This window comes from Neodiprion lecontei, chromosome 7 (assembly GCF_021901455.1).
Source record: "Neodiprion lecontei isolate iyNeoLeco1 chromosome 7, iyNeoLeco1.1, whole genome shotgun sequence".
NCBI classification, from domain to species: Eukaryota; Metazoa; Arthropoda; class Insecta; order Hymenoptera; family Diprionidae; genus Neodiprion; species Neodiprion lecontei.
In genome coordinates this window covers 23,356,889-23,480,845 of record NC_060266.1, presented here as the reverse complement: position 1 = coordinate 23,480,845, position 123,957 = coordinate 23,356,889, and the positions used below count along the sequence as shown (strand labels likewise).

The 123,957-nt window shown below is 40.0% G+C and overlaps 16 protein-coding genes and 2 long non-coding RNA genes across 20 annotated transcripts; 3 read left to right on the top strand and 15 right to left on the bottom strand.

Moving 5' to 3' along the window:
- Positions 1-16,092: 16,092 nt before the first annotated feature.
- On the bottom strand, positions 16,093-23,325 carry LOC107224777. The gene is made up of 9 exons (XM_015664958.2): positions 23,148-23,325; positions 22,339-22,497; positions 21,686-21,939; positions 20,771-21,543; positions 19,197-19,315; positions 18,970-19,137; positions 17,624-17,886; positions 17,303-17,557; positions 16,093-17,190 (listed from the first exon to the last, which is right to left on the bottom strand). The coding sequence occupies exons 1-9, from the start codon at positions 23,167-23,169 to the stop codon at positions 16,657-16,659; spliced, it is 2,547 nt and encodes an 848-aa protein (XP_015520444.2). The 5' UTR covers positions 23,170-23,325; the 3' UTR covers positions 16,093-16,656.
- Positions 23,326-25,028: 1,703 nt separating this feature from the next.
- Positions 25,029-26,944, bottom strand: LOC107224772. The gene is made up of 3 exons (XM_015664952.2): positions 26,597-26,944; positions 26,000-26,382; positions 25,029-25,789 (listed from the first exon to the last, which is right to left on the bottom strand). The coding sequence occupies exons 1-3, from the start codon at positions 26,933-26,935 to the stop codon at positions 25,435-25,437; spliced, it is 1,077 nt and encodes a 358-aa protein (XP_015520438.2). The 5' UTR covers positions 26,936-26,944; the 3' UTR covers positions 25,029-25,434.
- Positions 26,945-31,391: 4,447 nt separating this feature from the next.
- LOC107224768 (probable ATP-dependent RNA helicase ddx42) lies at positions 31,392-36,913 on the bottom strand. The gene is made up of 3 exons (XM_015664949.2): positions 35,496-36,913; positions 33,804-34,100; positions 31,392-32,620 (listed from the first exon to the last, which is right to left on the bottom strand). Exons 1-3 carry the CDS (start codon positions 35,553-35,555, stop codon positions 31,643-31,645), a joined length of 1,335 nt encoding a protein of 444 aa, XP_015520435.2. The 5' UTR covers positions 35,556-36,913; the 3' UTR covers positions 31,392-31,642.
- Positions 36,914-37,020: 107 nt separating this feature from the next.
- On the bottom strand, positions 37,021-39,071 carry LOC107224774. Its single transcript, XM_015664954.2, has 3 exons — positions 39,012-39,071; positions 37,580-37,829; positions 37,021-37,179 (listed from the first exon to the last, which is right to left on the bottom strand). Exons 1-3 carry the CDS (start codon positions 39,068-39,070, stop codon positions 37,096-37,098), a joined length of 393 nt encoding a protein of 130 aa, XP_015520440.2. The 5' UTR covers position 39,071; the 3' UTR covers positions 37,021-37,095.
- Positions 39,072-44,929: 5,858 nt separating this feature from the next.
- Positions 44,930-49,518, bottom strand: LOC107224775. Its single transcript, XM_015664956.2, has 5 exons — positions 49,445-49,518; positions 47,556-48,057; positions 46,650-47,171; positions 45,950-46,150; positions 44,930-45,617 (listed from the first exon to the last, which is right to left on the bottom strand). Exons 2-5 carry the CDS (start codon positions 48,054-48,056, stop codon positions 45,246-45,248), a joined length of 1,596 nt encoding a protein of 531 aa, XP_015520442.2. The 5' UTR covers position 48,057; positions 49,445-49,518; the 3' UTR covers positions 44,930-45,245.
- On the top strand, positions 48,007-55,826 carry LOC124295299. The gene is made up of 3 exons (XR_006905202.1): positions 48,007-48,137; positions 50,387-50,623; positions 55,708-55,826. It is a non-coding gene; the product is annotated as an uncharacterized LOC124295299 (long non-coding RNA).
- Positions 55,827-55,864: 38 nt separating this feature from the next.
- On the bottom strand, positions 55,865-64,604 carry LOC107224769 (mediator of RNA polymerase II transcription subunit 15). The gene is made up of 3 exons (XM_015664950.2): positions 64,522-64,604; positions 59,270-59,487; positions 55,865-58,766 (listed from the first exon to the last, which is right to left on the bottom strand). Exons 1-3 carry the CDS (start codon positions 64,541-64,543, stop codon positions 56,844-56,846), a joined length of 2,163 nt encoding a protein of 720 aa, XP_015520436.2. The 5' UTR covers positions 64,544-64,604; the 3' UTR covers positions 55,865-56,843.
- On the top strand, positions 59,410-75,724 carry LOC124295298. The gene is made up of 3 exons (XR_006905201.1): positions 59,410-59,507; positions 59,558-59,762; positions 74,768-75,724. It is a non-coding gene; the product is annotated as an uncharacterized LOC124295298 (long non-coding RNA).
- On the bottom strand, positions 71,469-77,323 carry LOC107224773. Its single transcript, XM_015664953.2, has 4 exons — positions 77,171-77,323; positions 75,741-75,977; positions 73,438-73,580; positions 71,469-72,456 (listed from the first exon to the last, which is right to left on the bottom strand). The coding sequence occupies exons 1-4, from the start codon at positions 77,264-77,266 to the stop codon at positions 72,357-72,359; spliced, it is 576 nt and encodes a 191-aa protein (XP_015520439.2). The 5' UTR covers positions 77,267-77,323; the 3' UTR covers positions 71,469-72,356.
- Positions 77,324-80,998: 3,675 nt separating this feature from the next.
- Positions 80,999-83,483, bottom strand: LOC124295296. 2 transcript variants are annotated; one of them, XM_046744812.1, is made up of 2 exons: positions 83,209-83,483; positions 80,999-82,653 (listed from the first exon to the last, which is right to left on the bottom strand). In XM_046744812.1, the coding sequence occupies exon 2, from the start codon at positions 82,625-82,627 to the stop codon at positions 81,197-81,199; it is 1,431 nt and encodes a 476-aa protein (XP_046600768.1). In that variant the 5' UTR covers positions 82,628-82,653; positions 83,209-83,483; the 3' UTR covers positions 80,999-81,196. The 2 variants fall into 2 exon arrangements, with proteins under 2 accessions (XP_046600768.1, XP_046600767.1); XM_046744811.1 differs by having other exon boundaries at positions 80,999-82,647.
- Positions 83,484-84,869: 1,386 nt separating this feature from the next.
- LOC107224767 lies at positions 84,870-87,506 on the bottom strand. Its single transcript, XM_015664948.2, has 2 exons — positions 87,119-87,506; positions 84,870-86,558 (listed from the first exon to the last, which is right to left on the bottom strand). Exon 2 carries the CDS (start codon positions 86,536-86,538, stop codon positions 85,096-85,098), a length of 1,443 nt encoding a protein of 480 aa, XP_015520434.2. The 5' UTR covers positions 86,539-86,558; positions 87,119-87,506; the 3' UTR covers positions 84,870-85,095.
- LOC107224766 lies at positions 84,870-91,459 on the bottom strand. 2 transcript variants are annotated; one of them, XM_046744808.1, is made up of 3 exons: positions 91,028-91,459; positions 88,977-90,467; positions 84,870-85,067 (listed from the first exon to the last, which is right to left on the bottom strand). In XM_046744808.1, the coding sequence occupies exon 2, from the start codon at positions 90,445-90,447 to the stop codon at positions 89,005-89,007; it is 1,443 nt and encodes a 480-aa protein (XP_046600764.1). In that variant the 5' UTR covers positions 90,448-90,467; positions 91,028-91,459; the 3' UTR covers positions 84,870-85,067; positions 88,977-89,004. The 2 variants fall into 2 exon arrangements, with proteins under 2 accessions (XP_046600764.1, XP_046600765.1); XM_046744809.1 differs by lacking the exon at positions 84,870-85,067 and having other exon boundaries at positions 88,791-89,555; positions 89,639-90,467.
- Positions 91,460-92,139: 680 nt separating this feature from the next.
- On the bottom strand, positions 92,140-93,711 carry LOC107224770. The gene is made up of 5 exons (XM_015664951.2): positions 93,632-93,711; positions 93,354-93,555; positions 93,193-93,288; positions 92,829-93,098; positions 92,140-92,751 (listed from the first exon to the last, which is right to left on the bottom strand). The coding sequence occupies exons 2-5, from the start codon at positions 93,454-93,456 to the stop codon at positions 92,579-92,581; spliced, it is 642 nt and encodes a 213-aa protein (XP_015520437.2). The 5' UTR covers positions 93,457-93,555; positions 93,632-93,711; the 3' UTR covers positions 92,140-92,578.
- Positions 93,712-96,170: 2,459 nt separating this feature from the next.
- On the bottom strand, positions 96,171-98,741 carry LOC107227054. The gene is made up of 2 exons (XM_015668085.2): positions 98,341-98,741; positions 96,171-97,754 (listed from the first exon to the last, which is right to left on the bottom strand). The coding sequence occupies exon 2, from the start codon at positions 97,732-97,734 to the stop codon at positions 96,298-96,300; it is 1,437 nt and encodes a 478-aa protein (XP_015523571.2). The 5' UTR covers positions 97,735-97,754; positions 98,341-98,741; the 3' UTR covers positions 96,171-96,297.
- A 1,896-nt stretch (positions 98,742-100,637) lies between these two features.
- Positions 100,638-107,667, bottom strand: LOC124295297. The gene is made up of 6 exons (XM_046744813.1): positions 107,346-107,667; positions 105,243-105,425; positions 103,980-104,177; positions 103,031-103,408; positions 101,157-101,387; positions 100,638-101,016 (listed from the first exon to the last, which is right to left on the bottom strand). The coding sequence occupies exons 2-6, from the start codon at positions 105,315-105,317 to the stop codon at positions 100,876-100,878; spliced, it is 1,023 nt and encodes a 340-aa protein (XP_046600769.1). The 5' UTR covers positions 105,318-105,425; positions 107,346-107,667; the 3' UTR covers positions 100,638-100,875.
- Positions 107,668-109,427: 1,760 nt separating this feature from the next.
- Positions 109,428-112,059, bottom strand: LOC107227052 (tropomyosin-like). The gene is made up of 4 exons (XM_015668083.2): positions 111,720-112,059; positions 111,576-111,628; positions 111,162-111,488; positions 109,428-110,047 (listed from the first exon to the last, which is right to left on the bottom strand). The coding sequence occupies exons 1-4, from the start codon at positions 111,766-111,768 to the stop codon at positions 109,775-109,777; spliced, it is 702 nt and encodes a 233-aa protein (XP_015523569.2). The 5' UTR covers positions 111,769-112,059; the 3' UTR covers positions 109,428-109,774.
- Positions 112,060-112,067: 8 nt separating this feature from the next.
- On the bottom strand, positions 112,068-113,717 carry LOC107227053. Its single transcript, XM_015668084.2, has 4 exons — positions 113,667-113,717; positions 113,442-113,585; positions 112,855-113,058; positions 112,068-112,364 (listed from the first exon to the last, which is right to left on the bottom strand). Exons 1-4 carry the CDS (start codon positions 113,715-113,717, stop codon positions 112,068-112,070), a joined length of 696 nt encoding a protein of 231 aa, XP_015523570.2.
- On the top strand, positions 112,262-121,452 carry LOC107227055 (coiled-coil domain-containing protein 8 homolog). Its single transcript, XM_015668087.2, has 5 exons — positions 112,262-112,415; positions 112,800-113,069; positions 113,432-113,594; positions 117,863-118,150; positions 120,263-121,452. Exon 5 carries the CDS (start codon positions 120,287-120,289, stop codon positions 121,166-121,168), a length of 882 nt encoding a protein of 293 aa, XP_015523573.1. The 5' UTR covers positions 112,262-112,415; positions 112,800-113,069; positions 113,432-113,594; positions 117,863-118,150; positions 120,263-120,286; the 3' UTR covers positions 121,169-121,452.
- Positions 121,453-123,957: the final 2,505 nt, after the last annotated feature.

Genomic DNA, 123,957 nt, shown 5'->3' with positions numbered 1-123,957 from the left:
AGATTTCATGTTGGAATAACCAGAAAATGCAGTATCGAAAAGTATAATTGAACTATAATCACAGTTAATTCTATCTTCTTTTCTTGTAATTTCAAAACTATATTCAAACAATTATCGTAACGATTACACCTATTTCACTAGAATTTCTTGGTTAAAACAAGAAATGAAATTTTGCCGTTGAAAGATGGTTAGAAATGCGGCAGAACTGCAGCGGAACTATAATTTTAAAAGAAGAAGCGTAACGCGAGTGGAAGGAAATTACAAACTGTAAAAAGGCGAGGCCTCCGGCTAATCCCTGGTTATGAATCAGTGCTCCTTTGGAATCGCGCGTGGTTTTTTGCCTTTAGAAATCAAAAGCACGCGATACGCACGGCATCGTCTCTCTCCGACACCCACGCCGATCGTTCCTTAGAATCCTCGCGACACGGCGCGTTCAATTGCCGCAGGAAATAAGCGGAACACGAGTACGGGAAGTTAAAATGAAATCAAAAAAACTCGCTGTTACGTGAGCGGAAATTAAGGAATCACCATTTATTTTTTATTTTTTATTTATTTTTTTTTATTTTTCTTTATCTTCGTCCAAATTTCGTTCCACTTTTACCGAATGTTCAATTTAACTTGCAGATGAGTTTTTAGTTGCTTTAATTTGAGTCCCCAAAAGTGGTAAAAAAATTGTAAACGAACGTTGGATAAAATTCCTTAATTTTAGAACATCAATGAGGTAAAAGAAAGTGGAAAAATTATGTAACGTTTTTATAACGATTGAACATGGAATAAAAATGACGAATAAGAAAATTGCACAAGATAGTGTCAAGAAAAACAGATTATTCATTTATTTATCCGACGATTAACGAGTCGTGTAATAAAGTTTATTATAGAACGTAAAATGAATTCTCGCTACTCGTCGAAAGCCAACGAACTTGGCTTGATAGTTTAACATTGAACACGAATATAAAGCACAAAGTGTATAAGATGAGAATAGAATCGAATTAACAACAAGATTTAAAACAGAATGAAGAAGAATAAAAGATGCAACTTCGGACGGTGATAGTTAAAATGTAAATTGTATATTATAGGAAGATCGAATATAATAAATAGTTTACTGTGTTGCTTTTAAGTGTCTTAAATCTTTTACTGTCTGGCCAGGATATAGTTCTTTACGCATACTTCGGGAAATTTTGTTTACACAAATTTGAAATCGAGTTCTCTCCAGCGATTGTTTCAAGCTTCGCTGATCAGCTCGGATCTTCTATCCTGACGATTTTATTTCGAATATAATACATCGTGACAGCTATTTCCTTAATTACAAAACACTGCATCGGTAATTGATTGAGCGAATTTTAGAGCTCGCATTATTCCCATTGTTAGAAATGAATTCACGTACCGATTTCACCCCCAAAAAGAAAATCGATACCCACTGAGAACGGAAGACGAGATCGTTACACCTACGTGCGGATCATCAATCATCTCACGGGCAACGATTCCACGAACATCCGATAAGAATCCGTGCAACGGAATCAAATCCTCGGTGCAAGAAGAAACGCGTTAAAGTCAAAGCGGCGGATTCTTGACCTAAAAAGTAATAATTCGTACGTGGCAAACGCGAAAGTGGGCGGTCTTTAAAATTTCATCGGTAGACACGTATAAACAAGGTGTAAAAGAAACCCACCATATATATATATATATACGTATATATATATATATATATATGTACTATATTCGTCGATTTACGATGTTCTCCTCCGCTATTTCTCATCGTATCCTAGCCATTGGGTCTTGCGATATAAACCCGCGTAGAATTGCGACACTGACGAGTTCTCAGTTCTTTCACGTATACACTTCGCGTATAACGTCCACAAAAAACAAGTTCTAACGATGAGTGCACAAACTCATCGCACCAATTTCTTATCGAAAATTTTGCTTTTACCCAAACGACAGTTACAAATCGACACTCGGAGTGCCCACTTAGCTTTCTTTCCAACGTTGCTGTGATAACCTGGTTGGAAGCTTCCGATTCCATCGTTCGATTTCGCTTGAGAAGAAAAAAAAAAAAAAAAAAATGGAAACAATTTTGAAGAAAAAAAGATTTTTTATTTTACCAACGATTTTCCAATACAGTGATTAGAATAGGGGAGATCAGTTTCGGTGACGGTGAAGCAGGTAAGGAAAATCGATCAGCTTTGTAGCGATTTATCGGCGGTTGCGTAAATCCATTTCCTTCGGGTTGAGCAGGACGCCCATAATGCCAGGAGGACGAGGCAATCCATGTGCCCCCTTTGATCCTTTGATCCGCATCGTTCGCGTACCTCGTTCGAGCAACACCAGCTATTATACGTAGTCGGTGATTGAGTGAACGAAATACAGCGATCAGTTTATCGCTAGGTGGTTGAAACGGGTGAAAAGATGAATTTTTCGAAATTCTAAGTCGAGAAAAATTTCGTGCGGATGACGAAGAATTTGAAAACAGCTTCCGACTCAACGATTTTCAGACTATTGCAGGCGAGAAACGGTGATTTGTGAAATAATCCGGCGATAAAAGAGGTTCGTTTTTTCCGATCCTTAAAAGTCTTGAAAGGATTTGAAGGGATGATTTCTTTACGGTGAAGGGAAAGTTAAACGATCGGCGAAGAGGTGCTTAAATTGTTCAGGCAAGTCGTAAGCCGTCGATAAACCGTAAAAAATTTTCCCTCTTCAATTTACAAATCGAACATAAACGTTAGTCAAGTTAACGATTTTATTAACGACGATATCGATCTCTTTTTTAATATTCGCACAAAAGGTTAACGGAGAAAATATTTTTTACGATCCAATACTGCATTGATTTGTAAATTTGCCTAGGTACCGATCTCAAATTTTTCGACAACGATTTTTTCACGTTAGTAAACCGATTTTCCAATATAGGCATACTAAAGTGTTCCATGAATCATAGATTGCCGATCCTGATGATTATTAAATAGTTAGCGACGTATCATAATACCGATCTCTCGAAATTCCGAACGTCTAGTTTCGGTTTAAATTTTTATCCCCTCTCCGCGGATGATTCCCACTCTCTTTATGGATCGTGGATTCACAATATTACGTGTACAGCCACGTCGGATAAACATGGTTCTCATAATTATGTCGCAACGATAATATCATACCGACCTACCAACCTCGTGCCTTTGTCACGGCCATCACAATAAATCAGATCAATCTCGAAGAGAATAATTTATCGATTTTTCTCCCTCGATCGAGTCTGAGAAAGAAGCGCCGAGCATCGAACCTTGCAAACAATAAATATTATATACATATAGATGATATGTAATCAAAGATTGCGAATGAAAATTGTTGAAGGAACGAAACAATTGAACAAGTCAACGGATAATAATTCACCCTGATATTCTTCCGATCTTCTTTACACAAGCATATAATTATACTTATCTCGTAGCGCTTTTATAGCTGAGTGAATTTTTGCTCGCGATCGTTCGCGATTCAGGCGAAAAGAAAATGACAAGAAACAAGGTGAAATACATTTCACATTCTCCCGATGCACACACTGCGACCGTTTGTCTCACGCTCGTAATTTGCGATACAATTTTATTGTGTGTGGTAACACAGAAGTCGGGAACAACTCGGCGCTCAATTATCTGCCCGTATAAACGCACATTGTATCATTCGGCGCATGAGAACTTTGGAAACTCGGTATCAACGGCTCGCGGGAATGACAGAAAATCTAGTAGATGTTGCGCGTGTGTTTCACTTTTGGCAAATCGGCGCTGATCCAATTTCCACCCTGAGCCTTGAGACGTGGAGCTGCTGTGAAAAATCCTCGGAAGATTCACAATCAATTCCACGGTCGTTTCGACCGGCAGGCGCATGAGAAAAATGCATTCACTCAAACGGCTTCTGAATCACCGCGTCTCGATCGTTCAAGAACGTCGCACTTGACTACGAATCGAATCCCGCGCCGCCGATTTATTCGCGATCTTGAATATCGTTCTATTAAACGGGCAAATGGATTATGCAGGTATATGCAACTGGCACGTGCGAATCTCTCTCCGTTCCGCTTACGTGTAGATATCTCACTTACGTACATAGACAAATCGAATGCGCATCCGCTTTGAGATGCGGACCGCAGCCGCAGGCGATAAACGCTTAAAACTGCACGCTCAGACCGGCTGCGGTAATAAGAAGAGATGGAAATCAGCCTGCAGCTGCGATCCTCGGTCTGTAACAGTGACATCAGGATTCATTTTTCCTCTCTGCTTGTTCTCGATTTTTATCTTTTTTTTTTTTTCTCTCTCTCAAGAGTCATCCGGATTGATCCGATTTAGAAACCTATTTCAGGATTTACCGAGGCGGGGTTGAAATTCCGAATTATTTGGTGGCGAAACTTAAAGTCAAGAAATCAAATTTTCATACAATAACAAAGTTTCGAATGATCGGAAACCCGGCGGTTCAAAGTTCCAAAATGCCAGATTCCGAAAAAAAATATCGTCCATCCGGAACTTTGAGCGTCGGGTTTCGGACCATCCGACACTTTAAAGTTTCGTCAAAGTTTGATTTCTTTACTTTGAGCTTCGCCGGCAAAAAATTCGGGATTTGGCGCTTCTGGAACGTTTCAAATTCGAAATTTCAACCCGCCCCGTATTTCGCAAAGCGGATTTGCAGCCCCTGCGAGTGATCAAGAAGGTGAGAAGGTCTGGTCGATGAGCAATCCAGTCTATCCGGTGCACGTATCTCGGCTCTTTTTACATTCCGTGTTATTCTAGCATTATATTATACGCAGTCGTTATATCAGCCTTGGCATCTGCCCGGATCGAGACATTTGATCTCGGATCTATAAGCTCGATTTCTGTTCTCACCTGCGCAGAGATCCTCTTCAACGTGCGTAAAGGTAAACGTTAATCGACGAAGAAATCGGATGATCGACAGCTGTCGACGTTTCTCTTTCGCGGTTCCGAATTTTCACACCGATGACGAGTCTGTTTTTTTTTTTTTTTTTATTTATAAACGCGATCTTCGATGACGTGATATATTCTGACGCGGACGGGGAACAAATATTCGAAATTACGCTCGGCGATGTAATAAAACGCAAAACCGTTTCAGTCACGTCCGTTTTCGTCATCCCGACTCGGTGATTGGATAATTAGCGAATGCGCTACGGGAGTAATTATACAAATGAGCGATTATTTTACGGCCTGAAAATTTCTGCGACGCAGCTGGCGCATCTTTCGAGATCACCGAAAGACGTTAAATTGCGAAACGATGCTCAAGGATCAATCCCAGATTTGTAATCAAATTAGTCTGCTCAATGTTTCGTTCATTTTTTCATCAACCATCTCGATTTTCATTCGTTCGCTTTATTCGACAACTCGACGTCTTTATCGGTGGTGAAATTCTCTGTTTCGTTATGACGCGAGGCTCGCGTAAACCGGCTTTACAGACTTTTCTAAAAATCTACTCTTATCTCGAGTCCAGCCGTTCGGTTTCGCAGACGTGCAACGAATATCCATCCGGGGGTTGCGCAACTGATTGCGGTGCTGATACAGCTCCGAGCCGATTGAAAAGCTCGTGAAAAGGTGCGCGAATCGTGAAAAGAAAGCTGTAAATAAGAGCTTTGCTCAGGTGTATGAAAACTCGATGCCGTAAACCGAAGGACCAAATTCCATCCGAAGCTACTAAACACTTTTCACTCGAGTTGATAGTCAGGATTCCATTTCGATTCAGATATTCACGAAGATCTTGCGGAAAAATTGAGATGTAATGAAAATTGAAGAAACGAATTGATCGATTGAAATTTTTACAAATTATCTGACGAAATGAACGAAAAATTGTTTAAAAAAATTGATTGGATTTTACAAACATTTTACAGACTTGTTGGATCTTTCGTATGGTATTTTTTTTTTTTTTTTCAACCTTTCGAATCGATTGCGAGTTTTTGTTTTTAGAAAAAACGAAAAATATCGATTTGATCACGATGATATTGTCACGAAATCTTCGGATGAAGATAGAAGCGTTCAGAAGCTTAAACGGAGGAATTGGGAACGACAGAATATGCCTGAGGCGATTTAGTTGAAAGAGATCAGGTTAAATTACAGCGAGATGATAAAACCACGGAGCTCAGGGATGAAGAGGATCTTTCGAACCGTCCCCGAGAGATTAATCGTATCGTTTCGTTCAACTGGAAACGTGATTCGCTTATAATAAACTCTCGAATGATCGCCTCAATTAGCCGGTGTTGATTAACAGCTCAATAGCCGGTCTTGCAATTCTCTAGATGGCGATATTTCGCACCGCGCAATTACGGTTTAAGACCTTATGCAGGGATAATGTGAATAATCGTCATAATCATCATGAACATCATTAAACACCGGTAATTATTAGGTTCGTTCGCAGTTGCGTTAGAAACTGGCGAATTTCCGCCTCTCAAAATTTCATTACGGCACGCGAAATGGAACAAATGTTACACGTCTGGCGATCAATCTGTCCGGGCGGTTAATTACGCTCACTGTCCATTCGATCGTCGGATCACAAGGCTGACTGATTAGCCGACGAATCCGGTGAAACGTCGGCCAATTATTCAACGTCGTATTTTCTAATCATCAATGATCAATCGAGAATCGAGATGTCACGCCGGTATCTTCAAAGTACCGAGCGAATCTATTGAACGAGATTATCGTGAATCGCGTCTTAATTTATCGAGCGATTGTCTTGAAAATTAGGTTGGAAATTAATTGGTGAAATAAACATGAAACAGGTTTTTCGCAACGCGATATAATCGAACCTGCGAAATTTCAAAAAGTTGAAGTTTCTTTTTTGCCGATAATTTGAGTCTAGCAATTAGTTGTTTTTTTCTGTTTTTTCTTCTCTGAGGAAAAGGACAAGGAAATTTTCGAACTATAAAATTTTGTAACCAACGAAGTGATTCTTCAGCTATTAAATTGAATTCGCGTGATTGGTGAATCGGTAATTCGTGATGAGTTAACATTTGAACCCGTGAACCTATGGATGTAAGATTGATCGATGGACGAGGAATCTGGGAGTAGGAAGCACGTGCCTTCGTTCGACGAAAAACATTGTAATTACGGGATGACAAGTAAGACTTGTACGTGACCGAGGATCCACAGGTTGCCGAAGGAAGACTAGGAAAGCGAAGCGTGACGAAGGCTTGCGGAGATGAGCCGTCATTAGTCGATGATCCCGAGGATGTATTTATTCTCTCGGTGCAGAAGGGAATAGCTTTGAGAACAGGTGATGAAAGAGGCTGGAAACTCCCGCAGCACGCGTCTGAACGAGTGATTTTATAGGTACGCCGAACGATCGTGTAATTGAATAATCGATCATTGCGAAAGTCGTTTAAAATTGTTTCAGTCCGCTGATGGATTCTCTGCATTATACTTACGATGTGCGTCGGACGATAGCTGGAAGAATTTTGAAACTGAGATAACGGTCGGTTTATTCTCCGGATGCAAAGACTTGGAGAAAATAATTGTTCTTCGTATTACATATGTTCTAACGGACAAGTTACAGGCGTATTAGACTTCGTGAAAGTCGGGAAGCGCAAATAGTTCCGAGTGGCTGTGGAAATAAGAGATAAATCAACCTCGGACGGTTTTACGAACTATCATCAAAAAATATTTACATGGAAGATTTCCGAGACGGATGAGAGAGTGTAGAAAAAAAAATATGTGCACATATTTATTCAACGTATTTTATTTTTTTTCTCGAAATTACTTGAAAATCTCGACCTGTAAGATCGAAACAAAACTCGGCGTAATGTTGATGATTCAGCTCGTTTCTCCCAGATAAAAAAAAGTTAGGTAAACATTTTAGGAAAAAATTTCGTAAACTGTTTGAAAAATTGTGAAAATGTATCTAAAACTGTTCTGCGATTTGGTTCAAGAATCGATTCAAAATTAATTTGTTAACAATTTGAGGCTAGAATAGCTGAGGAATGCCTCAAAAAATTTGACTCCATTGTTCTCAAGATTCTCAACAAATCTTGTAAATTCCGATGCTGGTGTTGTTTGGGGACTGTTCAGTGAATTCTTAATAAAAAAAAAAAAAAAAATGGGGAACGATCGGCCGAAAATCGAAAGAGACGAAACGAACGTTATACAAACGATTTTAATACAGAGATTGATGAAAAATACGTCCGTTCGACGTTGCCCAATCATCCGGTAATTACGAACACTCGCACAGACTATAAAAATCACGTAACGAGAAGGTGTCGGGTTACAATAAGGATAATAAATTCACCGAGGCATCCTCTTGCTTCTTTATTTCTTTGTTTTTATTTTTTCATCTTTCTTTCTTTCTTTCTTTCTTTCCTTCTCTTTTCGTTTTGCAAAATAGGAGCGCTGCAGTACGCGACGATCATGCGCCGCCGGTGCAAAGGTCTCAGTGAAAATAAAACGATAAAACGCGCACTAAAGGCGTACGATGCACAAGCTGCGATGCGCTAAAGCTCAATTAGCGCATTATTTCGCAACACGGCGTCGGAGTTCAGAGCGTTTATAGCCGTGACTTAATTCGCAAATATAATCCTGATTTCAGATATTAAACGAGCGATGAAAGAATATAAAAAATTCCTACAAAGTCTGTCAATTTCACGTCGAATTAGTCTTCGACTTTCAGGCTAAATATTGCCCGAGGATATTTCACCGAGTGTGATAAAAAACAATATGTTTGGAAAATAATATAAATTGAGCGATGATTCAAACAAAAATACATACACACACACGCACACACACACATATACATGTATATACATTAACAATTAAAAGATCCGACTTCTAAACCAAGTTCGCATCACCCGCAGCCAAGGGAATAATTAACTTGGACGTTCTAATCGCAATTGAGTTAATCGGCACGGATCGGATCGAGAATAATAAGGAGGTGCCACCGATCGCCGGACTGATCGAGGGAACAACGAAAGATCCAGCGTTATTACCGCAGGACTCCCTGATCTTCGCTCTTGCGTTACACCGTGTTAAAAAAAACGGTCCGTGTCAAAGGTTTTTTACGTGACATTTGAGCCGGGCGCATTCGTCAAATGAGAAATTCCGAAACCTCCGGACTGGCGCACGCGTGATTTATGCAAGGTAAACGCTGCGATGAACATTCTTCGTGACTTGATCGTTGATCGTCTCTCTCCGTTACGTTGGGCAAGCGACTCGAGCTGCTGCGCTGCACGTTTTGATATACTCCGGAGATGCTTGATTGATAATTCTTAGCTTGTCTCACCTCCGCCGAGGGGTAAACCACTTTCAATTAATAACGAGAACTCAATTCCACAATCGTATGTGCCGCGCCACTTTGTGTCTCTACACACACACACACACGCAAGCAATAATTCTCATTCTCATTTTCTTCTTCGCTGTTTAGTTGTCGTACTTTTTTTTCTATTTTTTTCTAATTTTTTATTTTCATTTTTTTATTTTTTTCTCATCTTCTTCTCTACCTTACGTTACCTTTGACCCTAGACAACTGTATTTACTCGGCTTGAGATCTCTCACGTCACCTTATACGACTACAAGTGGACGGACAGAGGCAGCTTGGTCTGATTGAAAACCTGATCGCCCGCGGGATGCTGGCGAGAACAAACGTATTATTTCTTACATCTCGTCGTCTAAACAGTTTACCGACCTTTTCATTTACAGCTTCTGCTGCTGCTGCTGCTGCTGCTGGGTGGGAAAGGAAATTCAGCTCAAGAAACCGGGTTAGGTACTCGAGACAACTGATTATTACGAAGGAAAATTTTTACCCACGCTGTATATTTGTGGATTTTTTTTTTTTTATTTTATTTGAATTCAATTTTCTTTATTCTCGCGAAGTTTTAAAGTTGAGTCAATTTATGTTTTGTTTTTTTCTTCGAGCTGGTCGGATTATCGCGCTCGTAAGCAATGGTGGTTATCTTGGAAATGTAACGAGACAAAGATACTAACATTACGGACGACAGGCTCGATATCGGCGGTTCATTTTCAGTCGGACTTACGACTACGGAAGGTTTTGTCGATTCATTGAAATTCATTCTACGATGACTAGCTGTTTGTGTTACTGGGAAAACGATCTACTTACAAATTTACCGAAGCAACTTGTCCTCTTCTAGTTATACAGTTGATTCGATGTGCTAATAATTGTTTATCAAAACCAATATCAATAATGCCTTGGAAAAATAAATACGTACTTAACAATATCAACATAGTGTGTGTGGCGCCTCGTGACCCGAGAAGATACGTGAGTGAGTAATTCGTCGGGGAAGGTCGATTTTTGACAGCAGTAAAATTCTCACTCAAATACCGACATGATGAAAAATTAAAAAAAAATTCAACGAGGAATCCTACAGTGTGAATATAATTTAGTTAACTCTTTTTCTGTTATCTAAATCTCGATCACTTTGTATTATTCATTGACTACTGTGCCATAAGCTGAGATGTCTTGAATTATTTCTCGAACGCAGTTGAAAGTACAAAAGCACAAATCGAAGCTCGATTCTCACTTCTGGATTTCAATATTCTTTCTTTCCTCACTGGCAAAAAATTCGCGTAAAATCGTGAAACTCAACTCGGTACAAGTCGAGTTTTCAATTCAAGTTTACCAAGTCTCTTCACGAAGCTTGCAAAACCAGCTTAGATATGCAGCCTTCCAAACGCGTCGACACGCCGAACTCCGAAGTGTTTCTCGTCCCATTTATTTATGACCGAGACTTTTGTTCCGAACCTTTTGTTCTCTGTTAAACTTTCGCGGTTGAGGTAAATTTGCAGTAATTTTATCCACGGTAAAGCGAGTCGAATAAGACGGTAAAAGGTTCGAGACGCTCAACAACGCCAAGTGCACAGCTGCACGAGTTGTCCGCTTTAAATCTCCCTTTAAGGTTTTTTCCCAGATCCAGATCCGCGGCCTTGCGAGGTCGCGGTTCGCAAATTATCGCGATATTCTCTCCATTCGCTAGACAAACGCGTATATGGAACGGGAGTTAAGTAGGTCGACCCATCGCTAATCAGACGTAATCGACTCGCGGTTTTGCCACCTTCGTTTTCATTCTCGTTACTTTCGATCAGCGTGTTGAAAGTCGAATCGAAAAATCGGTTACGGTAAAAGTAGAAGAAAAAAAAAACAAAAACAGCACCAAAATGGCTATTACAAAAAAAAAAAAAGAAAGACAAAACATTTGCAAAAGAACTCTCATTCGTGTAAATTGCCATTTAATCACTCGTTACGTACCTACGCTCGATTTCTGTATTTTTTTTTTTTCTCTGAGCAAAATTTTGCAACCTCAACAAAAACACGATGCGAACTTTGTTGTTTTAGCCAACAACCCAAAACTGGTTAAAAACACCGAACGCAGAGAAAATTGCAGTCTCATGATCGAATTTTCAAACGGTTCGGAAATTATTTAAAAAAATAATACTTGCCGTCACCCTTTTGCCATAGAATCATACCCGCGTCATTTTACGGACAGCCGGGTTCGCAGCTTCTGTGCAAATTTGTTGAGCTAGTGTTAACTGGGTTCGTCCTAAGAAAACAGTGCTATTAAAACTACCCTTTAAATTGATTCTGTAAATAGAATTTGGATGTCGTTCATGAATTTTGAACGAGAGTGAATTCGAAGTAATTTATTATTCCCGAGGTCGTATTTTTTACGTAAATCGAATTCATCGTCAGCAAATATTATTGCGAATCAAAATTCTGTTGAAATCCCAATATTAGGGTGTGAATTTCTTCAATATTAAACTAGTTTGAAACGATTTTTTAACCGCACACACATTTCTTTTTTTTTTTTTTCTTTCTATCCTTATCGCTATAATCGTACATCAATTTGCGAAGAATTTTCACCCGAACTACATTTTTCTGTACAAATTCCACAAAAGATGACATTCCGGAATAAAATTTTTCAGAATTCACCTTATCTTACAACAAGAACCCGAAAAAAAGGGGTCATAAAGAAGATAAATAAAATCGTAAAGACCCGTTAATTACTACACGAGGATTATTTTTTGCACTCGCGGTAAATAAACATCACATGTCAAGGAAGAAAAATGTCGCAGTCGCAAAGCTTCTGGCAAAGTGACGTTGGCCGATCCACGTTAATACGAGACCCATAAAATGGGGGACAAGGACGATTCGAAGAGGCGTGCAGCGTGACCGAAGCCTTTTGATGACTACATCGATTGTAATTGTGCGTGGAATTAAACGCGTGTCAATCGATTCGATTGTTCAGTGACACATCCGTGGGTTATAACCGTCGAATAATTGTTTTCGACGTTTCATTCATGATCATCTCTGAATCTTTTGTTGTCTCCCTTTTTATTTCTTACTCTTTTCCTTTATTTCTTCGCTTTGCGATCCGACCATCCGATTATTCAACGTTACATGCGTGATATAACACGCGCGGTTATAACGTAACATTCCGATTTGGGACGAGCGTAATTTGTACTCATTCAGTCACTGACCCAAGTATCACGGAACAAAAGCCTTTTGAAATTCGTTTGAAACAGTTGTAGAAAAAAATTTGATTCGACGGTTGAAATTGAATTCGCCTCAAGGTAATGCAGGATTATATTTAGTGGTTTTAGATCCTCGTTAGGTTGTTTGAGAAAAAAATTATTTGCGATTTTTACCGTGGATTTTTTATATTTTTTTTTTCAAATTTTTTCGAATTTATCAATTATTATTTCTTATATATGGTGTCTGCCTTGTGCAGATTTCCCCAGCGATGCGGAATTTCGCAAAATAGTGTTAACGCGTAACATCTGCCAACAACAGCATCCCTGCACCAACATTGCGTCTGACTTACGTTGCGCAATTTCTATAATAAACGCATTATCATTTGCAACACCGACGTCACAGATCCATTTTCTTAACACGGGGTAGAAACAAGTTATAAAAAAAACATTAAATTCGTTGAATTTAAATCGATGATCCAGATCTTCAAGTTGAAAATTTTCGATTTCAAGTTTACTTCTAGCTCGATTAGAATTGTGTATATTGTATTCGGCTTGATTGGCTCGAGGTAAAAATTTTTGGCTTCGGTGGAAAATTACTTTTCTTAATTTCAATGAATCTTTACGTTCTCGAAATCTCTGTAATCCGAAAAACAGGTTTTCAGAAAAATGAAACTGCTCGATGATAAAACCTGTGATGCTTACAACTTTTTTCCTACCAGTCACTTTTTCTCCATAAACAATTATATTTTTTTCAGTTTATATATTTATTAAAAATAAAAATGTGTATATTTTCTGATCTTGAGAATATCTTTTTTCTAATTTTTATTCCACAAATTTTTCACTTGACTGCCAAGTCTCATCAGCTTCAAATTTTTCGCTCTTCCCTTTTCAATATGTTGGAAAGTATCGCTGAAAATCTGTTTTACGGGCTTGTTTCTTCTACTTTTTTTTTTTTTTTTCAAATATCTCCGTCAATCGGTTTCATCGAGGATTTCCGGGCTGTACATCACGCGCCTCGATAAATATATTCCGGAACGGAGAAAATGAATCGATGCAGTGTCGAGATAAGAATGGCTGGAAGGAGTCACGAACGGAATCGAAAGCGTCAATTTAAGTTTGAAGATCCTTTGCACCTCGGTTTAGATCGGCGCTCGGGTGCCGTTTGCTTCCGCTTTTGCATCGAGCGAACAAGCGATTCACTTTCTCCAAGGAGCGGAGGGTTTAGGTCGTCGGTATCTGGTTCGGATCGCTTTTTTAATCGCATTTTTATTTAGAACCCGAAGCCAGAACGTCGAGCCGATCGAGAATCGTGACGGGAAGAACATCGGAGATTTATTTCTCCGTCTTTCTCTTTCCAAGATGTCGGTGCGAAATTTTCCAAATAGATTGAAGACTGCGGATAAAAAGGGAGGAAATCGTGCCAGACAAACTTACTTCACACAAGGACGAATTTTGATTGAACTTGATCGGAAATTGACGGCGTCGCGACGCATCGTGGTTATCGGGGATCTGCCGTGTACGCTTTTTGCGATGATCAGCCAGGCGGCAAATTCGGGGATGAAAAGCGGGAAAATATAAACCCCTGAGGCGTCGGGGTGAAAAGTTTACCGGATGAAAAATACGCGTTAAAAATATACAAGGAACGAGAAGCTTATCAGATATTCATTTATACGTGATAGTCGAGTCAAAGTAGATTTGAAAAAAAAAAAAAATATATCAAATCATTTTTCACCCATCGTTAGCAGTTTTTGAAAAAAATGAAAGAAGCGTCAAATTTCAGTGTTTTCTTGAAACATCGGCTATGCGGATTAAAAATGACTTCAGATTTGACTTCCTGAGTGTAAAAAATCCTTGTGCACAAAAGTCCAGCAATATCCCAAATATTTTCAATTCGGACCTATTTTTACCGGACTAGTAACGGATGGTGGAAGCATCGGGATCCTGAGAATCGTTTTGTATCTGTATTATTCCATCAGGACTCGCGCAGCAAGGACGAAAACTGACGCACAGAAAATTGGATCGGAGGACGAAGCTTCGAGACGGCAATGCAGATGGTACAGATACATAAAACATGTAATGCCCGATGCATAATGCATCGCTACGATCGTCTGTCGGTCTCTTTGAGGCGGAAGGCCGGCTTCTAATAGCTCAGCCGAACTTTTACCGCGTTTGTAATTCGCGCCGCGTGTCCGCGTAATATTTTAAAATTGGATTTGACGGGACGAAACGAGCGCGTAATTTGAATCCGCTGATAGATTCCGTGCGGAAAATTGTTCGACGTGTGTACGAGTTAGGTATGAAAATATTTTTACACACCCGTAGTTATAATATTTCAGACCAATTCATCACGCAGTTGCTGCAGCACTCCGGACTTGTACCGTATGATAATAATTCGACCTATCGGCTTTTATAAATCACCGGTGTTATTAGACTGGCGATAATCGCAGCCATCTATTCAAATTGCCGCTTCTAAACATTGCGAAACTCTCGCGAAGCGTTTTCTACGCAAATGGATTGTTGCTCGTTTATTTGAAGGGAAAAGTGTTCTCTTCTCAATTTCATCGACTATGCCGCAATTGTTCGATCTGCTCATCGAATGAAACGAGAGTCAATATCTTTTGTATCCTTATTTTTTATCCTCAAATTCATCACTCGCGATCATCGTATCCAGGATGCTGTGTACAGGAATTGATATTCTTAAACGCCCAAGGTTAATGGAACCGGAATTATTGGCATTGACTTTATTGACCCATCGAAGATATCCTGATGCCTACGATCCTTGGATCAGCAGCGGGTATATCGAGTCTAAAAAATGGTGAGTCGGAGTATTACGTCCTATTAAATTGATCGCGTGAGGCGATTAGAAAATCAATTCGGACGTGACTCCGTGCGCTTTTTACAATACGTCGCTGTGTACACACGGATTGCACGCATCGTGTAATATTAGCAGGTGTCGATACGTGAGAAAATTCCTATTCATGTTTATTCGTACGGCCGGCAATTGCCAATCGAATCTATTATCATAGAAACTCGTAAGTCTCATAACTTTACTCGTTCTATGAAAACACGCGATGTATTTCACTCGCTCTATTTGGATTTGATAATTTAACGATGAAATTTCATCAGCAAATCAAGTCTTCGTCAATGAAGAATAGATCAACTGATTTCAGTATAAACATCTTTTTAATGTGACTATAATTGCAAAATGTTCAATGCATGAATTTTAATTTGACATTTCGTACGAAAGTTGAAATTATCGAATGTTGAGGTTTGAAACAAGGACTTTAACCACTCGAGAACACACCAATTTTTTTCGTCATGGATAATATTCAGTGTCAAAATGACCTTGTTCCCGTTTTGTTGTGTTATCAGTTCAAATTTACGAATCTAATCTATCTGAAAAAATTCAGAAGTATACCTTCACTATCGTAGAATGCGATAGTGTGGCTAAAGGTATACATATAAGGAAAGGAAAATATTTACTCATATCCAACAAAAAAAAAATATACTTCATCAGTACCGAGGTCAAGAAACCATTATTCGTTATAAGTACAAGTCCTAGATATGAAGAAAAAAAAAAAAGAAAAGAAAAAGGTATCGGTCAGGATGACCCGGCATGTTATAGGAGGGATAATTTTATTTTTAGTAAAAATACTTGTGCAGGTGAAATAAAATATATTATATACGATGAAAGCATGTATACAGTAACAATAACAGATTACGGAATAATTTATCAGATATGAATAAACTTCTTGAATAAATATCATAAAACACAAGACTATCATATAACAAATAACAACGAATATTGGAATGAAATAATTTTGCATTGAAGAAGAATCGTTTGTTATTATTCGACGAAAAATTACCAGAATGCGAATTCGACTCTGAAACTTATCGTTGAACACATAAATATCTTCAATTTTCTTATATATATATATATACGTACATCTCTTTTTTTTTCTTTTTTTTTCGTTATTTTCAAATTTCATTTTATATCGATAAAAAATATTTCAAACGCAACAGTTAAATGTACAACGGTAAAGATTAACACAACACGAAGAATGTATATATAAGAGAAACACGTAACTAAAACCCGATACAGCTGCTCGGATGAAAATAATAAGAAATCCCACAAGAAACGTCTATTCTTCGATATGGTCAAAGCGTGATTTTGTCAAAACTTTGAAAAACGCGGGGTACGTATGAACAGGCCAATCGGTGTTTTCTATTTGAGGAAGTACTTGCACTTCTCGTGAACCTTTTCTAAAAGAGCGGTGGACAATTTGTCACGCATGTATTCCGGAGTGTGGTTATTTTCCACGGACATCGTTGCGACTGTGACACCGTCCGAGATGTGTTTATCGTCCATGGTTGTTGCCGGGGCGATCCAGAGAGCCATGAAGAAACCGTAGAGCTCGTGAGTCTTGAGCTCGTTTCGAAGCCATTCGATCGAGAGTTCGTCACGAATTTTTTCGGGGATCGAAGACAGTCTGGAAATGAACTCCGTGTGGTAGGACTCGAGTAGATCTTCGAGACTTTCTTCTATCACCCTGTGCTTTACGCTTGTGTGGAGAAAGTAGAGGACGTCGATAGCCACCGAGGCGAATCTCGCCCCCTGAAAGTCCAAAAGTCGAACCTCGGACACCGATTGATTTTCATCGTCACCGTCGTCATTATTCTTCTTGTACTTGAAGAGCAGATTAGTTATCCAGCAATCGCCTGCACACATCACGGCAAACTTCTTCGGCTTTATCACCTCCTGGAAATACGAAATGGAATTTACACTTCCGTTTGGTCTGTTTGTTTCTTTTTTTTTTTTTTTCATAACCTACTCCGGTTCTGTACTATGTACTGTGTAACTATAAACTGACCTTCAGTATGTTGTACATCTTCTCGGACTTGTCCTCGAAGTAGGCCATTTCCTTGGCGTGATCGTCTTCGGGTGTGGCGCTGACCTTCAGGTAGAACATCATGAGATTTGGAAGAGCGGTTATCATGGATTTTATACCCTCGTGATCCTTGTCCGCCGGGAATAGCACCTCTTTGATCTCGCTCCGTATTTTAGCGTATTTTTCCGGCTCGTTGTACTCCAAGTTGAGAGAGGCGGCGTGGAATTGAGCTAGGGCCTGTAAAAATTACGAATGCCTTTGTTGTGTGCAAAGAGAAAATTTTAAGCGAATCGCGCGTCTCACCTTCATCACGAGCTTCGCGTGCTCGATATCGAGACCCTGTTTCTTGTCGAGCATCTTGAATCCTTGGTGCTTCAAGTCCTCCAGTATTATCAGTTCATCGTCAGCGTGAAGACAGTGCGGTATCAGCTTCTGATCCTTGCCAAGTAGTTGAGATAACGCCTTGTAAGCTCTCGCCTCGTTCGAAAATATCTCGAAACTCTTGAATACCATCTGATGACACTTGTTGTCCAGGATTTTCTTCGTGATCAGGCTTATTTCGTAGGCTAAAAGAATCGGCGTCGATTTTACTTGTTATTGCAATCCGGAAAATATAAGTGGTACAAAGAATGGGAAATCCCAAATTATCCGTTCGGAAATGTTTCTCAGGTTATGAGAACGCGGTTCCAGCGATTCGCGACTGAATAACCGGGGGTCGAAAAATTATATTTCGTGCATTCGGTTTTTTATCTCAATACTCGACGCATGGATCATTGTGAAAAAAATCATTGGCATTTATTACAAAAAGACTTCTCGCGTAAATCAGTTTGGCTACTCCCGAGGTCCGGAGAAAACGTATGAAAGTTGAAAATCGTTATATTTCGAAATCCAATCCATGTAAAAAAAACTTTCTTTTTGTCATTCCATTGCTATTCGACCCCCAGGAAATATTACAGATTTTCGCCAGTTGCGCGCCAAGTTAAAAATGATAACATGTACACTCATTTGCCATTCTTTTACTATTATCGATCATGTCTTGAGTAAAATTTACCTGAATAGATTTCCTTTTCAAATAATAATATACCTAATATCCGTTGCTTCGAGTTGATGAAATGCCTCACTTCAGGGCTAAGAATAATAAATCATAACAATTTTTTTACCCCACGGAATGGAGTAAGGGGGTTATCGAGTTAGCAACCGCTGGAAACATGTTCTTATGACTTAACCCCAGTCACTTACACTTATGGAAACTTCCACATCACTTACACGGGGTTATTCAAACCCCAGCCACCCTTGGAACGTTGTTACTGTACACAAGTTTACGTTATGAACAGTCACGAGTCGAACAAAATTCCGAGACAAAATTTAACGATTCAGAAATTCAACTTCGATCTTAGTTTTAGTAAAAAACGACGGAGGATGCGGGAGAAATTCTCGAAGCGGAAAAAGTAAAACGACACGCAATACGTACACGGGGTCTCTGGGACTCCAAAGTGTTTTCAATCATTCTTCATTTCGCTCGCACAAGCAACCCTGATTCAAGCGCGCTGACTTTAAAATTTTACGATAAACTCGGCTCTGGGGTCGACCCAACCCCGTGTGAATGACCAGGGTTATGAAATTGAGGTTGCGTTTTTAAGCCTACTCACGTGAACCATCGCCGCGTTTTCCTTCCGCGGAAATTCTCTTTACCATCGACATAAAGTTGATTCCAAACCCACAAGCCGGAGTCTCATTGACCGAGGTCAGTTCGAGGCGTGAATCCTTTTCCCATCTTCGCAGTACTTGTTGCAAAATCTCAAGTTCCACAGTCTTGGCTGAAACGATTTGTTATCGATGATATTCTTCTCATTCACATTCCAAATTACAGTATTACCTGATTTCTCCGGCTGTTCCACAATCCCGTTTCGCATCTTTTCGACATTCTGCTCCAGCGAATTCATTTTTTCCTCGATTTCGTTGCTTTGACTGACTTGATTTAGAGCGATCGAATAGCTGAATATTTATTCTCAACCGAGTCAAGGGGTTAAAATTACTGAGCTGAATTCAATATCGGGTTAATGTTAAAATTTTTGTTAAAAATTGTGCTGACTAACACGTGTCTCGATTGCTAACCACTTGAACGTTAGCCGGCGTGCAAGCTACTACCTCAAGGTATTAAAATTTCGGATATTTATCTCCACGACCTTTACGTTCGATTTGTTGTCAAACCGATTATCTGGAAACGTTTGCTCAGCCAAACTGGCACGCTTCTACAAATCAACGATGTACACAATGCGTTGTATCCGGCGGTCAAGTCCGCTTACCGCTGGCCGAAATCCACTGATTGTAAACTAAACAATACAATACAAATAAAATCTGATTTTAAAGCACGAAATGAGTTATCGTAAATTGATGTTGTCCGAAAATTTTTTGAGCAATTTTATCCGCATCAAATTTTATTCGTCACGTCGCTTGCGTCGAATCGTTGCCCCCTTTTGTTTTTTCTTCTCTTTGAAAATTCGAATTGAAATCCGATTTTGCGCCTTTGGCGAGCAACCGATCGTACATTGACGCGCTGGTGTTGCGTAAGCCGCGTAAAAAGGGGCTGCTACCGCACTTCATATATTGAGTAACCGCGAGTAATTAGAACGTTCAAATGAATTGCTCTTTGAGGTATTAATTTTCGACTTATCGGAGGGTCAAATTAGGGCGGAAGAACTCACCTGCGCAACTATGGAAAATCCGATAGTAGAAATTGCAGATTGCAGAGACGGTGACGTTCTGGTCACACTTATATACTCGCTGCTTTTCGAACGAGCAACTGTCCTATTATATGCACGGGCGTAGTTCTGATCGTCATGTAGATCTCACGTAGTCAGTTACGCGATTAGATGCGCCTTGAAACCTGTAGAGATAAGTTTTGTCGTTCATCGACCCGTAATCCATGAAAATCGATAATTTTGCAGTATCGGACTCGGTGCGAGAGTGCGATTCACTCGAATTCAACGATCGGGATCAGAAGAAGTGGTTACAGAATCACGGGACTACGGCCAATGGTCGGGAACGAAAATTCAATCTATTACAAGTCAATTTATTACAACATATATTTATTCATTTCAATTCCTTAGGTAAAAGATTAAACTGCAGGAATCGTGGGTGGAAGTAGAGAATATTTGTCGTATCGCGATCCATTGCTCCTCTGAAATTTGCCTCGGCGATGAAAGGACCAACTTTAGTCGGTTCGCCGGTTCAAAGACTCAAAGACCAAGAAATCGTTCCGTTTGCTTTCAAAGTTTTCCAATCACTTGATCAGCGTCTCTTTTCCACTCCCACTGTAATCGCATTTATCGTCAGTTTCCATCCACCTTCAAACCGTCAGAATTGTTTAAGAAGACACCGGTGACCACCACCACCATTTCCAAAATACCACATCACGTGATCCGTCATGCCGTAGAAGTTCCACTTCCCTAAATGTACCTACGTACATAATGAACAAGTATGCAGTTGAGCCTCTCGGCGACTTTGGGCTTGACCTGAACCTTCCTGCTCATGAACTCCTTCATGAAATCCATGGTGACCTGGTCCATATCAACGGTGTCCTGTTCCTCGGCAAGAATCGCTTGGATGATCCAGCATGCGGTGAATATTCCGTACTTGGCACATTTCCTGAGCTCACCGTTGAACCAATCGATACTGAGTCGTCGGCGGGCTTCGAGTGGCGCGGAGTTTCTTTCGAGGGCCTCGGCGAAGGCGGAATGGTAGGCGCGGACAAGGTCGTCGTAGTTTTCCTCGATAACGGATGATTTCGGACTGGAGTAAACGAAGTAGTGAAAATCAACGGCCGGTGAAACATGCCGAGTTATTTGAAAGTCGATGAGCTTCACGTCCACCACTCTACCGGCATTGTCATGCTTGAACATGATGTTGTTGTTCCAGCAGTCGCCGTGAGTCAACACGTCGAACTCGCCCCGACCAGGGACCACCAGCTCCTGCATCTCCGAGTAGACGTTCTCGCCGAAGCTCTTCAGGAACCGGATGCCGACCTCAAGCTCCTCGCTCTTCGGCTCGATCGAATCCAGCTGAGTCACCGCTATCTTCGTGCAATCGTTTATCGACACTCCCAGACTGGGCATCTTGTCCTGAGGGAAAACCGCCTCCGTAAGCGGTCTCACCAGCTCCTCGAACCCCCCAGGATCTCGCAGCTTCAGCGCCAGGCTCGAAGCGTGCAGCTTACCCAGGATCTGAAAACAGTTCGGTGTTAACCAATTTCGGATCACAGCGAGAGCGAGAGCTTTATAATTCGGAGGAGATCGACCGGGTCGTCCGAATTTTCACGGACCGTAAACCGGACTCCAAACATGACCGATCATTCGTCGCACTTACTCTGACAGTGGCCAAGCTGTGATCGAGGTCGAGAAGTTCTCGCCGCTCCAGGACCGAGTATCCGAGATGTTTCAGATCCTCCATAACGATTTTGTCTCCGTCGGCGTGGATGAAAATAGGTCCAAAGTCACCAAGGAGAGGTAGAAGTCGCTCGTAGAAGTAACTCTCGTTCTTGAACAATTCGGCTGTCCTAAATATCGGTGTAATTTCCCGATGATGGGGAAGGTACTTGGTCACTATCGACTTGGCGTAGCCTTGCGGGAAGTTGACCAAAAATTGAATAAAAAAGAAAAAAGAAAGACAAATAACGTTATGACGAAGCGTCGAATGTTATTCCCGTAACGAGACAATCAGCGCTCTTAATCTACCAGAGAGCAGAGATAGTGTATCGTCAAGGTGTTTGCTTTTAATTTTTAACGCACAAAATCGATTGATTTCGTGCAAAGTAGGTATATATCAGAGAAATTATAAAAAAATTTCAATCGCTAATCGTTAATACGAATATTTTTATATTCTCTAATCGTCGTACGGACGCAATTAGTCCTGAACCAATTTCACCGACTGATTTCCCGTTGATTTATTGTACCCGGTGTAATTGCAGCCGAGTTGCGCAACTTGTCAAGGTGAAAGACACGACGCCCTAGATTACTGACTTGTTCCATTTCCACGCGACCCCTTCACGGTCGCTCGCATAACGACGGACATGTAGTTGTCGCCCACCTTGCACCCGGCTTCCTCTATCGCTTCCGTGATTAGCAGGCCATCGTCGTCCTCGAATCTTCTCAATAAAGGCTCAAACTGGCTTATCAGATCTGTGGAGAACCAATGAACGAGTTCACCAGGCTAAATCGGCCACGCAGCGGTACTGTCCAAACTCGCTGATCGATGAGTCAGTGATAAATAAAACATTAGGATATTTCCTTTCGCTACTTTTAACGCAACCCGAGCGCATTGCTGGAGATTACAAAAATTTTTTATCCTCCGTCCTTCGTTCGAGTGTGACGAGGTCCAAGGGCAACGGTTCGAACGCGCCGTATCAAGCCGCATTGCAACTTGGTACATATCTATAATTGCATGATTGAATTTAAATGCTTAGAAAACCGTCTTTGCGCACGCCGTTCAATCGCGGTAGATAACAGCGAAGAACGATAAAGTCCGTTGATACTAACGAGCAAAACGATTTTAAATACGTCATCGAATATTTCGTCGTCCTAATTCGCGGGCCTCGCGATCTCACTTCCATACCTCGACCGGGAAAGTCGGGGGAAATTGACAATCTACCAAAACCAAAATAGCTCGAGGTCGAGAGGCGGCCGATGACGATGACGATCTCTATTCGGCACAGAAGTATAATTTGAATCTCCGATTCGGGTTAGGGGGGAGGATGAAAATACTCGAAAAAGGATGAACCGCGATTCGATCGATGGAATCGGGGGTGATCGGTATGTTTGTCGCGGCGTACCTGACACAGATCGATGCTCCATTTCTGAACTGCACTAGGCCTAGGCCAGCAACCAACTGTAGCAATAACCTGACCAGAGCTTGCAATGTTAAGTGCAGCGGCGGAATTCAGGGGCTAGATAAATGTGCAGTGCGTGCACCCACGACGGCGATAGATTCATACAGAGAAGGGAGATAGAAGTGCGTCAGGTTCGAGACGTAGGTGGTTTTGTACCAGTGCGGTTCATTCCTTACCTCCCCACCAACACCACCACCACTTTTCGCCCTGTCGCGTGGCCTAGCCTAGACAATTTTATTGGCACTTGACTATGCGCGGTGCGATACTTGTCCCACAATCAAACTGCAACTCCTGCATGCACGGCTAATGTAGGAAATCGCGTTGCGCTCAAGTTAGAACAGTCAAGGTTGCAGCGCACTGCAATTGTGTTACAAGCTGCACAACTGCAACAGAGCGTCGTGACGTAATCATCCTCACTGTATATACTGCGGCACACACACCGATCTGTTATCGCCGATTACACAGGTCTGGAACCAAAAAACTGCACAGGTTATTTTTTTTTTTTTATACTGTGTATTATGGAGTTTTAAATAATCAAAAAGTTTCATCACGTTAAGGTTTTTTCTCGAACTCGTGTTTGTAGTTTCGTTTAGAATGAAACTCCCGTTTAATTCGAATTTCATTGTAATAAAATGGTGGCTTTTTTATTATTGTTATGCTTTCTTCATGCAAACGCCTCGCATCTTGCAACAATACTGTACGCGATGGAATGAAAAGGAAGTCATGTTTGGATTCAGCGCACTCGAAATCATAAAATTTACCAAAAACATCTCCCGCAGCTTGAAGAAAAATATTTTTTTGCAGACCTGTGTCGCCAATTATCTATAACGCTCGCAGATCGGTTCCTGCCCAAAAAGTCAATCGGCACAGATTCGTTATGTGAGTAAATTACGGGGGTGAATTATCTGCGTAATTGATAGAAGATTGTCATAACGCATCCAGCGCATCTCGGCTTTCGACTACTATCTGTCTCGAGTCGCATCATCATAGATAAGGTCATCCGTGAGTGACAAGGCTGCAATTGTCATTCGAGCGGAACTCGAGCGTGTGATTAGAAACTGAAAGTAGACGCTTAAGCGGCACGAGTCTTCCACACGCCAACGCAAACACATAATAGTTTATAATAGCGTCAAGGTTAGGATAAATTCCAACAATTTATCAGCGCGCCACTGGATGCGACTAGCCTGCACTTACGAAGATTGGCTCTCCTTCGTTGTAGCCAATACTTAGTGAATTGGGATTGGATTTTACTCCCGAGATTTTATTACCGACAATGAGTAAACAATAAAAACAACAAAAAAAAAAAAAAAACAGGAAAAGAAAAATACGTATGGAAATCTGAAAATTCCGAGGAACGTGAAAAATTGCGAGGTAATTTGCAAGGTTAAGCACACCGGCTGCTCATCGTGCGCTCGTCGAGTAAGTTAACTCGTTCAAGTTGTGCGAATTGGTGCTTGAGCGAAGCTGGCGCACCTTTTTGAGTCGGGTACCGTCCTTCCTTTCGATGCCAACTACGTAGGTATACCTCTTTACCGTCTTCGGATACGAACTCTCCGCCATGAAATGGAAGAAAATTGCTCCCGGCTCATTTTCAAACGATTCTATTCCCTCGGAAAAGCCCATTGCTGTAACACACGGATACGAATATCGTTCCGCACTTTAACATCGTAAAGTTATTCAAGCCGTGTCATTTGCATCGAGGCGCAATTCTGGAATAATTCAGAGCCGATATTCCTCACGTGCAGTCATTGGTTGAGTGGAAATCGTCGTTTAAACAATCTTGCGGGTTGTTGATAGAATAGAAATGATATCAAGTTCTGATTTTATCTGCAAATTCATTTATTACCGGCCACTATATTTTTACTTCACACCTGTACGTACGCACGTATTCATATAAATATATAGATAATACAAATATAAAAAACATACGAGATATCAATGGGGAGAGAGAAAAAATATCCATATGAGATAAGAACACGGTTTCGAAAGTGACTCGATGAGGTTGGCTAATTTTTACAAACTGAAGAAAAGAAAGAAAAAAAAACGACACAAAATTGAAACACGTTGAAGAAAAGAACTGCGATGTTGGTTTACACTTCCAACAAACAAAAAAAAAAAAAGAAGGAGTTGTGCCATCGTTATCAGGATATGTTTGATACGCTCTCGAACGATGTCCGAACTATTCAAACTACCGAATATTTTCTCTCCACACTGTACAGATCTCACGGACTTAGTATTGACCGGCCTGGAATTGTGCTGGAAGATATTTGCTAGATGGTTCCCTAACCAGGGCTCCAGTGTCTCTGGGAGCGTTGGGCTGTGGCTCAAAAATGGCGCCGGTGATCTGAGAAGACTCGGTATAAGCCTGAGTCGGTTGGCGTCTGAGGACTTCCGGTCTGTCATAGACTGGACGTTGGGCTTGAGGGACCTGGGCCCGATTTGCTGCGGTCCTTGCAGCTTCGACAACGACGGAATCAAAGTCCGAGGAAGGTCCTTGCGGCTGCTTCTGTTGTTCGGTCCTGAGGCCATCCGATGATGGGGAAGAGTATCGGTAGCCTTCGGCGGCCTTCTTCTCGGCCGCGAGTCTGAAGAAATTTAAAAAAATTGTGGTTCAGCGTGTGACTGAAATTAAAATCTGGTCGTTGGATACCAAAGCGATGTATAAATGTGGTCTCAATCCAAAGCTATTTGATGTCGAACCTCCCAATCGGCGGTGTTTACGTTCTTTCACGAAGTGACTCCGCAACAATTTTCGTCTGTTTGAACACCGCCATTTTTCAAACTCTGGCACTCACCTGTCGGCTTCTTCCATGGCTCTGACGATGGCTTCGTTTATGGAGTAGAGGCTCTGAGCCTGGGCGCAATCGAAGTTGTACCACCAGTCACAGACCAGTTTCTCCTGGCTGAAGATGGTGCCGTTCGGGCAGAGGAAGGAGTCCTTGCGTCCACCTGACTGGCAAATGTGGAACACCTGGCACTGGGCTTCAGGGTCGGCGTAGTAGCCCGGGAACTGTTGCTGGTCGCAGGCGAAACGCGTTTCCGGTACCTCGGCCAACGCTGGATAGTCCTTGCCTGGTTCTCCGGGTATTTCACCACCGGAAACTGATCCCTCGTCGTCACCGTTGTAGTTGTATCCGAAACGATCAGCTGGATTTTCTCTAGGATATCCCTCCTGCGCCTGTGTAATACAAAGATTTTAGAGAACCGTTCTTGAAGACAGTTTATCACTACTCCTTAAAGCGGAGGACTTAATGTTCACTCCAAAAGCGATTTACAAGTGACGCGAAGAAGCTCTCGAAGACGTGACTATTCGATCACACAAGGAGAATTGCGGTGGTAAAGTTGGGGAAAAAGTCGGAAGGACGTTTTGTCGAAGGAGGATGAAATCTGACCTTGGCAAGGGCGACGAAGCCGAGAATCACGAAGGTGAACCTGAGAGCCATTTTAGCAGTTCGAAACTCGACGTCGAATGGAAAGAACTGTCGGATGAAGAGCTTGTTGGGCTTCTGATGCGGTTTGTGAAAAAGTCTCGACTTATATAGCGGAGAACCGCAGCTGCGTTTTGGCGGCGTTTCTTCGGCGGTGCGATTTGGCGGATGGTGTACCCCACCATTACAGTTCTGATGCTTTTTTTTTTTTTGCTTTTTACTCTTCTTCTTCTCATCGTCCTCGTCTACTTTGTTGTCTTTTTCTCGCTGCTCCCATTTTCGGGCTTCATTAGGCATCTCCATACGCGTATCGCTTACCGGCGAAAGTGATCTGTATTCGGCAATACGCGATGGCGTAACGCGCCGCCGATGGCTCATCTTCGTCAGACTGCAAACCGATGCCTGACTTACGCTAAGACGCCTGATGTAATTTCAAGGTTCCTCCTCCTCGTTTAGTACGATGGAACGGATTCGATCTTAAATTCCTGTTATGCGAGGGAAAATTTACGCCTGAAAAGTGGACGGGAATTTTCTCTCATCTACTTCATAGACGAGAGAAATTCTCTTTTGATCTTCCATTCTCAGCATCTCGCGATCACCTCTGAGAGTCAAACAAAGTCAGAGTGATTAATTCATTCCTTCTTACTTTCGTCGAAGCTGATTTGCCGGGTAGAAAATACGCGTTTGACGCTTTCTCTGTTGAGAAAAATTTCATTTGTTACAGTAATTAGAAAAATTGAGTAAAACATGTATCGTTAAAAAAAAAAAAAAAAAAAAAAAACTGTTCGAATATTGTTGGAATTACGAAAAACGAGGTACGCGTAAACATTTTGCGCCATTGTCGATCCTTTTTTGGTAATTGCAACGCAAAATCAATTTGTGAGGTTTAATCTACTTTTTTAGTTAAGCAAGGCTTTAACGTCAATTTATTCTTGCACGAGCATTAAATTTTTGCAACAGTTGCAAAAAAATATGGCAACAGTGTTCGTAATGAGAAAGAATAGCAACGAATACTAGACTTTTTGGTAACAGCTAGAAAACTAATTTTCATTTTCTACCTAGAACTATATTTTTCGATTGTGGTAAAAAATGAAAATAGTTGAGGACTGAGCGGTAACCGATACTAAAAATTTCTCTTAGTGTACGAAAAAACTGAGAATTTCCATCAAACGCGGCAATCATATCGTCCTCTGCAAGCTCAATTCTAGCCACTCCTATCAGGCTGAAGTTATTAACGTAAATGTAACGAAACCTCAGGCTAACAAATCAACATTATTAGTGAATTTAAAAATGACTTTCAAAGAACTAACTTTTCAAAATTAAACTATACAATATGTAAAGTAGCGATTTTTTCTTAAACATGCGTCTTTACAGTAACGTTACTAACTTCATCCTCATCCACTCCTCTGTCACTCCAAGGATCTTTACGACTCCATTTATTATATCTTCGAACGAGACGAAATCTCTGCAGCTGTTTCCTCGTCGTTTTACACAAGTATTATTAAAAAATTGACGATCCGAATTCACAGCGTGAATGATGAATTGTTGTAAGGATCGGTTTTCGTCGGTTCATTTTTTAACGCCCGTAAAACACCGCGAGGAAAATAAGCGGCGCATACATTTGCAACGCGTTGTCAGCCCCAAGGCATAAGGCAATAATATCACGCGTTTGTACGATGCTCGTTTAGCGATTATGAAACACGCACGTCGGTGTTAAGTAAGTGTAACGCCATTATTTCGATCGATGTTACATGCCCGCCTTCCAAACCATCCGTCTCTGTTATTGAAATCTTGAAACTAGTGTGGGATGAGAGAGCAAAAAAAAGAAAAAGGGAAACGGAAAGAACGCAAACGCGACTTTGAAGGAATTGGAACAAAACGGATCGATTTTTAAGCCGTTCCGCTTTTTATGGCGTCACGAAAAAAAAAGAAAAGAAAATAACGACAAATTTATGTAACTCTGAGAAGGATCCTCGTGCTTCTTTTTTTTGAAACGTTTTTATTAATTTTTTTTCTTCTCCTCTCAATTTGGATAAAATTTAATTTTTGACGGGTCACTCGGAGGCTCGCAGAAAGACGCGTTTCTAAACACCTTGCGAAAATTTTTCTTGGCTCAATTATGCCGAGAGCGACGAATTTGGGAAGAGTTTGTGTAAAAATTAATCATTCTTCATTCCGAGTCTAAGACGGTTGAATATGACAATTGTTGCAAATGTGGGAAGGTGTCATTAGCATGTTTATTTGTGTGTATATGTGCAACTCGGTGCTACGGTGTAAATAAGGTCAAGACCGAGCCAATGACGCTTGTGTAGAAAAGTACAACAAATGATTAATACTACGTGACAGGCGTTATTTTTTTATTTTTCTTTACAATTTTTTTTTTTTTCTACCTACAACGTAGCGATTTCGTTCAAACATCGTCGAAGTGGAAGTCCGAAAAATTGTATAACGAAGGAAAAGAAGCGAAAACGAATCCTCACTACAAGCTCAACGCCGAATTTGAGGCAAAATTATAGACATCTCGATCGATATAACCGTTGAGCAACAACCGTGTATTGGCAAACTGGCGAAGGCTAATTGATTATTAGTCGGAAGAGTGCGAGCAGAGCGCAACAGCATCATAGCACTCGTCTCTGATTCAAACAGGCTGGACCATTATATTTCAGAAGATGATCTTGATTAATGACGGCCGCATGGCAAGCTTCAGCGTTGAAACGTGCTCTATTCGATCCATGAAAGGAATGCTGATGAGCTGTGGACCAGTTTTCAGGGTAAAACATTTCGCCCAGGGAAGCGGAAATCTCTATCTCCTTAATCGCGAGGAATATCGTTAGCCGAAAATACTTCATTAATTTAGCTTGGGAAATTATAACGTTTTGATAAATACTCGGTGCGTTTGACTGCAATCTCGTGATTGGATGATTTAACCCCGGAACGATTGCGGGGGGGGGGGGGGGGGGGGGGAGGGTGAAAAAACACCCAGGGGGGGAATTTAACCCGGACATTTTTCAAACTCTTTGTAGAGTTCAGGAATAGACTTTGGTAGTTTTTTTTTCCGTTTCACCGTAACTTCGCGCATGTTTTACAATATTTAAACAATCAATTTTGGTAAAGAAAACTGTGAGAATTTATTCTGTGATCCTTAAATAATAACTAGATATTTTTTTTTTTTTTTTTTGAATTTTAGAACTCATTGTTGAAGCAGAGAAGAACTTTTTTGAAGGTTGGCTGAATTTTACGTTTTGGACTTAAAACGCATCAATTTTTTTTTTTACCACTTTCGTGGAACATGAGCAAAAAGTTTTTCGGTCAATGTGATTCTTTGTTAAAAAACGAAGAAAATGAGAACTTAACGATACGATTTACCCGAGAAATAGAATTCACAAGATTGGTGAATTTTTTCAATCCCCGTTGCCGAAATAGGTGAAAACAACAAAAAATAAAAAGTAAAGTTAACGTTCTACTGTTGAAAAGTATAGATTTCCGGTGAGAAAGAAGAACCACGAAAATAAACTGCTTAAAAATAACAGCCATCGGTGTATATTTGTTGTATTAAAAAAATTTATACATCATTTTAGAATATTTTCAAGCTTCCGAAAGCTTTTTGATAACGGTTTAAAACGGCCAAACATCGATTTAGAAAAATCCGGCTATGCCGAGAGCGTTTCTCCGTTTGAAATCTGATCATAACAGATCGATGAAAGGCTCGTTTCGTCTCTGCGAGAAACAATAACACCGGGTGTCAACGCTCGGTACGCAATTCAAAACATTTCTTCAGTCGAATTTCGTCTTCCGAGTTGAGCGTATCGGAGATGCGAAAGTGTGAAGGTGCGACAGCTTGTGCGACGAGTTTCTTGCCGGTGTGAGTGGGGTTTGACATTTAAATCGATTAACAACAAGCCGATTCGAGGTTGGTAAAGTTGGGATCAATATTCGCTGAATGGATAGCTTTAGAATTATCCTATCAGCGAGGAAATTTTTTTCTCCAAAATTCGGTGAGCCTTTCGGCGATTTTTACGAAATCAATGATCGGCGTGTATTTAAACCTTCGGCGGGGAAGTTCGACGTGAAATTTCGGCGGCGGTGCCCAAGTCGGTCGATTTTTACAATATTTATCCACCGACCAAGTCTCCAAGTCCAGCGGTCTTTTCGGCTGCAGCATTTTTTGTGTGAAAAGTTTTCTCCTAGGATCTTCCCATTCGCAGCATCGTCTCATCGGTCGGCAGCTTCTGTTTGGAACGAGAATCAACCGACGACGAAATCTCGACGAGTCACGAGTGAGTAGAAATATTCTGAAATCGATATTTTCTTGAGGATTTTTTTTTATTTTCATTTAATAATTTGTTTCCACTCGGTTTTTCTGCTGTCGAATCAAAAATTCTCCGACTTGTTGCGTACATTGTTTACTTATAAACGAAAACACGTGTTGTTACCAATGAAAAGCTTCAACTTTTTAATTGAAATATTGTAAATTCGCATACTCACCTTTTATTCATTGACAAAATCTTGTAAATGTTTAATTAATAACATATCTGCAGAGATTAAAGGTTAAAACGTAATGTTACTCTCGATTCGTCGACACGCAGGATAAGCTATGGAATGTAAATAAACGAGCATCGTTTTATCGTTTACGATTGTTAATCGATTGATACCAGCGGTGTTTAATTGAATTTTTACATTTTCCACATATTTTTATTCGTAATATTATATTTTTCAACGATCAACAAGATATTGAATTTAATATTGAGTACAGGTAAAAAATTATGTGAATAAATTTTGAAATCGAGTGAACTGCGAGATTCGTTTTGAATATTGTTTCACAAAAATATTTCCTAGTCTTTACGAGAATTGATATCGATCGAAGGAAATGTTCCGATTAAAAACAAGAAGCAGCTAATTTCAAGCTATATCGCTTCGACAAAAATACGCAAATAAGAAATTCTACAACCGCAAATATATTTATAAAAATACCATTTCTTTCTATCGATTTCAAATCCTTCGTTATATATTTTACAAAATCGGCACATATCTTCTCTGCTGATTAGAATTTCCGCTCTTCTCATCGTCCCGAACAACGCCCAGTAAATAATCGTCCCGATGATTTTTTCTCTCCGTTTTCGAAACCCTGTCCGATGAATTCTCTCGCGGATAATTGGCGCGGATATTTTGACGGGTAATTTCCGTCTTTTCGTTCCGGGCAAAACCATCTGAATAAAAATTTTCACCTCCTCTTCGATTCTCCTTGTTATCAGATTGGAAATCCACGGGATTTTTATCGTCCCTGTCGTCACTTTGACGATCGAAATTCTTCTCCCCGAACTTCCGGTTTCTCTGGCGAACGCGTCGCTCTTCAAACCGTCTTCCTCGAGGCTGATTATTGTCATACGAGCCGTCGTTAACCCCGGCAACGTTTTCGTTGAATCCGTTAGATTCCTCGCGGTGACTTCCGTTCCGGAAATGAGGATTCCCCGCCGTTCCCCGGGGATCCTCGATCGCGTTTCCGGCCCGATAATTACCCCGGGAATTTTCCCCCGCGTAGAATTGCCGATCTTTATCCGGAGAAGACGAAGCGGTTGACTTCCTTTCGCCTCGTCCTTCCGCCTCCTTACCGGAAGCCAATTTTCCCGCATTCTTCTCCTCCCCCTCCTCCTCCGCGTTGCTCTGAAATCCTCGACTCTTTCCATTCCTCGAGTATCCTGGACCCCCTTCGCCCGTTCCGGCAAGCGAGAGATCGAAACCATCGGCAACGAAATTTCCCTCCTGCAGATTCAGCGGTTCGATGACCTCCTCCGATGTCCTGCCTGGTCCTCCAGGACCCGATCCTGTACCTCCTCGGTTCACCTTCTCGTTCAGCGAATAAAGATCCGTTGCGTCGTCACATTCAAAGTCGTACCACCAATCGCAGACGAAATATTTCTGGTTGAATATACTGCCGCTTGGGCAGATGAAGGAACTTTTTTGACCGTCGGTGTTGCAGACGTGGAAAACCTGCGCGAAAATTTAATTCCAGTGATTTACGGTGTTTGGACTGAAATTTATCAAGGATACGGTTTTTCGAGACTAATTTTTTTATTCGTCGAAATCTTTGTCATCGGAATTGATGGATATAATGTTCAACTTTCGTTGTGATGTTTTTTCTTTTCGTCAAACACTCGATTCAGGATAAAATTAGCTGGGAGATAATTTCACAAGATATTTGATAAAACGAAATGATACTCGACATTTTTTTAAGACGATTACAAAAGATAGATTTTTATTGCAATGTTTTTTTCTTTTCATGAAATATTCATTTCAGTGTAAAATCATTATTTGGTAGTCTAGTATTGAGGATAAAACACTGGAAAATTAGAAGACTAAAAATTTAAAAATAGCTTCCAACTAAGATTTGAGGTAATCTTACAAATATCCAATAAAAAACAGAAATCGGGCCCTTTAAGAAGCTCAGAATTTTTTGATACGATATTATGATGAATTTTTGTACAAATTTTCCACTGCTGTGGAATTTTACAACCATTTTTCAATACATCAGTTCCGTTTTTAGTTCAGTATTATTTCTGTGTCTGTAATTAAAGATTTACGGGACATGTACAGTCAGGTGAAAAAAGGTTTTGAAATGAAAACTTGACAAAATAGTCAATAATGTTTCAAAAAAATCTCTTCGAAGCTGATTTCTTATTAAGTTTGATCTAAAACTTCCTTGCAGTTTAAAAGAAAAAAAAAAATGTTTCAACCCCGAATAGAATCTTAACAATAAGTTAACTTTATTACACAGCATATCTACGACGTAAAAAAAATTGCATCTTACTCACAATTTTTGAACCGAACTTTTCATGCAATTGCTCGTCTGGTTTCAATGAAAAATAACTCGTTGTATTCGTAAATCGATTCTCCCCAAATCGGTTGATTAAAAATCAAGATTTTTTCATCTTCACAAGAAACATATTTTTTTCTGAGCCATTATACAAGCTTCTCGTCATCTATAAATTACGAGAATCGCTTCAACACGTTCTCTGAATCAGGTGGGACGAATTTTTTCACCTGCTCTAACTTAACTAACGATGAGACACCTTTAGTTACACTTTTGAAATTTCTGCGCTCTCGCTCTTCGCTTACGACACACGTTTTCACCCAACTTCACGTCTCGTCCGTTCTCAAATTAATCTCCTCGTACCTGACAGCGTGCTTCAATATCGGCGTAATAGCCTCCGGGTGTTTTGCCTCGGCACGTGAACGAGGTTTCGGGAATTCCATCGTAGTTTGGATAGTCCTTGCCAGGCGTCCCAGGAATTACGTCCAGCCATCCGTTTCCTTCCAGTTGATCAGCGACTTCGGGATCTACTAGACCTGGTCTTCGGGCTTTTTCAGAAATTTCTTCGTCTTCCAAACCCGATTGTGCCTCGAAAAACGCTGAATCCTGTCCGTGAGAGTCCGAATTCTCATCGAATCTTGAGTCAGGAGATTTGGCGTCCTGAAAATTCGATGAGATTTAAAGAAAAGGAAAATTCCAAATCGGGATTATTACAGATTTTTCATTTCACATATGCAGGAATTAATATTTTTTATTTCTTCTGTGAATTCAATCCTCATAATGAGGCGATTTTAAAACAGCAATGCATTGTATTAGAAATTTTAAAATCAATTTTCAGGGATTTCTATCGATTATTATTTTTGTTTCTTTCAAGCGGAATTATATTTTGAGATGATGTAAGCCTGACAAACTTTCAGCATCAAAAACAATACCGAAATAATACGTGAACCGTAACTTTTTACCTGATAACTTTAAAATTCCATGTCTAGAGTTTATCGATAGTGGAGAAAAAAAAAAAAGAATTCGTTCGCCAAATTTATCCACATTCTCAGCGGTGTTTGTTGAACGCTGATGATAAGATTCGAGGCCAATGAACCGATGAGAATACAAATTTCAGATCACCTCGTTAGTATAAGCGACGATTCTTATCGCATGGATTAGTCGAATTCCTTCACTGGCAAAAAGGAAGAATAAACTACAAAAAAAAAAAACAAATTGCAATTAAAAAAACAGAATTTTTTTTGTTGCCCTGATTTCTTCCGCCAATTTTGATGATGAGAACTTAGAATTTGCGAATAAAGTCGTAATTATATTAGAAAACATCCCCCTCCTTATAATGCTGCGATAACGTAAAAACTGGAGCTGATCTAATACAATCATGATTTTATTCACAAATTCTACGTTCTGAAATAGAAAAATTGACGGAAAAAATCAGAGCAACAACAAAAACTCTTTCGTTTTTTTCTTTGTTACGTTGAGTAATATGTTTTTAGGCATGCAATAACGCGTATATAATGTTACATATATTCGATATCCGCACGTATATTTTTACAAGTGTGTATGCAATGCGGTGAATTAGTGTCATTGAACGATGCCACGAACCGAACCGTCGCATATTGGAAATCGTGCAGAGAATCATGCAGAGAAAGTGAATTTTTATAGTATCCATAATGTTATTCCTAGCGATGCACGACCTCCACGTGCAGTTTCACGTTTATCTCTACACTCGTAATTCTTCTCGATCTCTGGAAATGTATTTTTCAAGTTGGTATTGTTTTTAAAATAATAAAAAGCGAGTCGTTGTTTTTCAAAAAAATCCGTCGGCACTCCGGTGTAAAATAAATTTTAAAATCTGGTTAGATTTGAATTCACGGTGACAGTTTTTTGGTTCAGACTAGATAAAGAAAATGTAAAACAAAAAAAGAAAAACCCAGTCAAAGTTGCGTCGTAAATTACGTCAACAAGATTCGGGAGGATCGGATCGCACAATTAATGTCACAGTTTCTTTTTTTCTCGATCAAAGAAATATCGTCGTTAAAAAAATGAAGAACTTACCGATTCCAGTGCAGTTGCAACGAGATATAGACAAAGACCGAATAGCATACAAAGTTCCATTTCTAATTTACGAGAAAATTGGTGGTCCAGATTTTTTGTTCTTTCTCTTCTAAAAAATGGTTTCCGGGTTTAATTTTCTTTTCCGTTTCGTTTTTAACGAACCAAGTAAGTGGTTTTTATTTTCTAAAAATACTACGTCGACGGTCAGAAGAACTTTTAAAACTGCGGATCGTCCGGTTGACCTCTGTTGACCTTTTCGCGACTGGGAAGGAGGTCCTTCGCTATTCTATTCTCCTCCTGAGCGGTTTGAGGAGCCTCGATGATCTGCGAGATGCGCATCTCTCGATGAGCCTTTATATCGCATCCCCACGAAGCGCGGTCAAGTTAAATAAGTAAACTTCCTTTTCTTCTTCTTCTTCTTCTTCTTCTTCTTCTTCTTCTTAAGGCTTTTCTTGTTCTTTCGCCTCTTTCTCAAGAGCGCATCGTGTACATTTTCTACAATATAACACAGAAGTGCCATCGTTGCGGATAAACGTCGCTTGTTCTGTAATATATATCTTCTATTCATTCACAAACACAAAGATATTCGCTGGCAAATCTCTTATCGAGATGCATCGATTCGCTTATAGCAACATCTCAGCCCTCTCCGTCTCTTGCTCAACCAGCTTTCGATGCCTAGTTTTACGTTATTGCAGATACTGCAGATATATATCACGACGCTTGGAACTCGTGATGGGATTATCGTCACGATTCGATAAAAATGCACAGTAAAAAAAAAAAGAAAAAAAAAGATTTATAATCAACAAAGCCCATATTTTTCAATCGATTTCAAACGAACTTTGACTTGGAATTTATCTCACTTTTCATCCCTCTGGGATAAATTAAACAAACAGAACGTTTTATTTTATTTTTGTGTTAAAGAAACAGCAACAGACGTACAATTTAAACTACGAAACGCAAATTTTATCAAGACTTTTATTCCGAATCGGATTTTCTTTGATCGTAGTTTTGTCACGAATATCAAAGAGCTGGGTGAGAAATCAAGAGAAAGTGACAGGAATCTCCTCAAAAGTTATTCACAAGTACTGAAAATTCCGGTGATATTTTATTTTTACAAAATTTACCACAATATCAATATTTCGTTTAACGAATCGTTAAAAGTACGTGTGAAATTTAGCAACAAGCTGATGGCAACTGCCTTTCATTGCTGCGTCTTTGGTGGCGTTACGTTAGGGGCCAGAAAAAACTACCAGATCTCTATATACGCGAATTATATCTGATTAGCGCGGAAAAGATTGTAAACTTCTGATTATTGACTCAGTAAATACGGAACGAATAATTAACGTAATAAAACGTACCTTTTTCATCATTTTACTTCGATAATAATTTATTCAACTATCATTAATAACTTAGTTAATTTCATTTATAAATAAATAGAATTCTTTCGCACAAATTATAATGAGATTAAAATCATTCGCACGTCCTACAAGCACACAAGCACATCGTCACAGTTTCGCGTCACTAAAAAATTTAAAAAATATTTAATAAATGAAAACAAAACGTTCTTCAAATCACTTTTATACCAAAGTAAAACAATCTTTTATTTTCTTCGTGCGAGTCCCGCGTTGTGAAGCACGCTGAATATCTTTTCCCTCGGTATTTTTTCCGCCTCTCTTTCTATTACCTGGAAAATAATTTCACGGGTCTTCGTTAATCGATGTGAAAAAAATGTGTGAACAATTAATTTACTCGAAGAATAATTAGAAGATTGATAATTATGATAATCTTTCTACAATAGTTTTTGAACAGAAAAATTCTGGAGTTTTGAACAAGCTGTAATTCAAATATCATTTCTAAGCAGATTCTGAAAATACTAAACTTGGAATCTTAGATTTTTTTTTTTTTTTTTTTGAATTGGAAAAACTTCCTCAATTTTGTATACATTGGAAAATTTTCCTGCTACTTTGCTAACAGAAAATCAGAGATAAGCGGCTTTTTGTTCCAGTTTGTTTAGAAAAATTTATTTCTCGGTGGAAAAATTTTGGGGAATGATTTTGAAAAAAAATCGTGGACATTTGACTGACCTGCATTTCCTTGTTGCCGAACCACGATTCCTTGGCAAGGCTATTAGCGATCCTGGGGTTTTTGTAAAATGGATTACGCAGTTCTTCCGGCAGCTGGGACTCCATGTGGGAGTTTATCAGCACCGCAGGATGAGCGTACGGCGTTTCCGGGTTCGCTATGAACTGAGGTGCGGCAAAACCGCTTCCCACAAGCGCGAGGAGAAATGCGACAGCGTAAACGAAGATCCCCATGATTACGTCGCGCGTGTTTCTGATTCAGAAATGAAATCAAGTAAACTCGTGTTCTCGGATCAAAAAACGATGCGAAATCTACGAATTCTTTCCAAAATCTCGTAGAAAATAATTTTTCCGATAAAACGATCGATTCAAATTGAAAGAAAAATTATGAAAGCTTCTTCTGGTAATTTATAAATATTTTTAAAAATATGCCTAAATGTATCGAAATTGCGACGAGTTGCGTAGAACTCTGTTTGATTTTTAAATTCGTCGCAAAGATTGCCGTATTGTCGCTCTTTTCACGAGAAAATTTTGAACATCTTTTGGCGCCTGTTCGAAAACGGAAACCAACAAACGACCGAGAGTTAAAATTACTCACTTTACGAAGAGAAATAACAAAGTGCAATGAAAAACAAGAGGTTCTATTCGAAAATCAAATTTTGGGTCTTAATTGGCACATCAGAGGCCCCGGACCCAAAAACTAGAACGCTCATCCGATGTTCCACTTCACATGCAACAACTTTTGTCCGAAACATTTTTTAATCTAATATTTAGTTATCGATTTATTTGATCATGTTTTAAAAAATGGGACACCCTGTATAATTACAGCTGTTTATCTTAAATTGCACTTCAATTTACATTATCGCGATGTATAATATTCTTTTACACTCGATTCAACCGAAAAAAGTGTCGCCTTGATTTGGCGAAATAAAAAACTCGAATAAATTAGAGAGGAGTAGAAATCGTGCTTCTTATTTTTCTGGGCCTCTTTGTTCTCCCAATAAATCGAAATCCTTCGGATCACCGCAGCGCTGCTGGATTGAAACTTCAAGCCGTCAATTTATCGGGTCAATTAACTATGCTCGCGAATGAATGCACCGCAAAAAAAAAGTGCAGTAAAAGAGTAAAAAGAACTGGCTAACGGTGTTTAAAAAAAAAAAGAAAAGAAACAAAAAAAAATTCAACGAGTCGGGAACAAAGCTAACCGATAACAATTTCCATTATCCTTTCATCGACGATTTTAATTCCGAAGTCGCAAACGAGCAGCTTTTGACATCACGTCGTAATTTACTTCACGACAAATGCAATATTCCTTTTTTTTTTCTTCATACAGATTCTACTTCTCCGGTTTTATTTTATTTCACTCCAAGATGTGAAATGATTCTTATGCTATATATATATATATGTATATATATTGAATGATAGTTTAACCGACCGATTATTTGACCGATGCTGATCGATGCTTTTCGTGTGCTTCTTGACTGAACGCTGCATCGTCTTACTCAGAGTCTTATATACCGGCCAGGGTCAGCAGGCGGTTTGCCGGTTTTGATCGTAGGAAGGAAAAGACCTTGGACAAAAGTCCCCCTCCGGCTTCGGGGCACCAACCTTTATCAAAAGCCCTTGAAATCCAGGCGTCCGATCGGAGGAAGCGATCCTTTTCGATTCCCGACACTTCCGGTTCCGGTAAAGCTTAAGACTCGTTTACTCCTTTCGTTCGTCGCAGTTTCGCCAAATCCTGAATGACAAATATTCGTCATTGTTTAGGGAGAAATTTAGCGAGCGATTACGAGAGCTGATAAAGTTACGTTTCGAAATTCGTTGATAAGCAAATACTATTGACCTAGTTTAAATTTTACGGAACACAAATAAAAATCGGGAAAAAAAAACAATGCGAAGGATGAAAAGTTTCGACAAACTTTTAACAGTTGAATCGCGTTCGACGCACGACGCCTTCACGTTTCTTTTATCCTCATTTGTAATCTCGTTGGCTTTTGCAATTTCGTAATTTCTTACCGAAACTGAAACGCGTTACAAATAATTGAGTTTGGAATAACACGCGTTTGAAATTTACGATGAAAATTGGAGCAGGCTTCGTCGTTCGATTTCGCGTAACGAAATCGTGATCGAAGCTCTGTGATCTGAAAATTAAAACGGTTAGAAATTTTTTTTGTCCACCTCAGACTTGTTTTTAAAATTTCATTGTCAGCGCGAGTAAATATAAGTTGTGTGATTTTAACGATAGTTGAGTATAGTTGGAAACGAAGTTTTTTTTTAGATCATTTGACAGTTTTGAGGAATAAAAAAATTGATCAGCAATTGAAAATCATTTTGTTTTTCGATTTAAAAAAAAAAAAAAAAAATGATCTCAGCAACTAAAGGCAGAATTTTTTATACAATTTGTTCACTGCTGATATTTAGATTATTATTTAAAATTCTTATAATCTCAAGTAGTTGTCAAGTAAATCGCAGCGGATGAATTTCATGAAACATTTGAGACTGAGAGAGAGAATACGCATCTTTTACGTGAAAATAGCCCGCGGCCAGGTCGTGCAACGATCACTGTAAACGTAGAGAAACGAAGAAGGGAACGTATTCAAACACCTGGCGACAACGAAGGTGCGTTGTCCTGATATTCATGTCAGTGTCACAACCTTGCCCATAAAACCTGTCGTCCTTGCCGATATAATAACTCCTGTATTATTATTTCCGGAAGAATATTAACATAGATGGATAAACTTGAATTTTCTTTCAGGTGATCTAAATTTTTTTAATAAAATTCTACAAGCGAAAAGCGGTATGATAACGTGATGTAAACGAAACTATCGATGAATGAATTACGTTTGAATACGAATTTTGCCATTTTTTTTTTTTTTTATACATATTTTAATTGAATAAGGTAACAATTAATCGTCCTCTGAATTGCAAATTGTTCGTAAACTATGTTTCGACGAGTTAGCGAAGTCGTCGAATTCGTTTTTGCATTTCGGTTAGCTACATTGAATCCGGATTTTGACCTCAAATTCGTTATCAGCGACGAAAATAAGTCTTGGATGCTACTTTTCGTAAAAATCAAAATAACATGTTTTTTCCTCACTTGAGGCACAAGCAGTGAAATTTTTTCAGTTTTCGAAAAATCGTTTCATAGATTCTCATTGTTTTATCAGCTTATATTAAATTCGATAGATCTTGCTATCGTTGGTATAATTCATACTCTGTCTATAAAATATACGATTATCACGAGTCTCAAAAATTAAATAAGACCGTTTGATTTATATTTGAAAATTAATTAAAAACGTAAAATATTCATTTAACAGTTGAATAACAATTCATATTATTATATGTATTGATAACAATATCAATCTTTAATTTTATATTTGAAAAAAAAAATTAGAAAATTTTCAAAGTTGGAATTAAATTCAAATACACATATTTTGATTGTCTTCAACTATCGGTTGATTTTAGAACTATTTTTTGAGCCCCAGTTTCATCAATTTTGTTTATTACTGTTCTACCGAACTGCACACGCGATGCATCCTTAAATCCGATCGGAACCGTCGTTTAATCTTGCACGCAATTCCCTGCAAGCTGCCGAATTCCGAGCAGCCGAGTAATGAAATTCCGGAATTCCTGTCTACCGCGCAAGTACAATGACAGCAGAAATTTGACAATATAACTGTGAGATGCCAGGTGAATTCCGCGAGTCCAGTGACGTCTTCAGGCTTCTAAATTTTGCGAATTACGCGTTGCAAATTCCCCGTCGGTGTTTTACCGATCGTCTTAGTCACATCTCGGCAGGAAGAAAGAGGAACAGGAAAAATCATCGTAGCAATTTTTCCCAGCTAGATTGATCCCGTCGTAAGTGGAATTCTGAAACCGCGGTTAAAGTTTCCGGTGAATATTTCAGAGCATTGGCATCATTATACATATATAAACACTCGCGAATTCGTTTTATTCTTCAGTATTCTCGAACAGCTCGGCAAAAATGATTCGCCGAGTTTTACTGCTCGTCTGGATTTTATTCGACTCGGCGAATTCAGCGGCCACTTGTCGCAGGACCGGAAACAAAATATTCTGCAAAAACGCGGATCCCGGTGTCGTCGAGCGGCTCTCGTTCTACTATAAAAACGACGTCGACGTCGTTATAACGAATTCGTCAATTCCGGTCCTGAAAACCGACGTCTTCGCGAAATTGAAGCCTGTGCAGAGGATGAGTTTGGTCAAATGCGGCATCGAGGTCCTTCAGGAAGGATCCTTCCGCGGTTTGGTTAACCTAACGCACTTGAATCTTGCGCAAAATTCGATCTCCCGTATACCAAGGGACTTTTTTGAAAACTCGACGAGCTTGCGGTACTTGGACTTGTCTCGCAACGTCATTCAGAGGCTTGAATTTACGGCTAGGATCGCAAAAGCTTCGCCGAATCTGGCCTACATCGATTTGTCGAGCAATCTCCTGCGGAACTTGAGCTTTTCGGGCGATTTTACCAGCCTGGAAACTGTCAACGTGGAAAATAACAGCCTAACTGAATTCCAGGTCGAAACGATTGTCCGTTTTCCGAAAATTAAGCGGGTTTTCTTTTTCGGAAATCCGTTCAATCGGAGCTACGAGAATTTTGTAAGTTACGTTTTGTCTTGCGGTAACATCGACGTCGATTCGAAAAATTGGACAGCCGAGGACAGTTGGAATGTTCGGGAAAACTCGACGCGCAGGTTCGGCGATTCGGAAATTCTGAGGAGCGATTCTACCCGCTCGATTTCCCGCAGCTTTGACGACGACTTCCGTTTGTCGCCGGAAATCATCGAGTCTCTGAGTCCCGCGCAACTCTCCAATCTCGTAGACCGGATTTTGATACTTCGAAATTTCACCCTGACGGAGAGAAGGATGCTGGAATTGGACCGGAAGCTCGTTCAGGACGAGTCCAGGAGTGTCAAGGACGAGCTTACCAGGATCGAACAGATCAGGAAAAGAGTGACCGAGGTCTTCGGGAAGGCGAGGAATGAGGCGGTTGACGAATATGTGAAAACAGTGAGTCGGAAGCGGAAAGATAATTCCCTTTTTAATTTTTTTTCCTTCAATATTCCGACGAATAAACATAGATTGTAAAGAGAAAAAATATTTGCAGAGTTGCGACAGAATACCGAACGACTCTTGGTGGCGGAGATTCAAACGATGGAAGTGCAAGCTGCTGTACGAATGGATCAGGCGAATTACTAGTCGATAATGAGTTATCGATCGGCGGATAAATCTGTTCGGGCAGTTTCAGAATTGTCGGCAATCTGATCTCGCCGATTTGCGTGACTTTAAAACTCGACGATCGCTCGGCTCCTTCGGCATTTAACGTCAGAGAGCAGCACTCGTATATTCGCGAATTGCGATCTCTTGCCGTGCGAAATATTTCGCAATCGAGGTTACGTGAGACTATCGAGCGACTCGCAAACTCCGCGCGAATCTGAGAGTTCGTTGACTTCTGTGTCACGCTTAAGCGATGCAGAATGTCATTGTCAATGATACCTTGTTTCATTTTAAAACCGAGTGAGACGATATTTTTCAGCAATCATTTAACGCTGCCTGGGTGAATGAAATCGCACGTCAAGAATACCGAGGTTTTTTATTAACGATTACTGAAATTCAATGCAATGACGAAAATTTACGGACAAGCTCGTCTTCGATACCGTTTCGTATTCAAGAAGCGAATGAGCCCGAATCGCTTCCACGTAAGCGTGAAACTTCCTCGCTTACCTAATAATTATTCCACTTATATAGCTGCAGCGAAACGTTGACATTGCATCGAAACTTTCGATCACTCGCTGAAAGCTCATTGTTATTTAGGACGTTCGATTGCCTGCAAGGGGCGGGTGAGCGAATTTAAGATACATTTCCGTATCGTCTCGAAACTACTCGATCGATCGTAAAAGTATTGTAACAGTCGAAGCGAACGATTTTTGGTACGATGTAATTGCTGAAACGATTTCTAGCACATCCAAAGTCTCCAAATCGAATCAAGATTTTCCCCCCCATTGAAACGCAGATTCAAATTCAAACTTAATTTCAAGATTTTATCTGAAATTTCGACAACAATTTTTATTTCCAAGTTCAAGTGATTTTAGTTGTAATAATGCTGCGTTTTTTCGTACTTTCGGATTCGCTTCAAAGAAAAACAAAATCAACCCACGCAAAAAACTTCTTTCCAGTAAAAAAAAAATAAGCTATCTATGAGTGTCAATCCAAACGAATTTTGGTTCTCATATAATTACCTTGTGTAATCGTCACTGTGATTTTTGATGACGAAAAGAACGAAAAAGAAGACGAAGAGAACTGCGTTAAATCGTTTATTCGTTACTTCGTTGTATAATCAGTGTACGAGGCTGCAATATGGAGCGTGACAAAGCTTCCGCAATACAAGTTCTCAACTTGCTCGTAATTTATGAATTAAAATAAATTACACGCGTGCAATTGGTAACGAGTAGAAGTTGAATCAGGCGATATAGTAACTGACAAAGTTAAACAGTTTAAATTAGTTTGGTTAAAAAGTGTCCTGCATTAATAATGGCAAAAGATTTATGCAACGTGAAATAGCTGCCGTTGACCACGCTTAATAAAGATTAAGAAAGAATGAAATAAATCCAATCTGAGAAATACGTCGGCCACGGTTTTTTTTTTTTTGACTCATTAATTTATTCCTCTATTTAATCCTTACATTATTTATCCGCGACTCAAACGCGGCCGCAAATAAATGTGTTCGCTCCCTGCACGCTTATACGTATTGTGGGAATTACGGTGAAAGGCGTATTTTTAATGAGGCCTACCGCTGCCAATGCGTGTATCCACACCGTTTATCCAAGTGGCGTAACGAAAACCTTGCTCCAAATTTACTAATCGTTGTCCGCGCTGTCTCAACGCCTATTTTATTGGGCGTGGGCTTTTAAGATCACCTACTCCTCAAACCTTGCAAGACACACGTCGCTTATCCCATTCGTCACCTTATTCACCGTCATTCATTGTGGAAATAAACCGTATAATGGACGTCACTTACCAGCAGCTGTGGTTTATAGACAAGCGGACTTACCTAATACGTCATGAGCTGATTGTCAGTCTAAAAATAAAGTAATGGCTGTTTTATGGATGCCTGGTCATTTTGTAGAAAATTATAACGAAAGTGAAAGCCATATTTCCGTTGATTAGTTCACAGAATTGAAAAGTTATTGGTCCAAAAATGATAAATTTTTTACGGATTTTATTTAATGTATTCACGGTTATTTGTTTTTTTCTTCTTTTGAGTTTCTTGCTCTTCGTGTTTTACAGGAGTCGAAAACAGTAAAAAGGATTGAACAAAATGACTGATAAACCAGGTGTATAGACAATTGATTTAATTTATTAAATTCATAAATTGATGATACATACAAGATAAATCGTTTGATTGATCGATTATTGGCAAATATTTACACCTAAGATTTCGATAATATAATACAATGTGTATTTTATATGTATATGTATAAAAGTCGAAGGATCGAACACCGCGGTGTAAAATGAGTATCACCGTCGTTGAAGACGAGTGTCTACACAATCCATCCATCAATCAAATCCATCAATCTCTCGCAGTGCGAACGCGGAGCGATTAGCGGGCTGTAAAAAGCTGATGCGCCAAAATTTCCGGGGACGATAAAACCCTCAGTGGTAATATCCGTACTCGGCGGCGGGTGTGACGGTCTTTTGGAAAACGGGGACCGAGGCGTGGGCGACGGCTGGTGCCAGGGCCTTTCCATAGACGGGAACGGACGTTGGGACCTTGACGTGATGGGTGCGAGCAGTCTTGATGACGGTCGGTTGCTGGTAAGAGACCCTTTCGATCTTGGTAGCCGGCTCGACGACGTCGAACTCCTGGAGGGTCTCGATCGGCCGGCTAACGACGACGCGTCTCGTCGAGACGCGCTCGCCAGTCGGATGAGCGTAATCCGGAGACGGAGTTGCGGAGAGAACGCGAGCACGGACGTGGCCTGCGTCACCAACGTAGTTGGCGGGACCTTCGCGGCCGAATCCGACCTGCAAGCACCAAAAGTTCAGGGTTAAGTAAGCCCGTCAACCATCAAATTCACAAAGACCCAAAGTCGACGTTGACCGAGTAGTCAAAGTGCCGAATGGTCAAAGCTCAAAAATTGTCAAAGATCTGAATCTCATCAACTTTCACATCATGTGTGGCAAACGCTTCTGGACACATGCGAAGGCTAGTGACGCTTGGAGTCCTTACCATTCGAAGCTTCGACCATTCGGAGATCGAATCGTTCGACGTGACAGTTTGCAGTGTCATTGTTAACGTTGACAGTTTTGAGTTTCGACCTCCAACTGTCTATGGGAAATGGTTTCATTGCACTCACCTCAGCCACTCCACCTCGCGCTGTGAGCAGCTCAATAAGCTTGTGCTGGTTAGCGTGGGCCTCTTCTGGGCTCGACTTAACGCTCGGTACAATCGCTGGTCCAGCTTCGTGAGCAGCCAAACGAGCGACGTGTTTCTCCAGCGGTGATCCGTTCGAGTGCGTCACTACTCCGTGATGATCTCCAGAGTGAGCGGAGTGGACCTTGAATGGAGCAGTTAGATTGGTTCGTTATCGGTCTAGAGCGCCTTGAGACGCTGGAGGCAAATCAATCGATCAGACGTCATACTGGTCTCGAAATTTTACGCTCTACAGTATTGCCACTTGTTGGCGTTGTCAAGTTCCGGTCTTTCATGAAGCAACGAAGCTTTTTAACTTGGGTAGAACCGTCACAAAATGAAGGTGTATCGTTCAACGAGCTTTTCAGGAAATGGTGGTTCATTCGGTGGTGATTTCACCTATTTCATAATTACGAATTCAATCCGGATTGAACAATTAGTTAGCCAGATTTTGGCCTCTTTTCGGGATTCAGGACCATGACAACCAAAGTTTTCTTGATCAATACTCAAGTTGACAAAATAAAAGCAATACTGATCACAAACTTTTTTTACACGAGTCACCGAAAACAATGCCTTGACTCAAACAGCACCGTCGTCTAAAATCTAACCTTGTTCTTACATGAAAAATTCTGGTCTCATTCTACCTGGGCAGATCGTTCAGCATTAATTTCGGCCTTGAGGATGTCCTGCTGATGCTCGAGGTCTTCGATCTGGCGTTCCTTCTGCCTGAGCGAAGCTGCGGAGTTCCTGAAGTTGGCGTTCTCCACGATCACCGAGTCGCTCTCTTCGTAGTGCGGAGCCACGGTGGAGGAGACGAAGACTGGAGAGGGGGATGGAGACGATACCAAAACGGGGGCCGGGGTCACGTGGACGGCTTCGTGAGCGTAGACGGGGGTCGGTGTAGCGTGGACGAAGCCTGGAGTCGGCGTCACGTGGATGGTTCCGTGGGAATGGGCGTCCAAATGATGCTCATGATGGTGATGATGCTCGTCTGCGACTGCGCTCACCGACAGAGGAGCGGCGTGCTCGAGGGCCTGGACAACGGTCGGACCCTTCTGCACTTTCGACAGAGGCTCGGCAAGTTCCACAAGCGCTGTTCCAGCTGGACGCACTACGACATGCTCTTCGATGTCGTAAAAGTGCTTTTGGATCGCCGGTCTTCGCACCTGGAAACGAGGTCAGTGGTGTTGAAAGAGTTTTTGGAAATGTGTTTTTTAAATGTGACCCGTACAGCATTTCTCGTGGTCCTCTGATTGAAAAAAGCTCAGACTGGTTTGGAAAGGATCCTAAGCGTGGCGCGTACTCATCAAGATGTAATTTCGAATGCAGGTAACAATCCCGAACAGTCTTGATCAATTGCACGGTATCTTTGGAATTTCAATCAATCTCTACTTTGACCGCTATATCTTTACTTATGGAATTGAAATCTGACTTTTGACCATTGGGACTGTAGAGACAACGGTGAACCCAAACTTCAATCAGACTGAATCTAGTCCATTCAGAGTTTAGTACCTTGACCAAGAGCATTGAAAAATGGGGAATTGGATTACCTGGAACTTCTTGGTGGCTACGGCTGGTTTCGCTACGTCAACTTGCTTCTCGACGAATCCATGCTGAGCCTCGATTTTGGTTACCGGAACTTCGGCGAGGGCAGGAACGTGCTTGACGACGGGAACTGCAGCGACGGCCGGAACTTGGGCCGTGGCGTAGCCGACGTGATGGGCCTCAACGTGAGCCGGAGCGTGGGCGGCGTACTGGAGTTGGGCCTGAGGGTAATGGGCGTACTCAAGGCCATGGGAGTGCTGAGCGTACTCCACACCCTGGTGATGATGTTCGTACTCCAGACCATGGGGGTGCTGTGCGTACTGAAGAGCGGCCTCTTCGTGTTGGTACTCTAGGTTTGGACCTGGAGCGCTAACCAGCGGAGCACCGTGAGCGGAAACTCCACCGACATAGTTTACTCCGGCTGGGTTCAGGTACGGAAGTCTCACAGCCACGTGACTTGACACTGCCACCTGCAGGAGCGCAGCGACCACTGCGAAGGTCTTCATCCTGGAATTCACACGTTGAAACGTTTTCTCTTGAGATTATTACTGGCGAAACTCTCATCGTTAGATTGGAATGGCGGAAAGGTAATGGCCTCGGTTTATTTATTGTGGCAATTGTCGATCAGGTTATAAAAAAAATGTCTACCATTGCATAGATAACCGAAATTTAAGTAAAAAGTTCTTGGGATGTGGAATTTGAAAACACTTTCATATTTGAGCCTTGATGTGAAAAGGGAACCAGAATTAGATGGTACAATTATTATCGTTGCTCATGTACTTGAAGCTAAGTTTTTTTTTTTTTCACCATTTCGCTGAATAAGTTGGGAATTCAGTATTTCATTCGGTTACTCTTGCTGAAAATTTCCGTTCAGATTAAAAATGTCCGATTTTCAAGCACATGTGAATCATCAAGAATCCTAAACATGGTTTCTCTCTTGTTCGCTACAGTTTCTCAACTCATCTTGAAGTGTATTGATCTATTTTGAATATTTTTTTTTTTTTGCCAATGTTTACGCTTCCGTTGAAATTTAGTTGTTCAAAGATAACTTCTAACCTCAATCAATAAAAAATTCATAATCTTCATGGAGAAATTTTTTACACAAACAATAAACGGTCTTCTAATCTATGACACATAGTGCCAACAGATGCTTGAATACGCTAATATTCTATGGATCAATGATCCTGATAGTAGCTTGTGCAGATATTGAATATATCGTTGAATAATGATCGACGTTCACAACGCATGAAGTATGTTGAGATATTATAGAAGATATAACTACTTTCCAATTTCATGGATACTTGTTAATTATTATAGAATGCAGACATGATCTAGATTCAAGTTGCGTAACTCGATCGAGTCATTACTGAGAGTCGGGCGCTAATAGACTTTGACCACTTCGTTCTCGGTCTGGATTAATAAATTTCACCAAGAATTCCTCGAGGGTTTCAAAAATCGAATTGTACCAAAAAATCGTGTCAGCAAAGTGAAAAATTGAATTAATCAAGAAGAATATGACAGTAATTGAAGAGGAGTCGAATTACAATTGAAACCAATTATAAAATATTAACCATCGTATATTTTTTTGCTAAAAAAAAGTATATGACGATAAAATATTACTGCTGCACTTGTTGGATCCGGTTCACTGGAGAATTTTTACGGTAACATATATTTCTGTAGAAAATAGTCGCACTGATTGGAATAGAAAGAAAATAATCACATCGCACGCGAGTCGAAGAAATAAAAATAAAGAAACAGCTTATTCGATGGTGTATTTAGATATAAAATGAAAAATTGAATTTTCGATGATTCTGCACCGTTCCTAGGCAAAATAATGCGACAATTATGACCTCTCGCAAATCTATCAAACGTTGTTTTATGTTTAGTCGCTCACCTGAGAGAATGTTTCGAGCGAGGGTAGTGGAACTGTATCCTGTTGATGGCTGAGCGGTGTTCTTATATGCTCACGTGAGGCCCAACAGAGCGGGGCCCCTCCCTCCTGCCGGAGGACGCGGGCCCCTCCCGACAAGGGCCCGCAGGTCCGGAAAGATCTGGGTCGAATTCGATGCCGCAAAATTTCACTCTCGGATCATCCGATCGTCTGTATTTTTGAAATTTATTTGTTTATTTACTTTTTCATCCTTTTGCTGTCCGAAAATTATCCTTTGTCGATAGCTGAATGAGGACGAAATATTTGAGTCGATGGAAAAAGAAAATTGAATTTTAAGAACACGTCTGCGATTTGCAATTCGTTTATTTTGTAACAAATTTTTTTTATTCAAATAGTTACAAGTAGTAATTGAAATTGGAATTTTTTTTTATATCATCCATAATTTCTTACATATATAGTTAAATGTATGATTCTTTTATCGTCCCGTTTTTTGATCTTCTAAAATCGATTATGATCGATGAATCGACTAGCAGCTGAAAATTCTGAATGTGATTTATAAATTATGAAATTCGCGTGCTCGATATTCCCCTTCTTTTGAGTATCCATATACCAGATAAAACATGCCCACGTGTTACACAGTGGTGTAATTCTCGCCGTAAATATCAAGCGATCGTTATTCGACTCGATCAATGCGTATTAATTATTCCGAAAAAAAGAGAGCTGTTGTACCGAAATCGGTTTGGCAAAAGCGACTTTGTTGTAATTGACGGGCGTGATTTCACTCGTCCAAGATAAGAAAAAGAGTTATTGATAAAAGAAGAAAAAAAAAAAAAAACAACGACTAATGAATATTAAAAAATGATGCGTGAATAAAAAACCGAGTCGATTAATAAAACGCAAGGCCTTTATGGGTTGAATTTGATTTCGTTTTTATTTTCATTCCAGATCCAGATAACGCAAAAAAGTTCGTCAACCTTCAACGTTGGAAAAAATGAATATTTTTCGACAAGTCGAACGCAACGAAAATATGCAACAGCGGTATTGAAAAAGTGAAACTGTAAAAATCGTCGATTCAAAAGCGATTCGTCGCTTGATTAATATGCCGAACGCATTCGATCCCCGTGTTATCCTGAGCACAATAAGCCAACGGTCTTGTTCCTCGGATTTTTACACCTGGGATTGGTAAGTTTATAAACAAGAAGTAATACCCATTACCAGAGTAAAGTAGTTGTTGCAGGCCTTTCTTGGCATATAGATCGAAAGTGGGCGCATCAATCGCAGCTGTTTCTTTTAACTAGGCGAAATCATTCTCACACGTCGACTCTTTGCGATCGAAAAACGTAAAGAAAATAAAGTAAAATAGGTAAGGAGAAATCGATCGCTAAGAATTTTACACAATCGGATTGAAGGATGAGGAATTATTATAATTAGAGTTCCGAAAGGTCGATATTCGACGAAACAAGGTTCTCTGTAACAAATAAGCGAATGAGTAATTAAAAATAAAAAACAAAAATAAAAAAAAAAAAAATAAACAAGCAATAATAAATAATTAAAGACTGTACGCGTAGGGAAAGTTTGATCGCCCAACAGGTGATTTCATTATCAATCATGTTACGTGATCGCCTCGTCCTTGACCGCTGACCTTCTTCCTCGAGGATAGGCGTATAAATATGAGCAACGCCGAAGAGCTCGGCTATCTTTTGGGCCCTAAGATTAGTAACGGGGCATGAACCGATCGGTCCCAACTCTCGGTGCCCGTTTTGAGCCACGCCCTCTGCTCCTGCCGATCGTCAGTCGGCGGGTGAAAGGATCCGTAATTTACCACCCGGTCAATCGAACTGCAGAATGTCTTGTCGACATGTCGATTGGGAGTCTGGATCAGCAGCAGCAGCAGGGCGTAAAATCGAGACGGCCGCGAAATGTAATCGACTATCACTCGCCGATCGCAAGGCAAGAAGTAATTCTTTAACAGAGAGAGAGAGAGAAGTAGCGAGATTACTTGCATGTTTGGTTTATTTTTCTTTTCGCAAAGTCTTTTCTCGCTTTTTCATCTATTTCTCTTTGTTCGCTTCGTACCCTTTCATTCTCCGGGCTCTGATCTAATGTCACAAATGACGCACGCGTGGCCTTGCCAGGAAATCGCGAAATCCTTGGAATATGAACAGAGATCCGAACGGGCGAGGGCTTCATTGCGGATTGAAAATTATCGAACCGGATGCGGAAAGGAATTCGGGGAATTGATATAATCGGCGAAAATTTATCCCTCCAAACTTTTTCACACTGATTCAAAGTTTTTACGTGTAACCACTAAAAATACTCGATTCATGAATTAGAATCGGTTAGTCCACTGCGTCTCTTTCATTCTTGCGCTATTCTTTCACAACATAATTTGCGTAATAGCTTTGACCCAACTTGCGCCGATTTACGCCGCTGTTTGACGGGTTCAAAACCGGATCTTTTGGTTTCTGGGCCGCTTTCGGGGAACAGGAATAAAAAAATATTGGCTGACATTCGAGGCTATTAATTCATAATCGAAGTAAGAATATGAACAACATCATGGGACAAAAATTTCCAGCACTCAAAATTATCATCGAATTTGTGATGCATATCTCAACGTTATTGTTTAATAAATTTTTATATTCCCGCGTCTTTTTTTATTTATTTATTTTTTTTTTTCTTTTTTGGCTACATGAAATAATTATTCATACTATAATCTGCCAGCGGTCTTAAATGTTACAGAATAATTTAAGGGGCCTCAATTCAACGCGTAGATACGTTGAAACATTTCACCAGTTGACACGTTTAAGGTGATCGAGGTCTGCATAAAGTTCAATTCCGTGTTTCTCGCAGAATGTCGAAATGCGAACGAATCGAACCATTGCAAAGTAGGAAGGTGTAATGTACACGAAAAAGAACGCGTACGAAATGAAAAAGAAAAAAAAAAAAAAATACTAGACAACTAAAAAAATCGTTCTCGGGTTTGCGTAGCTCCGATCAATATTGCACAACGCTAAATTGTACGCGATGACACTATTTCACAGTCTGCTTTCCAACTCTGTCAAATAAGAATACAAACTAATATGGTAATTGTAAAACTGGTAATTTTATTGGACGTCATCAATTGGAATCGAAATCGAAAAAACGATCATCGATTCCTAAAACAAACTTTAAAAAAAAATCTATTCACAATATTTGCTAGGTTGAGAGGGAACGAAAAAAAATTAAATTACGTTGATTGAAAATGAAATAAAAACAGCGGTTGAAAAATTCACAGAGATTTTGTTTCGACGAATTTTTGCCACAACTCAATTGTTGTTTGTGAATAATAATAATAATTTACCTAATGCCGAAAAATTTTGTTATATTTTATTGCAGGATATTTTAAATTGTTTCGCAAATTTTTTTGGCTGTACAAGCTGTGTGAAAATAATTATATTACGATCGCGGTTGATGTAGAAAAAAAAACAAAAAGAAAAATAAGAATGAAAAGAAATAAGGATTAGGAAAAAGAAACGGTTGCAATATTTATCATCGTCTTGACTAATTAATTGCCACTAATTTATTATCACCCCGGGTGATTTATTCGGCGATTAAAATATCAAATGTACGTAATACGATTCAGCCTAGTTACCAATCCTCCAGACACATAAGTCGAAAGTTCTGTATGTAATAATAGCTTTGCATGCGTTTGCACTCGAGACAGAGAGAAAGAGAGAGAGAGAGAGATAGAGAGAGAGAGAGATAGAGAGGAATAAGGGAAAAAGAGAACAAGTTAACGCGGATCTCAAGCAGAGTAATTGATTAAACCAATAACAATCTTCGGTCCTTGCTACGTATCTAGTTTTTTTCAATTAATCGATCTGGCCTCCGCACATTTTGCGCACCCGCTGCTTAAATCGCGATAAAAATTACTCAACGACAGCGCCTGGTAATCAAACGCGAAATGAGTGAAACGATAGATCAGGGGATGAATTGCAAATATTCGCCCAACGTCACGCCCACAAAATTGAATGATAAATTTCGCGTGCCTTACAATTTGAGAACCATGCGGAATTCGACCGCAAATTGATCGCAAAAAAAAAGAAAAACAGTACGATCACCGATGATCTTTTCGTACCTTACTTTGTATCTTTATCATCAGTGGGAAATAGTTTCAAGATCGTTCCGCGTCGCTGACGATAAATCATCATCGAGTGAAATAAAATCAACCTAGCTGAAATTTGTTCAGCGATTGTAACTGAGATAAAAAAAAATTCAAGCAAAATGAATAAATCGAAGCTTCAGGGAATTCGCATGATTCAGACTGCTGCCACCGATTATAGCGATCGGTTCACTTGACGTTGAAAGGAACTTGGTACACGGCAATAAAAATCGTATCACGTTATTATATTATGTGGGAGAAAGGACTCGAATCGACGGTTATTTGCGTTAATTTCAGAGCCGCGGCCTCGGTGTCGTGTTTATTTTTATTTTTTTTTTTTTTATCACCACGTACAAAACGCGTCCAGCATTAGGATTTCAAAAATCATCATGCATCAGGTTTTATTCCTTGTGCTGAAAATTGTGGGAACGAAATAAGATAATGTCTTTTCATTTCCGTCTTGTCGTTTCTCCTGATTTACTCTGAATTTTTACCAGTATTTTGACACTTGCGATGAAAGTTGAGTGTTTGTTTTTTTTTTTTCGCTATCGATTTTCAGGGCTCCGAAGGTCCGCCGAACAAAGTTACGAGCCTGGCCTTCGTCGCGGATAAAAATTACGTCACGCCGCCGGCTTGACCCGGAATTTATTTCAAGTTTGAGAGAACTGCAAGAGCTTGTACGCTGTATCGAAATGTATCTTGTCCAGTGAATTTAGATGTAATAATAAACTAGCTTTCAAACCACGCCTCCAGCTTCTAAATAAATCGCGATTTTAATATCGCAGCTACTAAAAGCTCGATGCAGATTGGTAGCTAAGTGCAAGAATCATATCACTCGCTTTTAAGTTCGCAAGAAGTCTATTTCATAAGTCAAATTTCGAACCGATAATGACGATGATTTATCCTCATTGGCGAAATTATTCATAAGTTGCAGGATTTATTGCCTGCTAAAAGTAAAGCAAAAAGAAAGTAAAAAACGAAGGAATCAGGTAACGAAATACTTTTCTCCTGAATTTCGAACGCGATAATTTCCGCTGACGTTGAAACCAATTCCATCCGAGTTAATTGGAATCTTTGAAACTGTGCGAATACGGCGTGCCTCTCGCGAAAGTTATTCGATTTGCGAAGGCGTATATCACTGACAGGAAAGAAAAAAAAAAAAAAAAAATGATCCCACCCACCTTATGGTCAGAAGAAGATTGGATATTAAAATGCAAAAGGATGCAGGACATAACTAGCCTCGCCAGTTACCTTCCCATTTTACCTTCATTAAATTTGACGAAAATTGATCGCAACTTCGCAGATTTCATCAAAATTCACTGACAAACATACGGAATAAAGTCGTTGCTTCGACGATATTGGCAGTTGTGCAATTGATCTTCAACTGTAACAAAATGGGCCAATGAATTTAAGTTAACTACAGATACAAATAAAGTTACTCTCGCATAACCGGTTGTAAAATTTCATTCATTTTTATTACCATGATCGTTGGCATTGTTACTACTAAATTATAGGTCTTATTTTTTTACTATTTTATCACCGATCGGGTACACTGATCTCAATTTTTTATTTATTTTTTTTCGAAAGCCAAGAGTTGCAAAATTCCTGAGTTACCTCACATAATTAAACGGACTAAGATTTTCTCTTTCTCGTTTCTATTCATACTTTTTCTTTCCTTTTTTTTTTCACTACCGCATGTGAAATGTGATCTATTATTAATCAAGCATCGATTACATTATCTCTCTCTCTCTCTCTCTTTTCTTGTTTTGGTCAGGTATCCACTTCCATAACAAATGCTCAAATTCATTATTCAACAATCCTCTTTGTCAGATGATCGATTAACTTTTTATTTCTTACCATACTGGAAACATCGCTTACACCGATCAAATTAACGCTGTGAATTATGAACACGGAGACTGTTTGACCCCGATAATAATTACTCCGATCTATATATGCGCGAATACAGACGCGGGCACTTAAGAAGGTCCTTTTAAAACTGAACCTGATTTATTACGGGCTCAATTCAATATCCGAATATCGAACAAGGACGTCAGCTATATTTGAATGATCAATTTTTTCACCCAATCTGTCTTCTCAATCCTTTTTTCTTTATTTTACCTTTCAGCTGGACGTCGAAGTCGTTACCAAGGACTTCAGGATCTTCTCATATCCTTCGAAAGCGTGGCAGTTGGAATCTCGCGTCGTGATCGAAAGGCGAATTGTCTCGAGGGTGAAAAATTTGGGTCAACATTTCATTCCGGAGGTAAAGTAAAACGCTGAAAACAGATTTTTAACAATTTTATTGGCAAACATTTTTTTTATAAGATATTTACAGACGTGTATCAAGTACGTTTATGTGTATAAATATAGTTTATTTTTCAAGTTTTCGGCAGCCTCACCGTGTACACAGGTTATATCCTTCCCCCCCATCTTCTCCGCGTGATTTCAGATAGTACAAAAATAGCGAAAGTTTATATAACTTATTACTAAAAGTTGATCGATAAAAAAAAAAAAAAAACAAAAATGAAATTAAAATAAACACACACATGATCTAAAATTAAAATAGAGTGTAAATAAAAATCGCGGAAAGAGAGCGAAAAAAGTTCTTTTCCCGCGAAAATAATGTGGCAGTTTGGTGCATAACATTGGTTTGCCTATATTATAATTTCATCTCTAGGTTGAAAAAAAAAAAATTCATTCGAATGTAAAATTGAAAGAAAATTGAGATTTGGTAGAGGAAAATTTTATTCAATCGCGAGTGAATGAAAATCTGATTGAACAAGGATATTCCCTCTTCTTGGGAATAAATTGTCTATAATTTATTTGGATGATCGAATGAATTTTTTTTTTTTTTTCATATTGTATTTGTGTCAAACTAAGGAAAACAAATGTTGTTTTCAGTTACAACTCATCGCCTCAAGTCAAAAAAGCGTAGTCTGCGGTCAGGTGATAAGTTTCCGATTTTTCTCTCAAAAATTGCGATAAATTCTAATCCAAATCCCATTCAAAATTTCTATAAAATTAAATTCCCGACGATCATGATTTTAAATCGATAATTATTTCGATACCCAGGTAACTGATGATCGACTAAGTTTTCGACGTAACGTTTCTTCGAACCTCTCGAGACTCAACCATCGCAATGAAAAACTTTTCGGAATATTGAAAAAAGAGAAGAAGCAAGCACCCAAATCAAGCAACCGCGGTGCGATAATTCCGTCCATCGAGATCGTATTTTCTACATATTATGCCGGTGAGATTTCTTCATTCCTTAGCGTCACTTATTTCGTCGCTCCTAAGAACGTAGAGGACCTTTTCGCTGGCGCTAGAATCGGTTTCTTCGGCTACTTGATGAAGCCTCTGCCTCCTGGCGGGCCTTCTCTGCGCGGCCGAGACCTGGGCCTCATCGTATCCATACTCGGGACTGCGTTGTTTCTTATAATAACCTACGGACGAGTTTTCGGGGTCAGGATATGCGGTTCTCTGCGCTGGTTTCGCTGGGGGAACCGGAGTGACGGAGTAGCCGGCGCTGATCAGAGCTGCGACATCCTCCTGAGTGAGGGACTGAGGCCCAGTCAAACTCGGGAGCCGTACGACTTGGGGACTGCTCTGCTGATCCTGCTCAATGATCTCCTCAATGGTGAGCGACTTGACGGGGGCCTTCTTGGCGATGCCGGACTGCGAGACGTAGATCGATGACTGGGGCTGGGCCTTGTACTTGTGGGCCTGACGGGGCTGGTTGACCTGTTGCTGAGCGTAGCTCTGCTCATCCTGGGCCTTGGGTGTCTGCGTTGAGCGAGGAACGTAGGAAGAAGCCGAGGTCGCGTACTTCTGGATCTGCTCGTTGGTGAAGTAGCTGTTGGGTGGGGGGAGTGGGACTGAGGTGGGGAGGAGGTACTGAACCACAGGGGCGTTTGGGTCCGTCTTTCGGGCCTCGGTCTGGGCACGCGCGGCAGCCTGGGCTTCGCCGTGGGCCTTGGCTCGAACCTGCTGCTGGTGCTTGTAGAGAGCCTCGGCCTGGGCCTGAGCCAGGGCCTGAGCTTGGGCCTGAGCGCGAAGCTGGTTGCGCTCTAGAGCGAGTGCGTTGCGGTGTGCGTCCTCCTGGGCCTTGACGTGGGCCTGTTGCTGGGCCTGAAGGTTGCGGATGGCATCAGCGTGGGCCTTGAACTCGGCAGCTTCTTGGGCCCGTCGGGCCGCCGCCGCCTCGGCATGAGCCTGAGCCTTCAGTTGGGCCTTCAGCTGGGCCTCGTGGTCGACTGGTCTGGGGTGGGCCTGCTCCTCAGCCTGAGCGGCAAGGTGGGCCTGTCCGGCTTCGCTGACGTGAGCCCCGTGCTGGATCTGCTCGAGCGCGTTCGTCTGCCGCTGTTGTTCGCTCCTCACTCGGGCCTCTTCGGCAATAACGGCCTGTCTGTGCTGTTCGTTGTTCAAACGGATCTGATCCAATGCCGACTGTTGATGCTTGTTGTGCGAAGCATGCGATATCCTCTGGAAGGCAAGTGCCTGGGCCTGAGCCTCAGCCTGGGCCTGAGCTATCGCTTGGGCCTCAGCCTGTTGCTGGAGAGCCTTGAGGTTCACCTGTTCTTGGGGATCCTGGTACCGTGGAGAGGGCCTGAAAGCCTTGGCCTGTTTGGGTTGATAGCGTGGGGCCTGGTACTGGATCTGGCTCACGTCTTCCTGGGTCTGATATGCCGCCTGGACCGACGGCTGCTGGTACCTTCCCGCACTGGTCTCGACATGGTACTGTTCCGGAAGCTGATCGGCGTAGGTCTGCTCAACGTATCTGGGTCCGGCCTCGGCAGGCCCGCGAGCCAGCTTGAACTCCTGGGCCTGATTAGCGGACACCAGCTGAAGGAGCTCTTGCTCGAAGGAACCGAGTTTGGGGTCCACGTAGGTCGGAGCGGCCGACGAGCTGGCTCCGTGTCGCGCTGCTTGCAGGGCCTCGGCGCGGGACTGAGCGTCAATTTGGGCCTGGATCTGGGCCGCCGCCTCAGCCTGGGCCAGTGCTTGAGGGTGGAGCTGGGCTCTGGGTCTAGGCGGGGCGACCGCCGGCACTCGAGAGTTTTGGTAGGCCTGCTGAAGTTGCTGTTGTTGTTTGGCGTAGGCTGGGAGTGGTCGACGGGCCTGAGGCTGTGGTGCTTGCTGGGTATGAGTGTACTGCTGAAGTAGGCCCAAGTATTCCGGTGTCAACTGAAAGGTCGAGGCAAAGGTGAGTCGCAAAGGTCATCGTTATTTATAAATCCTGCAGACGAAAGGTCTGCGAGTAAAAGTTCAAAATAATGAAAAAAATCATCCGAGAACGCGAGAACGAAGTAGGTACAAGATATCACCCGTAATCATTTCTGTCGCGGAAAAATAATCGACTAGTCAGAGAGAACTCAAGCCATTCCTACACAGTACTTCGCTACTCCAATGACACTCCGTTGGGAAGTGAACGTCTTTAAGTCGATTCCGTAGACGATGTGACCATACATGAGAGAAGAAAAAAAGTATCCATGCGCTCTATAAAAATACGCAACTTTTTGCTACCAAAGCGTTACGCTTCGCTGACAGACCGGTGATCAGCGAACAGTAACCCGAGTGAGGAAGTCGCTAGTCGCGAGGATTGCTCACAGTTGGGCATCCCAGTACATAAAACTAAACCTTCGCTCTGACCATTACAATAAAAAAACGAAATCTTTCAGCCAACGAACCTCTTGACTTTCGTCACCGTGTCTGATCACGTATTGACTTGGAGAGGCACCGTAGACGGCCGTTGCTGTTACCGGGGACCGTTTGGCCGGGTCCTTCAAGTCTATCTCGAGGAGCACGAGATCGTCGGGACTCGACGAACTCTTCTCTGCCGTAGCAGCGACGGATGAAGATGACGATGGACCGCTGCTTTCCTTGCCGGCGGAAACCGCCAACAGACCTGAGGACATTGAAACAGAAGTATGAACAACGGGTATTTACAACGGGTAATCGAATGTGTAACCGTTCAGCTTCTTTTTTCAGTTATCGTATCCTGCTCAATGCACAAATGCCAAACCGGATCACCGAGCGACCTTGCCTCAGGCAATTCGCTGACTCTGCTGTAAAGATCTCTTCGGGAGACTATCATTCCTATACTTTTCTCGTGAAGTTGAACGACGATCAGCTGATCAGCAATGGATCACGCGAGTACGTAGATCCAGTATCCGGTGAAAGGTGAGTGTTTCGTTCTCGAGTTACGACCGTTCGTTTCCGAGTGTTTTGACTGATCTTGATGATCAGGGTTCTTCTTAAAACGAGCGAAAGAGTCATGACGCGATGTAATTACACCATCGTGAGAAAATCCGAAGATCATAATTTGATCGAACATTTTCGTCGTGTACATAACGGCACACGCAGACACGAGCTCGGCTGAATCGTGACTCGAGAAAGGTCAGAGCTGTCTGACTTTTGTGCCGGAGTAAAGTTGACGGGTTCGTTCTTACCGATGGAGTGTTTCAGCTTTGTTACCCAATATCGAGAGTCCAGATTTTCTCTTGAATGAAGATCAACTCAAAACTTCCGATAGCCAGACGGTTGAGATCGGTCGATTGACTAAAAGTTCTCTCCGATTAGCGGCCTTAAAAATATGCAAATTTGTGCAACGAACTGCACGACTAGAACGTAAAGCGGTTCGGTATTACATGCAAAACGAGACTAAGGCGCCTCGGCTGTTATGTGGTCTGAGAAGACTTTCTCTAGTAGCGGTAAACAAGCGAATGTGTGGGTCATTTACGCCCAAGACTCTATCCGTTAGGCTGTTCACACGCACAAACGACTGGGAAAATATCTGGAGTAAACTCGCCTGCAAGGTTCGCACAACGAGTTCACATCCTGGTCAGGATTTAACACCGTGCAGGCTATGCGTTAAGAGATTGTGAACCGTCGTTCATTTTCGATCGAAATTTGCCTAATTCGACATCGCGGAAGTCGTTACACGCTCTTCGTTTTCCGTTAGACGAAGCGAATACCGGAGGATGTAATATCGTTAAGGAAACTATAACCCTCAGCTCGTTAGAGATGGGAAAAGATCTCGAGACAATACTAGTCTCATGGACTGCACGTAGTACCAGCCAATTATCGTAATTACACTATCTTCGTTAGCTGGTTTCATTTGCCTTCCTGTTTTCGAAAACTCGGTGCATTCTCTCAGAAAAATTTCACCTAAAGTCACGTGATACATTTTGCACATTAACGCGGTTATGCTTAAAAAAAAAAAATAACGTCTTTATTATACTTGTGACACGATCGAATCTTATTTTCCAAAGGTTACGGAGAACGTAATTTGGCCACTAGCAAATCGGCTTTAATGGCAAACAACTTTGCGATCGTAAAATAATGCTCGGTAATTGGTCGCAGAAGTCTGTAGGCACCCGTTTATTTAATCGCCTGCAATCTCGGGGTCCTCCAGATATCCAGCCTTCTATCTACTATCAAAACCTCTCACTGTAGCCAGCAGCTGGCTAACCACAAGGTCGCTGATTTGCCTCTACGTTATTACTCTTGCGAAATTTACCTTCGCGAATGCGGATTCATGCCGTCGTTTTTTCAAGGCGCAAATTCGATCTTCATTTTGTTCACAAATTTTTTTCTTTCTTCTAACTTGAAAAGAAAAGGAAAAACTGACGAAACTGTGGAATAAAGATTTGAGAAATGTGCCTGAAGCGACAAAGTGAGGAGAATCATTCTCTTCGAAACGAAAAAAGAAACTTTGTCTGTCAATGATTTTGAAGAAATTTACCAAAAACGTGAAGATTCTTGATTTCGTGGTTTTCAACCAGTGCTTCGGGTTAATAAGGGATTATTTCAGTATCGAATGGAGTTCGGTGAGTGAGATTTTGATTTTTGAAAAATGTCTAGGTACGGCAGATACTTCCTAGATCCTTAAATCCTCCGCCTTTACCGGAGACAGATGGAAATCAGTTCCGGTTTCGCAACGAGGCGCCGAGTTTGTGTAACCGTATCGCGAAAGAGAGAATCGCGAGTGATGTATGTAAGGCGTATCTCGGCAGGAGGCACGAGCCGTATCTTTGCAGGCTCGGATATTATACGTGAGTCCGTTCGAAGCCGAGAGTTACAGTTTGCAGGTTTCACTTTCCGCATCGTCTGTGCGCAACGCAGTGTTTCACCCTCGCAGGAGCCTTGTAGCGTTCGAATCGCCTCCGCGGCTCACGTCAGCTGCGCCGATATTTACGCCCGCCGCGTTTCTACCGCGCCCCGGAATTGCGATTAACCACCTCGTTTCTGGTTGGCCGAATTTTTTGTAACTCTACAAAGTAGAAAGACCCCGAGGCCAGCCGCCCAGATTCCGTTCCTCGATTCAAAGCATCGCAGCATTTTGTCTCGCAGTTAAAGTTACTCGAGGAACTTGGTTGGTCAAGAATTGACAATTTTTACTCATTTTTGTTGCGATTTAATCGGTCTTTGGCGATTTTTTACGGGCTGGGTATGAAGTTCCGAATTTGAAAAGTTTTGAAAACGTCAAATACCGTATTCTTTTTTTTTGTCGTAAACCTTGAAGTAAAGAAATTATACTTTGACGAGACTTGAAAGTTTCGGATTGTCCGAAACCCGACGCTCGTAATTCCAAAAGAGCGAAACTGAGAAAATTGAGAAATTAAAAACATCGAAATTCTGCATGGTCCAAGATTTTCAGTTCTGCTAATTTCTGGCTTGTTGAAATTTCACCACTTTGAATTTTCTTTGTTTCGGATTTTCGATATTTTTACTTCAACCCAGCCCCATTTTTAAATCATCATATCCGTGAGCTACGAAAAACGCTTAACAAGTATCGGAGTCGTGAACAAAAGCTCAGATATCGATGCTTCGTTTCCATCTACAATGGCATGTTTGATTTAGAAAATTATTTCCTACCAAATCACTGAAAAAGATTTTCATTCTGTTCACCGGTTTATTGGATAATAAAATTTTTTGACCGTGATCAATATTTATCCATCGTTCTAAATTTAATTATTTGGCGATACCAACATGTCAAAAACAAAGGTTTTGTTATGATAAAATAATATTCTAAATAAAATGAGCCATCGTAGAACGAAATCGAACGAATCTGCTAGATTTTTAAGAACTTGAAAAAGATTTGAAAGCACTGATATCTGAGCTTCATCCAAATGATTTCAGTGTTTTGTATTTTTATATTTTCAAAGAAATTTTCATAACCTACTACTAGAATAGTTTGATAAATAATCTATGTAACACTATCTCGTAACGAAATTCGTAGTAAGTATTTATTTTCGGACAATAAATTTCCTCAATCCTCATCTAACGATCACTCATTCAGCTAGAAGAACCGTGTGCACAAAACCGATCAACTTAGAAATCCTGAATTCCTTCGATGCATCCCGTTTCAACCTCTACGTTTCCGGTTTCGAGGATAAAAAGCAATTCGCAATAAAGCCGTGTTTATTTATAATCCTAGAGGTTTCCTGACTTTCAAGTTTTCCGCAACGAGTTGCAGCGATCAATTTCACCGGTCAATCGCTAATCGTGCCCATCGGCAACTCGAGTCGCATGCACTCCAGTCACGCAATAAAAATTGCGCAACATGCTTACCGTATCGCGTTATATACTGTACCTGTATTATTACAATCGCGTAAATTTTATTCCTCTATTACGCCTCTTTTATCATGCTCATCGAACAACAGAGCGCAGTCAACTTTGTCAAAACTAGGATTAGAAAATTATCGCGACAGCTCTCTTCGTTTATCTTTCATGTGTTCAAGTGTGTGGAATAAAAGAGAGAAGAAGTGATTAAACCGAAAAAAATTTATGATGCAAAGAGAGATGCGAAGAGAGACAGAGAGAGACAGAGAGAGAGTGAGAGCTGTAATTGCACCCTCCTTGCGACACGTCCGCACGATTCCATTCAGACCGTAATGATAGAGCTGATGTCGTTTTGCCATCCCCACTGGAGTGAATGCACACGAATACAATTTGCGACGCGGATGTATCCAACAATCTAATCACCGGTTGGAGACAAATGGCGCGGCATTTCTTACGCTGCAAGTATTGTAAAAATGGATATTTTCACTTTTCACCGAGGTCCGAGGGAGCGGAAGTAATAATTACATGTCGTTAGAAATCCGGGGCCCAAAATTTCGGAGCAGCGAGCCGATTCGTTGCGGAAATTTAATCATGCGGATTTATGTTATTTATGTTAGGTACATCCATATATGCAGCGTGTATAATTTATCAAAGCGTCTCGAACTCCGTACCAAGTCTCGGTGATCTTAAGACTCCTGGAAAGTCGCGTCGCGTTCGTCGAGTTGCAACATCGGTATAATAACTTTATAAATAACCGCCGCCATCCGATGGTAAAACAATGAAATGAAACTAGAAATCGAGCTCGATGCTCTGGATTTTCGAAATTTCTGTCGCAAGTTTTAAAATCCAAAGTCTCTGTCATTTTATAATATTACAGAATTGATATTACATTGAGTTTGATTTTGATGTTCCGTTTTGTTTCTTCAATTCGACGACAGAGAAATCAAATATTACGAAAAGTTATATGCGAAACTTTCCTGACACAGAACGGTTAAAAATCTCATTGTACAAGGTTTATTATTACTCTATTTTTTCCCTTTCTCTCTCTTTTTCTCATCTCTTCAAACAATAATAGCATCGCTCCCAGAAGAAAGAAATATGACTATAAAAAAAAAAAAAAATAAATAAACTATCAGATTCACTTTCACTCTGAACTAAATTCGTTGATAAAATCCGGTCACGGTCCGTTCTCACAAAAATCACCCTTGAATAATCCGAAAAACGAATTACTATATACATAATTAAGAATGAAAAAAAATAAATAAAAAGAAAAAAAAGCTATAAAAAATAAAAATAAAAATTGATCTGAACGTGGGGGGGAAAAAACAAATGGCGAATAAAATTATTTGACAGTAATTGGAGTAGAAACACTCACCTGCTAATACGAGTAGCCACATGGCGTGAATGTAAGTAAGGAATCCGCGGAGTGAATGTTGTCCTCAGACGAGTTCCTCGTCACTTTATAGACCTCAGGGGAAAGGCCGCGCCCGTATTCCTCCTTCAGGTGGGGTGCACGATTCCCTTTCTTATTTTCTTCACTTTTCATTTCATTTCATTTCGTTTCCTCTCGTTAATTTCTTGTCTTTATTCTAATTCTTTTTCTTTCTTAATTTTTATCCTCCTCTTTTCGGCGTTTCAAAGACCTCGGAGATCGATTAATAATATCGTTTCCAACCGCTCTTATTGTTAACCCTCCGCGGATCGTTATTCGATTATTTATTCACATCGATTGATCATTTTTTTTTTTTTTTTTTTTATCTTGAATATTCATATTCGTACTGAGATAATTCGCGAATATAGGATCGAACTGATTCGAATGGATCGTTGATTTTAATTGTAAATACATACGTGCTGTAGACTGGAGTGAAATCGAATCTCAGTTATTTATTCCTCGGCTCTGGGAATTGTTGTTTTAGACCCGGCGAACGACCCTGATTATGTCGTTTCAATAGCGACGGTGTAACGAAATACGTTCTATTGGAAGTTGTTTTATCTCTTGTGCGAATCATCTCAGCTTTTCTTGTTTTTTTTTTTTTTTTTTGTTTATATCCCCATTTTTTTTTTTTAGTTCAATCCTAAACTGCATTTTGCAATTCTGCAATGGCGTAACGTAACCGAAGGAATCACCGTTCGAAAAATTGCAGGAGACAAAAGTTTAAATAAAGAGAAACAAAGCGAACGAGCGACGACTACGTTCCTTAAATATTCACCGATAATTTACTTTCACGTACATCCTAGAATCACCGTTGCGCAATAAAAGAATCGACGTGTGCCGGTACGTGAGAATTTTGAAAATCGTTAACCTGCGATACGCCGAATTTAGACTTATTTTCTACTGAAAATCTTCTTGTGTTTAATCATAAAATGTTAATTCTATAAAATATATAAGAAATCATATAATGAATTACGTAGATCAAAATTGACGTAGTACTTTTATAATTTATAATGTGATATCTTGCATATTTTATAGAATTTTGAAAACAAGTTATGTAATAAATTGCACGCTGAATTCTGTCAAAATATTATGTAACATGAATATTTTCAGTAGGGATCCGAAATGATAAAATGGAAGTGACGGAGGAAAATTTCGAAGAGCTTTATAAATTGACAGACGTTTTACAAATCGATTTTCTGTTCTTCTACGAAATTTCCTTCTGTCAAGCGAACCCAAATTTCTTTATTACAATTTTCACGTGACTTGAAATCCCGAAGTTTCAGTTTCACGGAGGAGTTTAAGCAATTGGTAAATACCTTATCGTTAGACCTAGATTGCAAAATAGAACGTCCGTGAATTTATCGCATAACCGGCACTCAGCACCGATTACAAGGAGTCGAAACGCTTCCGTAACTTTGCGTTGAAAAATAATAAAGAAACGAATAAAAATCGTTAAATCCCTAGGCAAATTGCGACTGCTCTAAATCGAGCGACTTACCTAAATTGCTGTAATTGAATCTAAGAATCAATTCACGTAACGCGTTTCTCCTATCTAGTATTATAAACCTACGCAGTATTTCTTCTCTCCACTCAACTCCTGTCCATTCGTTTTCGTTTTTCTTCACCCTGCGTATTTTCGTCCTCGTTGCAAAATTAAATATTTTTTCAAAGATAAAAAAATGCTATCCGAATTCAAACTCGTTTAAATTCTCGTTCTCACCACCGTCAATCAATTGCGTCAGTCTCTTTAGCCGCCGCAAATAGACAAACGAGTCCTGAATCAACGTCCATACTTATCCTGCAACGCCGCTTTTCTCATGGCCAGATATCCTGGCAGGCTTCTCCTTGTCCTCGGAGCCGTTGCACGAACGCCTAGAATCTCACCCACACACCCGTATTCAACGATATTCGCACGAAGTACAGTTCTAGATTTTGCAGCTAGCATAACGCAAGTTCAGACTTACATACCTACGTAGGGAACTCCTTGGCTGCGGTGCAATGCACGTTTAGTTCGGGCGTGGGAAAGTGAATCGGTTCAAACTAACCGCCACTTTATTTCCACACACCCTAATAAAGGACGCGTCGCTCCGTTTTTTTTTTTTTTAAATTTTTTTCCTCTTCTTTTGTTGCAGCCAATTTTGTCTTCTCCGCAATACTCAAATCGACACATTTTTCAACGCAATATTTTTGCCTTAACTTCGTCACTCGGAGGTTTTTGGAATCACTGATCGAGAATCTGAAGTCGGAATTTGATAATTTCTAAATCCGAGATGGCGGATCCAATATGGCGGATGTAAAATCGAAAATGATATAAAAATTCGATCATTCTAGCAGAAACTTGATGCTCGGGGGTTTTCGGGGTCGCTGATTAAGAATCTGAAGTCAGAATTTATAAATTCTTGTGAAAGAGTGGTCCGGTATTACTATTTCCGACTCGATGATTCGAGCCGAAGATATTCTGAAATTATATTTTTTCCGTATTTTAATAGTCAGACGAAGTAACAAAGATCGTTTGAATTTGTAAATAAGCTGTGACGAGCCTAGGACATGGAAATTTTTCAGGCTGGGCGTTGAGTTGAACTCACTGTGATTGAAAAAGTTAAATAATATACATCGTCAGGATTACTCGTCTTGTTTTCTTTGTCAGACAGAGTATTACTTAATTGATTTTTAATTATTCTCCTTGATATATTATCGATACCTACTTTTAATTATCTTCATTACAGTATTTATTTTTTATCCAAATACTTTGACTTTCATACTAATTAGCATTATATTAACATATTTCGTCAGAAGAATACGGACTGCAAGATTTGTTTATTAATTTTTTTTTTATCTAAAATGTACCGACGTGTTTTTTTATCCTAATTAAAATCCACGTTTTTTTTTCTTTAAATCTTTTTCTCTACATTTTGAACCCGGAACTTTAGCTTAACATAAAATCGACTGTGCAGCCTTGATCCGATTGCGGTGAATAAAAATTGCGATTATTACGTCGACGATGTAATTAGCGAACGTGGAGTCGGAGAGAAATTAAGACTCGAGAAAACAAATTGATTAAACAAAAAAATAAATAAAAATAGTAGAAATAAATATATATATATATATATAACAAATCGAAACGGTAAATTCTTACATCTCCAAAAAATAGTGGTAAATATCAGTTTTAACCGTGAGACGAGTTTCGTAACGCGGAAATAGTAAATCGACCATTGCGTTTCTCAAACCTCTGTGACTTTCAGGTGAAAAGGTGATTTTATTTATTTATTTATTTATTTTTTTGTCCCCCTCTAATTATTATCCCTTTACTTTTATTCCTTAACCCCTGTTTTTTCGTTTCAATTCACAAAGAGGCATTGTTCGCGCTTTACGCGTATAATGTATAATATAAGACACAAAAGAAAATTCGCGTTCAAATAGTTCCTAGTACCTTTTATACGTATATCCATAGTTTAATACCGCGCTGCTTTCTAACAAGTCGTATGACTCAAGTGCAGCTGAATATACTCTCCTTTACAAACGCGTTATGACTTTAACAGTATCACAGGTACACGTATATATGCCACATCCTTATAACTTTATCCCGGTACCTTACCTACATTCACCAAGGCTCGCTGTGTGATCACCTTCTATGCTCGCGGAGACTACAACGTTTTATACAGTGATCGCTGACAATTCCGATCCCACAGTTTCAATCTGCGCGCGAAAAAGTAAGGAGAAAAAGAAAAAAAAAAAACAAACTAATACGGTACGTAGAAGAATTACGAGCATTGTAACAACAAAGTCGCGTGAAAGGATGACGCGAATAATAAAACACTTTCCATAGATGATTATTTTATTCCAACTACCTCTGCGTTCGATTTTCTGAACTTTTATTCACACGTTTCTATGCTCGTTATTCATATGCGGAAAATTCACTTTTCACACTATTCTCAATTTCTCCGTTTACTTATTCACGATTAATCCTGAACGGATCTAAGAAGCGTTCACCATTGTTTCTTTATCCGGGATATTATTGTTGTAAAGACGTAGAGATGGTGGAATCGTGCATGTTATCGCAAGACAAAATAAATAAAAGTACGTTGCGACGTGTGCGAATAATCTGTGATGAAAGTTTCCGCGCCTATCTATTGTTTTCTGTAAATTTATTCCTTCGGATTGAGGATACATTTTTTCCCCCCCTCTCTCTCTCTCTCTTTCTCTATTATTTTCTTTTTCTTCGGCGTAGCGGGCGTAAAAAAATTACGATCAGAATCGGATGATCAGCGACGAAGGAATTCCACAAAATTGAAAAACAATTTTTCGGACAGTTTAAATTTCCAAGATTTAGCAAAAGTGGTTAACCTGTGATTAGATGATATTTCGGAATATTGAGAAACGATTTTTAGTCAAGGATAATTGCTGGGAGTTCAGGCGGGCTTCTCTGTCACTCGGAATCGCAATAGCAGCTTGTAATTACGTGTCGCAAACATAACAAACTAACGTACAACAAGTAACAATTAGTAAGTCCGTAAAGTAACGTGAACGTAACGAGTAGGCGGTTTGGATTTTTAACCGTATTATTCCGCGCAGCTTAGGAAACTTTTTCTTTTTTTCTCTCTTTTCCTCTTCATTGTTTTTCCCACTATCTTTTACGTCTCTTCTTCTATTTTCGTTCAACGGTAGAACAAAGATACGCCGGTAATCCGGGATTAGCTAAGAGGCTTGCTAAATGGCTGAGGATATTATATCTAAAAGCAGTAAGAACTGACAAACAGGTAGTGGGATAAAATTAAAAGTTAGAAATAAGAGAGAGAGAGAGAGAGAGAGAGAGAGAAGTAGAAGATAAGAATTAAAAAAAAAAAAAAAAATTTTTATTCCTCTTCGCTTGCACTTTAATTAATCTTGTATGTTTTCTGTGTGGAGTAATATTTTAATCCTGGCTCGATCAATCCACCGTTACCGGATACAGCTTTCATGATTAATTAAGAGAAGGAAATGAAAAAGAAAAATAAAAATGGTATGAAAGTTTTACGAATACCGCCGGCAAAGATCGTTCGATGAATTTTTATCGCACGTGTAATTTCTGTGTTATACGATAAAAAATTTTATTTACACACCGTGTATTGCGATGCATTAAGATTTGATTGAACGAAAGGAAATGCCGTTCAGTATTTCGCATGAATTTACCTCGTCCAGCGAAATTGATTTAACCTTCTCTAAAGCAAATTTTATTAAAATTTGAACAAATCAGCAAAGAGAGAGAAGAAAATAAAAAAATAAAACATTCTCTTGCGTTAACGTCGATATTCGCTAATAATATTTGGTCTTGCAATCAACAAGCCGTGTCTATTTTTTTCTTCCTAATTATTAACGTGCAATGTTATTTTTGTACTCCCCCCCCGCCCTAAAAAATTCCGAATCGTCATTGTTGCTGCAAGTCGAATGTATCAGCCAGGTGTGAGAAACGGTTCGACTTAAAGAGCGAGTTGGCTTATTCCATGTATTACGTACCGTACCATGAGGTATATTATGCAAAATCCGGTACGTACTGCTAAGACACGATATGTAAAGAATTTGCGCAAACTCCCCGCATTGTCCGCGAGAATTTTCATTCTTTTACGTGTAATTCTTTCTTTTTTTCTCCTCTCATTCAACTTGTATTCTCATCTACTTGTGTATCGTTAGATAATTATAGAAATAATTATACGTACAGGGGGAAACAAAAAATCTTGTAACAACTTCTACAAAATCTGTGAAATATCGTTCGTGGTCGAAAGAATGATCTGTTCTCACATTATTACTATTGTTATTGTAATTATGATTATGATTATGATTATTATTACTGTGTTTCTTTTTTCTCGTTGCGTATTTCAGACAGACGATTCTCTTTCGAACGTCCTTGACTTTAAATCGATTTCAATTCTTTTTAATAAAAAAATATTTTCACACGTGTGGGAATCTCCTCGATCGTTATCAAAAAAAAAACAAAAATAAATAAATAAAATAAAAAAATCAAGTCAATTCCGAATGGTTCGAATTTTTTAACTACGTGAGTTAATATTTATCATCTGTCCTTATTTCGGTCAAATTTTCGTCCATCGAAGTTGGTTGTTTTTTCTCAGAAGGCGTCAGATTTTTAACAGACATTCAATATTTACTTTTATTTCAAAATTTATTCGTTTATTTTTCCGCGCTTGTGTAAATTTGAAACACACGCTAACTAATCGTTTGCCATTTGTAATTTTAACCGTATATTTATACCTAGAAGTTATTCTGCTTTCGTCGTAAAAGCGTAATGTATAATTACAAGAGACTTCAATTTCGCAATGAGTGTTTACCCGATTCCTGGGAATTGATGTACTCGTTTGATGGCAGGGGGATAATTAGCGGTAAACGTGCCGTTTTTTTTTTTTCTATATGTCTATAACTATTCGGTGATGCTCTCTAATTGCAGTCAACGTAATTTTCAGTACCTGCTATTTAACTTGAAAACTTTTACTGATTTCACGATCGTATAAGAAACAAAGATTTTTTCTACTATTATTTAGTCTCGTGGAAATTATTATTCTTCAAAAACAATGCCTTAAATCAAACGATCGTATTTAAATCAGAAGTAAAACGAACAACTGTTGAAATGATTTGACAGTGAACAAAGCTTGGCAACTTTTGTTTTCATTTGTTTCGTTTCCTTTTATTTTATAGCATAAGTTCGTCACGTACATGGTTTAATCTTAAATTTGCGGAAATATATCAAAATTGAAATGAGAGAAAAGATATGAGCTTTATTTTCGTTGTGTTAATCAATCCGAAGAAATTAATAATAGACATCCAATTCTGCTGGATAAATTTTTTTTATTCATACATAATGTTGCGATCAAACATATGGAATAGTTGGAACAATATTGACGATAAAGATTTTATTCATCGCGATTATACGATATCAAAAGTAACATTAATACGCTCATCTTTTTTTACAAATTGTAAATGATCTATGATAATATCGTGACAATAAATATAGCCTGGGTAAATATATTAAATCTGTACATAAAATATGATAACTGCAGTACGTACGTACGACTGTTTCAGGAATATCGGTGAAAACGGTGACTTTCTGAATAATGTATTATATACGTTATATATTAAATACGAGTGGTGGAAATTTGAGAGCAAAGAGATTCGGTCCACCGATTTCACACGAGTTTGCTGAAATCAGCCTACATTATAAAATTATACGCTTACGAGTTATGTGTGTATATAGTTGTGTATATGTGTAATAATATATAGCATTACGTAGCCTCACAATCGATACTTATCAATACGTATTTCTAATTACATACTCTTAAAGACAAATGTTCAGGGTTGCCATATAAATAATGCGTGAATAATTGGAATGATTTATGCGATGGTAATATTTTATAAACCAAGCGAATGAATAGTAGTTTCAAAGCCGGTCTCGTTTCATCCGAAAGTGCAAATTATTGCACAAAAAGTTCGGTAACTTTGCGGAAGAGAAAGAATTAAAAAAAAAACAAATAAATAAATAAATAAAAATACACGGGCAGATTTTTGCACGATTTAAGACGAAGCGAGGGTTAGTATAAAAAATACCTTTCACCTCATGTTAGAAAGAAGAAAAAAATATCGATATCTTGTTTCGCAAAATCTTTGTCCGGTTTGCTAGCCATTTGTCAATTTTAAACGCGTCGTATTAAACAGTTGCCAAGTTTCGTAAATATCGATAAAAAGTTGATCGTCTTGTTCACGATTTTTCAATATTTGTTTTGTTTAACTGTTTAAAAAATTGCGATCTTGAACTTATCCTGATGCGGTTGCGATTCCTCTTCCGGTTTCTTTTTCGGGACGAACGGGTTTTTCGTTGGATCCAAATTCAGGCTGAAATTTGGTGAATAATTGATGAATGAACGAATGTGTAATATTTTTTTGATATATATATATATATTGTATTATTATGTAATTTGCGGCAACATACGCGCGTTATCCTATGTATGTAAAATCTGGGCTGCAGCTCACTTTGCAAGGTTACGAAACCGATCTATATAAAACTCGGATAGATACGTGCTTTGATCCCAACGAAATAGAAAGTCACATTTAAACTACATTCACAGCTCGTTTTACACGCGTGTATATATCGAGTCCAGTTTCACAGCCGTAACAATAAGTCGCGCAATCAATGAGCATGATTAAAAGCGAATTTGCACTAAACCGCAGAAAAGTTTTTGCATTCCTTGCCTTATATTACTTGGGCACACTTTTATTTTCAATTATTTTCAGACATGCCGATATATTCTGGTTGAGAGATTATTCACGGAGTGAAATGAAATCATTTGAATATTTGCACAGACAAAATATGTATTCAAATAAGGCTTCAACGTCAATTTGTCGTAGCACAAGCATCAAATTTTCGCAAGAGATACAAAAAAATATAGCAACAGCGATCGTAATAAGAAAGAATAGTAACGGATACCAGACTTTCCGTTAACAGCTAGAAAACTAATTTTCATTTTCTATCTAGAACTATATTTTGTCGATTGTGGTAAAAAATGAAAATATTCAAGGACTGAGCGGTAACCGGAACTAAAAATTCCTCTCAGTGTACTTTTCGAAACTTTGCTCTATCGTGACTTGAATTTCACGGAATAGTGCATTTCGGAACTTTGAACCGTCGGCTTTCGGACAATTCGAAACTTCGTTGTTTCTCCAAAGTTTGATTTCTTTACTTCAAGTTTCACCGCAATATGATTCACAAATTAGGCGCTCTCGGAACTTTTCAAAATCGGAACTTCAGCCCCTCCCAAAAATTTGAAGTAAAAAAATTCCACCAACCACTCGATAATCCACAATAAATTTATTTACCTGTACAGAGAAGGCGCGTCCGCGCAATTAACTTTGTACCACCAATCGCAGGCAAATTCATGCTGGTTGAACAGGGTTCCATTCGTGCAAAGGAATGAGGCACCCTGGTGTCCCTCTCTTCCATCGTGACAGACGTGATATGCCTGGGGGGCGGGGGATAAAATATTATGATCTAGAGTTTTAGTCCCGTGAATTGTGCAAGTTGTATTATATTCAGCCAGCAGGATCCGAACGCTGAGAGAGACATCGAAGCCGGTACGAGGTGTCACTTATCACGACACGTGTAATATCAGTCTGTTCGCAATTCGGAACGCGCGTGAAAGGCATCCATTATTATTAAATATTACAATCTCTTAGACACCTGCGTTAGCGTGAAACGAACAAACTCCGTAAATCCGACTCCATCGTATGCGATCAGATTGATTTGCAGCCTTGATCCGCGTTTTTTGGAACATTTATTTCTCTCATTTAGTCTTCGCTTTGTTTCGAGCGATAGCGGATGTTTGTTTTTTGCAAAAATATATTTTGTATTCGTATGTTTAATACAAATGTTCCAAAACTGCGAATGACAATATTGACAATTTGTTTCTTTGTTTTTTTTTTTTTTTTTAGGATTATTTGTCTTCCTCTTTTTTGTGAAGCGCAGGATGAAATTTATCTTGCGAAAATGCAAAATTCCAAATTGCCTCAAATAATATGTACAATACTTGGTTGTAATTTGATCGTAATCGCAGAACGATTCGGTTAATCTGAACCATAAAATCACATTGAAGCGAGATAGACGACAGTTGAATATGTGATATGTGCAATTCATATCGTATTCGCAGAATAGATCATTTTTCAATCGCAATATTTTTGGTACGTGTGATAACGACAACAAAGATTATCGGGTAACGAAAATTCTTTGCATTTAATTTACGAAAATCAAATGCGAAGAGAAAAATAGATTATTACTGCAACCTAATGTATAATTTATTAATTATCTACGGTTTTAAATCTACGTTATTAAAATAACAACCATAAAAAAAAAAATAAAAAAAATGAAATTACATCCAAAAATAGAAAAAACTATTTGCTATCTTGACAATCAAATGAAAAACTACGGTACAGTGAAAATTCTCGACCTCTCAGATAAAATAAAATACAACTTGTTTTGCTTTCAGATTTTCAATCATCATTTCAAACAGTTTTGAAACACTCCATTGGTTTAATTTTTATCCACACGAAGAGTGTTTGATTATAAAATACGCGTTGGCCTGATTGTGAGGCATGTTTTACGGCTCTAATTAAGATTGCACAAGATATTGCTCATCTCAATTTTCCATTACAGCTCTGCCCTGGGGAAGCAGCAGAGTATTGATCAAGTTAATGATTGCAGTCGAAGAGCATCTCTAAGCCGTACAGCGATCAAGTAAATCCTCCGAAAATAAGGTCAGGATGTCACGTCAAAGATGTGATTGAAAATTTACTATCTCTTCTTGCTTTTTCTTTTTCTTTTTCTTTTTCTTTTTCTTGTGGTGCAATGTTAAGGCTGCCGATAGCGTTTCAAATTGTTTTATTGTGATCAGATATTCTCTTTGTACAGAGGGAAAATTATCTAACGTGTGAGCTGTCAAATATGCGCAAGCGTGCGGTTTGAATTTCAAATCGAGAATTCTGTTGCATGTGTAGCGGAGAAAGAAAAAACGAAAGAAAAAAAACGAGCTTAAAAAAGCTTGCGTAATTAGAAAATGTCTTTTACACAAAATTTGTTACAAAATGCGTTTGATTGTATACGAATCTAAAATCGTTGTGTTTTACGTCCGAGGAATTGAAGTAAGATGAGGAAATGACCTTAAGGAGAATTAATAAAGCTTAAATAGCTATATAAAAATTCACCCAAGTGATTTCGAAAATATGTTTAATTGTATTTGAATTTGATTTTGAAATCTTTGATATTTGATCCGAAGCGGTAAAGTAAAACAAGAAAGTAATGGAGAGAAGCTTTAAAAAAGCTTGTGCAGTTGAAACGAAATGTTTACTTAAGGTGTATCTCAATGTATATATTTCACTGCTTTCGAATCCAAATTCTTCAAGTTTTTGACCTGAAGCAGCGAAGCGAAGCAGGAAAACAATCAAGAGAAGGTTTAAAAAAGTTCGCAAGCTCAAAACAAATTTCACCCAGGGTGTGGCGTGAAATGTGTTTCACTACACTTGAATCAAAGATTTTGAACATCTAGTCTGAAGCAGTAAAATAAATGGAGAAAAAAATGTAAATGAGTTTGAAAAAAAGCTCGCGTAACTAAAAAATATTTTTTCATCACCTGGCAGCCTGTTTCAACATTAGCGTACATTCCAGGTGCGTACGGAACGTGGGCGCATGAAAAACTGGTCGGAGGAACCTTGTGAAAGATGGGATAATCCACACCGGGAATCCCGGGAATCTTGCTGAAGTCCTGCTCGCTCTTTTTTCGCGGTTCCTCGACAACTATCGGACGATGGTGTGAAACCACCGGCTGGAAATTTTGGTAGCCATTGTAGCCAACGTCGATGGCGCGGTGCTGCAAATTCGGAAGTTTGAGTCAATTGCTTTTTTCACTGGAAATATCTTATTTGTTAAAGTTAGTAAAAACTGTTTGTAAAATCACGGGTCGTTTGAACGCAGCGCTTAAAAAATTTTCCCTGAAATCTAAATATTAAGAAAATTTTTTTCGTCTTGAAATCGGATAACGGGCTATTCTAAATTTCCCGGCAAATTTTGAAAACGAAATGAAATTTTGAAGAGAATTCTTCTCCTGCCGGAAAGTTGACAAGTTTTTGGATGGAAAATTAATCTAGGGCAGTGAAAAATCGCAGAAAATTGGCATCGATCGATTTAGAAAATTTAAAATATTGTTACAAAGGGTGAAATCACCCGTTTTGCCCCCTCTTTAATGATCTAGTAGTCAGCATAGATAAAAGACGTTTATAAACCTCTTATGTCTTTAAAAAGAATAAGGTTGCTGCGCCAACCGATATTATTGTAAAAACAGTCTTGTTTCAGACTTTAAACAAGAAACACGTATATTGCATTAAAAGCATTTATCACGATATTTTTGTTCACGCCTTTGATTTGATAATAAGTAAACTCGCGGATCCATATTTTATTAACGTAACGCCTAAATCGTTACAATATAAAAAACAAATCGCCCTCTTATTAGAAACGCTTCTAATTACTTTCTAAGAATTTTCTTTAAATATCATTTAATTTTAAAAATTTCACGTGCAAGTTAGAATAGCTCGTTATCCGATTACAAAAAAAAAAGAAGCCAACAAATTTCGTAATATTTAGATGAAAAATAAAAAAAAAAAAATAAAAGAAGTACCGTAAAATGTACAAGAAAATCTGTGGTACGAGCAACTATTTAATGTGATCAATGTCGATACTGAATTTTCCGGTGATCGCAACGTTAAATTTGTTTGTTGGTTTAGTTGAATGCGTTCATTTTTTTTTTTTTTTTTTTTTTCAGCGAGACGAGTCGTCGCCATTAATTCGTCGTTTCAATAACATCAAATTATTGCAGCATAATGGAAAAAATACCATTAATGTATGTCAGATTTTTTAGTCACAATTGGAAAGGAATATTTATTTTGTACTTGACGGAAGCAAGTTCTATTTCATTTACTGTAAGGGAGTAAGAATAGCGAATAAGTGTACGGCAGCGATCGTTGGATTGAAAATAGTGAAATTGATGATAAATTGGGAAATTCTTACCTCTGGAAATCCGGCCGACGTAGCATCGAGGATCGCTGCAAGGACGAGGACCACGCCGATCGCTTTGGCCTCTCCATTCCCGTGCCACCTCGCCATTCTGCGAAGAGTTTGGTACTGCCGATGCCGGAGTTGGTCCAGCTTCCGTTGAAACAGCCTCGCCGTGTTCCCCAGCTGTGAAATTATGTCACAGAGAAAGTCTCCATCCCCCACCCCGAAAGGCCAAGCTGCCCCTGGGCGAACGGCGCGAGACGTGTTATTACATTGTATAACTCATTTCGATTCTCTCGTTATATCCGAGTGTCGTAGAACAGCTCGGAATTCACCCTCGGGCGCAAAAATTAAAACAAGTGGGCTTATGCAGGCCGAGAGCCAGCCCTCGAAATTCTCGTTCTCACACCGCGGGTTCCAAATTTATAGAGAGAAAAAAAAAGAAGAAGAATGATGTACCAATTCGAATTTTTAACTAGAAAATCAGATTCCTGCTTAACGATTTTCAAGCCCTCGGATACCGTATTACATGAAAATACAACGATTTTTTTTTTACTTTCAATTACTACAATTGATCCACCATTGCAAATTTTTCAAGTCTGACCTTGGATTCGATAACGGTGACCCAAAAAACCTCCGTCTATCAATTTCTGATAAAATTGAAATTTTTTGGGGTTTTTTTCCCACCATATTAGATCAACATTTTGGATTTTCCCATCTAACTTCAGATTCGTTATCAGCCGTCCGACAAACCAATGAGTACCAATTTTCATCAACATCCAAATGTTTTCTGTGTTTTTCGGTTCATTGAATACGTCAAATTTAAATTTTGCACATCCGAGTTTAGATTTGTGATTAGCGACCCAAAAACAAACACGGTACCAATTTTTACCCAAATCTGAAAATGATGGGAGGTGATTCTCTAAACAGCAAGACGTGGAGATCTAGTGAAAACCCAACTTTTCATTTTCGGAGTAATTAGAATAACTTCCTTCCTTTTAAAACAGAGATACGGGAAGTTAACGATCGGGGGGTAAAAATATGGAATCATTGGAATTAAATCTAAATGCCACAAGTTTGGGATAAAAAATAGAATCGCCGATTGATAGAAGGATCGATTTTCAAAGACGTGAAAATCTGATTCGAGAAGATCGAAAATATACGAAACCGAAATGAAGAAATACGAAGTATAGAAAGTTTAAAACATGAAACGGAAAATCTAGAATCTGTTTACGATTTTAAATTATTCAGGCGAATTCTGACGATTCTATATTTTGGCATTCTATACATTCTAACCTTTGTATTTTTTTATTCCTCCATACTTCGATTTTATACATTTTTGTACTGTATAAATGAAACGAACGTTTCTTCAAAAATTCGATATTGTCGCCCTTGTATTTTTTATTATTCCTAAATTTTTACCCTCGCTCGGTTAGCTCTTCAAAAACGTGAGAACCTGTTTCGTAGAATTTAAACAAGTGTAAAGTTAAAGTATGGAAAAACTAGAATGCAGAAAAATCTAAATTATCGCAAGCAAAAATACATAGAATATCGCAATTCTAATCATACTTTCTTCAAATTTCCGATTTCTGCCGTTCGCGCTGCTTTGAAAATTCTGTAAAAGAGTAAAAAAACAAAGCAATGTTTTCAATCACGATATTATGTGGTTAGTACCACATAATTTAAGGACTTCGAAATTTGCAGTTCCTTGAAACAAAAAACGCGCTTTTCTGACGCTGCGCTGTACGATTTAAGTGAAGATCAATTAAACCTAATTTTCTGAATCCTTTTCTCTCGTACTTTTATTAAATCCTTTTCGAAAATGGTATATAGGAGAAATTTCATAATTGGAAGTCTACAAGAATGCGAATATCCGTGACTCGTGATGAGCAGTGCAGAATGCGCGACGATGTCGAGTCGAGGATTACGCATTTTTCTCATAACTTTTTCCCCGCTTTTACTCGACAAGGTACTCGAGTCATAACCGTGCAATTTAATTGCCGCAGATTACATCGGTATGTACATTTATACACTAGATACTGCTTGTTTACTCCCGTTCGTTGCGCAATATATGGACAGAAATGTTTTATAATTAAGATTAGATGGCGCGATAGCTTCATTTGGCTCATTTGAATCGCACAATATGTGAACCGAGTCTCTAATTCAACGAATATATATGCCATTACTTAGAAAAGATACGTAACTTTTTCTGACTCAACTCATTGATCGGTTTGACCGATTTTCCAAAATCCTTGTCTACCTGGACAATAATTATGGTTAGAAATTTTTGTCTATGCAAAATCATAAGGTATTTCGTAGTTGAGGAATAAAAGAAGATTCGACTTTTTATTTAAACTTAAAAATCAACGCCCGAGTAATTTCAATTCTGAGTCAAATTGCCGAAGACAATTATAATCGCAATCATCTTTCCTGTTTGGCTGAATGTCGTTGAATTTCCTACAGTCATAAAATCGGGGAAAAAAAAGATAAGCTTGATCTTTTTACTCGTTTACAAATAATTGATAGAACCTGTTTCTGATTTTTTTTTTTTTTGTTTTGTGAGCTTTACCGTGCTGTAATCAGTAGAGTGACTTGTCGCTAGAAGAAAACCCGATTTTAACTAATTGAAAATAGCAATTGTAATTTGTACTTTTGCTTTCCAGATTACAAATTGAAATTGTGACTGGCGGTACTCTCTTACTCCCGATTGCGAATTTCCGATCAAGCAGATACTTCTATCGTATTTTAACTTGTCTCGAAGGACACGAATAGAATAATGAATAATAAGAGAAATCAGGAGCTTCGAATTGTAAACACAGACGGATAAAAGCTACACTCGATCAAGTTACGCGGACAAGGCGATGTGCTTTCCCATTCGACTGCACGTAAAAAATAATTGAAGCATTCCGAATAAATACCAGTCAGTGGCACGGCAGTGTTTCTACAATGTCGGTCTTATCCTCGATTTCTGTAGAAACCCGTCCGACCGATGTGGAGGACGGCTGACGCATCGACCACAGAAATATCAACGAACATTTTTTGCCGGTCGTCGAGTAAGTTAATTGAGTTATCCTCCACTCCCGGGTGACGTGAATTTACCTGCAGGCACTGTTGCAGGTCTCGTTCTCTTCGGTTTTGCAACAACAGCGACATAAGTGAAGCAAGCCGTATTTGGTCGGCCAATCTTTGTAATGGTGTTGTTGAATTCAGCCTCCAGGTTCCAGGAACTATGGCAAATATACCAAGGTGAATGCTCTCGCACCTTCGAAGAATTTTTTACGATACTTTTTTCTTCGAAACTAGAATTGCTCATCGACGTTTTGAGAGAAAATATTTAATCGTCTTATTTTCACTGTATATCATAGACTGTTGATTAGATGATGAGGAAAATTTGCGCGCTTTTTTATTAACTTGGTTTTGATAGGTTCGACCCCCTTATTTTTCATGAGAGAGCTGACCGCTTGAGCATTATAAATTCACAAAGCTTTGACCGTACCCGGCTGTAAGTGCATCTGCTCACCGTCCGTACGCTGAGAGAAAATCATGGTGAGATTTGTCCTCAGCCCTTCGTTCAGGGCCAAGTCAAACCGTTGTAACCCTCATTGTAACGATGGCCTTGGTCACCGTAGCCATGGGAATGTCGAAAACCACCATATTCTAGGTAAGTCAAACCCATCGATGAAGGTTGAGGCTGTCCGGAGCCACGCGTTCACCATACTTGACTTCCGGTCTGGCACATGAATTCTAATCGCTGAAGATGCTCTGAATCCTTTACCTGCAATCATCTCAGGAACTAATTGGAATATAACGAAACAGCAGAGTACACTTTTTATTATACACAATTATACACACATTTTCTGTACAAAATTTTCTTTCCAATTGTCAAGCGTTGATTTAAAATGTGAGCAATATGTCACGTTATTTACATTTTCGTCTCTATTGTCGCATACTTCGAGTGTCCGGGGCTACCCGCACATCCCCGAAATTGAGCATCGGATAAAAAGTATGATTCACCGAAATGGAACGGCAAACAAATATCTACAATTCAAAATCACCAAAAAATACTACTGAAAAATCGATATTCATCTCTTTCGCGATTTGATTCAAGCCGTTGAGTCTCTGATGCTCTTTGCCCTCCAAAATCATGGAGTGAAACATTTTCAATTTTCCAAATCTTATATTATCGAGCATGATGGATGATATAATATCTACAATTGGCTCGAAGTTCACGAGCGTAAGATCTTCGAGCTCTGGCATTTCCTGAAACTCTATCGTCGCGGTCAGCATGAAGCAACGTTCTATCGACAGTTTTTTCAATTTCATAAAAGACGGCATCAGCAATTTATCCATTCGTATTGTGGGTCTGTAAGAGAATACAAATTCCTGGATATTTTTGCAGAATTTATGAACGAAGTTCACATCATTCTGTGTCAAATGACCGACTGCCGTAGAAGACATCTTTATCTCGATTACAGAAATATTTTCGCCGATGACCGTTAACAGTTGCTCAATATAAATTATCACCGAATGAATGCCCAAGAAACAGAGCACCTTGAGGTTTTTAAGATTTTGCAACACGCGCAAATCAATCAAAGACCTACAGCAAAACTGGAGATTGGTCAAATTCGGAAAAAGTGTCACGATGGCGTTTAGATCCGAACTCCAAACCGCCCCTCTGATACAGTAGCGTTTTACCGACGGACAGACCAGCGTCTGTCGACGCGAACACGGATCGTATATTCTGATTTCGTCTCGCCCCGGCAAGTATTTGACACTGATCGTGTTGAACTCCTCTAGTTTCGTATGCGTTGACAGCAGCTCGTTTATGGCATCGTTGGTCACTTTTGAGACAGAGCAACGAAAATGAATGACGCGCAAGTCGGCGCACGGTCGCAAAGCTCGCAATCCATCGTCAGTTACGTTTCGTGAATACGAAATGTTCAAGATTTTCAGCTTCCTGCAACGCGATCCAACGATCTCCAGTTCATGGTTAGTGCACCAGTTTATCATCCAGAGTTCGGTCAAATTTTCTAGAGGAAAATAGTCCAGGGCTTGAAAAACTGGGAAATCGTACATTTTCAATGCATCTAGGATCTTGAATCTGCGATAATCTCGGATATCGAGGTATTCGAGGTGCAGGTCTGAACATATGAGTCCAGGTATTTCTACGTCCATCATTATCTCAGCCGCTGCTCTGTTGTGCGCGATCGGACGACAAATATTACTCGATTTTAAAGTATCGTAGCCACGCAATAAAAATATTTCGAAAAAATTTTCGCAGAACTCTGAGGGCTGGCCAAGGATCGGTGGCAGCCATGGAAACAATTCAGTTTTGATCTCAGTAATGGTCTGACGTAGTTTCTCCAAATCCCCCTTGAGGCTCAGCTGGTGGCAATAATTCGCGCAGTGATTGACGATGAAATCGAATACCAGTTCCTGCAGGGAAGTTGGCTGCTTGAGCTTTGGCATCTTGACGTTTCAATATTTGTCTGCAACTTCGAAATATCGAATAAATGACAGAGTAAGTGCCGATTGATTCTGATGCTGCGAATGTAAGCGATTATATCCAGAAGCAGTTTTCGGCCAATGAATCAACAAGTTGGAAAACTTCGATCGGTACAACACATTGCTTCTCCGTCTCCTCTGTTACTTACAGAAAAAAATCGACTATGTGTAAATAAAATGCTAACCGGATATCAAGAAAACGCTGAGGCAATTGATGAAAGTGAATGATTCAACTTAACGACGACTTGATTACGATCTAAGGAATCACTCGTATGATTTAACTTGAGCTGGTGAGGTCAATGAAAAATGGTTACCGGTCACTCTTAGAACAAACCCAGAAGTAAATTTCGAAGACACCAAGTACCGAATGTGTTTTTACAAATAACGGTCAAAGAGAAATCCGGTAAGGAAAATGAGGGACTCAAGGCGAACGAAAAACAATTGAACGTAATTGTTCCTGGCGTCTCCGTTTCAACGAGTATCGCATTCAGCTAATTACGTCGCCAATTACGAAATAAATTATTCTCCAAAATCGTTTCACTCACCTCGAGTCGCGTAGAATGTCTCGTAACCTCTTCAATCTCCAAGTGTCCCTTGTACGACTTGCAAACGTTTTCACTACTGAACCGCAGTTCTTTCGATTCAATTTCAATTTGATTTTCACTCTGCAGCACAGACGCGGCTATTGTCATATAAAAATATATAATTAACGCTTGTCAGGGTTTTTATAAATCCAAGCCGTTGACATTCTTCTCAGCGAGCTTGGAAACATGCGTTGGTGTATAAGTCGTATCGCAGAGGCGCGTATTTAGAATGTATCGGAGTCCGCGGACCCCCGAAAAGACAATAACACGCATTTAAGCGACGTGTTTCAAAATAAAGTAAGCCCGCGAGTCAAGTGCCGTTGTGTATTCGATGTGTGTGGGTGTGTATAAAGCGTGCAAGCTGGGAATTGAACTGTTACAAGGAAGCATGATGGTGTATTACCGGCGATTCGACCACAACTTAATGAAATACTTGACAATCTCGGCATATAGAAAAGACCGAGGCACGACGGACGCCCCAATAGACTGAAAAAAACAAACTGTTCAATATGCGTTGAATTAAAGTATGCATCGTTCTTTTGGGACGAAACATTTTTTTTTACGTCAAGATTTTCAAAAGAATGATATTTTGGATCCAGGCCATTCGTTCCGGAATGTGAATTTTTTTTTTCATACATATTGATAGATAATCAATGAAATTCATTCAGTACAGGTAGAATTAAAGGATGGAGTTATTTGAAGTGAAAGAAAGTACATTTTTATTTTTTTTTTGTCATTTTAAAATTAAATTTCGGCAAAATGATGACGAATTACTTCGAGTTAGATCAAAGCGACTCGTACCCAGTGCTCAAAGGTCAGAAAAATTAATCAGCTGTTTGGGGGGGTCCGTCGTGCCCCACGTTTCCCCAACGTCTCGCATTTCTATTTGATTATTCCTTCCATGCTCATCCTCCGCACCCTCTTAAGAAGATCGTAAAAACCAGTCACAGGAACGCGACCCTCGGTTAGTTCACGGAGCTGGCTAGCCGGGGAATCTCCTGGTTTTGTTCGGGGCTGGTGGTTAGTTGAAAAATATTGTCGTGATTCATGATGAGAGCACTGTTAGAAAACGAACTTATCGCATTATTTTGTATAAACAATTTTGAACGTAGCTTCTGCCGTTATGAAAACTTCACCTTCTACCGGGCTCCAAAATCTGCTTATATTTTACTAGGTTTCTCTGAGCTGCTTTACATTTTAAAAAATGTGCGCTTCTGAAGTAGCAAATCTAAACTCGTAATGGATGGGATTTTTCCAAGAAATCGTTCATAAATAATTGCCACTGAAAGCGATTTATGGAGAACTTTTACAATCTGTGTTCGTCATTGCCATTCGATCACACAAAGAAAATGACGGTGAAAATTGTCCTCAACCCTTCGTTGAGGGCCAAGTCAAGCCGTTGAAACCCTCATTGTAACCATGGCCTTGGTCACCGTAGCCATGGGAATGTCGAGAACTACCATATTCTAGGTGAGTCAAACCCATCGATGAAGGTTGAGGCTGTCCGCAGCCACGCGTTCACCATACTTTACTTCCGGTCTAGCACACGAATTCGAATCGCTGGAGATGCTCTGAATCCTTTACCTGCAATGATCTCAGGAACTAATTTAAATACAACGAAATAGCGGAGTGCACTTTTTATTATTCATACTTGGACACACATTTTTTATACAAAATTTTTTCTCCGATTGGTAAGCGTTGATTGAAAAATATGGGTAACATGTCGCTTTGCTTAAATTTTCGTCTCTATTGTTGCATATTTCGAGTGTCCGGGGCTACCCGCGCATCCCCGATATTCAGCATCGGAGAAAAAGTATGATTTACCGAAATGGAATGGCAAACCAATATCTACAAGGATTTACTACCAACAAATACTACTGAAATATCGAGATTCCTCTCTTTCGCGATTAGATTTAAGTGATGCAATAACTGATGATCCGTGGCATCCAAGATCGGGTACTTAATCCTTTTCAAATTTCCAAACCTTGTATTGTCGAACATCATGGATGATATAATATCTACAATCGGATCAAAGTACGTGAGTGAAAGATCTTCGAGCGCTGGCATTTCTTGAAATTCAATCGTCGCGGTCCGCATGTGGCGATGTACTATCACCAGTTTTTTCAATTTCATGAAAGGCCGTATCAGCAATTTGTCCATGTCTATTCTGGATACGAAACCGAATGAAAATTCCTGGATATTTTTGCAGCATTCATGAACGAAGTTCACTTCATTCTGTGTGAAAAGACCGGGTACTCCATTAGGCATATGTACGTTTAATACAGTAATATTTTCGCCGATGATCCTTAACAGTTGCCAGAGATGAGGTACTATGGAAACGTCGCCCCAGAAACTGAGCTCCTCGAGCCTGTGGAGATTTTGCAATATCTGGTAATCACCAACCATGTTACAGCAAAACTGGAGACGAGACAAATTTGGAAAAAGTGTCACGACGGCGTCTAGATCATAATTGTAAACCGTCCCTCTGAAACAGTAGCGATCCATCGACGGACAGACCAACGTCCGTTCACGCTTACACGGGTCGAATGCTTTGGTTTGATCTTGCCCCGGATAGTACTCGTGATTGATCGTATTGAACTGCTCTAGTTTCGTAAAAGTTGACAGCAGCGTGTTTACGGTATCGTACGTTATTCTTGTAGCACAGGCACGAAAATCAATATTGCGCAAGTCGGTGCACGGCAGCAGAGCTAGCAATCCCACGTCACTGACCCTTTGTGAATTCGAAATGTTCAATAATCGCAGATTCCTGCAATGGCTTCCAATGACCTCGAGTGCCTGGTTATTGCACCAGCTTACCAACACGAGTTGAGTCAAGTTTTCTAGGCGAAAACGGCTCAGTACATCATGAAGTCGGTATCCGAAACGCGGATTGCGCATATCCAATGTGTTTATAGTCCGAAATCTGTGGTAATCACGGACCTTGAGGTGTCCGAGGTGCTGGTCTGTACATCGCAGTCCAGGTATTTCTACGTCCATCATTATCTCAATCGCTGCTTTGTTGTGCGCCGCCGGGCGAACGAGACCACCCGTAGACATCACATCGTAGCCTAAACCCAAAAATGTCGTAACAAAACTGGTGCAGAACGCTGCACGCTGGCGAAGGACCAGTGGCATCCATCGAAACAATTCAGTTTTAATCTCATTAATGGTCCGACGTAGTTTCTCCAAATTCCCCTTGAGGCTCAGCTGGTGGCAATAATTCGCGCAGTGATTAACGATGAAATCGAATACCAGTTCCGTCAAGGGTGTTGGCTGCTTGAGCTTTGGCATCTTGACGCTTCGAGATTTGCCTGCAAGTTCGAAATATAGAATAAATGACCGGGTCAGTGCCTATTGATTCGGATGCTTCAAATATTAGCGATTATATCTAGAGCAGTTTCCGGCCAACGAATCAGCAAGTTGGAAAACGTTGATCGGTACAAGACATTGCTTCTCCATCTCCTCTATTAGGTGGAAAAAAATCAACGGCGTGCAAAATAAAATGCTAACCGGATATCGAGAAAACGCCGAGGCAATTGATGAAAATAAATGTTTCATCTGAACGACGACTCGATTCCAATCTAAGGAATCACTCGTAAAATATGACCGCGAGCTTGTGAAATCGGTAAAAGATAGTTATCGGTTACTCGTGAAAGAAACACAGAAGTAAATTTCGAAAACACCAAGTACCGAATCTGTGTTTACAAATAACGTTCAAAGAGAAGTCCGGTAAGAAAAATGGGTGACTCAAGGCGAACGAAAAACAATTGAACGTAATTGTTCCAGGCGTCTCCGTTCCAACGAGTATCGCATTCAGCTAATTACGCCGCCAATTACGAGATAAATTATTCTCCAAAATCGTTTCACTCACCTCGAGTCGCGTAGAATGTCTCGTAACCTCTTCGGTCTCCAAGTGACCCTTATATGACTTGCACACGGTTTCACTACTGAACCGCAGTTCTTTCGATTCAATTTCAATTTGATTTTCACTCTGCAGCACAGACGCGGCTATTGTAATATACAAATATATAATTAACACTTGTCGGGGTTTTCATAAATCCAAGCCGTTGACATTCTTTTCAGCGAGCTTCGAAACATGCTTTGGTGTACAAGTCGTAACGCGAAGGCGCGTATTTAGAATGTATCGGAGTCCGCGTACCCCCGAAAAGACAATAACACGCATTTAAGCGACGTGTTTCAAAATAAAGTAAGCCCGCGAGTCAAGTGCCGTTGTGTATTCGATGTGTGTGGGTGTGTATAAAGCATGCTAGCTGGGAATTGAACTGTTACAAGGAAGCATGATGTTGTATTACCGGCGATTCGACCACAACTTAATGAAATACTTGACAATCTCGGCATATAGAAAAGACCGAGGCACGACGGACGCCCCAATAGACTGAAAAAAACAAACTGTTCAATATGCGTTGAATTAAAGTATGCATCGTTCTTTTGGGACGAAACATTTTTTTTTACGTCAAGATTTTCAAAAGAATGATATTTTGGATCCAGGCCATTCGTTCCGGAATGTGAATTTTTTTTTTCATACATATTGATAGATAATCAATGAAATTCATTCAGTACAGGTAGAATTAAAGGATGGAGTTATTTGAAGTGAAAGAAAGTACATTTTTATTTTTTTTTTGTCGTTTTAAAATTAAATTTCGGCAAAATGATGACGAATTACTTCGAGTTAGATCAAAGCGACTCGTACCCAGTGCTCAAAGGTCAGAAAAATTAATCAGCTGTTTGGGGGGGTCCGTCGTGCCCCACGTTTCCCCAACGTCTCGCATTTCTATTTGATTATTCCTTCCATGCTCATCCTCCGCACCCTCTTAAGAAGATCGTAAAAACCAGTCACAGGAACGCGACCCTCGGTTAGTTCACGGAGCTGGCTAGCCGGGGAATCTCCTGGTTTTGTTCGGGGCTGGTGGTTAGTTGAAAAATATTGTCGTGATTCATGATGAGAGCACTGTTAGAAAACGAACTTATCGCATTATTTTGTATAAACAATTTTGAACGTAGCTTCTGCCGTTATGAAAACTTCACCTTCTACCGGGCTCCAAAATCTGCTTATATTTCACTAGGTTTCTCTGAGCTGCTCTACATTTTAGAAAATGTGCGCTTCTGAAGTAGCAAATCTAAACTCGTAATGGATGGGATTTCTCCAAGAAATCGTTCATAAATAATTGTCACTGAAAACGATTTATGGAGAACTTTTACAATCTGTGTTCGTCATTGCCATTCGATCATACAAAGAAAATGACGGTGAAAATTGTCCTCAACCCTTCGTTGAGGGCCAAGTCAAGCCGTTGAAACCCTCATTGTAACCATGGCCTTGGTCACCGTAGCCATGGGAATGTCGAGAACTACCATATTCTAGGTGAGTCAAACCCATCGATGAAGGTTGAGGCTGTCCGCAGCCACGCGTTCACCATACTTTACTTCCGGTCTAGCACACGAATTCGAATCGCTGGAGATGCTCTGAATCCTTCACCTGCAATGATCTCAGGAACTAATTTAAATACAACGAAATAGCGGAGTGCACTTTTTATTATTCATACTTAGACACACATTTTTATACAAAATTTTTTCTCCGATTGGTAAGCGTTGATTGAAAAATATGGGTAACATGTCGCTTTGCTTAAATTTTCGTCTCTATTGTTGCATATTTCGAGTGTCCGGAGCTACCCGCACATCCCTGATATTCAGCATCGGAGAAAAAGTACGATTTACCGAAATGGAATGGCAAGCCAATATCTACAAGGAACAATCATCAAGAAATACTATTGAAAAATCGAGATTCCTCTCTTTCGCGATTTGATTTAAGTCGTGCAGTCTCTGATGATCCGTGGAATCCAAGGTCGGGGAGTAAAACGTTTTCAATTTTCCAAACCTTGTATTATCGAGCATGATGGATGATATAATATCTACAATCGGCTCAAAGTCCACGAGCGTAAGATCTTCGAGCTCTGGCATTTCTTGAAATTTAATCGTCGCGATCCGCATGTAGCAATGTTCTATAGCCAGTTTTTTCACTTTCTTGAAAGATGGTATCAGTAATTCATCCATGTGCATTCTGGGTCTGAAAGCGAATACAAATTCCTGGATATTTTTGCAGTATTCATGAACGAAGTTCACATCAGGCTGCGTCAAATGACCGACTACTGTAGTAGGCAGGTTCAGTTTTATTACAGAAATATTTTCGCCGATGATTCTTAACAGTTGCCCGAGATGACGTATTACGGAATAGCTACCCCAGAAACTGAGCTCCTTGAGGCTTTGGAGATTTTGCAATTTCCGCAAATCAGCTAAAATCTCACAGCAAAACTGGAGATGAGTCAAATTTGGAAAAAGTGTCACGACGGCGTCTATATCTGAATTCTGAACCGACCCTCTGACACAGTAGCTTTTCATCGATGGACAGACCAACGTCTGTCGACGCGAACACGGGTCGTATGTTTTGATTTCATCTCGCCCCGGAAAGTAGTCGTCTTTGATCACATTGAACTCCTCTAGTTTCTTGAGATCTGACAGGAGCCTGTTTACGGCATTGTTCGTCAATTTTGAAGCGCAGCCACGAAAATCAATGTCGCGCAAGTCGGTGCACGGCCGCAGAGCTCGCAATCCCTCGTCACTGACGTTTATTGAATTCATAATGTTCAATAATTGCAGTTTCCTGCAACGCCTCCCAATGATCTCGAGTTCCCGGTCACCGCACCAGCTTATCAACCAGAGTTGAGTCAAGTTTTCTAGGCGAAAACAGCGCAGGACATTCTGAACTAGGAATCCGTAAGGCGGATTGTGCATTTTCAATGCGCCTAGGATCCGAAATCTGCAGTAATCAGGGCTGTCGAGGTATTCGAGGTGCAGGTCTGAACATCGCAGTCCAGGTATTTCTACGTCCATCATTATCTCAACCGCAGCTCTGTTGTGCGCCAGAGGGCGAACGCGACCACCCGATTTCAACATATCGTAGCCGAAACCCAAAAATGTCTCAAAAAATTTTTCGCAGAACTCTGCATGCTGGCCAAGGATCGGTGGCAGCCATGAAAACACCTCAAGTTTTATCTCAGTAATGCTCTGACGGAGTTTCTCCAAATCCCCCTTGACGCTCAGTTGGTGGCAATAACTCGCGCAGTGAGTCACGATGAAATCGAATACCAGTTCCTTCAGGGGTATCGGCTGCTTGAGCATTGGCATCTTGACGCTTCGAGATTTGTCTGCAAGTTCGAAATATAGAATAAATGACCGAGCCAGTGCCGATTGATTCGATTGCTTCAAATATTAGCGATTATATCTAGAGCAGTTTCCGGCCAACGAATCAGCAAGTTGGAAAACGTTGATCGGTACAAGACATTGCTTCTCCATCTCCTCTATTAGGTGGAAAAAAATCGACGGCGTGAAAAACAAAATGCTAACTGGATATCGAGAAAACGCCGAGGCAATTGATGAAAATAAATGTTTCACCTGAACGACGACTCGATTCCAATCTAAGGAATCACTCGTAAAATTTGACCGTGAGCTTGTGAAGTCGGTTTAAAATAGTTACCGGTCACTAGTAAAAGAAACCCAGAAGTAAATTTTGAAAATACCGAGTACCGGATCTGTGTTTACAAACAACGTTCAAAGAAAAATCAGGTAAGAAAAATGGGTGACTTAAGGCGAACGAAAAACAATTGAACGTAATTGTTCCAGGCGTCTACGTTCCAACGAGTATCGCATTCAGCTAATTACGTCGCCAATTACGAGATAAATTATTCTCCAAAATCATTTCACTCACCTCGAGTCGCGTAGAATGTCTCGTAACCTCTTCAATCTCCAAGTGTCCCTTGTACGACTTGCAAACGTTTTCACTACTGAACCGCAGTTCTTTCGATTCAATTTCAATTTGATTTTCACTCTGCAGCACAGACGCGGCTATTGTCATATAAAAATATATAATTAACGCTTGTCAGGGTTTTTATAAACCCAAGCAGTTGACATTCTTCTCAGCGAGCTTGGAAACATGCGTTGGTGTATAAGTCGTATCGCAGAGGCGCGTATTTAGAATGTATCGGAGTCCGCGTACCCCCGAAAAGACAATAACACGCATTTAAGCGACGTGTTTCAAAATAAAGTAAGCCCGCGAGTCAAGTGCCGTTGTGTATTCGATGTGTGTGGGTGTGTATAAAGCGTGCTAGCTGGGAATTGAACTGTTACAAGGAAGCATGATGGTGTATTACCGGCGATTCGACCACAAGGTAATCTAATACTTGACAATCTCGCCATATAGGAAAGACCGAGGCTCGACGGACGCCCTAATAAACTCTAGAATATAAAATGTTCTTTCCACTACTGAGGTATTATCAGAGAGTTGCTCAATATGCCTTGAATCGAAGTATGCATCATTCTTTTACTGTGTAATATTTTTTTTATTCGAAGGAGTTCAAAAAATGATATTTCGGATACAGGCCATTTGCTCCGGAATGTAATTTTTTTTTGTCATGGACATTCACAGATAAACAGTGAAATTCATTTAATACAGGTAGAATTAAAGAACGTGGAGTTATTTGAAGTGATAAAATTAAAATTCGTTCAATTTTGGAAGGTGTGCTTCGAGCTCCGATTCTTAATTTTTTTTTTTTATTCTCAATTACAAATTACATTTTACAGAGTCGTTCGTAACGAGCAATAAAAATTTAACGTTACAGTACATAGCAATCTGAAAAGTCATCGGTAGATTAAGCCGAACGTGAATTTTTATAACAATTTCACTAATGCTTTTATATTCCTATGCTGATGAGCTGAATTAAATTATTTTTCTTTTCAAGTTTCGAGATGCTTCTTTGAACTTTCACACATGACCTCGAAAATAGGTAGTTTTCAGATTTAGTTTACCTCACGTACCGATACGTCACTTTCGACCCACTGTAAATAACAGCGATTTTACACTTTGGTCATATAAAGACTCGTTCACGCGCGAAAAATTTTTTCGTTATTATAGTCATATGAATCGTAAGGTAGCGGAGAATTTTCTCCAAATATCATTTAAGAACGCGTTACCCGAAGGAAAGAAAATTTTTCTCCCAAGAATATAGAAATCATTATACTAAATATCATGCGGGTTCTACGATATCTACACTGAACGAGTGAGAATTGATCTCCTTGACAAAGGACAGAGAAAAAAACCAGATGCTCTCTGAACTTCAATACTATTCGAAGACTTTATTGTACATGCACGTATAAATTTTCTTTGCTGTTTATCGCGTTGAAGGTCAATCCTTTACTGTATTTTGAATTTTCTTGGATCCGTTCGGCCCAGGTGCCGGCTATGTCGATGGGAGAATACTTCTCACAAGACGTTTTTGGGAATCGGAATCTCGCAGAAATAATGCTGATATCGTACATCTTTGCCCTTGTCGCAAGGGATAGTTTCTAGAAGACCGGTCCAGGTTTGTGTTCCGACACATCCGAACCTCATGTCAGGTTGACCAATGGCCCATGGTACGTTATTCACAACGGATCCTGCAAAACGAAATAAACGATCGATTATTTCACGCAATATCCGTGCACAATAAGGATTTTGCGAAATTGAAATTCACCGTCATGAATGCTGATCCATTCGTCGCCAATACGATGAATGCCTACATGTAATCTGCTAATTTTATCCAAATTAATCAAATAAGTATACGTCTCTTGGTCTGCCACAACCAAACGAGCACCTTCTTTCTCGCACAGTTTCTTCGCCTCCGTCCAGACTACCAGCGTCTTGTAATTTTTATAGGCCACATTGGAGTTGAGATATCGGGCGTAGCCTTCCGAAAGAGGCTTGTAGGTTTCGTTTTGGTCGGAGGACCGATTCACAAGTGGATCTGTAGATCCAATGAAATGTGTGGATAAGTCTGATGTTAGAAGTATTGCATACGTGTCTGCTTTCCAATGGATCTACCGTTGGAAGATCAGTACCATGAGTGAAATTTTTTGTGGTTGAAGCTGCCGCGATCAACTGACCCAATTGCTGCAACGATATCGAAGTGCAGACCGGGACCCTCATGTCACTACCTGGAACCAAAGTTTCTTTCAGTTTCGTTGCTCTTCAAAACTTCGATATCAAGATGTTGTCTTACCGAAACGGAGCGTGAAGCCAGCGTTTGGTGCAGGGCACAAAATTTCCAGCAGGACAAAAAGGCACGCAGGCTTCAATAATAACGACTCGAACCGTCCGATCATATTTACACTGACATTAGTCTTCGGCGAAACTGACCTTATAAACTTTTCCGTACAGCTCTTGCTCAAATATTTTATAACAGGCGATTCGTCGGATAGTTCCTGTGGGTGATAAGGACAAGAACAAACAAGAAGCAGGAAAAAGTTGACAGAAAATTGAACCTTTATTCATATTTACCTCAAGTTATAACGAGTATGCATATCACTGTAATTGATACGTAATGTTTGTATGATGTCCTGCTGATAGCTGTCGAAACTCTGGACTGAACTGGACTGAACTGCTGCTGCTCGCTTCTTTATATAGTCTTTGGTACCACGGTAAAAAGTATGTACTGATAATGGGGGGAAGTGGCTACATGCGATAGTGATGCTGACAACAGCGGGACGTCGTCGTGTCTCGATTTTCAAACCAAATCTGGTGTTTCATCCGGACCCGTATTCACAGATATCCGTCACACGGTATTTTCAAGTCACAAGATCGCGGTATTCTCTCAAACTTCCCGGCAACCCCCGCGTACACGTGGCTTTGGTCTCGTGGCTTTTTGATCATCTTATTTCAATTGCCGCTCTCATCTTGTCCCCCGTTAGCTTTCGGCTCCGGGTGGCTTTGTGCCATGCCGGACACGAAACGGGTGACCCAACAAAACTCGGGAGTTAACTTTTGCGGACGGGTCTGCGTCCCCAGAGCGATCCGAAGATCTCTCTGGTCGTCGGCTATCACGGCAACGGATCCACCTTACGGTGCCCTTTCACGTCGAGATCATCCACGATAAAAGCGGTAAATTATCATCATACGAATAATTTTTAAGCCAATGCACAGGACGAAAAAATAACTATCACACACGTGTTTTCGATGCTCTGTCGATTGCCGGGAGAATTTCGAATGTGCGATACAACTTCTACAAATACTTTCAGCTACCTGTTTGTTTATTCGGTCATTCGTTTCCGTTCGTCAGACAATGTAATTAATGCGAACTGTCGGGAATCGGTTACTTTGCGTACCCTTTATGGTGCGCAAAGTCGAACTTCCCATGCAGGTGTTATAAAAAATTTGATTATTACCACGACCATCGGCTCTTGTTCACAGACGAAACCTTTTTCCAGTTGAGCAAAGTTCACTTGTGTAATACTTGATTAAGCATATGCCTCTAGAAGTATATTTGGCGATAAAGCAACTTGATATGTGCTTTTTTACTCGATCTACCGAAACGCAAAATAAGCGTGGACGTTGCTGGAAAACGATACATAAGATTAGGAAAGTATTATGGGTAGATTTCGGGGAGAAGGCTTAGATGGAAATACGAAAAATCATCGGGTAATCTAGCCAAACGTTAGTTTTCATAATATTTTCACCGATACTTTCATATTTCAATGCCAAAGTTTGACAAAATTATCCTGTTGACCAAGTTTTAGCATGATAACTTCTCTGAACTTTCATACATCGCTTCAAAAATGGCTATTTCCAAGATTCTTATGACGCCGAGTATCGACACTGTAACCTTTGATACACTCTACGTAAAAGCGATTAGTTTTTTATCAGCATCATACTTGTTGTCGTGCGGAAAAAATTTCTGTAATTATAAGTATAACTAACAGCCCATCCCGGCTTCGCACGGGCATATAATAATATAATAAAAGAAGATACACAATGTTTACAGTGAGTTGTCCTGAGAAATTGTAATACATCATTTTGTTCTATCATTAATAGTTTTCGCAGCGCACGCGAATGAAGGAAGTTTTTTGTTTATTTTTTTACAACTTGGGTTAGATTATTCAAGTTTTAGTAAGCATCCCTAATTTTTTTGAAAATGAAACATAGCCTATGTCACTCGGGAGTAGCGTAGCTTGCCAACGGTGAAAGAATTTTTTAAATCGGTCCAGTAGTTTCGGAGCCTATTCATTTCAAACAAACAAACAAACAAACAAAAAATCAAATCTTTCCTCTTTATAATATTAGTATAGATATAGATAATCGCAAGATTATAGCGAATTTTTAGTACAGATAAAATTGAAATTGAAATTCGTTAGATGGAGAGAAGAAATTTCACTCACTAGCAGAAAGTGAAAATGTTTTACGAGAAGGGATAAAGGTTTGTCAATACTTGTACACTATTGTAAGTACACAGGTGAATAATCTCACACCTTCCAAGACTTTTTTACGATACGTTTTTTTTTTTCGAAACTAGAATTTTTCATCGACGTTTTGAGAGAAAATATTTAATCGTCTTATTTTAACTGTATATCATAGACCGTCGATTAGATGATGAAGATAATTTGCGCACTTTCTTATTAACTTGGTTTTGATAGGTTCGACCCCCTTACTTTTCATGGGAGAGCTGACCGCTTGAGCATTATAAATTCACAAAGCTTTGACCGTGCCCGGCTGTAAGTGCATCCGCGCACCATCCGTACGCTGAGTGAAAATCATGGTGAAAATTGTCCTCAACCCTTCATTCAGGGTCAAGTCAAGCCGTTGAAACCCTCATTGTAACCATGGCCTTGGTCACCGTAGCCATGGGAATGTCGAGAACTACCATATTCTAGGTGAGTCAAACCCATCGATGAAGGTTGAGGCTGTCCGCAGCCACGCGTTCACCATACTTTACTTCCGGTCTAGCACACGAATTCGAATCGCTGGAGATGCTCTGAATCCTTCACCTGCAATGATCTCAGGAACTAATTGGAATATAACGAAATAGCGAAATACACTTTTTATTATACATAATTGAACACATTTTTTGTACAAAATTTTCTCTCGTATCACCGAGCGTTGATTGAAGAACAAGTTATATTCAGCATTGAAGGAAAATTATTATTTAGCGAAATAGAAGGCCAATCTCACATCTACAGATCATGATCGGAAATAGTTAAAATTTTAAAATCAAGATTCCTCTCTCTCGCGACTGTATTCAAATCGTCGAGTCCGGTATCTCTTCTGGCCGTCAAAAGCATGGAGCAGAACCTTTTCAATTTTGGGAATTTCACATTATCGAACATGGCACGTTCGACAATTTGTACAATTGGGGTAAAGTTCGCGAGCATAAGAGTTTCGAGCTCTGGCAATTGATGAAATTCTACCGTTGCCTCCCACGAGCTGCTATTTTTTAACGAAAGTACTTTTAATTTGTTGAAAGGCGGCACCACCAATATATCGTGCGGTGCATTGGGGTCGTAAGGGAGTATCAATTCCTGTATATTTGGGCATAATTTATAAACGAAGTTCACATCATCCTGTTTGAAATATTCGTTCCCTCTGAAACTCATCTTTACTTCTAACGAAGAAATATTTTCGCCGACGGTCGTCAACAGGTGCCTTACGTGACTCAATATGGAATAACTACTCAAGAAACTGAGTTCGGTGAGGTGTTTGAGGTTCTTTAATATGGTCAAGTCACTGAAAAACTGACAGCAAAACTGAATATAGGTTAAATTCGGAAACAGCACCGTGATCGCGGTTAGATTAGCCTCCGAAATCGGCCCTCTGGCACAGTAGCGTCTTATCGACGGACAGACCAACTCTCTTGGTCGCGAACACGGGTCGTATACTTCGACTCTGCCTGCCCACGGCAAGTAGTCGTGTTTGATGATATTGAACTCCTCCAGTTTCTTATGCGTCGACAGCAGCTCGTTGATGCAATCATTGGAGATTACTGAGCCAACGAAATCAATGACGCGTAGATCGGGGCACATCTGCAGAGCTCGTAATCCGTCGTCGGTGACGTATCGCGAATAGGTGATGTTCAAGATTTGCAGCTTCTTGCAATGCGTTCCAATTATCCGGAGTTCCTGGTTGTTGCATCTGGTTATCAACCAGATTTCGATCAGGTTTTCTAGACGAAAATAGCTCATGGCTTTGGAAGATGGGAATGCGTGCGACGGACTTTGCATTATCAATACCTCGATGCTCTGAAATCTCCGATACTCAGAACGATTGGCGCATTCGAGGTGCAAGTCCGAACATCGAAGTCCAGGTATTTCTACGTCCATCATTATCTCTACCGCTACTTTCCTGTGCGTCATCGAGCGAACGCGACCACCCGATTTTGCCATCTCCTTGCCAAACTTTGAAAATTCGTCAAAAAATCTTTCGCAAAACTCCGAGAGCTGGTTAAGAATCGGCGGTAGCCATGAAAACACCTCACTTTTTATCTCAGTAATGCTCTGACGGAGTTTCTCCAAATCCCCCTTGACGCTCAGTTGGTGGCAATAACTCGCGCAGTGAGTCACGATGAAATCGAATGCCCGTTTTTTCAGGGGTGTTGGCTGCTTGAGCTTTGGCATCTTGACGCTTCGAGATTTGCCTGCAAGTTCGAAATATAGAATAAATGACCGAGTCAGTGCCGATTGATTCGATTGCTTCAAATATTAGCGATTATATCTAGAGCAGTTTCCGGCCAACGAATCAGCAAGTTGGAAAACTTTGATCGGTACAAGACATTGCTTCTCCATCTCCTCTGTTACGTGGGGAAAAAAATCGACGGCGTGCAAAATAAAATGCTAACCGGATATCGAGAAAACGCCGAGGCAATTGATGAAAATAAATATTTCACCTGAACGACGACTCGATTCCAATCCAAGGAATCACTCGTAAAATTTGACCGTGACCTTGTGAAGTCGGTTTAAAATTACATACATACATTTGAAATTTTAAGTTACCGGTCACTAGTAAAAGAAACCCAGAAGTAAATTTTGAAAATACCGAGTACCGAATCCGTGTTTACAAACAACGTTCAAAGAGAAATCTGGTAAGAAAAATGGAGGACTCAAGGCGAACGAAAAACAATTTAACGTAATTGTTTCACGCGTCTCCGTTTCAACGAGTATCGCATTCAGTTAATTACGTCGCCCATTACGAGGTAGATTATTCTCTAAAATCGTTTCACTCACCTCGAGTCGCGTAAAATGTCTCGTAACCTCTTCAATCTCCAAGTGTCCCTTGTACGATTTGCACGCGGGTTCACCGCTGAACCGCAGCTCTTTCGATTCAATTTCAATTTAATTTACACACCGCAGTTCAAACGTGACTATTGCAATATATATGTATATAATGTATAATTGACACTTGTCAAGCTTTTTTAGAAATCCAAGCCGTTAGCATTACGTCCTAGCGAGCCTTTAAGCATCCTCATATGTATAAGTCGTATCGCAGAGGCGCGTATTTAGAATGTATCGGAGTCCGCGTACCCCCGAAAAGACAATAACACGCATTTAAGCGACGTGTTTCAAAATAAAGTAAGCCCGCGAGTCAAGTGCCGTTGTGTATTCGATGTGGGCGGGTGTGTGAAAAACGTGCTAGCTGGGAATTGAACTGTTACAACGAAGCATAATCGTGTATTACCGGCGATTTGACCACAAGGTAATCAAATACTTGACAATCACAGTATGTAGGGAAGACCGGGATACCACGGACGCCCTAATAAACTCTAGGAAACAAAATGTTCTTTCCAATTATAGAGAGAGATATTATTAGAGGGCTGTTCAATATGTGTTGAATTGAAGTATGTAACATTTTTTCAGGACTGACAATTTTTTTTCAAGATTTTCAAAGCATGATATTTCAAATAAAGGGTATTTGCTCCGGAATGTAAATTTTCTTTGTCATGCATATTGATCGATAATAAATGAAATTCATTCAATACGGCTAGAATTAAAGGACGCCTAGTTATTTGAAATCATTTACGGTGCCTATTGGGCCGTGAATTTTTGAAATTTTTTTACTTCAAAAATATGTGATGGATGTCAATTCTTTATTAGCAAAGACCGGTTCGTTTGTATTCGGGTATAGTTAGTGTAGTGTATACCATAACTATGAAAACGAATGTCAAACTTGTTGATCATTTATGTTACTGGTTCGTACAAAGATATGTTATTCTTCAACCTTATACCGTTGCCCAAAACTGCGTTCAAAATATTTGTTTGTCAATAAATCCATTGACATTTTGAAACCGACAAAAAGTATGCTCGCAAGTTTCAATCGAAGTGTGTAGGAAAATAATTTGTAAATTTTATTATATTACTTAATCGCTTACAGAGATTACAGAGTCTTATGATGATACTTAATCATAGAAATAAATATTAAAATACAAGTTACGATAACAGGATGACAAAAAAAATTAGGAAGATTGTCTTTAAGAATAACATAGCAAAAGTCTCACGTATGAAACGTTTTACGAGATCTCGATTGAGACTGGAGGATTATATTTTACATCTTCTTGTAAAAGTCTCATGGGAACGCCCTTAAAGAAAATCGAATACAATATTGAAGAAGCAATCGTTCTTTTCAGTACTGGAGACAATCTGAAGAATATAATCAAATCAATGAAAATTCGATGATGATTGTATTCATCTCCGAACACCGTTGAAAAATTTTGTAGTGATTTATGAGAGCACTGTTAGAAGATTAATTCAATCTATGTTTGGCATCGGCTGTTACCACTGATCGCCAAATTACTCGCAGCGCCGCACATTAAATGGCTTTTACTACTGACCGAAGACACGGTAGGAATGAATATCGTTCGACGTTCACAATCGAACGATTTCTTTTCCGTCGGTAACTTATCGATAGTCACACACTTGCATGTTACAATTACATGACCTTAGTTGTAACTTGAATCACTCGAATTACTTTGAAAGAAAATCATCTCCATTTTTCCGTCGGTATGTTACTCACTGTCGGATTTACAGATCGCTGTTATTTTGCTGGGTGATATAAATTTCTCACGATACTTACGTACAGAAAATCACCCGAGTTTATTACGCCGAAAAATTTGGAACATGAAATTTTAGTTTCATTTTCATGCCGAATTACGTTGTAGTATTATCAACGTCGTTTTCTTTTTTTTTTCCATTAACTTTCTTCGAGGTAAAGTTATCGATCATTTCGTGATGTTTTACAGTGAAGAATTATTTTTCACTTCTGTCTCCCTTGCAATAAATTATTCACATCGGGCGAAAAAAGGGGAAGGTTTCTGAATTTTTCGAGCCAGAGCAGAGATTAAAAAAAATTTAAGAACTTGTCATAGATTTGTCCTACTTAATTGATACCAAAAGTATATTCGTTTACATAAATTTGAAATGTTTTCGCACGATTGATTTTGAAAGTCTTACTATTTTATCACAAATGCAATATATCAATTGATAACTCTTTCACATAGGCAAATAATTTTTATTAGAAAACCTGCGAGGTGTACAAAAATATTCATATTACAAAGATATCGAATTAAAATTACATAATTATGAATGTATGGCTTCAGGTTATATATACTTAGACCCTATTTATTTACAGTAAAACTCTCAAGTCAATGATAAAAAATTTTTTTTAAAAAGTAAATAAAAAAAATTCTACGCTTCTGTAGAGACGGGGCAATTTTTCAATAGTTTCATTAGTACAAAAAATAATTCCAAGTTTGTTTGTTCAGAGTTTCAACTTCGTCGTGTATCAGTCGTTCCGGAACCGCAAGTCACGGTATCCCACCATTCGCACCTCTGTTTAGTCTCGCTGAATGCTGTTCCGGCTGCGCAGAGAAATGAGCTGATCCCATTCTCGCGACACAAATGAAATACCTGCGAAATTGCAAGTCACGTGTGTAAATAAAAAATAAATTCCTATGAATTTTTAAAGGGAAACAAATATGTAGATGAAAATCTATCGAAGCAGGTAAAAAATCACTCGCCAACGCAATGGAAGAAGCAAAAATACTCACTTGACACTTTGTGTCAGGGTCGGGAAACATTCCCCGTTTTTCTCCGCATTTAAATTTCGTCTTCGGTATTTTCACCAGGCCTGTGTATCTGGACGATTCCGTTTCCGGATAGTGCGAAACGGGTTTAGAACCGGAAGTCGAAGCTGCTCTTTTAACCGTCCTAATTCCGGACGAACGACGAAAGGATCGATCGTGATAATCGTTCAAAAATCCCTCGTAATTCGTAATGATCTGCATGAATTAGAATGATCAAAATTTCTCTGTCGATCTAAGAAGTTGACCGGTTTTCAACTCGTGCATGAAAACAAAACAAAAAAACGTACGATTTTCACTAATTCGGCGATTAAACTTTTGTCGATAAAACTATTCATCTAAAAATCAAATAATGTAGACAGGGTTTCAGTTTTTTGTTAATAAATAGTAAAAACTTAAATTTGTCTATTTTTTCCGCAATCTCTACGAAAGGAACACACATTTTCACACACACTTGACAGATTCACACACATAGGTGATAATTTATTCCACGAATAAACGAGCGCAGTGCGATCGAGAAATTGTTTCGAACAGCACGATGAGGCAGTTCTAGGATGCAAGTGTGACGTAGAGGTATCGATCTAGTAAGATCTTCAAATTACGCAACGAGCTCGTGGGAATGAAGATAAACTTCCAAACACAAGACGTGCAGATGTGCAATTCACGGTACGCTGCAGCGCATGAATGCCTCGAATGTGTGCATCGGTTGAATAACAATAATAATAATCATAATAATAATAATCATAATAGTAATAACACGATTACGGAAAGCGCAACACACGTGTTACAAAGCATGAAAATGTAAGATCAGGATATACAGCTCGTTAATACGAAAATTTATTTAAACTGAGTTTAATCGGTTGTATAAATCAGGGTCGATCAGATATCACGGATTTTATTTGATAAATATTAGAAATGTGGTTACATCGTTTCTCGTCTATTTTTTATATCTAACCTTTGATAGCTAATATTTTATAAGATGAGAAATTGTTGCTCAAATAACTGGGCAAGAAAAGGAATTCACTTTTCTTATAAATCCTAGCAGCTCAAGATGAAGAAACCGACGTTATTCATTGTGTCAGTCACGCGATACACTTTTATAGCCTTCTGACTTCAACATCACGTATCAATTACTTGCAACGTGTCTGAGAAACGTGAGAGTTTAAGTGTTTGGTGGATTAGATTCTCTGGAATTTAAGGCCTTTTTACAAGCCTTGTATTTCTTATCCCAAAGTTTTGTGTACAAAGCAGAATTCAGATTTCGTATTTAATTTTTGAATTTATAACACACTGAAGCAACTGTTTCAATTTACTATTTTTGCCACCCTCCCCCCCCCCCCCCCCTCCCTTTGTTATTTATCAACTGTTGTAAAAATCGGAGCTTAAAAAATTTGAGATTTCTCTGCGATAAATCGGGTCGCGTAATCCGAGCTTAAAGGTGCGAACAGCGTCTGTAAGTTGAATTGAAATTTGCTGTGCACTTTCAACACTGTTAAGATGCATCGCCTTGATGCTACCGCCGTGCGTAATTACATCAGAGCTACGAGCCACGGTGAAATTATCATCTTTCACTATTACGTTCGAAGCTGCATAGAAAAATGCCAGAAACAGGGAAAAATATTTCAAAAATTTGTATCGTTCGGTTACTCATTTCAGTCTCTAGACTCCAACGTTGGAAGACAAAAAAAAAAAGAAACAAATGAATAAATAACAAATAAATCAAACAACCCTGGGAGGATTTGAAACAAAACCGTCTTGACAAAAAAATCTCATTATCAGAAGTCGCGATTCCTGCAAGACCTATGGATCTTAAAAAAAAGGTTAAAGAAAAGGTTCCGTACCTGATGAGAATCGAAGAAGGGAATATCGTTGACGAAATACTCGTCAAACGGGTCGTAAATCACTTCCCAGCTATATTCCGGGCCCCAGATTTGACGGTTTGGAAAGTACGTGTTATGCTCAAACTCGTCCCTCAGCGGGATGACGAGGGGTGCATGAATGGGCTTGAAAGCTCGTGGTCCGTTGGGTCTGGTACAACCGGGTCGACCCGAGTAACTCGAAAGTGCATTCGACGAGCCTCGGTAACCGCTGCCAAATTTCGCTGCCGTCTGGCTTTCGGCCGGACGTCGAACCAAGTACGTCGTGTCGACTGTCTTCGGATGCTCGTAGTGATTGCGACCCTCCGGAGGCACGTATCGCCCATCCGGGGTGAGGTAGACCTTGGAATACAAGTTTGCATTGTGAACGGTGAAATTTGCGAGTCAGGAAAATTTGGAAATTGAAAAAACCGTGTGCCTTCGGACTTGAAGATGTGATTTTTCAGAGCATTGATCGTTTTATCAGCTTTACGGAATATATTCCAAGGATTTTTATGCAACCAAAAACTGCACAATTGGTGACAGCGGTGGGATGACTTTTGATCATTGAAATTCTGGTCGCTATACAAAAGTCTCTTCCAGTTTCTCATTTATTGCAACTTATTCTTCTTATCTAGTGGGTAGTTCTTTTTTAAATATTTTTTTCGAAACTCTGTGCTCGGTACATGTTCAGATCAAATATATCGTCGTAAGAACATTTGTTTTCTTTGAGCATTTGAAGCTTATAAAATCTAAACGAAATTTATAACTTTATTTTTGAAAAGATATTGACTCTTCTACCAAAAACTCTGAATTTCTTTTTGTGATACATTATTATACGTCGTAGTTATTGAATTCTTCTGATCACATCACCGATCATTTGAGTAAAAAATTTCCGCATTGACTACAATTCTTGATTGACCCGTTTCTCTACCTTCAGGACTTCCGGCATTGCTCCCGAGGGATTAAAGTGTTTGTGAACGTGGCGAGCTTCGAGAATAACGCCGTCAGGGATGGTGATTCCTTCTTTGTTTAGGCGATTCAGGGCTAATCGATCAGCGCGAAAGGCTTCTTCGGGAATTTTCCCACCCTTGGAGGGCAGGACCTGCTCCCTAAAGATTTGTCGCTTTTGCTGTAAAATTCAAATCACTAAAATGAATTATTCGACTCGGAATGTAACCGAAACCTGATTAATCGATTAGTTTGTACTGGCAGAATTTTAGAGGCTAATTTCTTCCCGTATAATAACTATAAAAATTCTCTCGTGTCTAAATCCGACGCGTGTTTAACGTGCGTTTTATGTCCCAGATATTAAAAACCGTTCACTCTGATTCTACAGCTGTAAATCCTCTTCGCGTACTTTCACTCGTCACTCGTTAGGTCCTCTGCATTCTCTTTGTTCACCGCGATTATAACCAAGATTCGAACGACAGCCAGCGGCCATAGTTTGTAATAAAAGTTTTATACCGCATCAAGATTAGCAGCAAATACCAGCGCTAAGAAATCGATGTGCAGTTCCAATTCTCCGTAAAAATCTTTTACTTTTCAACCGGCAAAAAATCCTTCCAAATAGTTTTAAAAATATATATGTATTCATTTTATCCCCCAATTATTTATACGTGCATTACGACAATTTCCCCAGAAAAAATTTCAGCATCGCTGCATGCGGTGAATAACGTAACTTGAGAGCTTCCGCAGACGTTGTGTAATGACGCGACTAAAACGTCGAGGGAATTATGCATGTTTCTAACAGTCCAGGCGTAATTAACAGAGCGTAAGATCGTGCGGTAAACGTGAACTATTTTGCATCGATGTAAGAGTCACTCGTAACACGTTCATATTATTGTAAGAAATCTCTAGGTCGTTGCGTAACGGTTTTCAGTAGTCGCTTCTTCGACGCGTTCGGAGATCGCTGATAAAAACTGCACAGTTTTTCTAATTATAAAAATATAAATAAAGCTTTAATAAACGCGAAGAATATCACGATGACAATAATTTATTCTATCCTGTCTTTGATCATTTTTTTAAATCGTGACGATGCTGCGATTTTATGGTACAACTTGTGAAGCTAACATCATTTTCTCACGAGTAGGACTGGAACACATTCTTGAAGATTTTTTTACAATCGCGAATGTTATGTACGGTTGAACAAAAATCAAAATATCAAAACTTGGTAGCAAAAAATTGTCCGTCTCACCTTGTCGGCTCCGTGGACCTGGAAGAAGAAGCCAAGCACCAAAATGACGAGGAGATGGGAAACTGCGGATGCCATTTTTGAAATCAACAACTCGAATCTGTCGTGAAACCTTCTGCCGCAACCGCGACGTCCATCATTCTATCGTTTCATTTAGTTGATGGTCACACAGACCGCGTTAACTCTCTGAAAATTACGAAGATGACAATAAAATCGTTGAAGTAATCAACGCGTGGCTGCAGCCTCACGACACGTGTACAAGTATGCGGTAAGTAAATGCCTGTATAAATATTCAGACCGGAACCAAACGGCCATATCTTGGGTCAATTTAACTTGTGACCGGGAATAAAATTGGCCTAGCTGTGGAGTGGTCCAAAAAAAGTATGATCACAATATCGGTAGAACCAACACATCCGGTAATCCTCACTTTTGCTCGTGTTTGAGGGATTTCAGAAGTACAGTCATTTGCACGGCCGTCATTAGAAGTGAAAGCAGGATGCGAAACAAAAGGGAGGAGCACCTGGTCGCAAGACAAGATCATAAACAACCAAGTGAACGTGAGATGAAAATTACGCGAGAATACGTTAAATATTTCCGCACTTAGCATAAGCGGCCTGCTGAGTTAGTGTTCTTCGGTATGGAATAGGCAAATATTACGGAATTGAGAAAGTGGTAAGACTTCGTTGGAGAGTAGCAGAAACGTGAAAAATTATGCGACCAGTTTCAGGGCCGGTGAAACTGGAAAATCCAGGAGGATTATTGAGACAGTTATTTTTCACCGGAAGTACTGGATATAATAAAAGTATGAAATGGAATCCGGTTGGGCAAGTCGAGAGGTGAAAGTTCAAATTTAGGCGCCATGAATTTAGTTGCATCGGCATATCAGAGTGGTAGGTATCGTTTTTCGCGGATGGATCTGTCGAAATGAAAAAACGAGGTAAGCACTCTACTCTACGTGGTAAAAACGCGAAGGAGGGAAAATAAACGGTCCTTTTTCATAGGCGAGTCTGTCGTTACAACGAATTACTTTTAACCTCGACGCCTAATCGACTCGCTTCGGATCCCGTTCACCGCTGCAGACATCCACAGATGAACCCAAAACCTAGCCAGCTCTCACCCACGCCGCAACTTCTTTCTATTCACAATCTAATCCCAATGAAAGCGGATCCGCGGCATGGTCAACGGTCGGAAAAGAATCACATCGATACTTCGTTTCTGATCAGTGATACCATCTCGGCGACGCAAGAGTTCCGGTTGAACAAAAGTATTGAAGAAAGAGTTTGAGGACATGAAAGAGGGACATTCAGCGTTGGATGACTTTTACATTTCAAGTTCGCTGAATGTGGTTGATGGTATTCCACACTCGAATCACGCGCTGCTCATTTACCAGTTTCTTGGGGCAAACGTGAGATCCAATGACTGTCCAAATTCCTTGAAATTCAGAGGAACCAGCTAGTCTGGTTTACTTTTTAAAGTTTAAAGAGGGAATGACGAACAATTACGTGTCTCGTACGAAACGGCGAGCATCGTTCTCTTATACACTTGGCACGTTCGTCAAACTCAGGCTACTCCGAATGCAGGGGAAAGTACCAATTGCTTCTAATCAGGATTGAAATACTCCAAACAGTTTCGACATTTCCCTGCTAATTGCTAATCACCATGGACGTTAATGGGAAATCGCGCCTAGTCGGGATGTGAGAGACGAGTCCATTATCCGCTTGACAAAGTTGCAATTATACGATTATTACGTCTGCTCAAGGTCAACACTTCAGACTTCGATCAACGTCGAAATTCGCAGAAACCAATACCCAACGATTCGAATTACCTAATTCTCGCTTCATCCTCCGCGTGGATGAACCTCGGGCAATTTGAACCCGTCATTTTGAACCGACGATCATTCGCGTAATCACTATACCATTTTGATCTTACTTTCTCTTCATCATCACTAGAAGATGATTTTTAAAAATTGCCACACATGTTCTTCCAGATTATTTGCCAGTCACGATTACCAAGGATTCTTTGACATTCTTTGTTTCTTTAATATACGTAGAAAAATTTTTTTTCCATAGACTAACATTTTTGCCTGGATAAAATTGATGTACTCACGATCTAAGATTCTTCTCGGTTCGTTCACCACGTCGAATATTACCGTGGCTAAAAACACTGTACGTCCACAAATTGTGAAAAATTCTACTCCTGCTAATTGTACTCTGACTTTTTTTTATCCTTCTTCAAACCTTCAACCCTTCTCAGGCTTTCCGGCTTTACGGATATCGGGAAAACGGAAAGTAATAAACCCCTGATCGGGCCGGAAGTCGATATTCAACAGAGAACTTTTGGCGAGCTTCTTGTCCGCGGTAAAGAAAGGATGATACTAGTATGAAGACCGTCGTTTCCTCCGTGATATACCACGGCTAGCCATCCGAAGGTACGAGACCCCCTTACACAGGTACCCGTAATGTCTCCATAAACGCAAGCCTGTGTAAGAATTAGATTGTGTGTACCTACGTACATCCACGAACCTTCTCCAGGAGCAACAGCTTCTCGGTGAAGAAGCTGAAGTGGGCACTTCGGTCGGCCTACGAAGTGCACTTTCACTGTATGAGTAACGCTCTGCCAGCTTCCGTTATTAAACTGGGTGATCGATTCTCTCAATCTCGTTAATAAAGCGGTGCGGAATTTTCATGACAGAACGAGATACGCGGTTTATCGGTTAACTCGAGCCGTCGTTCCATCGGTAAAAAAAAAGTAAAATGTTTCACAGGGTTGAATTCGATTTTCAAAGCGATCGTCGAAAGTACAAACGAATAGTAATAATCGCAATGCCACTATTCTTTAAACTTCCGCGTACTTTTATCAGACATCGATTCCTTGATCTGGATTTTTAACGGTATTCTATAATCAGGCAATTTCATCGGATCGGTACTTTCTCGTTATTGGATGTAATTGGCCGACGATGATCTCGTTTCACCTGATCAGCCAGACGTCTCGACGAATCGTTTAATTTTAATCGCGAGAAAAAATCCTACCTCATTTTCAAAATCATTCTTCCACATCTGTTTATGGATTATTAAACACACTGACTCGTAACCTCGAGTGTTGTTACTCTGTCCAAATACGTAATGAGCGCGGGTGAAATTTTCGTAATCATGAGTTATGTTCCAGCCTGTCAACATCTCTCGGTTACAAGTGAACGGACCGCAATTGAAAATGACATCATACATTCGTCACGGTTATTCAAATATTCGTAACATACAAGTTTCACTGATCATCTCGAATCGAAGGGTGAACTCAAAGCTCCCGTAGAGCTGAATTGTTACTCCTGAAATTTCGACAAAGTTTTTGATATTGAATAAAAAACTACACACTTTTTTTTTTTTTTTGTTTTTTTCTGCGGAATTAGCTCCAACACGATTTTCCAGATCGTGCTTTGTGCAATTATCATTAACTTTGAATGTCTGAGTTGCAGTCTGCGTGTCTCGCCGCTCTTTTTCCTTTTTCTGTCAGTCCTTTTCCGCAGGATTATTGGCCAACGAGCAGAGCCTGCGACCGGAGCCGCAGTATTACCGGTTTCAAAGACAATGATGTGGCCGTGCGATATTGTTGCGAAAAACGAACAGCAGTTGCGTTATACACCGGATTTAACGAACGCCCGCAAACGGTTGACTTCTCATTGTCATAGAGCACCGGAATGAGTACAAAAAGAATATATTAAGCAAAATAAAAAAAAAAAAAAAAACTACTTCCGGCATTGATAAAACGATTCCGAGAAAAGACCCTGGCCCCCCTGACCTTTGGCTCGAGTGGTCAATGTCCGCATATCGAAGTTCACTCACGAGCATTCAGGTGAAAGGACCGTCAGCCAGTTACTTGGGTAGCAATAATTCTTTCGACAAAATTGTCCCGGTTATTCTTCCCGATTTTTATTCTGAGCTTATGCAAGTATGCGTGCCGTTTAATGGCAACGAATTACCTTTTGTAACCGTAACACGCACCGCATACGGTCTTACGGTGAGATTCATAAAACGAGTGTAATGAATTATTCCATCATGTGAAATTCGGGCAGAATTTTTCATAGGACGTAAACGTAATGAAAACTTGTTTAAAAATTGTTTTAAAAATACTGTAATATCGATCAAAGTAATCAAAATGATCCCAACTTTGCTTTTTTTCAAAATTTTTGTCCAGAACAAGTTTATTGATAAAGACAATACACAGGTAAAAATATTTAATCGGAAGTTGACTTTACATCAGTTCTCCAATACGGTTATAAATTTTCATTCACATTTATTTTACACCTTGGGTTATTATTTTATTCCTATTCTTTTGCCACATAGCTGAGTAGTAAATATCTTCTGCGGTACCAAAGAAGTGAAAGGCGTCTGGATAAGTCGCGTTCCCAACGGTAAGTAAAGCAGAACTTTATCAGTTGACAAAAACCAACCGCCGATACAAATGACCGTGGAAGGATAATGAGAAAAAGGAAAAAGCTGACGAAGGAAAAGGACGAGGAGAATATTTAAACCCCAGCCATTTCATCCCAAAATTGCAACTTGTCCTCGTTTGTTCCTGTTCGCATTCAGTTTCGCCGAATGAGCTGCTGCGCTGGCTCTGTAAGCCGCCTGCTTCGTGTTCGTCAAATCCACCTTCGCCGACTGCAGCTGCTTTCCAAGCTCATCGACCCTGTGTCTAGCCGCCTCAACCAGCTGCTGCTTTTCGCTTAATTCCTGCTGCGCACCCTGAGCTGCCGCCTCGGCGTTCCCCAAATTTGCGTTCGCCGTTTGAACCGCCTGTCGCAACGTTTTTAGCTGAGACAAAAGAAAAAAAAAAAAAAAAAGAAAGAAGAAAAAAATTGACAAGATTATCACGAATTGGTTATTTTTCATCGAATGGATTAAGGGTGACTGGAATTAAAGATGGACGAGTTTCAAATCGAGGAGAGATATTGTAAGTTATTGAAAAGAAATACTCTCCAAATAACAGAGGTCACAGGTATTGTTGTAAAAAGAACCTTGTTCCACATCCTATGGGATTTCAGCCTCATTTCTACAATATTGTAATGCATACTAGTCGATAGTGTACGGGGTGTATATTAATAATATAAGGGTTCCCGACTCCTATTGCTTCTGAATGGAACCTTAATATGAAACTTGAAGTCAAACTGTGACACAAGTTACAGTAGGTACCTGTTAAATCCTGTCTTTGGTTGAAAGTGTAACTTAAAATGATAATTTTTAAGGTGTCCGGTATACTCTTGAGTGTTTTTGTCTTTTTACATCCAGAGCACCTCCTCGTGTTTGACACCTCCGATGAAGAGTCCGTTTCTGACGAACTTTGATTAATCGTATCTTACAAAGTATGACGACACGTTCAAACGTCAAAATATATTTTTTTTGTTGTTGCACTCGACTAATACCATACATACACTGCTATATAAATCATTTAAGTATATCAGGGACCCAGTTTGAGACAAGGTTCTTTAATTACTGGTGAAACAGTCAAAAGTTGAATGTTTCTATAAGAAAGAAGCTAGGATAGTTACAAATTGAAATTTGACAAGAGCTTGTGATTACTTGGCCAAACATCGATACTTTGTATCAGTTTCATCACGAGATAGCCACGCATTAAATAGATATTTGTCAAATCAGGTATATTCATAACTCAGAAAGATCTGTGGGAAAAGAAAAAAAAAATAAATAAAACTTGAAATACTGGAATTATGAACAGAAACTTAAATATCAATGGAAACAGCTGGTTCCTTTCCTTCCGCATTTCTTATCTATTTTCAAGGAGATGTTCGTAACTTACGAATATAAAACGGCGATGTACATACGCTAAAGGTGTGATTGTCTTGTGATTAAGTCGACAGAGTATCGATTTTCGGTCAAGCAGCATCCTTAATTTGAAAATTTCGATCCTTACCTCCTGTTGAACTTCTTGAGCGGCTCGAAGAGCGGAATTAACGTTCGACTGTGTCTGTTCCAGGGACGAGCTTTCCTCCTGGACGACGGCTTCAGCCTCCTTGAATTCCTCCTGGAGCTGGTCGACGACCGCTTCTTTACCAGCTAACGCAGCTTCGGCGGCCTTAGCAGCTTCTATGGCTTTTTCGGCGAGCTGAGACTTGACTTGATGAGCAGCTTGGGCTCCGGCTATATTCTGAGCGTCGGAAGCTGCCTTCGCTTCCTGGGCAGCCTTCTGAGCGATGTTCGTCGCCTTGTTCGTCTTCTTTGAAGCGTTAACTCCGAACTGCTGAAGGTGAGTGGTAACGAGATGAATCGGTCAAGGGGTTCATCTTTTCATACATAACCTCCAATGATTCAGCCGAAAATTACTCACCTCCGTACGTTTTAATCTCCTCCATCTTCTCCCGTCTGAATGACCGAAGATGACTGTGAAGAAAATACAGAAGACCGAGGATTGAGATCGATTAGGTTACAGGTGAGGTTGAGGGACGGGAAAAACGGTGGAACGAACACTCACGCATCCATATCAACACCATCGACAGTATCTTCATGTTAGAAAACCTCATGAAACCGATTTTTCGGTCTCTTCATAATTCCCGGTAAGTTGATGAGAAATGTAATGCCGTATTTTTTCTAAAAACTGATCGTTAAACGTTGAACACCGACACAGTCTCTTTGCAGATATGCGATAATTTTTCGGACATTGACAGCTGGTGACAAAAGCCAATCTAAAAACTGCAATCTTCGCGTCGTCGCAACGACGAATTTCGAAAATGAAGAACACGATATTTCGACCAGGAAGGAAATATGCTAAACAAGTTTAATAGCGCGTCTAAAAGTAACAACATTTCCGTCAATCTTTAAATCAGCCGTATCTTCTTCTGCTTCTCCACGATTTCCAGTTCCCGATGCGTCTTCTGTTCCTGTTGGCGTTGGCTTTAGCGTCGTGAGCAGCAGCGCTGGCTTTTAAGGCGGCCTGCTTGGTGTTGGCAAGGTCGATTTTCGCGGCCTGGAGCTGCTTCGATAGTTCGTCGACTCGCCGCTTGGCGGCGTCGAGAAGCTGCTGCTTCTCGCTGTAAGCTTGCCGGGCCCCCTGAGCCGCAGCTTCGGCGTTTCCAAGGTTGGCATTTGCGGTTCGAACGGCCGATGCGAGCGTCTTCAGCTGGAGAAAAGTACGAACTGTTTCACCGAACAGTGATCGAGGATTGAGAGGGTGAGATGGTAGTGAGAATGTAAAAATATTAAACAACAGAAGCCCGATCGTTATATCGAACTTTCAAGTAATCCACGATCTAGTTCATGAAATTTTTGAGTCGTTGAGAGTTGAAATTATGGATAATTCAAAATACCTAAACGTCAAAGTCTAGACAGCGAGAATATAGAATCCTCAGAATTGGGACGATTATATATTTTGGCTGTTGAATTTACAAACTACGTGGCGTTTTTTCAATAAAAGTTTCCCTTTCATTTGTGTGTCGTATATATGCTTCACGTTTCAAAATTTTCACTTTTTCACACGTTGAAATTGGAGAAAATAAATTTTCACGTCTTTGAAAGTTCGATGTATTGTGACCCTTTTATTTTCTCGACCTTCCAGATTTGGGATCTCACTCTCTCAACGATTTTTCTTCTCTCATTTCACGACTTCGTACCTGAATACGCGACTGCTGAGCCGCCTCCATCGCCGACTTGACGTTGGACTGAGTCTGCTGCAATGAGACGCCTTCCTCTCGCACCACCGACTCTGCCTCCTTCACCTCCCCCTTGAGCTGCTCCACTATCGCCTCTTTTCCCGAGAGGGCTGCTTCCGCCGCTTTAGCTGCCTGAACCGCTTTCTCGGCCAGCTGAGCCTTCACCTTAACATTATGTAACATACACGGAAATGTCAAATTTTTCATATTTAGGAGTTGAGTAGTATGGACCCCGTATTGAAGCTGAATGACAACCCGATTTCACAGTTAAATAACAACTCCTTTTTGAAGTTAGATAGCAACCATTTTTTAAAGCTTAGTAAGCACAACTATTTTAAGATTCAAAAACAACCCCCTTTTGGAGTTTATTAAAAAATCCTTTTTCTAGTGAGATAGCAACCCTTTTTTGAAGTTGAGTAAGAGCACTGTTCTAAGGTTCAAAAACAACCCCCTTTTGGAGTTTAATAAGGATTTCATTTTGAAGTTAGATAGCAGCCCTTTTTTGAAATCGAGTAACAAACCCCTTTTTGTCCCGTAGCTTCACCCACCTGATGTGCAGCCTGTTGGCCGGCGATGTTTTGGGCGTCGGAAGCCGCTTTTGCTTCCTGGGCAGCCTTCTGGGCGATGCTTGATGCCTTTTCGCCCTGTTTTTTGTGCGCGTCGATGGAACCAGAGTCAGAATTTATGAAACTCTGGAAAAGGTAACAATCCTCTATAAATTTCAAAGTAATAAAAACGAATGAACAAGCTTGTGAGCGGTTTCGTAAACGTACTATTTCGTTCGTTGAAAATCTGTGTATCCGCCTGCAGTCGATTTGCCCCATTCCCAGGACGACTGAAAATACAAAAATTTTGAAAAAAGAAAACGTACCGGCGTGAACGGCAACGAATTGAAATATTTTTCAAGAGAACCTACCTATATAAAAAACGCAAAATGTGCTTTTCATCTTGGTTTTCGTATGCAGAATACCTCTTCGCAATGCATGATTCTCGTCAATTTTTGACACGTAGTTTAAAAGTTAAACACGATAATTGATAGGATCTAACCAAAAAAAAAAATACCTAAAAACAATTATAATATTGTAAGATACGCGTTCGTTGATCGTCGAAACAACGGAACGAATCATCTGAGCAGTTCGCATGCTTCGATTAATCGATTAATGCATCGATTCACGGTTCTCTGATCAAACGGACCGTACTTTGAATTTAGAAAGAGACGGCAAGACAAAATATATACTGACCCGTGTAATTGATCGATTTACTCGATTTCGAGTTAGGTAATTAAAACACGATTCGTCATTCTAGAGTAAATCGGCGTGGATCCCGAATTATTGGGTAACACGGAAGCAAGTGTGTAAATAGGAAAAAAAAAATCGTTGAATTTACAAAATGTAGTGACAAAATATGGCTAAGTAAATATTTCCTTGATTTTCAAATAAATATTGTATAACCTAATAACCCTAATTATTATTTTGGCTACCTTTGTATTCAATCAAATGATATTTCTTTCGTTGAAAAAATATCTCTTCCGGCGTATTAGGTAGATTTAAAAAATCCTTTCATTGTGTTTAGCACAAAACGAGAAAGGTATAAAACAGGACTGACAGATTCTTTTTCACCAATTACGAGTTCGATAAAGTGATAGACAATAGTCACGACCTCTGAACTGCTTGCGTCAATCTCGATCAAAAATTTACGTGTAAGATAAAAACGTTCGGAATAGAAAGACGAAAAAAGAATGAAAAGAAAAAAAAAAAAAAAACACTAAGGGAACGGACTTTCTTACATCGGTGTATAAAATTCGCGAAACTGTTTGATACAGGTTACGTTAATACAGTGAAATGCAGGAAAAATACAACGACTAGAAGTAAAAATGAATTTAAGAAATGGTTAGCAGATACAAACCGCAGCAATGGATCTCTTTCACAGAAAGTTGCCGGTGTACAGGTCGAGTTTTTGATTATTTTTAATAACAGGTAGACCGCGGTACCATTCTCCTATTGTTGACGTGTAGGTACATGAAAATATTACGTGAATCTGTACGCTGTATAACTATACATGATGTGGTAAAAACGATTTGTGGGTGAAGGATCGGGATAATGATTAATTAGCTGGATGTGGTCAAAGGCGTTTGAATTAGTCCAGATCTCGGAGTCGCCGAAGAGAAGTCACACTTCCAGTATCTGATGAATAAAAAGCGAGACGAAAGTTCACGTAACGTTCTGCAGAACTTGAACACTCGTTGCCTGAAGTATTACGCGACTAAACACTTTTTTCCCGAACGATTTTTTCACTACTTTTTCTACTTTTTAAACTACAACAATTTATTTTCATCCGCCGTTTCTTGTACTTGGAAATTTTTCCTGCCTCTAACGTTTTTCGACTTCCCTCCACCAGCTTCCTGAAATACTAATTTGTAATTAATCCTTCTACGAGAACAAATAGACTCAGGTGATTTACATTCCACATTGATAAAAATGAAATTCGATCACGTTCACTGTCGATTTAAATCGTACATTTTTTTAAACATATATTATTCTTTATCAGTCAGTATTTTCCGTTGATATTTCACTTTCTATCGTGCAATTTTCATGAAAACAAAAAGTAGGAAGTGAAAATTATTCGCAGTATCTTCAGAAGGACAAAACTTTTGCCATTAATGTCATACAAGGTTCGCGAAAAATGTTAGAGCATTTTTCCGCGATTTCTACAAACGAGTACTGCAATTTGTTAATTTTTTGCGTTTATTTCTCTACGTGCATCATTACCGATCGTTTAAACGAATTATCTAGAAACTAAAAACATTGAGTAAATAAACAGAACCAGATCTGTTTAAAGAGTTTACAACAATGCCGTAACGCGGACAGTTAGCACAAGTCAAATAACGTCATTATCGCTTTCCTTGAATAATCGATTCTGACCGGTCTATTCGATTCGGCAATTAGGCGGATCAGTTGTGCGTACATAAGATATCGTGTAATAGTAACTATCCACATTTCCACAGATAAGTTGCGTTTCAGATACTCTATTTATTAAACAAAACAAATCAAAAATAAAAAGCATAATTTCACAGGCTCGTAATTAGTAATTTTCACTCGCTGCAATTGAAAAAAAATCTCAGAACTCCAAAATTATCAAGGGTACCAAATTGAAAAAAAAAAAAAAACTTGAACCGACTGAAGACAAGCATGCAATTTAAAAATGAAACGAATTAATTACTTTCACGATAAATTGCGTGAGCTGAGAAATTAGCACGGACTAGTTCCATTAGGTTAATTCGTTTTTTTTTTTTTTTTTTTCTTTCCAAATGTAAATCAATCGTAGGAGATAATCGTGTCGTACAGAAGCGAGACATCGTTCGAAGTGAGACCAAGGACTGGAGGAAAAGAATCAGGGGGAGAGAATTCGTTGAACCGTATGAGAAAAGTCGCGAAACCTCGGGGACCTTTTTGGCGACCCGTCAAAAATGCAGAACGCCGATCTCAGGCGAAGAAAGTTCTCTGTCTAATATCTGTGCGAGAGGCCCCTGTTAGAACAGCTGCATAATCCCGGATGCGGTGTATTTTACTGTTGATTTTATATCGCACAACGATATGAAACGTTGGCGGGGTTTTTTGCGCGCAACGTTTTTCCACCCAATAAAATGCGATTTCGAATCGTGGGTAGACGAAATATCTTTGTCGGAATCGTTACTTCCACCGTTTGATTGACGTTTTATTTCCCAAGTCCCGGCCGTCGATTCTGTGGAAAAAAACACACCGTCTTCGGCTGGGTGATCTTCTGCTCTATTTTACACTGTATAAGGATAAAAAGAGAAACGATTTCTCGCCGCTTTTTGCCACGGTTCCAATCGCCCAAGTACCCAATCTCTCTAATCTTCTAATCACTAAAAATCTTCGATTCCGTACAAATCACGAGTCCTCGCGATCTGTCGCAAATCATCGTTCGGCTCGATCGATCCGTCCCAATTTTTCGTCCGCACACGACTTCGATATCACTTTTTTTTTCTATGCCCGTAAAATTCTCAACTTTGTAAAAAAATACATCACGTACTCGGTTCTCATTTTTGCAATGATCAGACATTTTCTCGGCAACGTTTTAGTCCCGCCCACACGTTACGTTATAAAACTTGCGATATCCGGACATTTAAGCAAATGAAATAAACGTAAATCTACAATTCGATATTATTCCAAAATAGAAATGTTGTCGGTCAAATATTTACGAGTCGATTCTTTAGGTTCGAATCAGGCGTGACGATGCATTTTTACCCGAAACACAATAGAACTTTTATTTCTAGTAGGCACAAGCTCAGACACATACAAGCATATATCTTTATATTATGCAAACGTTGATAATATTTGTCAACTGTTGCACAATTTTTCAATCAGATTACCTAACCTTGCCTCTCCAGGTACTTGAACACGTATAATATTATACCCACCAGTTCGTAGCCACGGTGTAATTGTTTCATTTACATCGACGAATTATTTCTCAAGCTCCTTGCAGGAATGCGCCGTTATGAGATATCTTTCAGGTGGTCAGGGTCTACCGATATTTTTTGTCCATTCTTTTCGAATTCTTTTTGCCTTCAATGATCTGGTTTTCGTTTGAACACCCAATGAAAAAAGAAATATATCCTCAAATCGCCAATCGATTTCATTGTTTTCGCGGTCAGTTGATACGCGGTTGGATCGATTTGAAAATGAGTTCATTTCGTCGACAGGATTAATCATTCCATTCCAGACAAGTACGTTGCGAAAATTTACTCGCGGAATTATCGGTATTCACAAAACACGATCGGATAGGTCAGTTAAAATGATGAAACGTAGTATAGATATCACGAGCCATTGACATATTTCGGTACTGCGAACACCGTGCAAATTGATAAGATTCTAAGATCGTAAGACTTATTTTGAATTTGGGGAAAACGGATAGTCAAAAATTCATAACATGACGTGGATCGTCTCAGGGACCAGCACCCCCGGATTTCGTAAGTTGGAAAGAATGACACGGTTCGAGATCGACGAAAAGTCGATTAATCTTGGATCACAAACTGACCTCCCTTCCCTTGGTCACCACCTCCCTCCCCGATATTGAAGGGGGAACACAAGACGTCTGTATCGCATGGACCAGGCAGCACTGACCAAGCCGGGAGGTATAAGAGGTCCGATTCCCGAGTGCACAAGCATCAGTTCTCAGCCCTCTTCCGGAGCAAAGACAGCTCCATTTACCAAGCTAGCATCGAGTGTGGTTAACCGTAAGTATATCTTCGGTTTTCGAGTAGCCCCGCAATCTCAATCTTCGACAAAGTCGTTACGACGTTTCGCTTGGAAGCCACCTCGCGTTCCTTAAATCTGATTTCGAGTATCCGCAATGTCGGTCAAGATGTAATTTTGTCCAAGTTCATTCACGCCTTCTCGTTTGAATGTTAAATCGCGCAATGAATTCCGGGTTCGATTATCTTTCCCAAGGGTGGCACAGCGTCAGGTTTAAACGTGGGGACACCTTGAAAGAGGACAAGACGTTGACTGCAAACTCGAGGCATTGAGGGAATGCAGGCCAAGCCAGGCCAGTTTTTCAAAGTGCATTTGAAAGGTGGTCCATTGGCGGGTTGTTATAGGAGTAAAGTAAATGTTCCAAGGCGGTTGTAGGTAAACGGGCATGCACACTTTATTTGCACCTGCGTTCTCCGGCTGACTCGTACTGTCCGTTTGCCGTTCGCGGCGCGTGCACTCGGGGGGATTGGCCAATGGGTATTTTTTATGTGGCTTATGGAGCGCGACCGAGTGGAATGAATGTTAAGTTTCAACAAACGAAGGCGTGTTACCAAATTTTTACCAATTATATAGAGCGCGACATTCTACGTAGGTAAAAATAATACGCGCAGAAACGAAGGTGAAAGTCCATGCTATGGAATATAATGCTGTGATCGGCAGCTCAATGTACTCGAACAGTAGTTCTAATGGTTTTTCCGGTCTCTGTTCATTTACCGATTCCATTATTCGCTCGGTGGCTTCCTCTTCATTTTTTTTCTCCGATTATACTGTGAGAGCCTGATTTTCCTTATCGCGGTCTTAAAATCTGCTGCAGGATAATCTAACGATCAATCAAAGCTTCAACTATTCTGCGAACAATCCCCGGTTACCGGGTCAATGTTTTTGCTCGTACTCGGACCGCTGCTTAATCGTGCAACGCGACAAAACGAGAGAAATTGCTTTGGGACGGTTCTGGAAAAGAAGTTTGAAAAGAAATCGTTGAGTAATCGACTGGCGTAAGCCATGTCGACACGTAATTGCGTCGCTTTTGAATTCAATTCACGACAATTTATTGCATAATGCTTGAAATTTACTGATAAATTCTATCCCTCTCACAATTAATACAAATTTTGGAATCATCTTTGACGAATAAAAAATTTTTTATACTCAATTTATACTCAATTTTCTTTCTATAGAGTGTGAAATTGTTGCATATTTTCATTTCTCGGCAATAAAATTCTTGTGGTTTTTTTTTTTTTTTTTTGTTTTATAGGTTTAAGACTGAACTTTGTGAGATGGTAAAATTTTGATAACAGTATTTTCTTTTTTTCATTTCCAAAGCTTTCAAATGCGATAATTGCATTTGTTCTACTGTTTACGATTTCTATCTTTTTTTTTTTTGTCCGTCTCGAATTCGATGAAGTGATAAAGCAGCTGAAATCAAGTACCAAGATTCCCGCGGTGGTACCGATTCGCGTTGCCAAACGTTAAATAAAAAAGGAGTGATGCAGCTCCGTGCGTTTTGTCCCGATTATCCACGCTTATACAACAAACCGATTTCCCGGGGGTCAATCTACCATGGCGATCGAGTCCCCCGCTTGCATAGTTTTGTCGCGCCGATCTCACGGGTGGGAAAGTTTCTTTTACGAAATGCCTTTCTTTCAATTTCAACAGAACAATTCGCGTTTCGGGCAATTACAATATCCGGCGAGAAGGATCGACCGACCGTCATTGATCGCGGTGCATGAAGCAGATCCCACTGGCGCATAAAAACAATCTGATTGTAAACTGAATTCGGAACCCTAAATTATCAAGCACTGGCCAATAACTCTTCTGCAGTTGGACACGGATGATTGGTCATTCGTCATTTGCGGTGACACTTGTGGCGTCTTTGTAGGAAGTAGATCGGTAATGCAGAGACGAGACTATCAAGTTCATTTCCCATCATTTGCCAATTTCCCGAACATTGATCCCAATTGAAAATTTTCATAGTATGTCCATAGAATCCATCTGAATCCGTTCCAAATTCCTATGGATCCCGTCGGAAATTGAAACGAATCAGATGGATTCATTCCATGGAACATTTTCACTAACGAAATCGGTTCTGTCCACAGCTCAGCAGTCCCATATCCCTCAAGATGAAGGTCTTCCTGGTGATCGCGTGCGTGATCGGCATGGCTCTCAGCGGTCCGAGCAAACGACAGCAGCAGTTGGAGGCCGATCAGCTTGAGGCAGAGGCCTACGAATACGATTACGGAAGCGAGCCATCAGCCTCACACTACTCGGACGCTGCAGTGGCCGCCAGCCACGGGCACGGGCACGGCCATGGACACGGGCACGGCCACGGCCACGTGGGTTACAGTTCAGGGGGTGGTTTGGTCAGCATAGCTCAGGGGGCAGCGGACCAGGCGCACAACCAAGTCGCGAACCAGCACAGCGCAGCCGGGCAAGCGGCCTACGTGGCGAAGAACACGCTGGCCCAAGCGGCGGCTCAATCGGCGGCCACAGCGGCGGCCGCGCTCGCTGGAAAGCAGATAATACTCCTGGGCCTGGAACAGCAGTCGAGGGACGCCCACGTCGCCGTTGAGGGGGAGAAAATGCAGCTTCAGCAGGCTCAGCGTGCCGCAACTGCCGCCCAGAACACCGCCCAGCAGGCCATGCATCAGGTCCAAGTGATAACGGCCGCTCTGAACGCCGCCCAGGCCACGGCCGATCACGCGGCTCAGGCCGCGGCTGAAGCTGCGGCCGAGCTTGCCGCCCAGACCGCGATGGTAGGTCAGGCCAAGGCGCGCGCTGAGACCATTGACGAACAGCTCCACGCTTCCAGGGTGGATTTCGACGCTACGCAATCCGCGGCGAACAAGGCTGCGGCGGCGGCTCAGACCGCGCAGAACAACGCAGCCGCGGCTGCGGCACACGCTGCAAGCGCGGCCAGCGCTGTGGCTGGACATCATCCCGCCAGTCTTCATCAGGCCTCGCAGTTGGGGGACTCGCTAGAGTACAAGGGATACCGGTACTAGGCGTTGTCAGGCCCTTGATCGTCAACGCTTACCATCTTTATCACCGTACCAACCACGATCTAGCCACTTATGGCTTGTCACTTATCATCGAGTTGGGCGTCATTTGTTACCCCGGTTTTTTATACTGATGATGTTATGATACCGACGACGTCATTTTACTATTTCGATGCTGTTTTTATTTATTTTTTTTTTTTTGTTTTTTTTTTTTATTTTCTTCTTTCCCACTTGCAGTGGTTTGAATTACGATGGGTATAATAATAAAAATTGTTGCCATGTATGTTGAACGATTATGGTTTTTTCTTTCCTTATGTGTCATTTGCTGATTGATTAATTATACGTTGAGATTAAAACGGATCATACGATACCTGAAACAACTAACAACAGACACCTTTGTATCAGAACATTAGATTAGATTGTTGTATGAGTGCTAGTTAGTTTATGAAATTCTGTGACTGTAACGGAGGAACTTATTGATACAATATCTTAATAATTAATTACATTATATAATGGATGCCGTTCATCAAATTTACGGCTTACATCTATTTATTATTATAATTATATCAGTTTGAAGAAACACCGTAAGCTAGCTTGTCGATGATATTCTGTTCATTATGACTCAATCCTGGTTATTGGGTGCACAAAAATTTTAATTGAACATTATTGTTAAGGGCTTTCGGACGATAATTAGCGGAAAAGGGTCCCTGGATATCAAATCTCAGTAGGACGTTCTTGTACTATACGAAAGTGTCCTATCTTACTTACGATTGTATTTTGCAAATTGTAATTCTATAAATATTATTGATAGTGTTGTGATAACCTGAATGCATACTTATTTACTGATGTCATGTGCAAAGTCTAGCTGTGACACAATTGAGACGTCATGAACAGAAGATCGAAATGGACACAATTACTAACACATGCGAAATGATATGTTGTGTAGAGAGAATGCAAACTTGATCCGCAATTACAAGAATAATGAAAAGAAATTCGTTCATTACTACATAGGTTAGATGTAATAGTAAAAATACGAAGTCATCCGCAACGTGTCCTACTAAGTTATATTGCACTGACACGCAGGCCAGAACTTGAAGTGTATGCAAAAAGTGAAATGTGACTATCTAGGGTGACATTTTTCATATGATAATAAGATAATGCTGAGTGCATTTCATTTTCCCGTATATTAGTCGGATTACTTGTGTGATGATCAATCAGTGTTGATACGTTTCAATTCGTCTATGACTCGTCAATACTGTTCTGCAACTTGTTCGAATACTATACAATTACACTGGCACACTTGTACTAGAAATAGTGACATATGTATTTCAATAAACTGATACTGAAGCTTAGTAACACTGGATTTGTAAATTGCAATTCCCAAACAATTGAAAGCCCCAAATCGTTTGATGTTGAAGCTGTGATAATTGTCAACCACTGTTCGTAGCCAGGAGTTGCTGCGTATAATCGATTCGTCTTGAATAATCACATCCATATAACGCTACTAGGAATTGATTCACGAACTTCTCATGATGGTGAAAATTTCACCAGAAATGCTAATAAATTAGCCGTAATGTTTTGTGTGGCGAGAAATCTTTGTCTCTAATTGATTTCGGATGAGTCTTTCCTGACTGATTGAACCCTCAGAAACTCAGGATACGCGGCGATAAGAGCAAGACACCAACAGCAGCGAAATGTCAAACTGAATACTTCGTTTTTTGGCTGTGACTTTTGATGCGTCGATCACAGCGTATTGGAACCACGCCCAATCGATTTCTCCTGCAAAATTACGTCAAGATAGTACCGCGAATAATTTATTCCAGCACTTTTCAAAATCGCGAAAATTTTCGCCAAAAATGCAAAGGGGTTAGCCTTACTTTTTCGTCATTTTTCGACGAAAAATTTTGGGTCTCAGATTCGTTTTGTATGACCCTTTTCTGACTAATTGGACCCCCAGGAACTCGGAAAACGCAGCGAAAAGAGCGTGGGATCAACAGGAGAGAAATTACGAAGGAAAATGCACCTGCTGAAAAATGTCGAAAACACAGGTTTTCGTTTTTTGGCTGTAACTTTTGATGCGTTGATCGCAGCGTATTGGGACTACGCCCAATCGATTTCTCCTGCAAAATTACGTCCGAATAGCGCCGCAATCAATTTATTCCAGCACTTTTCAAAATCGCGAAAATTTTCGCCATAAATGCAAAGGGGTTAGCCTTACTTTTTCTTCATTTTTCGACGAAAAATTTTGGGTCTCAGATTCGTTTGTATGACCCTTTTCTGACTAATTGGACCCCCAGGAACTCGGAAAACGCAGCGAAAAGAGCGTGGGATCAACAGGAGAGAAATTACGAAGGAAAATGCACCTGCTGAAAAATGTCGAAAACACAGGTTTTCGTTTTTTGGCTGTAACTTTTGATGCGTTGATCGCAGCGTATTGGGACTACGCCCAATCGATTTCTCCTGCAAAATTACGCCCGAATAGCACCGCAATCAATTTATTCCAGCACTTTTCAAAATCGCGAAAATTTTCGCCAAAAATGCAAAGGGGTTAGTCTTACTTTTTCTTCAGTTTTCGACGAAAAATTTTGGGTCTCAGATTCGTTTTGTATGACCCTTTACTGACTAATTGGACCCCCAGGAACTCAGAAAACGCAGCGAAAAGAGCGTGGGATCAACAGGAGAGAAATTACGAAGGAAAATGCACCTGCTGAAAAATGTCGAAAACACAGGTTTTCGTTTTTTGGCTGTAACTTTTAATGCGTTGATCGCAGCGTATTGGGACTACGCCCAATCGA

Excerpts from the sequence above, each read along its gene's own strand:
- LOC107224767 (XM_015664948.2), bottom strand. The coding sequence starts at position 86,538 with ATGCCAAAGCTCAAGCAGCCAACACCCTTGACGGAACTGGTATTCGAT.
- LOC107227055 (XM_015668087.2), top strand. The coding sequence starts at position 120,287 with ATGAAGGTCTTCCTGGTGATCGCGTGCGTGATCGGCATGGCTCTCAGC.
- LOC124295297 (XM_046744813.1), bottom strand. The coding sequence starts at position 105,317 with ATGGCATCCGCAGTTTCCCATCTCCTCGTCATTTTGGTGCTTGGCTTC. Across the intron at positions 101,388-103,030 it reads CCTTCTTCGATTCTCATCAG|ATCATTACGAATTACGAGGG; the intron begins GTACGGAACCTT and ends TAATTCATGCAG. Across the intron at positions 101,017-101,156 it reads ACCCTGACACAAAGTGTCAA|GTATTTCATTTGTGTCGCGA; the intron begins GTGAGTATTTTT and ends GCAATTTCGCAG.
- LOC107224775 (XM_015664956.2), bottom strand. The coding sequence starts at position 48,056 with ATGAAGACCTTCGCAGTGGTCGCTGCGCTCCTGCAGGTGGCAGTGTCA. Across the intron at positions 47,172-47,555 it reads TAGCCACCAAGAAGTTCCAG|GTGCGAAGACCGGCGATCCA; the intron begins GTAATCCAATTC and ends CCTCGTTTCCAG. Across the intron at positions 46,151-46,649 it reads ATGCTGAACGATCTGCCCAG|GTCCACTCCGCTCACTCTGG; the intron begins GTAGAATGAGAC and ends GCTCCATTCAAG.
- LOC107224772 (XM_015664952.2), bottom strand. The coding sequence starts at position 26,935 with ATGGAGATGCCTAATGAAGCCCGAAAATGGGAGCAGCGAGAAAAAGAC. Across the intron at positions 26,383-26,596 it reads GCTTCGTCGCCCTTGCCAAG|GCGCAGGAGGGATATCCTAG; the intron begins GTCAGATTTCAT and ends TGTATTACACAG. Across the intron at positions 25,790-25,999 it reads GCCATGGAAGAAGCCGACAG|ACTCGCGGCCGAGAAGAAGG; the intron begins GTGAGTGCCAGA and ends AAATTTCTTCAG.
- LOC107224777 (XM_015664958.2), bottom strand. The coding sequence starts at position 23,169 with ATGGAGCATCGATCTGTGTCAG. Across the intron at positions 22,498-23,147 it reads GGAGCATCGATCTGTGTCAG|ATCTGATAAGCCAGTTTGAG; the intron begins GTACGCCGCGAC and ends GGTTCTCCACAG. Across the intron at positions 19,138-19,196 it reads GGAACAGCCGGAGAAATCAG|CCAAGACTGTGGAACTTGAG; the intron begins GTAATACTGTAA and ends AAATCGTTTCAG.
- LOC107224773 (XM_015664953.2), bottom strand. The coding sequence starts at position 77,266 with ATGGCGAGGTGGCACGGGAATGGAGAGGCCAAAGCGATCGGCGTGGTC. Across the intron at positions 75,978-77,170 it reads CGTCGGCCGGATTTCCAGAG|CACCGCGCCATCGACGTTGG; the intron begins GTAAGAATTTCC and ends CCGAATTTGCAG. Across the intron at positions 73,581-75,740 it reads ATGTTGAAACAGGCTGCCAG|GCATATCACGTCTGTCACGA; the intron begins GTGATGAAAAAA and ends CCCGCCCCCCAG.
- LOC107227052 (XM_015668083.2), bottom strand. The coding sequence starts at position 111,768 with ATGAGGTTTTCTAACATGAAGATACTGTCGATGGTGTTGATATGGATG. Across the intron at positions 111,489-111,575 it reads GGAGATTAAAACGTACGGAG|CAGTTCGGAGTTAACGCTTC; the intron begins GTGAGTAATTTT and ends ACTCACCTTCAG. Across the intron at positions 110,048-111,161 it reads CTCAAGAAGTTCAACAGGAG|CTAAAAACGTTGCGACAGGC; the intron begins GTAAGGATCGAA and ends CTTTTGTCTCAG.
- LOC107227053 (XM_015668084.2), bottom strand. The coding sequence starts at position 113,717 with ATGGGGCAAATCGACTGCAGGCGGATACACAGATTTTCAACGAACGAA. Across the intron at positions 113,586-113,666 it reads GATTTTCAACGAACGAAATA|AGTTTCATAAATTCTGACTC; the intron begins GTACGTTTACGA and ends TACCTTTTCCAG. Across the intron at positions 112,365-112,854 it reads CTCAGCAGTCGCGTATTCAG|CTGAAGACGCTCGCATCGGC; the intron begins GTACGAAGTCGT and ends ACTTTTCTCCAG.
- LOC107224774 (XM_015664954.2), bottom strand. The coding sequence starts at position 39,070 with ATGCAGCGTTCAGTCAAGAAGCACACGAAAAGCATCGATCAGCATCGG. Across the intron at positions 37,830-39,011 it reads CAGCATCGGTCAAATAATCG|AAACACGCGCGACGTAATCA; the intron begins GTCGGTTAAACT and ends TTTCTGAATCAG. Across the intron at positions 37,180-37,579 it reads TCGGCAACAAGGAAATGCAG|GTAATAGAAAGAGAGGCGGA; the intron begins GTCAGTCAAATG and ends ATTATTTTCCAG.
- LOC107224770 (XM_015664951.2), bottom strand. The coding sequence starts at position 93,456 with ATGATCGGACGGTTCGAGTCGTTATTATTGAAGCCTGCGTGCCTTTTT. Across the intron at positions 93,289-93,353 it reads TGGCTTCACGCTCCGTTTCG|GTAGTGACATGAGGGTCCCG; the intron begins GTAAGACAACAT and ends CTTTGGTTCCAG. Across the intron at positions 92,752-92,828 it reads ATGGATCAGCATTCATGACG|GATCCGTTGTGAATAACGTA; the intron begins GTGAATTTCAAT and ends TTCGTTTTGCAG.
- LOC124295296 (XM_046744812.1), bottom strand. The coding sequence starts at position 82,627 with ATGCCAAAGCTCAAGCAGCCAACTTCCCTGCAGGAACTGGTATTCGAT.
- LOC107224769 (XM_015664950.2), bottom strand. The coding sequence starts at position 64,543 with ATGTGGCTACTCGTATTAGCAG. Across the intron at positions 59,488-64,521 it reads GTGGCTACTCGTATTAGCAG|GTCTGTTGGCGGTTTCCGCC; the intron begins GTGAGTGTTTCT and ends CAATGTCCTCAG. Across the intron at positions 58,767-59,269 it reads ACGGTGACGAAAGTCAAGAG|TTGACACCGGAATACTTGGG; the intron begins GTTCGTTGGCTG and ends TCGACCTTTCAG.
- LOC107227054 (XM_015668085.2), bottom strand. The coding sequence starts at position 97,734 with ATGCCAAAGCTCAAGCAGCCAACACCCCTGAAAAAACGGGCATTCGAT.
- LOC107224768 (XM_015664949.2), bottom strand. The coding sequence starts at position 35,555 with ATGGAACTTTGTATGCTATTCGGTCTTTGTCTATATCTCGTTGCAACT. Across the intron at positions 34,101-35,495 it reads TTGCAACTGCACTGGAATCG|GACGCCAAATCTCCTGACTC; the intron begins GTAAGTTCTTCA and ends TCGAATTTTCAG. Across the intron at positions 32,621-33,803 it reads ATATTGAAGCACGCTGTCAG|GTTTTCCACGTCTGCAACAC; the intron begins GTACGAGGAGAT and ends ATTTTCGCGCAG.
- LOC107224766 (XM_046744808.1), bottom strand. The coding sequence starts at position 90,447 with ATGCCAATGCTCAAGCAGCCGATACCCCTGAAGGAACTGGTATTCGAT.